At 37.7% G+C, this 142410-nt stretch overlaps 3 protein-coding genes across 7 annotated transcripts; all 3 read left to right on the top strand.

Moving 5' to 3' along the window:
• Positions 1 to 36964: 36964 nt before the first annotated feature.
• Positions 36965 to 93348, top strand: LOC127788996 (probable vacuolar amino acid transporter YPQ3). 5 transcript variants are annotated; one of them, XM_052317719.1, is made up of 15 exons: positions 36965 to 37124; positions 37589 to 37859; positions 40043 to 40085; positions 40753 to 40779; positions 40876 to 40965; positions 44211 to 44389; positions 67734 to 67902; positions 68009 to 68125; positions 69157 to 69276; positions 69610 to 69630; positions 69936 to 69994; positions 74171 to 74261; positions 74449 to 74561; positions 90897 to 90984; positions 92702 to 93348. In XM_052317719.1, the coding sequence occupies exons 2-13, from the start codon at positions 37630 to 37632 to the stop codon at positions 74509 to 74511; spliced, it is 1209 nt and encodes a 402-aa protein (XP_052173679.1). In that variant the 5' UTR covers positions 36965 to 37124; positions 37589 to 37629; the 3' UTR covers positions 74512 to 74561; positions 90897 to 90984; positions 92702 to 93348. The 5 variants fall into 5 exon arrangements, with proteins under 5 accessions (XP_052173679.1, XP_052173678.1, XP_052173677.1 ...); XM_052317718.1 differs by lacking the exon at positions 90897 to 90984 and having other exon boundaries at positions 92706 to 93344; XM_052317717.1 differs by lacking the exon at positions 90897 to 90984 and having other exon boundaries at positions 92702 to 93339.
• An 8176-nt stretch (positions 93349 to 101524) lies between these two features.
• Positions 101525 to 102682, top strand: LOC127788195 (mitogen-activated protein kinase kinase kinase 20-like). The gene has a single exon (XM_052316305.1). It carries the CDS (start codon positions 101525 to 101527, stop codon positions 102680 to 102682), a length of 1158 nt encoding a protein of 385 aa, XP_052172265.1.
• A 23103-nt stretch (positions 102683 to 125785) lies between these two features.
• Positions 125786 to 126952, top strand: LOC127788194 (mitogen-activated protein kinase kinase kinase 20-like). The gene has a single exon (XM_052316304.1). The coding sequence runs from the start codon at positions 125786 to 125788 to the stop codon at positions 126950 to 126952; it is 1167 nt and encodes a 388-aa protein (XP_052172264.1).
• The last annotated feature ends 15458 nt before the right edge of the window (positions 126953 to 142410 follow it).

Here is a 142410-nt window from a genome sequence, read left to right as displayed (position 1 = left end):
TCTAGGTAAACTAAAATCACACCAATTTTCCAGCCCTGAATTTGGAATTGCCGGTGTTCGATGAGACGAAGCCATGCTAGTGGATTCAGCGGTTTGAGAAATTGTTTGGTATACATCAGGTGGCCAAAGATTAGAAGGTCAATTTGGTAATGGCTTACCTAAATGACATGGGGGATGTGTGGTACCAAGAGTGGTCAAGGGTGAGAGACGAGTGTAATTGGGATGAGTTTGTGAAGCGACTATGTGAGAGGTTCAGGGAGAAGAGAGCCATGGATGTAGTAGAGGAGTTCAACAAAATGAAGTAGAGTCAATTGGTGCAAGAGTACTAACTCAAGTTCGAGGAGCTGAAGTTCCTTATGTTCAACAAAAATCCATACATGATCAAAGATTACTTCATGTCAAGTTTTATCAACGGCCTAAGTAAGGAACTTAAATCCGCAATGAAGATGACAAGGCCAAGGACAGTGCAAGAAGTGGTAGAGAGTGCTCTGCTCTAGGAGTTGAATATGGAAACCTTGATGAAGAAGTAGAGGAATCAAGGCAAGAGAAATAGTTTTGGCCTATCACCACCCATGGAGAAGATGCATGGAAGAAAGACGTACAAGGTCGGGGCAAGGTCAAAGCTATAGGCATTACCACCTCCTGCTAATATGGGGTAGAAAGAAAGAAGAGTGACAGAGTAGAGGAGGCCTGTTGGGCTGTGTTATAGGTGCAGGGATAAGTACTTCCCTAAACACTAATGCAAGAGGCAATTACTCCTTTTGGAAGTAGGAGAGATAGAGGATGATGTAAAAAATGAGAGGCCATGGTTGTGGGAGATGATTGGGAAGAAGAAGATAATGGCACTATATCTCTCCATGTCATAAAGGGAGTGGCCAATAACAAGATTATCAAGGTTAAAGAGAAGGTGCAAGAGGGTACCCTCATGGTGTTCATTGACAAGGGAACAACAAAAGTGGTGAATTGTGAGTTGTCTAGCACCTAACCCTTATCAATAACAGTGGCTAACATGAGCAAGGTATTGAGTAAATCAGCCTGCCTGGGATTTTGTTGGACAATGCAATGAGAAAAGTTTGAAGCAGACTTGAGGCTGTCGAAATTAAAGGGATGTCAGATAGTTTTGGGGGTTGATTAGATGAGAATAGTGAGCCCTATCAGATTTGACTTTAATAAAATGGAGGTTACGTTGGAGAAGGAAAGCAAGATGATCACTCTACAAAGGAATGTGGAAATAGAGGCTTGCAAGTTGATTAGGGGAAAGATGTTGATCAAGTGCAAGTTCTCTCAAGTGGCTCAATTATTCTCGATTTAGGCTAGTGAGGACACCAAGGAGTAAAAGGATTAGGATGAACAGTGCTCGATGGCCACCAGCCACCCAACCACACCCCCATGGCAGGTACATGAGTTGGCTTCCCTAGATACATTTCTTATTGAATTTAGGGACTTATTTGCAGAACCTAAGGACCAACCCCCTAAAAGGCTATTTGATCACTCTATTCCCTTACAACCCAATGTTGCACCAGTTAACATAAGATCATATAGGTACCCCTCCCCCCAAAGCTTAAAATTAAAATTGAGAAATTGGTAAAAGAAATGTTAAACAATTCTGTTATCTATCCCAACAGAAGCCCATTTGCCTCTCATATCCTTTTAGTTAAGAAAATGATGGAACCTGGCTTTTTTGTATTAACTATTGTCAGCTAAACCATATCACCATCAAGGATAAATTCCTTATTCCTATTATTGAATACCTATTAGATGAATTAAGCCATGCCTCTGTATTTTCTGAACTTGACCTAAGATTTGGTTATCACCAAATCCGGATGAACCCAACTGATATACCTAAAATCGCTTTCAAAACTCACCATGGGCATTATGAGTTTACAGTAATGCATTTTGGATTAACTAATACACCAGCCACCTTTCAGGCCCTAATGAACCACATCTTTAAGCCATACCTTTAAAAATTTGTGCTGGTGTTCTTTGATGATATATTGATCTACAGCCCTACCTTTTCTCAACACTTAGAGCACCTTAGAATTGGATTTCAAGTCCTTAGATTAAATCGGTTATGCATCGAAAAGTCCAAATGTGTTTTGCTCAAAAGCAAGTGGAATATTTAGGGCATGTGACTTATAGTGTTGGAGTTAGCATCGAACCTAAGAAAATTTCAGCTATGGTAGCTTGGACTAGACTAGGAAATGTCAAGTCTTTAAGGGGGTTTTTGGGGTTGGCGGGTTATTATAGGCATTTTGTAAAGAATTATGGAGTAATAAGCAAACCAAATTACTAAAGAAAGATAACTTCAGATGGAGTGAAGAGGTAGAGGTTGCATTTAGCCAACTAAAGCAGGCCATGTGTGAGGTACCCATGTTGGGGATCCTTGATTTTGGTAAGCCATTGACCTTAGAGACCAATTCTAGTGGAATGAGAGTGGGGTTTGTTTTATCACAAGATAGCCCGCCCTTGGCTTTCATGAGCCAGGCCTTAGCCCCAAGGCATCAAGGGCTTAACACATATGACAAGGAGTTTGGTTGTGCTTATAGCAGTACATAAGTGGAGAAACTATTTGGAGGGGGGACAATTCACAATGAAGATCAACCATGAGAGTCTCAAGTTCCTCTCACAGCAAAACTTACATACAAATTTGCAAATGAAGGGCATGGGTAAACTAATGGGTCTGAATTTTGTGATTCATTATAAATGGGGGAAAGAAAACGTGGCTGCAGAAGCTTTATGAAGATGCCATGAGGAGGGAGATTGTGCAGCTATCACAACACTGGTACTAGATTGGTACCAAGAAGTGGCAACAAGCTATGATAAGGGGATTTAGGCAAAGGAGCTGCTAAAACCCTTGTTAGTAATTTGACGAACGGGAAAAATTCGGGACGATAAAAGTACGAGTATTATCGACTTGATATATTTTAAATTCGGTCAAATATTCATCATACGAAAAATATTCAGGAGAGACTTAATTTGTGTTTAAAACGTTCCAATTAAATAAATTTGTTAATAAAAATTCGGTATATTATATATATATGTGCACATAAATATATTCTTGATAAACAAGCAAACAACTCATTAAACACAAAAATATAATTTATATTTTCACTAATATTATAAAATGAGAATTGTTAAAACGATTCATTCATATATACACACAAATATATTCTTACTCAACAAGCAAACAACTCATCAAACACAAAACATAACATTCAATCCATATATTCAATACATTTACAAGAGATTAAACCATGAGATAATACAACTACTTAAAAAGTCAAACCATAGATATTAATTCGCCCACGTTGATAGTTTTGGATGTCGCCAATGCTTAGTGCTGATGATGTTTTTCAAACACGACGGATCCAAGTTAATCAATATCACCTGGGAATGGCCACTGGCTACTGCTAGTTTCGGCTGGGTAATGTTGTAATGGCCCACTCCTGGATAATCCTGCTAGTATAGGATATCCGAGAGGAGGTCATTACAAGGATGATATAGAACAATAACATACAATACCACATTAATATCCTTAGATAAATTTAGCGTAAGCCAACATAAAGGTTTACAACATCTTGGCACTATGGCCTACACAAAAATGAAATACAAGAGCACTAACAAATTTTACAACATAAAATTTCCTCACACATACCCTCTTCACAAACATTAACACGGACCATTTAATCTGGGAGGTCTCTGTACACCTCTAACCCTGGGTTCTAGCTCCACTAGACTCGCCCTTAACAACAGCTTTACCTTTACCTGGAATGACCCGAGAGTAAAACAAGGTGAGCCACAAGACTTAGCAAGTATATATATATGAAGCATGGAGAGATAAAAATCAAAGGCATGGATAACCAAGATAGAGTAAATAAAGACTATGAAAATGTGTAATTAGGACGCAATTCACGAGTTTACCCATTCACACCCATTTCCATGCCGTGATCATTATACATACCATATATTCATTTCCATGCTCATGTACATGCATCAATAGTAAGGATTTTTTCACATAATTCCCAAGGCTCCCACGGCCAATATATCCATATATACATGAATATATATACATCATGAAAATACATCAACAAACTATAACAATTTGAGCCTCGCCTACTAGGTTGATGGCCACCTCACCCGCGTCAAACGCTTATAGGATACCTTTTCTCACCATGGACATAGCCCCCGCGCAAAATAATAGATACACAAAGATAATAATCATGCATCGCATATGCATATCCTAATTTCATATCAATCCTCAATGATTAAGAAAATCTCAAATCATGCTTATCATGTGTAAATTACATAAATTAAGGTGTGCACTATTTCATGATCACATGGTAAATTTCAATACATTTATGTACTCATACTTATAGAAATGCCCAACTAATATTTACGGTATATTTTTACCCTAACAACAACTCCAAGGAACCAAAATTTATACATGCAAGAAACACCAAATCTTGCAAAACTCTAGACCTTAATCAATAAATGTGTCATTCCTTAAGAAATATAGAGTGATACAAAATCGTATTGAGGATTTTGAATAAAATACTTCAAGTATTTAAGAAGAATGATCAAGGGTAAATATCACCTCCGTTATAGAAAGAATAGCCAACATAAAAGGATTTAATTAGGCAAAATTTTAGATTTTGAAGTCTAACTTCAAGGGCCTATTTCGAGCTCATATCTTAGTCAAATATCATGAATCATATATCAAATCGAAGCCTCAGATCTCTAGTTTCTTAAACAACAACTGGATCTAGAATTGGAAATAACCACAATGAGTTATTGCCCAACAACCAAAGCAAGGCAGATTATGTAGTATAGGAAATTTCTAGATTCAAGTAGATATTTCACAAGCACTTACAAGCCCAATACTTGGCCAAAAAATCCAAGTAATATATCAAAACGAAACACAAGAAGTCTAGTTTACATCACCATAAACAGATCTTGATTTGGATATAAACAAAGAAAGTTATAGGCCAAATACCAGAGCAATGACAGATTACACGAAAATAGAATTTCTAGATTCGAGTAAATATTTCACAAGGCACTTACAGGCTCAATACTTGGCCAAAAATTCCAAATAATATATCAAAATGAAGCTCAAGAAGTCTAGTTTATATCACAATAAACAAATCTTAATTTGGATGTAAATATAGAAAGTTATAGGTTAAAAATTAGAGTAATGATAGATTACACGAAAATAGAATTTCCAGATTTGAATAGATATTTCACAGGGCACTTACAGGCTCAATACTTGGCAACAAAATCCAAGTAATAAATAAAAATGAATCTCAAGAAGTCTAGTTTATAACGCAATAAACGAATCTCGATTTGGATATAAATACAAAAAGTTATAGTCTGAAATGTACAACATGTGCAAATTGGCCGAAAATTTAATAATTTCAAAATGAAGAACGTGGAAGGAATGGAACTTGCCTTGGATGGAGAAATTGAATTTAGAGAAGAAGAAGCATGCTAAATGCTGCAAAGCCACACCCCTTGAAGCTCCAAATCAGCAAAAGAAAATAAAAGAGAAGAAAATAAGAATTTGGAGGAGAAGAAGAAGAAGAAGAAATAATAACGGGAGAGAGAGAGAAGGAAACAAGAAAGCAAGGAGGAGAAAAGTAAGAAGGGAAATGAGGGAATGTCTGCCACCCCACACCCATTTATGCTTTCTCAATTTTGCCCCTCCCACTTGCACATACACACACACATATTTTCGTGCCCTTTTATGTCATTTGCCACTCATTTAATTTTCCTTTTAAATTTAAATTATCCTTTTATAAATGGGCTCAAGCCCAAACCCATTCATCTTTCACATATAATTTAAGACCAACTCATTTAATTAGACCCAATTTCTCATAAAGCCCAAAAGGCTTATTTTCAACTTGGCCCAACACTTAAGGCCCAAAAGTTCTATTTTTCACTTGGTCCAACCCACTTCATTTAAAACCAACTATGGACTCAATCTATACATAGTTAGGCCTAATCCATTAAAAATTGTTTCATTTAAATTCTAACTACCATTTGCCATGGGCTTTCTCACATTGGCCCAAATCTAAGTTTATTAAACCCTCAATCAATTTTATTTAATTTTAAAATAATGCTAATATATATATATATACAAAAAAAGAAATAAATATCAATAATGACATAGACCCAATAACGAGTCGTTACAAATGTTGCGAACTAACCTCTTGGAAATAAAAAAATGACACATTTTTTGCTGGGATGATTGTGTTTTCAAAATTTCAAATAGGGTATGGATCATCCATGAGTAAAGATCCATTGTCACAATATGGGTTTGAATTAGTTTCTGGGTGAAACCAATTTTGAACATTGAGAGAATTTGCATAAGAGTTTGTAAATAGTAATTCCTCAAATAAAGCTAGATGAAATTGCAGATCAATAACCTGCTATAAAGGGCAAAAATATAGGAGACACAACCGTAAATAGGATCTTAAAGTCTAACTAGAGCTTCATACATGAGTGAAATGATGACCCTATAGCGGTCATTTATCGAAAGCAGAGCCATGAGTTTGGAGGCATTACTAGCACCAAAAACCTTGTGGATGGCTTCAAAATGAGTAGGTCCTTCTTAATGGCAAAAGTAAGGGGCAAAGACACATGACTGGGTACAGTTTCTTCTCAATACTTTGCAGACACCGAATGGAGAACCGGGTCCTGATATGATTTTCTAGATCTGGGTACTGGGTAGATCTTAGCAGATATAACTGGATTTGGGTGGATCGGGCTGGACAAATAGATGGACAAACTTGGAGGCCGAATATGTATAGATATGGCTAAAGGTGACACAATGGAGAAGAGGGAGATGCTGGAGATTTGAGGGAGAGGATTTTGAAGTGAAGAATGAGACCGAGGCAAAGAAGGGACACCGTGGATCTGATGGAACGAAGAGGCGTTGAAAATACGGTGAACCACTTCCACGAACACGATAATACGACTTTGAAGCAATTATCACTTGAATTCTCTCAAACATGATAACACACCAAAATGAAACACACACTGAAACTAAATGAAAAAAAGTATATGTACCTGACCCTGAAAAGGGAGATTGAAGATGGAACAACACGGGAAAAATAGAGGTGATGACGGTGGTGGCAATCGACGAAGACAACGCATACAACGAGAGGGGGAACGGAAGAGTGAGAGAGACAGGGGTATTTGGGTGAGATGAGAGTAAGAGAACGATGGCGACAATCGGCGACGACAATCAACAGGCTGATACAAGAGAAAACAAAGAGGGTTTTGAAGGAGGGAGGTTGACATAGAAGATTTGATGGAACGGTAAATCACACCGTGGATCTAGGTCGGCCTTTTAATTTTTTTTTTTTTTAAGAATATAAACAAAATTTAGACAAGAGATTTTCCCATTTCAATATTCTAAGCTATCCAATATCACAAAATGAGAATTTTTATACAATCCAAAATCCAAATACTCAAGTTAGTTCCTTGATTGAATTAAAAAAAAATCATAATTAAATGATCGAGATATAGATGATCCAATGCCAAGTCTTCTATCAAGCCACGAAGTATCACCAGCATCAATATTATCTGTTGCATTCTCCTCAAGACCTTCATCTGCAACCTCCTTAAGTCTTTGATTAACATTTTCATCAAGCTCCACAAGATTTTCAAGATCAATTACTTTTCTATCATGCATCTCAAAATTAATAAAATTCTTTAACATTAATGAATTCACCCTTATATAGACAAGGTCTTCTAACATATTTGGTGATAATCTATTTTTTTTTCTTTTTTTATGCAGCATCAAATGCACTCCAATTACGTTCACATGCAAAAGCACTGCATGATTGGCTCAATATATGAATAGCAACCCTTTTTAGAATAAGAACTAAGCCTCCGTTTGTTTCCCACCACATTCCTACACATAATGATCAATGAGTTAGTTTTATGTAAGATAAATAACTTAATAAAAATAGATATTAAAATAAGTTAAACAAGAGTAACATTACTTACGAGGATGAGCAGATCTCATTTGTGCCATTGAAAGAAAATAAAACATATTTGGATGTCTCCTATCGTAAATCAATAATTGGTCAGCAAATTCATTTCTCTCGATAATGTCAACCAATTTTTCACCCAATAAACCATCTCTTACTTCAGTTTGGTCATACCTTATTTTCATGTCATACATTAAAGATGGGTTAAGGTAAACTGCAACTACATGTATCTCATGAAGTATATTCTCCTCTCGTCTTGTCTCAAATAAGTCTCGTATCTACATGTATTTGATAAGATTAGTTTCATATTGCTTCTTGATGGTAGTTCTTGCTCTCTCTATTGCATCATAAATGTAGCCAGCAGTTGATCCATCACCATCAACTAATCGCAATATTTTAACAAGAGACTCTAAGGTAGATATAACCTCTTTTCCTTCTTTCCAAAATTTAGTACCTTGAATTATGTCCTTCACATTTTGGGCCATTGCTCCTTTACAATATGAAAAGTTTCTCCGAGTAGCTGATACAATTAAGTTTCTTAAGCCATCTTCAGCTTCTAAAACAGATTGAAGCATTAGAAAATGAGAAGCAAACCTAGTTTTGGAATACCTTTTCAAATCCTTGTGTGTATGTTCTCTCATTAAAGTTAAGACAATGGTATGCCTGTACATATAATCCACAATCTCCTTTGCCTCATCAAATACCTTGCTTATCCATTGAACCTGATTATAAATATCTTTGAAAAGTAATTGAACTCCATGGGCTGCACACTTTGTTTTGTATATGTGAGGATAACTTCCCATTATCATATCACTAGTAAGTTCATAATTTGAAGCATTGTCAGTGATAATTTGAACTACATTCGCAGGTCTAATATCCTCAATGAGAGATACAAATGGATCTCTAAGAAAAGAACCACTCTTTCTATGACTCGACATTTCAAAAGACTTTAAAAAGATAAAGCATTTCGAAGAATAAACAACCACATTGATAAATGAGTGACCTTTCATGTTTGTCCAAATATCAGACATTAATGTGCATCCTGATAAACTCCACGATTCTTTCTCTTTAGCTACATAATCTCCAACCATTATTTTGTTATTTACCACTAATTTAGTTTTTAGAGTAGAATAACCTGGTAACGAATATCCAATACCAAAGTCAGAAACAGCCTTAATCATCTCAATAAAAGTAAGTGTTTGAATAACATTGAAATGAATATTATTAAAAAAAAATGCTGAGCTATTTCCATGTCCACCATATCCTTGTCCTTTTTGTTGTATATGGTAGGTATTGAAATTTGTTGTAAACTTGACAAAGTTTCTTAACTAGTTTTGACATTTTTAGTAGATAATTTTGCCTTTTTACTACCACCTCCAATAGCAATAATAGTTAGAGCTTGTACCTCATCTAGCACACTTGAACAAACCATAACATCACGCCCTGTTTGACCAAATAAATGCGATTTTACTCTTGATATATCACCAGAATACTCTTTTTAACAAAATTTACATTTGAATCGTCGGTTCAGATTATCAGCATACTCCCAAAATTTGTCTCTTTGTCTCATTTCCTACATATAGTTTAATTTTATTTACTAATATGCATAACAATTAATTAACAAAGATTAACATGTATAAGTAGAAACAAATTTATTAAAACTTATATAATTAAAAAAAAACAACAAATTCAACCAGCCTACATTAACGCAAGATAGCATGAAAAAATTCAAATGCCACAAACAAACAACATATTCAAGTTCCAAACCAAATTAATAAAGCTATGTTGAAGTTAACGAACAGAGTGCATGCATGGTGGCTGAGATCTTAATTTGGACAAATAATTGAAGTTAGTTGAGGCTATATTTGGAAATTGTGTGAAATGGAAAGTAAGGAAAGCAAAAATCATAGTGGTTTTTAGTTGCTATGAATCTTAAGTCATGTCTCATTCTTTGTCCTCTGTAGATCTCAATTTTAATTCTGAAATTGAACATGATAATAGAATTTTCTTTTTCTTTGTAATAGTTGTTACACTTCAAATTTTTTGAATACTTATCTTCTTTGTACATAGACATCAACTGAATCTTACCAGAACATAACAAACACCTCTGCACGGAAGAAACAGATACCTCTTTGCAAACAAAAATAAAAAATTAAAATAAAAACACGCAAAAAGCTGTATACATATACGTTCCTCGCAACACAAGGAGGCTTGTATACTAGGAATAGAAGAAGCACATAAAGTGAATAAAATATTGACCCAGAAAAGGAAAATAACTTGTATTCTCAAGTACCATGATAGAATGGTGAAGATTTGTCCACATATTCTAAATGGTGAAGATCTGTCCACATATTCTAAATGGTGAAGATTAGTTTTTCAAATCTATCAATCTTACATTGTTTGATTTTAAAATTGAAAATTAATTTAAAAAATGTAACAAAATATGCCCTAAATAATCTTCCATGCATATAAAAATGAAGATAAAGACAAAAAATCAGCACAAACAAATTACTTTAAGAAATGTTGAGAAGACCACAAAATAATAAATAAAACGAAGCAATCTACAGAGAGATAGAGATAAAGAGGAGTTGAAGTTATTGAACCTGACGAGAAGTTGAAGACCGAAGAACAAACACTCCAAAGAGAAATATGGTAAATGAATAGTTTATTAGATAGATGACAGAAAGAGGAGAGAGAGATATGTATGGGGATGAAATTGAAAAATAATATTTATTAATATTTAATAAAAACAAAAGGAGAGGTGGGTGAAAAGTGGGAAACCGATGGAATCTTGTTAGCAACAAAGCCATTAGCCATAGTAATAATGAGTCATCATGAACCATTAATGCCATTACAATAATTTAAAAACCTTTCTGATCAGACAAGGTCTTTTTGCTTTGCACATGGTCTTGTAGGAGCACGCAACAGATTTTTCAGCCGAATTATTGAAAAATTCAGCTAATACACGTTTTATACTTTTTAGATTTAAAATACATGAATTATTTCGAATATTTCAAAAATACATGAGTATAATACTTTTAATAAAAATATGAAATAATTCGCGTATAATACGCGAATAATTCGACGAATTGCTAACAAGGGTTAGAACAGCTCAACATTGATGGCAACAATAGTCAAGGTTACACCATATGCAATGGCTTGATGAGATACCGGGGATGACTGGTGATAAGGGATTTTGAGGCATTGAGGAAAAGAATTCTCCAAACCATGCATGATTCTTCCTTGGGGGGACACTCGGGTATTCGAAACACCTACCAAAAGATGAAGTTGGTGGTTTATTGGCTAGACCTAAAAAAGTCAATGATGGAGTTTGTATAGCAATGTGACACAGGCAAGAGGTGCAAGCATGAGTCAGTGGCAAGACTAGGCCTCCTTCAACATTTAGGGGTCCCAGATTAGGCTTGGGCTAACATAACTGTAACATCCCGAAATTTTGAAGACTATAATTCCGGTATTTGAGGTCCGTATTGAATATTTGAGGAATTAAGCTAACCAAATAATAGTAAAAATAATATCAATAATAATAATAAAAATCATAATAATGGTAAAAATAATGCTGATAAAAGAGATAATAATGATAATAATAATAATAATAATAATAATAATAATAATAATAATAACAATAATAGGGATAATACTAATAATAATAACAAATGTGTAAATTAAATTAACTTAACTTAAATTAATGAACTAATATATACATATATATATATATGTACGTAAGAAACTTAGTGGCCAAGTGTGTAACAGTGGCCAATTAATTTTAAAATTTGTTTCTTCAATTTGAAAGCTCGAGCAAAGTATAGGCGGGAGAATGAGAGCTTGCGAGAGAGCAGTGAGCCGAGAGATTGGGAGAGGGAGAGAATGAGGGAAATAATGAGAAGAAATAGGGGACGTGCAGCAGCTGGAAATAGGAGAAAAATGGGAAAATAAAGAGGAAAATTGGAAGATTTTGGGAATATCTTGTGATTAAATTAGCCAGGTAAGTGCGTAAAATTATTATAAATATTATACGTTTAAATTACAGATTTTATACGGTTAGATTTGATTAATATAGGCCGTAAACTTATTATTTTTTGTTAAACGTTTTACTTCGCAGCGGGAGTGCGAAAAGGTCAAGAATCAACTAAGTGAAGGCAAGTTCCTAACCCTCTCCTCGTGTTCTTTATTTCTCGTAAAAGTCTCTGTGGTTTTTCGTATTTTATTCCCTCCTTCACCGAGACTCGATTCCATGTATTAATAATAATAATCCATTTGGTAACCACCCTATGACTTATATTTTATTAATGAGTTTATTGTTAATGGAATGAGCTAAACAATGATATCTTAGTGTCTTTCATTTCGACCGTCACGGAGCTTCGTATCACTTCGCTTTCCTTGGGAATGATGCCGAACCCGTTGGGGCTAGGTTCTTAGAAAATGGATGTGGTCAAGATTATGGGGTTATGTTAATAATTTAATATAAATGTGGAGATAGTTTCTTGGGTATGATAAGAGATGAGAATGTGAATGACAAAATAGTGTCTATGTTGTCATGAATAAAGTGTGTGAAATGATAAGTATAAGGTATAAAAGTTTAGTGTTTCCAATATGGGTGTCTAAGGGTATGGGGTACAAAGTCACTGACTGTAGATCGTGGGTTGTGGCAGTTGATGGCTGGATGTATAGGCGCCAGTCATCGGTGGTTACGATAAGCGCTAGACGGGCCAAAAGAGCTGAAACTGTCAGATTTTCGCCTTGGCTTGCGCATATCATGATGTGTGTGCTACATAGCGCTTGGGTTGCATTCACTATTGGGACATGCTTTATGTGTGATGGGATGTGTCAGCAATTGCATGACCCGGTTGGTCCAAGAGCCGATTTGTGTTCTTTAAGTGAGCCGTTGCATTTAAAGCATATCGCACGTGTGAATTTCTATGTGGGTGTAGCATGGCCTAATACTTGGTTTATGGGGGCCTTGTCATCACATTTATATTGTAAAAGTCGTTGTATTTCCTAATTGTTACACTGCATGGTGAGAATGTGCGGTTTTAAGTAATGAGTATGGGTGGCGGCGTGGCCCACGGTAAGACCTTGAGAATGAGACCCATGGTAGCATGGCTCACGGTAAGAGCTTAGAAATTAGCTCGGGGGAAGCCCGAGGGAAGACAAAAAAAGCCAAATGTTGAATGTCAGGAAAAGCCAACCATGGTCAAGAAAAGGCGGGTCTTATTGAATGATGAAATGGTAGCCTATTTTAGGCTGCAACATGTTTATATACGGGATTTGGGTGCCAATGTGTGGCTTATATGGGCCTCTAGTTTCTTTATGTGCAGTTAACTTTATGTTATGCATTTAGAAGTAAGGCACGTATGGATCATGACATGGTATGATTGCGTTAGCATGAATTGCATGGGGTGTTATGAGAAGAGTTTTTTCTGTACCTTACAACCTTTCTTTCATGAGTTTGCTGAGTCTTGTGACTCACGTTTGCTTTCCATCATTCCAGGTAAGAGAGCCCTAAGTTTACAGGTACGCTTGACAAAGTCGGGTTCAGATTATCAAGTCATGATAGCATGTGCAGAGTCCTCCCGAGACTAGGTCCTAGGTGTCATTGTGCCTATGTTAAGGTTAATGTTTTATATTTTCTTGCGATGTATGTGTATTATGTAAGCCTAAGTGGGCTCACGGTGTAAACGCTTATGTAAAAATGACTATGAGATGCTATGAGATTTAAAAGATATGGTTTTAATAAGGGCGGTGTCTGAGTTTTTAGTTTGTGTTATTGTTCTATATCACTCAAATAATGACCCTCTCACGGATCCTCTATGCTAGCGGGGGCTCCGGGAGGCGAGCCGTTATAATAACTATGGATTTTATAAAGAGATTACCTCAGTCAAATGGGAAGAATTGTGTCCTAATAGTGGTGGATTGATTGACCAACTACATCCATTTCCTCAGTTTGTCCCACCCATTCACAGTATAAGAAGTGGCAAGGTTATTCTTAGACAATGTGGTGAAGTTACATGGGGTGCCCCAAACCATTATTTCAGATAAGGACAAAGTGTTCACTAGCCTGTTTTGGTAAGAACTACTAAAATCCCTAGGCTTTAAGCTCCACATGTCCATCGCCTATCACTTGGAGACAGATGGCCAATCGAAAAGGGTTAACCAGTGCCTTAAGATTTATTTGAGGTGTTTTTGTTTCATGTAGCCTAAGGGATGACACAAATGGTTGTCTTTGACATAATGGTTGTATAATTTCAGATGCCACTGATACATTGGAATAACACCATTTGAGGCTTTGTATGGATACCGACCTGGCCTACTACCATCCATTAGAGAACCAACCTCTATGGTAGTTGTGGATGCCTATCTGCAACATAGCTAAGACATTTTATAGACCTTGAAAACGGAATTGGCCAAGGCTCAAAACCGAATACAGCAGCTAGCCGATAGAAAGAGATGAGTGAAAAAGTACTTAAGGTAGGAGAAGAAGTATACCTTAAGTTCAGTTAGCCCCATCTAAGGTCCCTCTCGAAGCAACCTATCACTAAACTAAGGCCCAGGTCCTACGACCCTTATACTATCACTGCGAAGGTAAGACCGATAGCTTACAGATTGCAACTATCCGAGGGAACACAAATTCACCCCGTGTTCCTTCTTAGAAAGGTAATAGGGAACCAGGCAGTCAGTCAAGCTTTTCTATCTCCACTTAGAGAAGAAGAGCTAGAAGCCATGTTAGTAGCTGATGAAGGATTTTCGGAAGTGGTAGCCGCACGTTCCCTTCTTGCCTCTCTGAATTGATGAAGGATTTTCGGAAGTGGTAGCCGCACGTTCCCTTCTTGCCTCTCTGAATGTACCTGCAATGGAGACGGGGCTTGCTCCCCCGGTCGATCTCCGATGATTAAGTTAGTTCATAGGGTTTTTGAGGAGTATAATAACAGTAATGAAAGATAATAGAAGAGTCCCTTAGGAATCAGATCCCATACCTGTAGAGGTTGTCCTCTATTTATAGATGTCCGTTAGCCTTTCCCTTAGGAGATAAGATATATTTCAAAAAGAGATGTCGATCCCCTTTCCATGGGGAGAAAAGATAATCTTCCCTAATAGAGATAATTCTTGAGATATTTAAAGATATCATTGGTTGACTTAATCTTCCTCTTTATCTCTTTCCAGTTCAAAATCATAATAAAGATTATAAAGATAAGCGGAGCTCCTAAGTCTTGACACGTGGCGATTGCCCATTGGCCTTTACTAGCACACATGGCTCCAAGTTAATAGTAACCTCTAGGGGTAGCACAGTAAAATTGCCCCCCTATAAATATTCCCTCATCACTTGCCCCCCACTCCTTGAGTTGATCGAGCGAGGAGTTTGAGTAGCTGAAGGAGTAGTCATCATTGTTTTTCTGAGCCTCTGTAAAAAAATTCTGCTAAAAATTTGGGTTAGCAGTCTCAGATGCTGAATTCGCTTCTTAAGTCTCCCGGTGCCTTTTCAGTCTTCCCATGCAAAGGGTGATTAGGTCGCTCGAGGTGATAGTGACGTTCAAGAATTTTCCTGTAGTAGAAAAGGGGCCAGCTCTTAAATTAGCACATATATATTTTTATTGTTATTTTTGGCCTAGGACCGAGGCTATGCTAGTCGAGGCCGCATTCCTCATCTTCGGGGGCCGCTGGCTAAGGCTGTGGGGGCCGAGGCCGCTTGCCTTATCTTCGGGGCCGTTTGGCCGAAGCTGTGTTGTTCGAGGCTGCGTGCCTTGCCTTCGGGGCCATTGGCCGAAGCTGTGTTGGTCGAGGCCGCGTGCCTTGCCTTCGGGGCCATTGGCCGAGGCTATGGTCCCCTTTGGTCTTCGTTTGGCGGAGGTTCGTAGCCTCCGAACTGACGCCTTTTGGTCTTCATTTGGCGGAGGTTCGTAATCTTCGAACTGGTGCCTTAATTAGTAGGGGTGGTCCCCTTTGGTCTTCATTTAGCGGAGGTTCGTAGCCTCCGAACTGGTACCTTAATTAGTAGGGGTGGTCCTCTTTGGTCTTCATTTGGCGGAGGTTCGTAGCCTCCGAACTGGTATCTTAATTAGTAGGGGTGGTCCCCTTTGGTCTTCATTTGGCGGAGGTTCGTAGCCTCCGAACTGGTACCTTAATTAGTAGGGGTGGTCCCCTTTGGTCTTTATTTGGCGGAGGTTCGTAGCCTCCGAACTAATGCCTTTTGGTCTTCATTTGGCGGAGGTTCGTAGCCTCCGAACTGGTACCTTAATTAGTAGGGGTGGTCCCCTTTGGTCTTTATTTGGCGGAGGTTCGTAGCCTCCGAACTAATGCCTTTTGATCTTCATTTGGCGGAGGTTCGTAGCCTCCGAACTGGTGCCTTAATTAGTAGGGGTGGTCCCCTTTGGTCTTCGTTTGCACATGCTGGCTTGGATTTGTAGTTGATGACAAGATTTTAAAGAATATCCATATTTTATTTTCGCGGTTCGGCGAAATGCCTACGTCCGCAATTAGAAATAATGTTCATATTTTGTCTTCGCGGTTCGGTCTTGATGCCTACATCCGCAGTCAGAGATAATGTGTGTTCGGGGGTTCGGGGCCCTGCGAGGATCATATTTAATCCTTTCATCTTGAGTGTTTGGGGGTTCGAGGCCCCCCGAGGATCATATTTGATCCTTTATTTTTTAGTGTTCGGGGGTTCGGGGCCCCCCAAGGATCACATCTGATCCTTTGCTTTTGAGTGTTCGGGGGTTCGAGGCCCCCCGGGGATCATATCGGATCCTTTACTCTTACGTTGTCGAGGCCTTTCGGACCTTCGGTTTTCATGCGCACATAATGGCTTGGATTATAGTTGATGATGGGATTTCAAATAATATCCTTATTTTATTTTCGCGGTTCGGTGAAATGCCTACGTCCGCAATTAAAGAATAATAATATTTTGTCTTCGCGGTTCGGCGTAACGCCTACATCCGCAATTAAAGAATAACAAATATTTTGTTTTCGCGGTTCGGCGTAACGCCTACATCCGCAATTAAAGAATAACAAATATTTTGTTTTCGCGGTTCGGCGTAATGCCTACGTCCGCAATTAAATAGAGTATTTTATTTTTGCGGTTCGGCATAACGCCTACATCCGCAGGTGTTCGGGGCAAGCCTTTTGTCTGTTAACGTTATTAATCCCGAACATTTTAACAGAATCAATTAAAATTCAAGTCATTGGAGCATATATATCAAGCAATTCAAATTAAAAGCTTTTGCCTCTACCTATATAACTAGCAATTCTCCAATAGATAGTAGTTAAAACACTAGAATGATAAAATAAGAGAAATAAGTTTTAACCAAAGCAACATTAACGGAGCTTCCGTCGCCGCCATTATCGCTGCTTGCTGCGGCCATCTCCTGGCTCATCCATGGCGGCTTCTGGGTATATACCCTTTTTCCAGAAAGCCTTCCCCTTTAATATTATAATATAACACATCTTTTCTTACTTACTCTGCTAGGCTTCTATGAGGAGCTTTTCTCCAACATATATATATATAACATGAATGTAAATGTGTATCATGTATGTATGTGCGTGTGATCCACAATAATGGTAGAATTACGCTTCTTTTATGTGATTGAATATATATATCCATATATATATATGAATCTTTCGGCCTTCTCTTTCAATTATTTTTACATAAAACAATAATTGAAAAATAAAAATCGTAGGAGGCACAAAAAATATTAAAAGAGAAACAAGCGTACCCATGATGCAATCAGCAAATACGTGTAATTGAGTTGAATAGATTTCCTACGGCTTGAAATTGTACTTGGAAAACAGAAGGAAAAGACGAAGGCCCCACGGTGGTCGTCAATTGATGATGCGGAGCCGATCACCTTCTTCTGTCTCGGACCAAGTACCTGCAAAAAGGGTGGGGACTTGCTCCCCGTGATCCCTCCGACGCTTAAGTCAGTTCATAGGGTTTTTGAGGAGTATAATAACAGTAATGAAATATAATAGAAGAGTCCCTTAGGAATCAGATCCCATACCTGTAGAGGTTGTCCTCTATTTATAGATGTCCGTTAGCCTTTCCCTTAGGAGATAAGATATATTTCAAAAAGAGATGTCGATCCCCTTTCCATGGGGAGAAAAGATAATCTTCCCTAATAGAGATAATTCTTGAGATATTTAAAGATATCATTGGTTGACTTAATCTTCCTCTTTATCTCTTTCCAGTTCAAAATCATAATAAAGATTATAAAGATAAGCGGAGCTCCTAAGTCTTGACACGTGGCGATTGCCCATTGGCCTTTACTAGCACACATGGCTCCAAGTTAATAGTAACCTCTAGGGGTAGCACAGTAAAATTGCCCCCCTATAAATATTCCCTCATCAGTAGCCATCATAGATAAGAGGGTGATCTTCCAACAAGGAGCCCCACTCACCCAAGTGTTAGTGCAGTGGTTCTCACTGTACTCTTACAACAATACTTGGGAGTATCTATCGAAGCTTCTCCAACAGTTTCCTCGCACGACCAGCTTACTTAGCATTCTTGAGGACAAGAATTAGCTTAAGAGGGAAGGGAGTTGTCATGTACCTATGTGTGGAATTGATGTTTTGCATTTGATATGATTTTGATGATGAAAAACAATTATATTTTGATGATGAAATTATTTTGTTAATGGTTATTAACTTGGTGCTCCAAATTACTTTTATAAGTTTTATTAAGCACCAAAATGAAAATCAATTTCGTCATGTAATCTAATATAAAAAATCTTATAATAATTTTTTTTATGACATTTGGAATATTATGTTTTATTTGGTTAACATGTGTAAAAATTTATTTAAACAATTTTTTTACCGTTTGATATAGTGAACAATAATCAGATGGTTGTAAATAGTGATCCAACCATTGTAAACAATAATCCGATCGTTGTGAATAGTACGACTATAAAAACGACTAGTTTCTTTTGAAGTTTTTAAGATGCCTATAAATACCATTCAAGAATATTCTTAAGACAACCAAGAAACAAGAATAAATTCATTTGAGTTAACATTTATATTTTTACTTCTCCATTATACTTGTGTTTTCATTTTTCTCTCAAAAGGCTTTGATTATCATTTGTATTATTTTGTTCAAACTTTGTGTTTATTATTGAGAGATCTTGTTATTAAGAAATTCATCTATTAGACTCTATTTTCTATACATTTCTTGTATTTCCTACTTTGTTAGCTAGAGGGTCTACTGGATGTTGGTAAGAGGTTGTGATTCCTAACGATTTAAGCTAGAGGGCTTACTTGTGTATAAGTAGGAGGTTTGTATTTCCTAGTGATTTATGCTAGAGAGTCTACTGGGTTTGGTAGGAGATTTAGTGGGTTGATTTGAAAATCCTTAGTAAGGAGTTAAGGTAGTAGATTAAGTTTGGTTTAGCTGAACCACTATATATTGCTTGTGCCTCTCTTGAATTTTATTTTGGTTGTGCCTCATTATTTTCCTGTTTAGTTTTCAAGACCTCCCAAAAAGTTTTAAATTTGTCAATCAACCAATTCACCCTCTTCTTGGTGTGTGGTGGCATTGCTATACAATTATAAGAGGAACTACTGTAATAAATATAATTGTTGGTAGTATAAGTGTAATGGATGAAAGTATAGATTTGAATGCGGGAAGTGGTACTTGTTATCGATGCCAACTTCCCACCAGGACCTAGTATATCTCAAATTCATTGTGAAGCATTGAATATAATTTGAATTACTTCTTATTCAATTTCCTTATCTGATTCTTTCTCCCTCTCATTTCATTCTTAATTCTTCTTCCTCAATTCTCTAATTTCCCCTTTCCCTCCATCTCAATTCCTGTCTAATTCTCTCTACAAAGAAGAGAGAACTCTGTCGGATCTAGAGGATTCTGCAAACCTTAACTCTTTTACAAATCGAATTTCAAAATTAGGCTCAAGCTCGACTTGTTTACCTTAACGAACGAACTTGAGTGAGCTTTTATCGAGTTGAGTTCCAACGGCTTGGCTCATTTGCAACCCTTGTACTTACTATATTTATAACAAATCTCAGCAATGTCCATTGCTAAGTATAATTTAAATTCTACCCTAGTAAAAATGTGATCTAACCTTAAAAAGTAAAAAAAAAAAAAAAAATGTTAGTTCCAATGATGACAAATATATCCCAAGAGAAGGGGTGAATTGAGATATATATAAATTTTCTTCTTTTAAAAACACTAATTAATGAAAGAACACTATGTTTCGAAATGTAGGATGTATGTTTTAAAATAAACCTTTATGTTTTGAAAGTTTCAAAATATATGATATATGTTTTGAAATATGTCGTTCTGTTTCAAAATCTTTTAGCTTGTATTTCGAAATAACAATTTTGACAAAGGTAGTTTCCTTGAGAAAGAGTATACTAAAGGATATTTGAGATCAATGCTTGATATCAATGGTATGTGTATAAACACTTATGCTTAAAAGGATATTTGTTTTAATCTTTGAATGCGATTCCTTTTTAAAAGTTTGAGCAATGAGTGATAAGTAAAACAATAAATCAAGTGTACCCAAAATTTATAGTGATTCGACACATAACCTAGTCCACTACCTTCAAGTCTCCCACTTGAAGGATTTTCAATCCCAACTCTACCAATCAAGATAAACAAGGGTTTTACCAAGGTTCACCCTAAAACCTTTACATACAATGAGTTTTTAAGGCTAAACTCAAACCTCTCAACAAATGACAAAAATAATGGATTTAATTTTACAATCCAAACAATTTGTAACAATAACTCTTTACCAATGGTTGTGCCAACCTCTTATCAAACCTTTAGATAAGGAAAGCCTAGGACTAAATACACCACGTGAATTCACTTGCTCTTCATTTTCACATTCAATGCACAAGATTGATTTGAGAAAAGATAGCTTGATGCTTCAATAATTGTTTTTGTTCTTCTCTGTATGTTCTTTATCTTCAAACACATGCTATTTATATCAAGACATAAAATTTTGACCGTTTCTAACCGTTAGAGACAAGTTTTCATGAAGATTGAGGACATGTTTCGAAACACAACATATGAGGTTTTGAAACATCCCAATTTGCACTAAGGCTTAGAAACATATACACCATGTTTCAAAATCTCTAACCTTATAGCTGGTCTTGCAGACTGAATAGCATTTAATGCAAAGCAAAAACTCTTACCTCCCAAGATTTGCAAAGATTTCATTTTTAAATTTAAAAAAACTTTCACAAAAATGGTTCTAACAGCTTGAAAAGCTTTTGGATACAAAAAGAAAAGTTTTCATAAACATTTATTTCAAATTTTCTTTAATATGTTGTTAGAAATGACAGAAATTTCGAAACATGAGATTCAAGTTTTGAAACATGAATACTTAGACAAAATCATTTGAACCAAAAGCTTATTTAAGAAAAACATATGCATTATAAGACATTTCAAAACATAGCATAAAACATGTTTTACAGAGGTTTCGAAACATACTTATCAAGTTTTGAAACATTATTAACATAAACATATATTTTGAAATATGTGCAATAATGTTTTGAAACATTATGCACAAACTATAGAATTTTCAACCTTTTGAATATTCGAGCCAAAACCATACATGCATGTTTCAAAATCAACCAAGCTTATTTCGAAATATGAGATTATCATAATTGATTTTTCATTATAAGATTGATTTTTCATCAAACATATTTTCTCATTAATCAAAAAATATGATACAACAAAAAGATTATGGTAAATTACTGAGACTAATAATGAGATTTGGGAAGGTATAAATGAAATATTATATATATATATATATTTCAAAACAAGCTTGGTCAAGACCCATTAACAACTAGATCAGATCTGAGAAGACTACTTGTGGAAATTATAAAGAATAATCTCATGAGAAAAAAAAAAGAAGAAGAAAATATCATAGAAAGGAATAGCATAGTAGAATTAGATTACAAATAAAAAGGAAAAACGTTTTGAGAGTTACCAGGCTGAAAAGATTGGAGCAAGCATCGTAACACCGCTTATGGGAAACGAGCGTCGAGAGGCTTGAGAGAGAGCTTTCAAGCTTTTGCCGAGAAAATGGAGGGTTTAAGAGATTAATTATTTAAGGGTGAGCATTCGGTTGATTCGGTTGATTTTCAGCCCATTCTATTTAAAAAAAATTATAAAATAATCAATATTCAACTCTAAACCTAGAATTGAAGCTGAGTTTGTTTGAACACAGCAATAAACCTCTAAAGAAACTATAATCGACAAAAACAAATCATAAGTTCACCCAACATATCAAGGGAAGAATGAAATGGAAGGAAATGATAGAAAAATCAAATGGCTTAACTTGAAAAAGTTAGTGCAATATTCCATGGATTGAGAGGAGTGAGAGAGAGTAAAAAGGCATTTGGAACCCTAGAGATATACATCAACAAATAAACTTGTGAGAACATCGATTTATTATCGTATTTATAGTAGAGGGGTGAGACTTAAAAAAATAAAAAAATTAATTAAAATTTATTAGGTTACATTTAATTTTAATTTTTTAAGTAAAATTTTAAATAAAATGAGTTTGATAAAATTATTTTAAAATTTAGTCATCATTTAAAAGTTATAAGTTTAAACTTTATTAACATAGTTCATTTTTGTTTCTTAAAAAAGATACATAAAGAATATTTTAAAAAAATACTTTTATTAATATAAATAAATAGATAGGAATGTAGATATAGATGTATAGGCTCTATGTAAATTAAGTGAGGTTTGATAGTTGTAATTAATTTTTTAACTTTTTAAGTAAATTTTTATAATAAAATATATTTTAGTGTAATAGTAAATTTTGAAAAATTAACCTAGTTGATAAAATGGCCCGAACCCATTATCATGCCTAGTTGGGATGAGATCAAAAGCTATTTGACCAATATCCGGTTGCGTTTAGAAAATCCTCTATTATTTTTCAATCAAAGATTAAGGCGAAAATGGTATTTATCATCGTTGCTCATACTCCACCCTTAGCTCCACCCTCAATTAGGTCAACCCCAATACTCTACATATATTATAAATGAGGCATGTGATATTCACGTATGAATAAAATAAATATTTTAATAAAAAAATTATTAAGTAACAATTGATTGTTGCAATTTAGTTTGTATAATTTAAGACAAAGTTTAGACTAAGTTAAAGTTTACAAAATGATAAAATTAAATACTTTATACTTACAGCATTATGATATTAAACCTTATTGATTATTTTTATTTTTTAAAACAAAAAATATAAAAGACATTTTGGAATTCTCTTTATTGAGAACATAATTTCATCACACTAAATGACTTATTTACTTATATAATAGTGTTTGTGTGTGTGTATATATATATATATTATATTCATCAATTAAATAAATGAGTCATTTTGAGATTATGAAACATTGCCATCAAGGTGAATTCCAAAATATACTTTTCTATTTTACTTAAAAATTAAAAACTTATGAATATATGATATAAAATGTATTTTTCTATTTACATATGTATGGTACAAGATATATCATTTTCTATTTACGCATTGGATGAAACTAAAATTTAATGTGTAGTCAGAATCGATCTTGGGTTTTCTAAGGCCTAGGGCAAATTTTCTCAAGTGTGCCTCTTTATACAAATTAAAGTTTGTTTTTATTCCCCATATACAAATTTTCTCAAGTGACTAATAAGAAAGTCTATTTTGATTCCCCATATTTTGTTTATTTATTTTATATCAAATTATATAATTAATAATTAATAAGATACTTTTTTTCTTCGTTACGTTTTTTCTTGAGATTGAGAATTGATTGATTAGCTTCCCTTTTCATTGACAGGGTACAGGCAACAATTTCTTTTGTTAATTTTTTAATTTTTTATACACATATATACATAAGCTTTAAAAAAAAATTTGGGCCCCTTCAGTTGTGAGCCCTGGATTATAGCCTTGGCCTAAGGTCGACCCTGTGTGTAGTTAAACTTTGGATAAATGAATTAAACTATTTGATAGTTTTAAAACTTTGCACATATATTGGATATGTAACCATGCTATGTAGTACTTTGTGTTTAATTCGATAATGATATTTAAAATTTTTAATAATAGAGATTAAGTTCAAGGCACCTTGACTTTGTCTTGTTAGGGCAGGATACCAGGGTTTAGGTCAATGATACAGTAAGTAGCATGCACCCCATTGCTAACATTGATGGTAGTATTTTTTTGAGATATTGGGTTTTAGGCTTAGGATGGGGTAGGCTTATAAATGGGGTTAATTATACCAATAATCACTCAACATTACGTTTTGTTACTGTTTGGTCACTAAACTTTGAAATGTTACGTGTTAGTCACTAATATTTCAAAACTATTACTACTTATTCACTGAATTTTAAAATATTACCTGCTTGTCATTAATATTTTAAAATCGTTTCTCACCCATCACTAATTAATCACTGAACTTTATAAGTTTACGAATGACGGATGAGAAACAGTTTTGAAATATTAGTAACTAATAAGTAATATTTTAAAATTCAGTGACTAAATAGTAACAAATTTGAAATATCAGTGACTAATAGATAACATTTTAAAGTTCAGGGACTAAATAGTAACATAATGTAAAGTTGATCGAGTGATTATTGGTGTAATTAACCAATTATAAATGTAAAGGATATTTTTATAAAACTAACAATAAATGAACACAATTTGATTAATTCGATTATTAAATAATTTAAAATCCAATATCCAAACACGAAAAATTTATAATTCAAATCTAATTATTTTAGTAGAAAAATAAAAAATGAAAAACGTAGGTTGCGTTCTCTTTACTGTTTTCAAGTCATTTTTAGTTTTCAGTTTTCTAAAATAATGAAAACGCGTTCTCTTTACTGTTTTTAAAAATGCATTTTTGAAAACAAAAAAAAAATTGTAAAGAAAACTCAAAACAACAAAAAGTTATTTTGAGTGTTTTCATCCAAAATAAACTCTAAACTCAAAACACATTTATTTATTCATATTTTATTATTGTAATAGAAAAAATATTATAAAATTCATTAACCTTAAAATATATATATTTAATAATATATTAACATTAAATATTTATAATTTACTTAATAATCAAATTTATTGAATAAAATATCATTAAAAAAATATTTTCAAAATTTCAAAGAGAACGCGTTTTCTAATTTTCTATTTTGAAAAATAGTTTTTCAAAATGATAAAGAGAATGCGTTTTCAATTTTCTAAAAATAGACTACCAAAACAAAAAATTGAAAATGAATTCAAAACTCAAAACTGAAAATTGAAAAATAAAGAGAACGCAGCCGTAAATTCTCATGTTCATCCATTAACAAAAGAACATAAATTAGGGAAAGATGATCCACAGATAGACCTCAATTCAGTGTTTCCTTCTTAATTTCAACTCTCCTTAAATATTACATTGTGCTCGTGAACCAAATGAGTTGATCACCATCAAAAAAATATATATAGCTCACTTAATAATGGGTCAGTTTGATTCCTAATGTATTTAACTCATTTTGAATTAAATGTAATATATATGCAATACAAAATATATATTATATAATACAAAACATATGTGATAAAATATATAAATAAAATATAGATTATACATTAAAATATGTTTAATACTACTATTATATTATATCTTAATAGAAAATTACTATAAATTAAGATTTTTCAAGCTTAAAATTTTAGGTATCCTAAAATACTTTATTTGTGCTTAGAAATTTAATTTTTTAATGAATATCCCATAGAAAATTTAATTTACACATAATATATAATTGATTGCGATAAACTTATTAATTCAAAATTATTGCATATTTAATTCATGCATTTTTTTCTCCAAGTGATTAACTTGTGGTGTGTTGAAGTAAGATTTATTATTATTTTTTCTTTGTATTTAAGATGAATTGAGATGGGCAAGTCAAGCTAATGAATCAAGCTGTATTACCTTGAAAGTTCAGAGAAGAGTAGTATATATTAAGGATAAGTAAGGAAGGAAATAACACCAGTTGGATACATTTTGGACTGAATGTAAGCAAGGAATTTCGGGGTTAAGCGTGCTTGAGTTAGGGAAACTCAAGGATGGGTGACCCCCGGGAAGTTCGCTTAGGCTCATCATGATAAGTTGTTCCAGTCATTCATATCGCTCGATGCGGGATGTTACATGTGATATCAGAGCCGACCCCCGAGTTTTTGAACGCGATGGTAGGGTAAAACTCAACGAGGACGCTGAGTCCCTAAGGGGGTGCATGTAGGCACCTTAGGTGAATCCTACATCGGCTATGCAAATGGGGGCGATCTGGGACCAGTTATAAGGTCGCATAACAAGAATGTCATATGCTCAAGGGGGGGGAGAATGTGATATCCCGAGAGCCCAGAGAAGAGTAATATATATTGAGGATAAGTAAGGAATGAAACAATACCAGCTGAATACCTTTTAGGCTGAATGTAGGTAAGGGACTCTGGGGTTACGCGTGCTTGAGCTGGGGAAGCTTAAGGATGGGTGACCCCTGAAAAATTCGCGTAGACTCATCAGGATAAGTTGTTCTGATCCTTCCTATTGTTCGTTGCGAAATGTTACACAAGCTCACAAGTTACTTGGCTTTTGTTGGTTGATATTGGCTTAATTGGATGTTATTTGAGCTCAATGAATCAAGACGAGTAGTGTTTGAATCGAGCTCGAGTCAAAAAATTTGATAAAAAGTTCTATTAAAACATAACATTTCTTTATATATATGGTAATAACATTTTAATGGAGATTATAATTAACCAAATATTATAGAGATTGCCAAAATCAATTTAATAGGCCAAAAAGGGATTTTATTCAAACGTAACATTTATTTATATGGTACAAGCATTTCAATGGAGATTATAATTTAACCAAATATTATAATGATTGCCAAATTTTGAGAGGCCAAAAAAGGGTTCTATTCAAATGTAACATCTTTATAGATATAAAAGTAGGATAGTTTGTAAAAGAATTTTTCCTCCCAAAACTTGTATTAATTACTAAAAGTAGCAGTAATTAAATACTTGTGTTTTTCAATAAATTAAAGATAATAATTAAATTAAAAAATTAAGCATGGGTTTCGAATACTATTTATAATATTTATTTATAACTTAATTTTAAACTCAATTAATCTTCTCATCAATTAATTCCTCAATTAATTAAAAATAAGTACTATTTTTTATCAGTATTATTAATTAAAAATATTTATAATATTATTTTTGATTAATTCCTCAATTAATCCCTCAATCAATCAATCAAAAATAAATATTATTTCTAAAAATATGAATAGACAACTTAAACTATTAATTAAGTCATAGAAAATTGTTCATTTGTATAAAATAAAAATAATTTACATTTAATACTTATTATTCCAAAGCAATTGAAAATCTCTTATAAAGTATATTGAAACTTTTCATTATCAATTAAATAAATATTATTAATAAGAAATTTGAATAGACAATTTAAATTATTAATTAAGTCATGTATAGATATATAATTTCTCAATGAATAAAAAATAAATGTTTTTTTATAAATAATATTAATAAAAATATTTATAATATTATTTTTGATTAATTTCTCAATTATTAAAAAATAAATATTAATATATGAATTTTCAATGTTAATTAAGATTTAACATATCACATTTGCAAGACTATTCAAGAAAATTAATACATAGTGGAAGAAAAATAAGATCAAAATTCATATTTTCAAAGTTTTGTTATCATTGCAAAAATTAAATTTCAAGATCATAAATTAAAATTTTCAAATGAATTTTTAATTAGCATTGAAAAATTCATGTTTCCTCACATTTAGAAGTTTTAATTTATATTTATATTTATAATTTATAAATAAATCTATAATATAATAAATAATTTTATTTTAATAATTACTCAATCACTACCTTTAATTGTTTATAAGACCAATGCATTAGTTTTTCAATACTAATTAAGATTTAAGATATTGCATTTTTAAGACTAATATATAAATTTTTAAATATTAATTAAAATTTAATTTTTAAATTTATTGTGATTACATCTCCCATGTATCGCACGCACAGGTGAACATTAGTTTCTTTTTATGGTAATAACGTTTTAGTGACAATTATATAATTTAATTAAATATTACAAAGATTACCAAAATCTAGCTAGAGGCTAACAAGGGTTTCACTTCAAAGGTTTCTTCTTATAAATGCCACTATGGGCTTGTTCTTTTTCTACACACGAAACTCATCCATGTTTACCTAGAAAATGAAGTGGCGAGAAATAAAGTAGAGCTTGCATGAATAGCTAGCGATTGACTCTTCGAGAAGGTTTTCCTAAAATGTCATTTCCGAAGGCCCTTCCTAAGAAAGTAAAGCTTACACATATAGCGAATGAACTTTTGTTTTGTTTTGGGAAGGCTCTTTTCAAAGAGTCATTCACTATCCATGCAAGCTCTATCTTCTTTCTCACCATTTCTTTTTCTAGGTAAAAAGGGATGAGTTTAACTTATTCAGAAATGCCCAAGAGTTTTTCGCTTTGTGCAATGCAAAACAGGCTTTGTTTTGTACGTCCCCATCAGATCATGCCAATGGTAAAGACGGTTGGGCATTTATGTTCAAGAGGTTTCTAACAAAATCCTAGCAACCTAAGAAAGCTACCTCTCAAAAGAACAAATTGGAGCAAGTAGGGGCATAAGGCAACTTAGGAACCACCCTAACAGGGTCCAAGTCGTCTCTTCCAAAATCCAAGCAGCAAATTTTGATGGACAACCAATTGTTCATGGAGACATTTGATATTGTTTGTCCAAGTGGTAGAAATAACGAGGTTCTATCATCGCTATTGTCGAAAATAAGGAAGATGATGAACAATTAAGTGGTAGGAATAACAAGATTCTATCAAATTGAATTGAACCGAAAGACCCAATTAGTCCAAGATTAAATAGGTTTCGATCTAGACGTTAAAAAGATTCAATCTTTGATCTAGTTTGATCCCAATTTTAGACCAAAGATTAAATAAATTACTAAAATAGTTAAATTATTTACTATTAATCTATTTATGTACTCTTCTTTTTACCATTTTACAAGTCTAATCTATATTTTACTAAAATGTGTTTGGATAGATTGAAGAAATAAGTTTTAGTTATACTTAAAACCTTTTCATTCATTTTTCTATAACTAGTTTATTACTTATTAGTTCATACCATTACTTGATTGTCGTGTAATTTTCCTTTCCTTCAAATGCTAAAAATAAAAAGGCCCAATAGCGAGCCCCAACGCCACACGCATCGAGCAAGGTGTGTGCCAGGCACAACATGCAACACTAGCAAGGCTAAAAAATTTATCGATCCATGGGTGCCCAAGCTCGAGCATGTTGAGTCATAAAAGCCCAAACCAACGAAACCAACTTGTAGAAGACCAATATGGCCAAACTGAGCTTGGAGTAGACCAATCCAATGAAAACCCAACAACGAGATAAAAAGAGTCACAATATTGAGTGACAAGCTTAGTAAAAATCTTTACTATCCCCCAATTGAAAGAATAGCTCAGCTCGAGGAGTAAGGGGGTAGGTGATGTGAGAATATTTAAAAGGTAAAAATTACCAAATTAGTTCTGAAGAACATTGTTAGGGCCTGCTCCTGGATTACTTGCTAACATAGGAAATCCGAGGGAAGCTCCATTCAAGATGGATACAGATACAAACATCACTTATCATTTGCCAAAGATTCTTTTCATTTCCATATTTGCTCACTATCAATAGGAGCCAAAATAAACATTATACATCATTCTTTATATCATAAACTCAGGTTTACAACCCATACATTTTAAAAATTAAAGGGTATCAAATCTTTAAATACAAAATGAAACCCTCTAATCATGCCCTTGAACTATACCCATGGATCTTCGAGATTGGGACATCTCTGTACACATCTATCCAAGACTTGCCCCAAATAAAAATCTTCCACTTACCTGGAATGACAAAGAAACAAAGGTGAGCCACAAGGCTCAACAAGCATATAGCAAAAGGGAGACATCAATAGGATAATATATGAAGGCATGAACCATTCAGAGCCAAGAAAAATCACAATCCCGACAACTAAACCTCATTTGAATCCATGCCTTCTATACTTGACAACCTCATCTCCCAAGAAAACACTTTTTTACTTTCTATCGAAATACATTTTTGAATTGAGCCATGAGGCCGGGCAAGTGTCTATAAACAATGAAAACTGGATATGACCAGACTTTTCCTGAATATCATGCATATCACGCCACATTTGGACACTTGCCAATCATAAAATCATAGAGGACACAAATCCATGCCTTCTTCATTAATCATGATTAAATTAATATATATATATATATAGGTCGTGCTTTCTTTTCTTACAACAATTCACACACTTTACCATGGAAGATAACATTCACCCACTTAGACCATAGCATAACGCCCTTTTATTAACATAATTTATGGTACAGAAATGGGTAATACACATATAAAACAATCACGTGGACACACCGCTTTTTGCAGATACATCGCCTTTTGCAGACGCGCCGCCCTTTTTTTAATATGGCACGTAATGTTATGCATCACAATTGTAAAACGCAATTACAACGAGTAACATTCACACACTTGATGCCATAGTGCAACGCACTTTATGAACATAACTTATAGCATAAGAAAATACATGATGCACACACAAAAACAAATGTGGACGAGCCGTCTTAGTAGGATATCCCCATTTCTTCTTTCTTGCGGACGAGCCGCCTCTCTTTTCACATTTCTCCCTTTATGGACGAACTGTCTTTCTTGCCATGGCATGCCTTGGGGATATCCACTTACTTTCTTCCACGTAAAATAATAAGTGCGCAAAGACAATATATATACATACATATGCATACACATTCCATCATCTTTACAACTTCACAACAACATGTCTAAAATCACTCACTAGGATTCTAGGCGCCACATCACATCATGATCATGCATATGACTTTATTCACATCTATTTATGGCAACCACATCAATTAAGGGCAATTATTCATATAGTGATAGAAATGCATCACCCATAAAACTACATGGGCATATCAACCAAAAACATCTCATAACAACATCATAATGATTATTTTTATACTTCCTCATGCGAGCCAATTATATTTTTATCTCATGAATCCCATGTATTTACATACATATATCTTCAAACACATCTTATCATTTTGGAGGATTGGGGGTATCAAAGGAAGCATTTAAAAATAATTTACTTTGACAATCTTACTTAATTTGATTTAAGAAAGGCCTTAACCAATTCAAATCATAACCAAAATATATGATATAATATATCAAATCGAATCCCTCAAAATCTAGTTTATGACACTTCAAACGAATTGCAAATCTGAGTTCTACATAAAAAATTATGGCCAAAACAGCGACACATGCGTAGAGTAGTCAAGTTGCGGCCAAGTCGACTCGACAATCGAGTCGACTTGGGCTGAGTCAACTTGGCCGAGAATGAAGAAAAATGGCCAAAAACCCACCGAAAACCCACAAAAAGGCCACCAAACACTTCAAAACTTCCATTCTAGCTTCCTAACCCATCAAAGTCATTCCTTAAAGGAAGAATGGGGTGAACAAACTCCAATGAAACCATCAACAAGACCCAATAAAGGCTTGGCATGACATACGGATCAAAGGAAAAAATGACAAAGATATACAACCGATACTGACATACTTTTTAAAAATCGAGGAAGAGAAACCATAAAACATTTCTTTACTACAACGAAAAAGAAAGCTTGCACAACCATTAAAAAAAATGAGTGCAAGAGAACTTGTCTTAAAAGAAAACCAAAGAAGCTCGCCCGGATGCCAAACAATCCATTATCTTGAAGCTTCAAATATAGTAAAAAAATGGAAGAAGAAGTAGAAGAAGAAGAAGAAGAAAGAGAAGGCACACGGGAGAGAGGAAAAGTGGGGAGAATGAGAGAAAGAGAGAAGACAAATGGGATGTGGTCTTCCAACTACCACCCCCACAAATGACCATTATGCCCTTCACATTACACACAATATAAAATATCCCATGCCCATTTTAGACTTTTGCCATTTTCTATTTTTCTTTCCAATTTTCTTTATTCAACCCCATTATGAAATTCCCTAATTGTCCTCACCTTTTTTAATAAAGCAAGGACCATTTGTTCACTTTGCATTGTACATTTTCTTTCTTCTTTTCTTTTAATCCACATAATACACAAAAAATATATATAATTCCATTTATTTAAAAACAAACATTATGCACATGGGCCCAAGCCCAACACATTCTTAGGCCCAATGGGCACTCTTTCAACTTGGGACACAACCCATTCCATTTCAATTAAACATATCACAACACACATGGGCTTAGGCTCAATTAAATAAAATGACCTACTTCTATTTTAGGCCCAAATAAAATAACACACAAACATATTTAATTCATTTTAAGCCCAATGGCCTCAACCCAATTCATTTCCAAATCTTTCTTCATTCTCTTGCTCCATCACATAATAATAATAATACACAAAAATATTAATCCACTTATATTATAATACCACAAAAATATTATTTCCTTTAATTCACTTCATTACCAACACATACAATATTTTCACAAATTAATAACTTAGTAAAGGCAAAATTCTAATGCCCGAAATAAAATATCAATAATGCTTAGACCCAACAACGAGTCGTTACAAACATCGAGTCACAACTAGCCACATGTCCTTATTGTCAAATAATAGGAAAGTAACACATGTCTCTTATATATCCAGCCCAAATCCTGATCTAAAGGATTAACCTGAATCTAACCTCCAAATCTCAATCCAAGCGAACTTGAGTTAGATATGATAAATCTATTTAGGTTTAAATTCAAATAAGAGATTTCATTATCTAATAATAATTAAATTCAGAAATCTTGAAGAAATCTCGAGAATAACTCCAAATATCTAATAATAGTCAAATTTTGAAATCTTGAGAAAAATCTTAAGAATCCTAATAAATCTCAAAAATAACTCCAAATATCTCGTCTCTTTCAGTCTATATAAAGGGATCTCTGTAGGTAAAATCTTTTGACTACGAGATTCAATATTTATATACATTCATTGATCATTTATTATACAAACTTAAGCCTACAAGGTTATAGTGGGAGAATCAACCCTGCCTTTTCTTATAAGTGCTCGAATTGAAACAAAACTATAGCGATCAGTCTATTTATTCCATCATCACTTTCTTTTTTCCTATATATAATTAATTAATTGCTCTAATATTGGTTGACATGCATATTAATTTGTTCTACATATTAATCAAGGAAGTGAAAATGATTTTGAACATTGTCGTTGATAACTGATAATTCTTATATTCTTGATTTTTTGATGATATCTAATATAAATAAAGAATTTTAACTAAAGAACCAAAAAAATTATATGATGGAACAAAAACATTAAAGAACAAACTGATTCAAATTAAATGTGAAATTACAATGAATTGATAATTTTAAAGAACCTTATTTGTTGATGGAACAAAGAATTAATTCAAAATGTCAAATATGTGGTTGACTATGAGCAATACATAGGGATGGCAATGGAGAAGGTGTAGACCCAAAGAAAATATTGATGTTTTATCTAAGTGCTTCTAGTCTGCACAAGATTTCCTTTTTCGATTTGGTAATGGTAGATTGACACTCAATTTTGATATTTATAATGACATTAATTTGATATTAATTATTGATTTATTATCAATTTTTTGTTGTTCCTAATTTGTAGTATCATGCTATTTAATAAAAATTTAAGTCAAGTTGAGTCAGTCAACTTGTTAGTGGAATGAGCCAAACTTAGACTCAACTCATTAACCAAACCAAGGGTCAGGCTAGGTCGACTCATCAAGCTCCCAAGTTAAAGTTAAACAAAGTGGAAACTTGCAAAATTTAATGGGTTAAGCCCAAGATAAGTCTACCATTAGATTGACCTATTTTTTAAAATAATTTTAAAAAATATATATTTATTTAATTAATGCAAAGATATGCAAATTTTTTAAGAATGCAAATTCTACTTATAGAACAAAAATTTAGACTATAGAAGTTAAAAGTCTAAAAATTAAAACTTTAAGAGTTTCTAATTCCACCTTTAAAAGTAGTATTAGATTTTATAAATATTTAAAAGTTATAAAAATTATTTCATATTTTAAATTTTATATTTGTTTATATATTCAAAATTTTAAAAATAATTATGACTTTATATATATATATGAGATATAAATATTCTTGTAAAAACGTGTCAAATTGTGTATGAGATATAAATTATTTGGGATTCATTAATTGTCATTATGAATTTGTACCATTATCTATATAATTTTTAAAGTATCGGGTTTATGATTTATAATTTTATTTTTATAGAAAATCAAAATTCAATGAGGGAGCTAAGTCCCTTGATCCGTTTGACATCTCTAGTTTCTTATATATGTATTTATTTAATTAATAAAAAGTAAATAATTATAATTCAACATTGATCCTATCATTGACCCTTGATTTGTTTTCATTTCTAGTTCCAAGCTTTCGGCTCAAACTGTCAAACCCTCCTTATAAGCTACGATTCACCCACTTAGGCTAATGGGTTAGACATGTAAGTCTAGGTCAAAACTCAAGCCTTGGCCTCTTGTTGCATGGATCTAGATTTGAACACGTAATCTTGTGGCATCCAATTTCTCGAACGTATGCGGAGAATCATTTGTGCTATCTTAAAGGTTGCAAAAACTTAAGATAGCTATTATGAGAAAGGATGTTATTAGTCGAAAAACTTAAAATATAGGCACTACCCTATATAAAGCGTGGAGAGGTGATATGATATCTCAAATATATTTTAGTACAATTTGTTTAGATATTTTGAATAACTAATGTCTTAACTCTATCATATTAGAATTATTTTTCATGTTGGCAAATTAAACTATGGATGTTTTTTGGTAGATGGGCTAACATGTACATCTTACCTCTCTAGGTTTATAAATTAAAGTTCACATTGATAACTTGTGGACGATAAGTTGCTCTGTTAATTTTTAATTCGATAATATTATAAAAATATTATAATATTAGAAATTCAAGTATATAATTAATAAAAAGTTAAAAGTTTGTTATATAATTGATACATAGTCAAAGTTTAGAATTCTTTTTGTAATTTACCCAAAAAGGTTGGATCAATGCTTTCTTTTCTTTTTTTTTTGGATACACAAAAGGTGATTTATTTATTTATTGTTGAATAAAAGAAGAAGTTGGGTGAGCAACATAACAACTCTTTTTAGATGTGATCATGGGAGCCCTTTCGATTTAGTCATAACTATTTGTCGTGAAGACAGACTCCAACCCCGACTATCATTACAATGTAATAGGGTCAGACTTTACATCTATCACTTGTATTTTGATCCCCAACTCAGACTAGACTGCCACTAAAAGTGTGACAAAAGGTACTTTATAATTTCAATTGCAAAGGCATGTTTGATTACTAGGCCTATCAATTCTGCTTTTATTGAGGGACTTGTGGGATTTTCCAATTTGGCAATAAAACCATGTGCTTGTAAGATACCGAAATTTGAGAAGAAAATGGCTTAATTCAAGGGATCAAATGCAGAGCGGACAGAAGAGGGCTGGCAGTGTGGAGACACCACCACAGAAGCAGGCATGTCAGTGGGTGCACGTGGGATATGATCTTAAGCTGCATCAAACTTGTTCAGGATGGACCTAAAGGACTATCATTTATCAAAGTATCAATTGAGACATGATTTCATCACTTTTTTGTATTTTTTTTTAATAAATCTGTATTCATTTCATATTGTAAACTTGCTGATTGAAATAATGATTCATAGAAATTGAATAAGCTATTCTCATTTACCTCTATATATCTACATATTAAAATGGAAATTTTTTCATTTTTTTGTAATATATATATATATATTTCCATCTATCTTTAATTTACTACTTCTTCAAAATTTAATAAAAAGACATTTTAGGTGTTCATTTCAATTTTGTATGGGCAAACGTGCAGATACACTTGCCTTTTCAAGAAAGTCAATTCATTTAAGTTCTCCGATAATTAACATATGTCGGTATTAGAATGAAAACTTAAATTCAAATCTTGAAATATTTATGTCAAATTGGGAGGATTTGATCTCACATCCTCATCATCAAGTCTGGACAATCATTTCGAAATTGGTGGTATATAAGTCTGGAGATCTCAAAACTCACTTTGAGTACCCCATCTCCATTTTTCCTATCAAAGACAAGAACTCATTTTAGAGTAAAGTATTTGATCTGAATTTCATGTCACCTCTTGTCTTTACAAAGTCATATTCATTTTTTCCTTTACTAACTTGAACATTGAAAGCTAAATTAGGGACCCTACCCAATCCCATCTCCTCAAAACGAGAATACGTGTTTCTTTTGTAAGTATAATTTTTGAGGTGTCGACCACAAGATATGAATTTTCATGTTAAGATCCTAAGGCAAGGTGGAGTGATTGTCCTCCAAAAACATCATCGGTATCGTATAAACCTTTGTGGCAATAATCAACGAATTTTGTTGAATTTTCATATCCTAGAGTTTTCCCTTTTAAAAAAGCACACCAAATCAAATCAAAGAACATATATATTTTAGGTCCCATTCAATTTGAGAAATCATTTTTTAAATTTACAAATCTTATGTTGGACTAGCCAAGTATCAAGTATTAATAAGAAGAATCAAATATTATATATACCTATATATATATTGAATTTTTAAAATCATTTATTTAGCATTAGAATGTAATTTTTATTAAATTAGTATCGAATACTATCTGAACCTAAGTTAAATAAGACTCGTTAATTATCGAGTCTTTAATAAAAATTTATATATTTTGGGGTACATTTCTCTATTATATTCTTTAATAAAAAAATTATATATATATATATATATAAATTTGTATATGGTGGGGCTCAATCAGTAGTCGAAGTGGCAAGCAGTGGCTTACAGGGCTTACATGTGCCCCGTTGCCGTTGCGGCAGTCTAGAAACAACCTTCGCCACCTCTCTCTCTCTCAACGAACGCGCGCATGAAACAGTGACCTCCGCCGCTCTGCCCCGATCCAATCAAGGATCAACCGGCACCGTTGCCAACCGAGGTAAGAAAATGTGAAAGGAATGAAACGTAATTGGGAGTCTCTCTTTCTGTTTCCTTCCGTTTTTCTCTCTCGTTTCACATGTTCTTCGTTAAATCCCTGTTTCTTTGTTTATATATGTCTTCTTCAGTTTGTCTGTTGTTTAGGTTATCTTTTGTTGTGGGGTAGGTGTGACACTAGCTTTGCTTTAGTGCCCATTACGGATAATCAATGATAGCTCTGCTTTGCATGGTATGTCTTTCTAGAACTTATGAAAGCAGACAAGTGTTGCAGAAAAGGCAAAGAGAGGACCATACTTGAGTTTTATTTTCTCTTGTATTTCAGGAAAACTATTTGAATTACCCAGTTGATTGGCTTTTCTTGGAGGCAGTCAATATTCAAACTGATTTTGCGTTTTGCCTTTAAATCTCATTTCTTTTTGCCATTTGATATATCTTCTTATCGGTCTCTTTCTCCCATGTATGTAGAATAAAGGGGCTTTGATTGTTAGCTTTTTGAATCGGATGCAATGGGAATCGTGAGAAGTAGTGATTCTGGTTATTCGCGTTGGGAATGGTCGAGGCAGTACATGAACAGCAGCCACAGGATTGGCAATTTGAAAGAAATGGTAAGCCTCGCATTGGGGTTAGTGAGCGTCATTAGTTGGGCTGTAGCTGAGATTCCTCAAATCATCACCAACTACAAGCAAAAGTCTGCTGAAGGCATCTCCCTCGCCTTCCTCCTCACTTGGATTATCGGGTAATTTTAATTATGTCATCGCCGATTATTTTCGGCCCTCTGTATACCACCTTTCAACTATTGCGCCTTATTTTACATTTATTATTACCTTTTCTTCCCCTGAAAATTTAAGTGTGCTTGTTCTTCTTTGTTGGTTTTCATTTTTGTTTTTTTGCCTTTCATCTTTTTAGCTCTAGTTGTTGTGGGATTAAGGCTGCTGATACTTGTTTGGTCTAAATGATATGATTTTTTTTTTTTTTTTACCTTCCAAGGATAGATAAGGGCCTCAAAATTATTATTATTTTTTTCCAATTTTGTGTTTTCTCTCCTTCCTCAAAAGTACAAGGTTCTAGTAGATTCTAATGGTACTTGTACAAGGTCATAGTATGGTTTTAGCATACTATGGGAGTAAGCTCGGGAAGCTCCACATGGCATGACATACCACGAGCATCCAGGGACAGTGAAAGATCTCCTATTATTTAGCTAAGTTTCATGAGCTGAGTCTTATGAGGTGATTCACAGCACCCTCTTTTTCTCCCTCTCTAGTCTATCCTCAACATTGACTGTTTCTTAGGACTAACACACGTAGTGCCTTGATATAACTTATAGCCTCTCTCTTTTAACTCCCCAAAACAAACCTCTTTGGCACACTCTCTCGGTGTACCTCCTTGGCATATAATCAATAAATCGGCATAGTGTGGACCTCATAAAAAATTCTTCTCAAACAGCACTTCCAGAGAATTTCTCTGATCAATTCCCTTGAGTACACAGCCTTAGTGAACTACTTGGCTACGGTGCCTTGAGCAACTTCAATCTAAGGTAGAGTTTAGAGGTCATCGCCCCTCCGTTGAGACTTGAGATTCTTGATGACTTGTGGATTGGAAGTTAGAACCAAGGTTTTTGTCAGGGTGCCCTCGCCCTTCTTGGTTTAGCACTGGGATGGAATCCATCCTTGGCTGGGCCTGGGCATCCAGACAGAAAGACTAAAAAGACAAAATATGTTTTTCCCGTACAAAGTTGCTGTCCCTGGAGGTGACACATCTGCCACTCAATGACAGTTACAACTCCACAAGTATTAGGGCTACCAAAAGTTTTATCAGTTTAAGAAGGTATTGCACCACGTTCCTGTTTGTCTTATCTGACAGCCAAGAAAATGGTGCCACTTGTTCATATCAGGACCTCTTATCTCAAACTAGAGTATTAGGTAAATCTTCTTGAGCCTTAGAAAGGGCCTTACGCTTTTGGTACAGGATGCTGATTGTGATCATATTTTAGGCTTTCACTTTGATTCCAATTCTTGGTGTTTTATCTGATTTAGCATCCTTGTTATCGACTTCAGCATCCTTGTTATCGACTTCACCATTGGAAATTCATTCCCTTACTGTCACCTCAAACCTCAAACCTCTAAATCTGTCTCTGTGGCTGTCTTGTTTCTTGTTCTTCATCTCTCGGGGGGTTTTTGGGCACACCAATGGCTATCATAGTTTCCTTGATTTGCTCAACTTAATATAAGCATCTTTTCAACACTCCACTACATTCTTTTCATGCCTCTTTTGTTTCTCCTTGCGAGATGTGATTCTAAATCGCCATGCTGTATTAAGCAGGTTAATTGCGTTATTTCTCTACTTTTTTTTTTTAATAATTCTGTTAACATTTTTCTATTAATTTTAATCAACTTGTTTAATTTGTGGATATTGAACTAAAGTTAAAAGGTGTTTCTTAGTTAACCTAATACATTGCATGACATTTATTATTTATGACCAAAGATAATATTTTTACTGTAAAAAAAGTGATTTTGATTTTTGGACACCCTTTAATTGTTTAACTATGCAGTAAGGATCTTGGCTTGAGGGTATATATGTGTATGAATTTTCATGATAATGGGAGATTGCTAAAAGATAAGTTCTAAATATTAGAATAGAGATGACCACTTGAGATATTAGCATCCAATTCATGCAATAGTAGGGGATATAATGGGGGATTTTGAAATGTGAAGACATAGAAGATTAGATAAGCTATTCTATGTTTAATTCTCATTTTGATTATATCCTTAGGTCTTGTCTGGAGTATATCTGCCAAACAATTCTGTGTGACTCAGAAAATTTTTGGCGTTTCACTTCATAGTTTTATTGAATTAATTTTCATTTTTTACTTTTATCCCTTCTGTTTTCTTGAGTTGTGATTGTTGTTTATATCTTCTGCAGAGATCTTTTCAACTTTTTTGGCTGCATGCTGGAACCAGCTACTGTGAGTGGTTATTATATCTCTCAATTACTATTGAAGTTTTTCTTTTTCACAATGCTTTGTGTTTAGTATAGGATCTAAAAAAAATTATCATTCTTTATGATGCTATATTATGGTTATGTTTCAATGTTAAAGGGGTTTTGGTTTGGTATGTAAAAATTTTGGAAATTAAGACCAAAGGTTCTGGAAGGCTGTTTCAGGAATGGAGTAAGAAGCTTTGATAGAAAAAGTTTAATGAATATGAAATTTGTGTGCCTTAGGTTGCTATGATTGAACATTTGAAGAAAGATTGAGCCATCAAATTAAAATTTCTGAGCTGGAAAAAGTGGTCTTAATTGTCCAGGAGTGACAGAAAAATCTAGAGGTTACAACTAGGACCATTTATGCACTAGTGATAGTTGTACTGCAGTCCCAAAAGGACTTCAGAACATATTCTCTGAATGATCTCTATTGAAATTGGAAAGTACATAGGCAATATAGGCTGATTGGAATATGCTACTCCAACTAGACTTGTTTGAAACCTTGACATCTTTAAAATTCATTTAACCAACATAAAGCTCAAATAAGATTGCATGATTCTACACAATGGCATCTGTAATGTAGGTGTTGCTTCTGCCTGATGGCATACAGTACAGTTTATTAATTGAATCCTTTATTCTTGCTTTTGCAGCTTCCAACACAATTCTACATGGCATTGGTAAATCTTGCTTTTTTAGCTAATATATAAATTTTCTAGTTCCATTTTTAAAATATTTGTCCCTTGTAACTACTTGACTACCATGATGGTTCACAGTTATTCACAATTACTTCCCTGGTTCTTGCTGGTCAAGCTATATACTATGGTCACATCTATCATCGCCTAAAGTTCAGACAAAGCTGCAAGGTTGGGATTGGAAATCTCTTTATGTATCTGGAAACTTTTTTTTTCATTAATATATTGGTTGATTTTCTTTGGATTGGGAGATCTTAGAAATCGAACCTAATCAGAAATAATCATTTAATGTGGAATAATGGCAGAAAATTTCATCCTCAATGAGCTCCCCTAGGGTTTCAAATGGATTGAGCCTGGGGACTATTAACTTTTGAATTGGAATTAGGAATTCGAACGGGTTCAACCTGAGTTGTAACAATATCAATTGGAAGTAGAACCATGTATATGCTGTAACTTTTACTGGAGAACAGAATGGAGAAATAAACCTGGCAGCTGCCATGGGAAGATTTTTTATATAGAATGGAGGGAAAAAAGAGCACTGGGGGGGATAATGTTTCAATGAAATGTGTTACTATTTCATCTGAAGGGTCACATCCAAATTTATGGAAGACCATTTACTCACATAGACTGAGAAAAAACTACAATTCACAAGAAGTCATACAGCATCTAGCACCAGTCTTGTTGGTTAGCCAAAAATTTTATTGTAAAATTCTTTTGCGAAATACCATCGCAATCTATAAAACCCAGTAAATCTTATTAGACAGCCAAAAAGCATTGAGACTGACATGGGACACTACAATGGCATGGTAATTCTCAAAAACACTAAGACACAACACTGCAGGGCCTTACCAAATAATGAACTATATACACTATGCCTGTATATAAATAACTCACTTTTTGTGTTAGTAGGCAATAAGTATTTTTATTAAAATGTTTTAATATATTTAGAAATTCTGTTCATAAATATGGCAAAAGTTTTGGAATCCAAAATTCTTGAAATTGAAACATATAAAGGAAGTGGGACTATTAAATGTAAATTCACATTATATCTATTTTATAATTGACTTTCAACTTAACATTTTGAACTTATAATGTGGTTTTAGTTTGTTTAATCATTGGACATGGAGGATCTTATGATGGACATAGGTGTTACATAGTGCCTGGCTGTAAAAGGAATTACAAAATAATAAGTCTTTGGATAGACAAGCATTTGGAATGTCCACCGAGTGATGGTCTCTGACACAAGGCACCTTCATAGAAGCATCTATGATTCTTAGCTAGATAAGGGCTATTTCTCCTAGGGTGATTTAATGCATCGTTTAACTCAACCTTAAGTTTTCTACCTTCTTCATCACAAAAATAGGCAGAGAAAGTTGACCTTGTTGACATCCCATTGTGGGACTTCATTGAAGAATCACCTTCTCGCCAATAGGGACATTATGGGAGGTCCAGACTTTGTTGAGAATGATTAACTGCTTGATCATAGAAATTGTTAACCACGTGAGACAAAATTGACATGAAAGTGACAGAGCTACCAATATGGGATGCCATGACTCTGTTTTCAGTCAAATGAGTGGGCTAGAGTGAAAAAGTTGGAGGGAATGAGTTGTAGGCCACAGTTAAGGAAATTGGTAGAGTGAAGCATTAGAATTTGGCATTAGTAGGAAAATCATCATCTCCATGCATCTGCTTCCTCTGTTATGAAACACATTATCAGTGGCTAAGATCCTCTTCCAGACTTAGGATATTAACCAGATGATTTGTTGTGATTGTGTCTTTTAAGAAATGAAAGGTTGCGCTGGGGCTGGATGGCTGTGATCATGAAATAAGCAGGTCTCTTTAAGCTGCCCAATCTTGCAAGCCAACTTCAACTGTGTAGTATCTTGAATCTTGTTTTATAGCAGGATCAATTCAGAAGATCATCTGTTACAGAAAGCACTGCACTTTGGTCTCCACAGGAATTTGGATAGGAATAAATGTGAATATTAATGACACTAGATTAATGAGGAAGGATGGTTAGTTGTATTGACCTATGCATCTCAGCATAGTAGAAATTCAAGACTCATAGGTATGGCAATAATTCTGACAGCTTGAGGGGTACCATTTGCTAACCTTGGCTCCTCTCATCAATGGAAGGGAGAGGAAAAACCAAGTTCATTTGAGCAAATTCATGCTCCTTACTTTGTCTCAACTAGCACTCCTTTGGAATCACCCTGCTACCACTAGACCAACTTGCTTTGCTTCTATATAAAATTATATGTTCATTTCAGACCGTCTTATCTAAAATAAATTCATACTTCGGTAACAGTTCTCTCTCTTTCTTGATTAGGATAAAGCTTAAGAGTATATTTGCTGGAGGAAATTTAAGGAACTTCTTAGGTCTTACTTTGGAGGCACGTAAGAAAGTCAATTTCCATTTCATTGTAAATAGAAATTTGCTTAAAGTGGATGTGATGTGGACTCCAATACCTTTGTTGGCTGCAGCCAAGACCTTTAAACAACAACAACAACAATCACAAACCTTAATCCCACTTAGGTGTGTACATAAATTCTAGTTCTCCTACCATCTTTATCTATGGCCATATCCTCGGTATGGCCATTATACTACATCATGTTCAAGGGTTTCCCACCAAGTGCGTCTATCGGTTTTCTTCTCACATGTCTAAGCTATCTTAATCTTGACTCCCACATCTTGTCTTCAATAGACGCCATCGCAACCTTATTATGTATGATTTCGTTTTTCATTTTGTCTTTTCTTGTAGAGTCTCACATCCATCGTAACATATAGAAAATCTCAACTATATTCATATTTTGCACATTTTCTTAACTTCCCACAGCCCACCTCTAAACACATTTAGAAAATCTGGGAAGCTGTTGTTTCAGATTCATCAACCTGTATTTGTTCTTCATCTACAAATCCTACACCCTTTCATCTATTCTCCAAAATACAGATTCCTGCATGCCATTTGAAATGTTTTTCCACCATAAAACATTTCATGTAACTGAAATATTTTGACTTCCAAGTATTCAAAGGTGTCCTACATCAACAAATTCCTTGTCTGCTGGAAAACCTTTCCCCACAATTGCTTTTCTCAGGATATGTTTTGATATTATTGCATAAAAGGCTAGAGCATCTCTGTTGATAGTTTCTTTTAATCTATGAGGTTGTGAATGTTGTGGTCTTCTAGTAGAGAGAGCCTTAGGCTAGACTGTAATTTAAACTCATTCAGCTTTAGTGCTTTAGATATAGGACAAATCAGCACTATATGAACCTCTGACATAACTGTTGCATTCACTCATTCTGCTATTTGTACTTTGTGCAGCTCAAGTTTCTCATATTTTACTCTTATATACATGTAATATATGTCTGTATTTTGACTGCATTTAATTTCCATTCTCAATTTGAATCCATCCAGACTGAGGCAGAACAAAAGAAAAGACCATGCAGCAGTGCTGTTTCCCAGAAACAAAACGACGATGGAGAAGGATGGGGAAATGCCACCAATGCCCTTGAGTCAAGAGTTGCTATGAGTTCACCTATTCCTCTTCCAACTCATTCTTCTACTAGTTCCCCTGAAAGAGAGCTATACTACACGTATTCATTCATGCCCTTGAAGTTATTTACTTATTTGTTATTTTACTCACTGTTCACGATTTAACTGACGGATTTTTCTAGATTTGTACTTCTTTGTTAGAAACTGCAACCCTTAATACAGAAAAAGCTATGGAACATTTTGAATGTTTATCATGACATTTTTTGTTTGGTCTGACAAATAAGAATTTGGTATATGTGTTTAGAATGGCCCTTAATTTAACAATTTCTTGTGTTCTTGAGAAGTGAGGTCCTACGGCCACTAACAAGGAAGCCTGATGAGACATTGACACATTTGATGGTGATTTTCAAAAATTGTATGCATCCAACTTATTGGTATAGGTTTGTGACAAGTTCAAGACACCTTCCAGTGGTGTTCATGCTTGGATTATGCCATTTTAGTTGCCTAGAATACAAAATCATTTTTTATGTTCTGTGACTCAGTTGAGGGACAGTTGAAACTTAATTGAGCCTTCAGACTGACTCCTTGTCTTAAATGAGAACATTGATTAGTATAGAGCTAGAGTTTTAGCAATATATTCAGACTATGCATTTTCCTAGCCTCCCAGGGGTGCAGATGGGTTGGTTTGGTTATATGCTTAATCTAGAACTAACCTGATATTGATCAGTTCTCACAATTGAAAACTAGAATCAAACTGTAGGCTCTCCTAAACCTGTCAAAAAAATGAAGATTGGTTCCAAACCATGGTTTAATGATTTGTTCATATCACTATTATTATAATAGCCCATAATGATTTCTTCCCCCCCCCCTCCCTTCTCTCTTCTTAGAGAGAGGGGATTAAAAGGATCAATGTCCTGGCCCATACAAGTAGAAGGCTTGTGGCTTGAGGGCTGATTGGTGTTGCCTCCTTTTATAAAGACACATAAGCATGAGAAATTTCTTTTTGCTATATTGGACAGACATTACTTGTTGTATGATCTTTTATTTCAACACTGTGATCTCTCTCTCTCTCTCTCTCCATGTGTATATACGTTCTTATATAAATATGAACTGTTTTCAGCCACTAGACACTTCGCCACACAAAGCAAGTTAAGGCATAAGAACCATAAGAGATCTTGCCGTTCATTTTGTACTAGTCTTTAATGTGGCTGAAGCATGGTTTCCAAGGCATAGAAACAGATCAGCACAGGAAACAGGATAACATTTGAGTACATGCATGCTACCTTTTTGCCAAATAGCTTTTTGCAGATCTTACAATGACATCATGGATCATATCAGGAAGCCAGTTTGTGTATTACCTTTGTTTCAGGCATTAGGAGTTCAGTTCATTGCACTTGATCCTGTTGCAGGGTTCATGCCAGCAGGAGGTGCCAATATTACTTTTAGTTTAGAATTTGGTTTATTATTGAACCCAAACTTTATCATGCTTCTGGCTAACCACACTTTATGATGCTGCATAGTCTAACCAGCACCACTTCTGGAAATGAAGGCTGTTGCAATCTAAAAAAAGGTTATACAGGCACCCCAAGAATATGTTATCTCTTCTCTGTGGGAGAGACAAAAGAACTTGAACTGAACAATCACTCAGATCACTCAGATATGAACAAGAAAATCAGATCTGACTCTGGTAACCCCAGATCTATATATATATGCCAGCCTTGCTTCTTGTCATACTCATCCCGCATTGGCAGTAGGGCTTTGTGAGAAGAGAGAATTGGCTAAATGCCTGGGAGCAAGAGTCTCAGTTTAATCTATAATTGTAGTAATATGGAACATATTTACAGCAGAAAAAATTAGGCTTGAAATGCAGCCTATACATCAACCTGTAAATTAGTTTATCAAATCAGCTATACATCAGCCTATAAATCTGTCTATCAAATCAGCCTATAAGTCAACTAAAATCGGCTAGGTCAACTATACGATAATTATAATATTTAACTTGCTCTCTCAAGCTGGATCATACATGTCATATGCACCCAACTTGTTACATATGTAAGTTATCCTCGGTCCATGGAGGGATATAGTGAAGATATCAGCTAGTTGGTCATTGGAGTTCACAAATAGAGTAGCAATAAAGAACCTTTTCTCTAACGAAGTGATAGTCTATTTCTATGTGCTTGGTCCTTTCATGAAAAACTGGATTAGAAGTGATCTAAAGAGTTTCCTGATTATCACATATCAACTTCATTTGCCTGATGTCTCCAAATTTTAGTTCTCGGAGTTATTGCTTCAACCATATAAGTTTACAGGTTGCTACAACCAAAGATCAATATTTAGCCTCTGCACTAGACCTGACAACCATATTTTGTTTTTTACTTTTCTATGATATTAAGTTGCCTCCATCAAGGACACAATACCCCTAAGTGGAGCGTTTATTCAATGGTGATCCTGCCTAATCAACACTTGAGTAACCAACAAATTGAGTGTGCCCTTTATCTTCATACAATAGGCCCTTACTCAGTGCACTTTTGTTGTATCTCAAGATGTGATTCACAACATTCCAATGACTATCAAAAGGGAAGTCTAGATATTGATTAACAACACTCGCAAAGGAAATGTCAGGTTAGGTTATTGTGAGATAATTCAATTTCCCAACAAGTTTGCGATACCTACCAGGGTCTTGTAATGACTCCCCTTGTATTGGTAGGAGTTTGAGGTTTGGATCCATCGGAGTATCAATAGGCTTAGTGTCCATCATGCCTTATCTCTTTCTCTTCCAGTATGTCTAAGGCGTACTTTCTTTGTGAAATGGCAATACTAGCTCTCGGTTAGGCCACCTCAATACCCAAAAATACTTCAGTTTACAAGTAATTGGTTTGAAAGTGATGAACAAAGTGTTGTTTTAGCTTTTGGATGCCTTCTTAGTCACTATAAGTAACAATGATATCATCTACATAAATCACTAGATAAATGGAAAGGTTGGGCAAAGAGTGGTGATAAAATATTGAGTGATTAGCTTCACTGTGAGTCATGCCAAGCTGTTGTACAACATAGTTGAATTGTCCAAACCAAGGCAATGTAGATTGTTTTAGGCCATAGAGAGATCTGAATAGTCGACATACCAATCCAGACTCCCTTGAGCAACAAAACCTAGAGGTTACTCTATATAAACCTCTTCCTATAAGTCACTACAAAGGAAGGCATTTTTAACATCCAACTAATGGAGAGGCTAGTAGCGAATGGTAGCTACGATGAGAAAGAACAAAAGCAATCTTGGCCACTAGTGAGAAAGTATCTTCATAATCAAGGCCAAAGATTTTGGTATACCCCTTAGCAACCATGTGAGCTTTGAGGTTGTGAGAGTGATTGGGAGAGAAAACTTTAGAAATTAGCCTCTCAATTCTATTATTTATAGGATAATTACAATCAATGATGGAGCTAATCATGGAGATAATTATAGATATGGGGATAATTACAACCTAACTAATCATCCTAATTATCATCTAATCATCAGTTGACTATATACACATTCTACACATGGAAGAGAATAAATCTCACACTCCCCCTTAAGCTGGAGCATATATATCATATGCGTCAAGTTTGTTGCAAATGTAGTTTATCCAAGGATCCTTGAGTGAATTTGTGAAGGCATTTGCTAGTTGATCATTGGAGCTGATAAACTCAATGACAATAACACTTTTAGCTAGTTTTTCTTTGATAAAGTGACAGTTAATCTCAATATGCTTGGTCCTTTCATAAAATACTGGATTTGAGGCGATAGGGAGTGCAGCCTGATTGTCACACACAAGTTTCATGAGAGATGCTCCACACAACTTTAGTTCTTGAAGAAGTTGCCTGGGACATATAAGTTCACATGTTGCATTAGACATGGCTTGGTACTTTGCTTCGACACTCGACCTTGCTACCACATTTTGATTTTTGCTTTTCCAAGAAATCAAATTACCTCTAATTAGAACGCAGTACCCTGAAGTAGATCTCCAATTAGAGGGAGATCTTACCCAATCAACATCTTAATAGCACCAAATCTTTGAATATCCCCTATCCTCGTAGAGCAATCCTTTCCCTGGTGCACTCTTGATATACTTCAGAATACAAAGAATAACATCCCAGTGAGAGTCGCATGGGGAGTTGAGAAATTAACTAACCACACTCATAGTGAAAGAGATTTCTGGTCTTGTTACTATGAGATAATTTAGCTTTCCCACTAGTCTCTAATATCTCCCAGGGTTTAACAATGGCTCCCCCTGTCCGGGTAGGAGTTTAATATTAGGATCCATTGGAGTGTCGACTGGTTTGGAATCTAATAGACCAGTTTCTTCCAGGATATGCAATGTGTACTTTCTCTGTGATATAGAAATAGCATCTCTCAACTGAGCCACCTTAATACCCAAGAAGTATCTAAGTTGCCCCATATCTTTTATCTAAAAATGTTTGAACAGGTGTTCCTTTAGCTACTATATGCCTACCTGAACACTCCCAGTGATGATAATGTCATTTTCATAAACCACGAGGTAGATACATTATTGCGATGGACGAGGTAGATACATTATTGCGATGGTGAGTGTCGTTAGAACACAGAATGATCGGCTTCACTTCGGGTCATTCCAAAGGCTTGAACCACAATACTAAACCGGCTAAACCATGCTCGCAGAGATTGTTTCAATCCATAACCCATAAGTCTTAAGATTGGAACCTAGCTCTGATACCATGTGAGAGTGATTGAGAGAGAAAACTTAAGAGATTAGCCTCTCAATTTTATTATTTATAGGATAATTACAATCAATGATGGAGCTAATCATGGAGATAATTACATATATGGGGATAATTACAACCCAACTAATTACCCTAATTATCATCTAATCATCAATTGACTATATACTCATTCTATACATGGAAGAGAATAAATCACATAAATCTCACAAAAGTTAACAATTTGACTAGTAGGGCCTACCTTCACGGTAGAGATCTAGTGACAATCAATGCAGATTTCCTAGGTGGTAGCAGAACTAGTTCCCAAGTACTACTAGAGTGTAAAACAACCATTTCATATAGCATTGTCTGATGCCACCTAGGATGGGAAAGAGCTTCACTTGTAGTTTAAGGAATGGAAAAGAACACAAGGACAATACAAATTGCATAATAGGGTGAAGATAAACGATGATCGCTAGGAAAATTATAGATGGGATGAGGATTATGTGTGGAACGAGTACCTTTTCAAATGGAAAGGGGAGGGCTTGCATCATGAACTGTGGCAGGGGAAACCATTGGATATGGTGTGAGTCATCAAGAACAGGTGAAGGGTTGTTATTTGGTTTAGGTATAAATAGAGGTCAGCGATGAAATGTGGGGAGTGGAGGAGGTGAAGTAAGGGAAGAAGTGGCTTTAGATGGGTAGACAAGGATATTGCTAATATATGAGACTGGAAGGACTTCAAAGATATTGTGGTGCGTAGTAGAGGTATCGGAGAAGGTGGAGTTGATCTTAAAGAAGGTGACATCAATAGAAATAAAAAACGGTCGAGATTTGGAGAATAACACCGGTGTGAAAACTGGAAGAATTTCTCTTATATATTGCTTTGTACAAATGGGGTAAATATATACAAGAAGAAGAATTTAATCAAATCCTTACCAGATTGGACTCCTAAGAATCATCAATCAATCTCCTAAGATTAATCGATTAGCAAATAAGAAAACTAATTAAAATCAAATAACTAAAAAATCTTCCTAGTTGTACATATTGTAAAGAATTAAATGCTGAGAAGTAATAGATGTCCACATTCCCCGTTAAGCTGGGGCAAAGATATTATGCATCCCAAGCTTGGAACTTAGATCTTCGAAGCATTTTCGTGGAAATGCTTTCATTAGGATATTTGCAACTTGAGAACTCATTGGTGTGTAAACTGGCTTGATAACATTTCCTTCGATTTTCTCTTTAATGAAGTGATGATCAATTTTCACATGTTTAGTCCTGTTATGATGAACTGGGTTCTTGGCAATACTTATGGCATATTGATTGTCACATAAGATTTTCATAGGTCCTTCGATTCTTACTCCCAAGTTCTTCAATTAACCTTTTTATCCACATTCCTTCACAAATCCCATGAGCCATGGCACGGAATTCTGCTTCAGCACTACTTCTAGAGACTACCGATTGTTTCTTGCTTCTCCAAGTATCAAGGTTTCCCCATACATAGGTACAACATCCAGATATAGACCTTCGATCTATTGACTGAACTGGCCCAAACTACGTCACTATAGATTTCCACCTCTCGGTTGGAACCTTTCCTGAAGAAGAGACCTTTTCTGGGAGTTAGCTTCAAGTATCTTAAGATTCTGAAAACTACCTCCATGTGAGTTTCCCTTGGATCACTCATGAATTGTCTAAGAACACTGACTAAGAAACTGATATCAGGTCTAGTATGGGAAAGGTATATAAGTTTGCCTACTAGTCTTTGGTATCGACCCTTATCAACTGGAGCACTCTTCTCTTCCCTTCTGAGTTTGGTGGTGTCTTCCTTTGGAGTGTCAGCAGGTTTACACCCTAGCATCCCGCATTCCTTTAGTAGACCCAAAACATACTTTCTCTAAGATACAGTGATTCTACAGCTAGATCTAGCCATCTCCATTCCTAGGAAATATCGAAGATTTCCTAAGTCTATGATCTCAAACTCTTTAACATGAATTTTCTTTAGACCACTCATTTCTTCTGTGAAGTCCCCCATGACAATAATATCATCAACATATACAATCATGATTGACAATGTGGTGACTTCTCAAGTTTGATTCTTTTCTAATGCCGGTATTTCATCCAATACTGTAGCTTTCCATAAGGGATCAGTGAGAGCTTCTTGAATATTAGTAGGAATTTGAATTGTATCCAAACTAGTAACAAATGCTTGAAACTTTGGTGAGAGACCCTTGCAAGACATGTAATTGCAAATAGGATGTTTCATGCATGATCTTACCTCCTTCCTTAGAGCAATTGGCCGATCCAGATTGTTCTTAGGTGTCTCACTAACAACATTTTCAGAATTAGTGTTACCTTCATTCATTGAATCCGGATTGGATTGGTGGTCAAGTTCAGTTTGTGATTGGTGTACTCCTTGATCTTGAGCAGTTCCTCTCCTGGACTAGACATGAAACTCTGTAGTTGTTGGTAAGCTAACATCGATGGGATTAGATGAGTCAATGGGATTAGGAGAAAAGTGAGACTCAAATTGGGTGTTGAGTAATTGGATTGGAGATGACAGTGACACTGGAATTAGGAGATGACAATGATGATGGATTGTTAGACGGAATTAGAGGATCTTAAGCTAAAGAGACCCCAAAACTAAGGAGTGTAGAAGATGCAGATAAAAGAAGAGATAACTCACGGTTGAAGATTAAATCAGTTGGATAATCCTAGAGTTTTCTTGTTGTAAATCTTGTTGTAAAGTTTAAATTTATTTCCTAAGTTTTATGAGATAGTTTATTCTATTTTCTGGGAGATAGATATCCTAAATCTTCTCCTACTTTATAGGAGAAAAAGTAGGACACAACCTGTATATATTTTTCATGTGTGTTTTATGGAATTCATTCAAGCCTCCAATTATTTTTTAGGCTTGTTTCATGGTATTAGAGCAAGGTTCTAATTACTCATAGCATTGGAATCAAGGCTGTGCACGAGAATATGGCCGAAGCTCACCAAAACCCTACCCTAACCGAAGCATTAGCCACAAGCTCTCCAAACATTCTTAGTCCTCCATTTGCTACAACAAATCTTTCCACCAATCCAATTGATCACCATCCTCTGCAAATTACTCACCACAAATTGAATGGGAGTAATTTCAGAGAATGGTTTCAATCCGTGATGTTGGTAATCAAAGGAAAGGGCAAATCCGGATATCTAACTGGTTCTATTCCTCCTCCACCAAGCACAACAGCCACTTATGGTGTTTGGAAGGCAGAAAACTCCACTATAATGGCTTAGCTGATAAATTTGATGGAGCCTAAAATATAGGACTTACCTATTCTACAAGACTACAAAGGAAATATGGGATTCAGTCCAAGAGATGTACTCCGACTTGGAAAATTGATCCCAATGCTTTGAGATTAGGTCGGGCATCAGAACAACCAGACAAGGTACTCTAAATGTCACTGATTACTTTAATCTTTTGGTCAAACTATGGCTTGAAATGGATTTATTCTACATTGTTGATTGGGAATGCAAAGAAGACAATGCTAAATACAGCAAGATGATTGAAAAAGATTGTGTTTAACTTTTTACATGGACTTAACCCTGATTTGGATGAAGTTAGAAGAAGGATCTTGGGTACAAAGCCTCTACCATCACTCAAGGAAGTTTTTTCAGAAGTAAGGAGGGAAGGAAGCCGACGTAAGGTTATGCTCAATTAGCAAAGTGAGCCTTCCTTAACTCATCAGAATTCGGCTCTTACTATTTTTAAACAAGGAGAGAACCTACCAAAGAGCCTAGGAAGGGATAAACAGTGGTGTGACCACTGCAAAAGACCTTACCACACCAAGGAGACATGCTGGAAGATCCATGGCAAACTAGCTAATTGAAAGCCACGGAACAAGAGGGAGATTACACGATCTACTTACATAGCAAACAACAACAACATATCCAGCTTTTATCCCACTATGTGGGGTCGGCTACATGAATTCTAGACTTCCATGTATTTCTGTCTTTTGTCATATCTTCATTTAGATCCATACACTTCATATCAAACTTTAATGTCTCTCCCAAAGTCTTACTTACATAGCAAACGTACCAACAAAAACCAGGAAGAACACCAATCTCAACTTGACAGAGGACTAGATTCAAGCCTTATATAGGCTGCTTAATCAAGGTACAACTTCCCCAAGTCTTCCTATGGCATCTGTTGCCGTGCAAGGTAATTCTCCCTACTCTCTAATTTCAAAAAGGTTTCCTAAGAATGTTTGGATAGCGGACACTGGCGCATCAGATCATATGGCTTGTTCAGTCTCCTCAATGACTGAATATACTCCTTGTAGCGCTTCTATTGATATTTCTATGGCCGATGGCACAACCTCACCCACCCTAGGACTTAGAACAGTGTGTATTTCTAAATTGAAGTTAAAATCAGTCCTACATGTACTAGGGTTACAATGCAATCTATTATCAATCAATAAGATCACTCAAGATATGAATTGCTGCATCATTTTCTTTCCATCCTATTTCTTATTTTAGGACCAAGCATTGGGGAGGATGATTGGTAGTGCTAAGGCAAGGGATGGCCTATACTACTTGACAGAGGATGCTTTAGCCTCTTCCACAAATAAGGCTGGTTTAATAGTCAAAATGGATGCCAAAGTTCTATTGTGGCATAAACGATTAGGACACCCTAGTTTTCCATATTTAAAATTCTTATATCCTCAAATTTTCATCAATAAAGATCAAATTTTCTCATTTGAGCAGTGTACTCTTGCAAAACACTCTCGATCTCCCCATCCCATTAAATCTTATAAACCATCTACACCTTTCCATTTGATCCACAGCAATATTTGGGGACCATCTAAACACCCAAATATTTCTGGTTCTAGATGGTTTATAACATTTGTCGATGATCATTATAGGGCTTGTTAGGTGTACCTTATAAAGGAAAAATCCGAAGCAAGCAACATCTTCAAGAAATTTCACAAATTTATCTTGAACATGTTCCAAACTTCAATTCACATCCTTCGCACTGATAATGGTCGAGAAGATTTCTCTCATGACCTTACCAACTACCTATCTGAACATGGTATTTACCATCAAAGCTCATGCCCATACATACCACAAAAAAATGGTGTGGTTGAAAGAAAAAATAGACATTTTGTAGAAGTGGCTCGAGCTATGATGTTTACTACCAATGTTCCTTATTCCTATTGGAGAGAGGTTGTTCTCACAGCTGCATATTTTATTAATCGCCTTCTCGCTAAAACCTTAAGTTTCAGAACCTCTCTTGATGTCCTTTGTGACCTCTACCCAAATACTATTTTCCTAAATTTTCTTGTTCCTAAGATATTTGGTTGTGTTGTGTATGTACACAATAACAATATCTCTCGAACCAAACTAGATCCCAAGGCCATCAAATGTACCTTTATCGGGTACTCTCCCTCCCAAAAGGGATATAAGTGTTATTGTCCTAACACTAGAAAAATCATTGTGTCCACTGATGTCACTTTTATGAAGACCTATCTTTTTACCAGCCTCCAATCCTCTTTCCTGAGGCTCAAAGGTCATCTGGAACTCCTATTCCCTAATTTCCTCCCTTTGATCCTAATCTGCTAGTATGCTCTCAAGGGGGGGCATCAATTCCTGACAGCATAGTGGCAAATGCTATTCCTTCTAATCCCTCTAATCTTGGTTATTCATCTCCCTCTAAGCTAGAAACTATAGCCCCTTCTCCCGGTCCTATTGTTTCCTCTCCTGATCCTAGTCCTTGTTCAGCTAACAACCCTCTGTTTGTGTACTCAAGACAACCTAAAGGCCATTCTTAGTCTCAACATGGTTAGCCATCACTTCCAAAGGCCGGTCCACCAGAGGACAACACTGGAGAGTAAAGCACAGAAGTTCACAACATTGACAGTGGTGTTGCAAGCAAGGATGACCTAGATTGGGCTATGCCTATTGTTCTACGGAAAAGGGGTAAGATCATATGTCAAGTATCCTATGTCTAATCACATGATTTATGCTAAATTACTCCCTCAATTTAAAGGGTTTGTTGCAAAAATTGACAGCATTAGAATTCCAAAAAATGTCCAAGAAGCTATAAATGACCCTAAGTGGAAGGCTGCAGTTATGGAAGAGATAAATGCCTTGGTTAAAAACAATACTTGGGAATTGGGATATTGTAAAAGTACCTTCAAACAAAATGGTAGTAGGATTTAGATGGGTTTTTTCTGTGAAGCATAATGCAGATGGAAGTATTGAAAGATACAAGGCTAGATTGGTGGCCTAAGGGTTTACACAAACCTATGAGATTGACTATGAGGAGACTTTTGCTCCTGTGGCCAAACTTAATTCCATCCGGGTGTTACTCTCCCTTGTTGTTAATTTAGATTAGCCATTGTTTCAATTAGTTATAAAAAATGCATTTCTAAATGGTGAGTTGGATAAAGAGATATACATGAAGATGCCTCCAGGTTTTGAACAAGGAGTTGGTTGTGGCAATGTGTTCAAGCTCAAGAGGTCCCTATACGGATTAAAGTAGTCCCCAACCATACCTTGTTTATAAAACACACGGCAAGAGGAAAGAAAGTTATACTAATTGTTTATGTTGATGACATTATTGTGACAGGGGATGATTTACAGGGAATTGAAAGCTTGAAACAACAATTGAGGGCATAATTTGAAGTAAAAGACCTAGGAATTATGAGGTACTTCATAGGAATGGAGGTAGCTAGGAGTAAGGAAGGCTTATTCATTTCACAGAGGAAATATACCCTGGATCTACTAAAAGATACAGGAATGCTGGCATGCAGGCTTGCTGAGACTCCCTTAGAAAAGGGTTGGAAAATTAACGAGGAAGGGGATGATACCCCCATAGATAAGGAGAGGTACTAGAGATTGGTCGAAAGACTAATATATTTGTTGCTTAGTAGGCCGCACATAGCCTATGCAGTAAGTCAATATATGGATTCTCCTACTCAAAGACACTTGAAAGTTGTGTTTCATGTCTTAAGATATCTCAAAGGAACACCTGAGAAAGGCTTACTGTTCAAGAAGACTGAGGAAAAAGGAATTGAAGGCTTTGTGGATGCAGATTGGGCAGGGTCTTGTGAGGACAATAGATCAACCTCGAGATATTACACTAAGTTATGGGGAAATGCGGTTACATGGAGAAGCAAGAAGCAATTGGTGGTGGTCCACAGCAATGCTGAAGCTGAATTCCGAGCCATAGCTCAAGGAATTTGTGAGGTAATCTGGTTAGAAAGGCTAATGGAAGACTTGGGGATACCCTTAACTCTACCAACAAGGGTTTATAGTGATAGCAAATCAGGTATCAGCATTGTGAAAAATCTGATTCAGCATGACCGGATGAAACATGTGAGGATAGACTGAAGTTTTATAAAAAGGGAGATCGAAGAAGGTGGGATCAGTTTGTCTTATATTCCTACCACTGATCAAATAGCTGATGTATTCACAAAAGTAGCTACAAGATGGGTCTGAATCATTAATTAGCAAGCTGGGAATAACTTGCATCTATTCTCCAGCTTGAGGGGGAGTATTGGACGGAATTAGAGGATCTTAAGCTAAAGAGACTTCAAAGCTAAGAAGGAGTGTAGAAGATGCAGATAAAGGAAGAGATAAGTCACGGCTGAAGATTAAATTAGTTGGATAATCCTAGAGTTTTCTTGTTGTAAAGTTTAAATTTATTTCCTAAGTTTTAGGAGATAGTTTATCCTATTTTCTAGGAGATATATATCCTAAATCTTATCCTACTTTATAGGAGAAAAAGTAGGACACAACCTATATATATTTTTCATGTGTGTTTTATGGAATTCATTTAAGCCTCCGATTATTTTTTAGGCTTGTTTCATGGACAGTTCTTAACATCTCAAGATTAACATTCTATTGTAAATTCATTCTCCCCCTAAATGGTAGGATTGGGATAAAAGGGCTAAGATTCAAAGAAAGTAACATCCATAGAATGATAGTACTTTCTTGTGGAAGGAGAAAAACACTTATACCCTTTTTTACGAGGAGAGTATCCTAGAAAAATACATTTGAGGGCTCGAGAATCAAATTCTCCACGAGTAGAGGAATGAATATGAACACAAGGAATTTTCCACGAGTAGTGGACACTATAACCAAGCAAAACAATAAGGAATATAATGATATCTTCACACACATCATCTAATCTACATACAACATCTTATATACACACTAACCCATACTCCTATCATCAAACTAAAAGATAGAAAAGTAAAACCCATAAATCATGGATACATGTTTCCTCAATTTGTGGGATCCCATAAAGTATGGATCCATTGTCCCTATTTCCTACACTCCCCCTCAAGTTTGAGAAAAGATGTTAGTCATTCCCAGCTTGCTAATACAGATATCAAAACTTGATTTTTGAAGAACTTTGGTTAGAACATCGGCTTCTTGAGACTTGGTAGGAATGTAGGACAAGGCAATAGTCTCATTCTTAATCTCAGTCTTGATGAAGTTTCTGTCAATCCTCACATGTTTCATCCGATCATGTTGAATTGGATTATGGACAACACTGATAGTTGATTTGCTGGCACTAAACAACTTCATAGGCCCTGTTATTGGCATGTTTAAATCTGCCATCAATCTATGTATCCAAATGAGTTCTCATGTTCCCTGAGCTATGGCTCTATACTCTGCTTCTGTACTGCTTCGTGAAACCACATACTGTTTTTTGCTTCTCCATGTCACTAGATTACCCCACACTTTTGTGCAATACCCAGTTGTTGACTTGCTATCATCAACAACTCATGCTCAGTCCACATTTGAAAAACCAACAATGTCCCTGACTCCAGTCTTTTTAAACAATAACCCTTTGCTAGGACTTCCATTTGAATACCTCAGAATTTGGTTTGCTACTTCCATGTGCCTTTTTGTGAGAGCATGCATGAACTGGTTTACCACGCTCACACTAAAGTCAATATCTGGTCTTGTGAGTGAAAGGTAGATGAATTTTCCTACCAAATGATGATAGGTTTCTTTATTCACTGGAGGATCACTATTTGAAACCTTGTGTTTCCAATTACGTTCCAATGGCGTACTAGAAGGTTTACACCCAAGTTTTCCTGTCTCCTTAAGTAAGTCACCGGTGAGAAAAACCTTAGCCGTCGCTGTGTATCTTTTTCCAGTGACCTTCAAACCTTAACCATTATCATCATTACCCATGCCAGAACACCACTGTTCGGCCACCACTTGCTAACATTGCCACCACCCTAGGGTTCGACGCCATTAGATCGGTCGATCGTCGAAGACTTGCCGCCAACGAACCACATATCCGTTGCCGCCACGCGTTGCGTCCGCCTCCACTTGCCGGCGCATGATAGCTTGTTCGCTGGTCATTTCTCTTCGGCTTTTCCAGATCTGATCTCCGACGACCCCTTAAGCTATTTCCGATGTCAAAGTCCTCGCCATGTCTAATCTCAATGACGTGGTTTTTGCCGATGTTACTCTCGCTCTGGCATTTGTTGCCCCTGTTACCTCTCAATCCTTTACTGTCTCCAATCTTGGGACAATCAATATTACCACTATCAAGTTGATAGGGTCTGCCAATTGTCTCTCATGGGCAGCCTTTGTCAAAATGTGGTTCAAAGGGCAAGGCTAAGCGGATCATCTTACCACAAAGGCTGAAAGTGTGCCAGAAGCTAATCGGGTTAGATGGGAGCAAGGTGATGCCCGGTTATGTAGCCTCCTATGCCAATCTATTGATCCGTCCATCATGTAGCTCTTTCGCCCCTTTGAAACTTGTGTTGATGTGTGAAAGGAAGCTAAAGAGTGTTATACAAACGACATCCAATGTTTGTACATTGTGGTCTCTAATATTAAAGAATCTCAAGAAGGAGTCGTCCATGGAATCTTATCAGGGGCAGGTTTGGGCTCTCATGCAAGAATTTGATGCTCTTCTTTCTCTTACTACGACCCGCACCAAACAAATTGCTCAACGAGAAGTTTTTTATGGTTAAATGTTCTCTCTGGCCTGAAATCATGACACCATCAGGCGTCAAATCTTGACCAGCTCCACTAGTCCTATCATGAAGGATTATTTTAAAAGGTTATTCAATATGACAGGTGCGCATCGTATGTCCTCTTCGTCTCATGTTGTTCCTCTAGCCGAATCTTCAGCTCTTGTGTCTCAGGCTTCCACCTTAGGAGGAAATAGAGGACGCAATAATAGTCGCCCACGTCCATAGTGTACCTTTTTGTAAGAAACTAGGTCATATTGAGGACAAATGTTAGAAGAAACATGGTCGGCCAGCTGCTCCACCTGCATCATCTACCAGTGCAACTCATGTATTTCAGAGTGATCTCCACTAGGTTCTCAATTGGTACCTATGTCTGTAGTTGAGTATGATGCCTTCCTAAAGTTTTAGACCACCCAGCAGTCTCATCATGGTAATCTTGTTGCTTGTGTTGCTTAAGGCTCATCTGTATGTCCTTGGATTATAGATTTTGGCGTCACCGACCATATGTGTGGCAATCAACTTCTTTTCTCCTCACTTACCTATTCTGATACCTTGCCTACTATTACCCTAGCTGATGGTACCAAAACTGCAGTTAAAGGAATCGGCCAACACCCAGCTCGTCTTTCTCATTAAATTATGTTTTATATGTTCCTGATAGTGCTTTTAATTTGATTTCAGTTAGCTAACTCACCAAAACCCTTAATTGTTTTGTTATCTTTACTCTTACCTCTGTTTGTGTTTAGGACCAAGGTACGGGGCAGATGATTGGTATTGGGCGTGAGTCACAGGGTCATTATCATCTTGCTGTGCCTAGTTCGCCAATAGCTTACACTAGTGCCACTTCCCCAGATCTTCTCCACTATCGTCTCAATCATCCCAACCTCTCCAAATTGAAGAAATTAGTTCCTAGTTTGTCATCATTATCCATGTTTAATTGTGAGTCGTGTCAGTGTGGTAAGCATGCTCGTAATTCTTTTTCTCGTTAGATCAATAATGGGGCTGAGGCTCCATTTCCCTTGTGCACTCTGATGTATGGGGGCCCAGTTGCATTAATTCTACTATTGGTTTTTCCTATTTCATTACTTTCATTGATGACTTTTCTCATTGCACCTGGTTGTTTCTTATGAAGAGTCGGCCCGAGTTGTGTTGTTTTCTATCTTTCAGACATTTACTGCTAAAATAAAAACATAATTTGGAGTTTCTATACGTGCCTTACGTAGTGATAATGCCCTCGAGTATTTTTCTTCTCAATTTACTACCTTTATGACTGCTAATGGCATCCTGCATCAATCCTCTTGTCCTTACACACCTCAACAAAATGCTATTACTAAGCGTAAAAATCGCCATCTTATTAAGACTGCATGGACACTCCTTTTACATGCCAATCTTCCCACCAAATTTTGGGGAGATGCTATTCTAACTACATGTTATCTAATAAATCGCATGCCATCTTCAACCTTACAGGACCAAATTCCTCATTCCCTTTTGTTCCCTACACAGCTGCTTTATTTTGTTCCTCTTCGTGTTTTTGGATGTATCTGTTTTGTGCATTGTTTTTCACCTGGACAAGATAAGCTTGCTGCAAAATATCTCAAGTGTATCCTCCTCGGCTATTCCCGGTTGTAGAAAGGCTATAAGTATTTCTCTCCTGAGTTGAACTTGTGAGAATCCCACATCGCCTCAGCAAGGGAGACTTGGACTATATATAAGGAGGAGGATCCCTCCACCTGTTAAGCTGGCTTTTCAGGTTATAGTTCTATCTCTGACTTCTCACATGGTATCAGAGCCACTGGTGAGAAAAAAACCCTAGTTGTCGCTGTGTATTTTTTTCCAGCGACCAAAACCCTAGCCGTTAAACCCTAACCATCACTGCCCAATACCAGAACCCCGATGTCCGGACACCATTGGATAACACCACCACCACCATCGGATTCGTCGCCACTACATCGACCGACTGCCGAAGACTCGCTGCCGCCGGACCACCCATGCACCCCCGCTGCTTGCTGCCTTCGTCTCCACGCGCTAGCGTGTGATAGCCCGTCCGCCGGCCAATCTTTTTCGGCTACTCCAGATCTAATCGCCGATGACCCCTCAAGCCACTTCCGGTGTCGAAACCCTCGCCATGTCTGATTTTAGTGATGCCGTTTCTGCCGGTACTATTCTCGCTTCGACACTTGTTGCCCCTGCTGCCTCTCAATCCTTTATTGTCTCTAATCTTGAGACAATCAATATTACCACTTTTAAGTTGATAGGGTCGGCCAATTATCTCTCATGAGCAGCCTCTGTCAAAATGTGGTTCAAAGGGTAAGGCCAAGCGGATCATCTTACCACAAAGGCTGAAAGTGTGCCAGAAGCGAAGTTGATGCCCAGTTATGTAGCCTCCTATGCCAGTTTATTGATCCGTCCATCATGCAACTCTTTCGCCCCATTGAAACTTGTGTTGATGTGAGGAAGGAAGTTGAAGAGTGTTATACAAACGACATCCAACGTTTGTACACCGTGGTTTCTAATATCAAGAATCTCAAGTAGGAGTCGTCCATGGAATCTTATCTAGGGCAAGTTCGGGCTCTCATGCAAGAATTTGATGCTTTTCTTCCTCTCACTACGACCCGCATCGAACAAATTGCTCAACGAGAGAAGTTTTTTATGGTTATTGCTCTCTCCGGTTTGAAACTAGAGTTTGATGCCATCAGACATCAAATCTTGACCAGCTCCGCTAGCCCTACCATGAAGGACTCTTTCAAAAGGTTGTTGAATATGACAGGTGCACATGGTATGTCCTCTTCTTCTCATGTTGTTCCTCCAACCGAATCTTCAGCTCTTGTGTCTCAGGTTTCCACCGTAGGAGGAAATAGAGCACGCAATAATAATCGTTCACGTCCACAATGTACCTTTTGCAAGAAACTGGGTCATCTTGAGGACAAATGCTAGAAGAAACATGGTCGGCTAGTTGCTCCACCTATATCATCTACCAGTGCAGCTCATGTATTTCAGAGCGATCCTAGTCCTACTCAATCTCCACCAGGTTTGCAATTGGTACCTATGTCTACAGCTGAGTATAATGCCTTCTTGAAGTTCCAGGCCACCCAACAGTCTCATCCTGGTAATCCCGTTGCTTGTGTTGCTCAAGGCTCATCTGTTAGTCCTTGGATTATAGATTCTGGCGCCATTGACCATATGTGTGGTAATGAACTTCTTTTCTCCTCACTTACCTATTTTGATACCTCACCTACTGTTGTTACCCTGGCTGATAGCACCAAAACTGCAGTTAAAGGAATCGGCCAACACCCAGCTCGTCTTTCTCATTAAATTTTGTTTTATATGTTCTTGATGGTCCTTTTAATTTGATTTCAGTTAGCCAACTTACTAAAACTCTTAATTGTTCTGTTATCTTTACTCCTACCTTTGTTTATGTTCAAGACCAGGGTACGGGGCAGATGATTGGCGTCGGGCGTAAGTTACAGGGTCACTATCATCTTACTGTGCCTAGTTCGCCGGTAGCTTGCACCAGTGCCGCTTCCCCAGATCTTCTCCATTATCGTCTCAGTCATCCCAGCCTCTCAAAACTGAAGAAATTAGTTCCTAGTTTGTGGTCATAGTCCATGTTTAATTGTGAGTCGTGTCGGCGTGGTAAACACGCTCGTCATTCTTTTTCTCGTCGGGTTAATAATATGGTTGAGGCTCCATTTTCTCTTGTGCATTCTATGTATGGGGGCCCAATCACGTCAATTCTACTCTTGGTTTTTCATATTTCGTTACTTTCATTGATGACTTTTCTCGTTGCACTTGGTTGTTTCTTATGAAGAGTCAGTCCGAGTTGTTTTCTATTTTTCAGACATTTACTGCTAAAATAAAAACACAATTTGGAGTTTCTATACGTGCCTTACGTAGTGATAATGCCCTTGAGTATTTTTCTTCTCCATTTACTACCTTTATGACTGTTAATGGCATCCTGCATCAATCCTCTTGTCCTTACACACCTCAATAAAACGATGTTGCTGAGCGTAAGAATCACCATCTTATTGAGACTTCAAGGACACTCCTGCATGTTATCTAATCAATCGCATGCCATTTTTAGCGTTACAGGAGCAAATTCCTCATTCCCTTTTGTTCCCTACATAACCACCTTATTCTGTTCCTCTTCGTGTTTTTTGATGTATCTGTTTTGTACATTCTTTTTCACATGGACAGGTAAGCTTGCTGCAAAATTTCTCAAGTGTATTTTCCTCGGCTATTCTCGGTTGCAAAAAGGCTATAAGTGTTACTCTTTTGAGTTGCATCGCTATTTTTTGTCTGCTGATGTCACATTCTTTGAACATTAGTATTTTTTTTTCGATTGCTTAGCCTGATTCACAAAGTCTTCACTAGGTTTTGCCTGTTCCTTTTTCTTTTCTTCCGCTGTCCTCCTCGGGTCCGTCTGTCTCCTTTGTGGCGCCTATCCTACCGTTTTCCAGTTCACCTACCACGACTCCTCCACTTCTTACATATCACCGTCATCCTCATCCCGCTACCGGTGCCATCATTCCTTTAGCCCAGGACTCTCCTGACTCACTCTCTTTGTCTATGGTCCCTCCTGGCCCAGATCTTGAGCCCGACAATCTCCCTGTTGCCCTTTGCAAAGGTACACAGTCTACTCGTAATCCCCATCCTATTTATAACTTTTTATGCTATGACTGTTTGTCTCCTTCTTATAGTGCCTTTGTTTCGAGTCTTTCCTTTGTTTCTATTCCTAAAACCACAAGTGAAGCTCTGTCCCATCCTGGTTGGCGTCAGGCTATGTTAGATGAGATTAACGCTTTACATTCAAATGGTACTTGGGATTTGGTGTCTTTACCACCAAGAAAGATTTCCGTTGGTTGCCGTTGGGTACTCACTCCCAAAGTGGGTCCTAATGGCCAAGTGGAACATCTTAAGGCCCGCTTGGTTGCCAAAGGCTTTACACAGATCTATGGGCTGCATTACAACGATACTTTCTCTCCTGTTGCGAAAATGGCCTTTGTTCACCTCTTTCTCTCTCTGGCTGCTGCGCGTCATTGGCCACTCTATCAGTTTGATATTAAAAATGCCTTTCTTCATGGTGATTTGCAAGAAGAGGTATATATGGAGCAACCACTTGGTTTTGTTGCTCAGGGGGAGTCCAATGTAGTCTGCAAACTTAAGAAGTCTCTCTATAGTCTAAAACAATCTCCATAGGTGTGGTTTGACAGGTTCAACATTGTGGTTCAAGCCTTTGGCCTCACTCGAAGTGAGGCTGATCATTCGGTTTTCTATCGCCATTCTTCTTCCTTATGTATCTACCTTGTTGTTTATGTAGATGACATTGTTATCATAAGGAGTGATCAGGTTGGAATACAGAAGCTGAAGGAACATCTACATCAAGACTTTCAGACCAAAGACCTAGGCCGACTTCGGTATTTCTTGGGTATTGAAGTTGCTTAATCAAGAGATAGTATCAGAGCCAACCCTTGGCTGGGGGACTAGCCTCGGTCGTGGTTATGGACCAGTATCCTGCTGATCACCTGAGCATGTATCAGTTACTGGAGAAGATTCGGCATGGGGGGGGAGTGTGAGAATCCCACATCGCCTTAGCAAGGGAGACTTGAGCTATATATAAGGAGGAGGATCCCTCCACCTGTTAAGCTGGCTTTTCATGTTGGAGTTCTACCTTCAACTTCTCACAGAACCGCTATCTTATGTCTACTGATGTCACATTCTTTGAACAACAGTCTTTTTTTTTTTTTCCCGTTGCTCAGCCTGATTCACAGACTCTTCACCAGGTTTTACCTGTTCCTTTTCTTTTCTTCCATTGTTCTCATCAGGTACGTCTGTCTTTTCCTCTGTGGCACCTACCCTACCATTTTCCAGTCCACCTTCCATGGATCATCCACTTCTTACATATCACCGTTGTCCTCATCCCACTACCGGCCTAGCATTCCTCCAACCCAAGACTCTCCTAACTCGCTCTCTCCGTCTGTGGTCCCTCTTGCTTTAGATCTTGAGCCCGTCAATATCTCTGTTGCTTTTCGCAAAGGTACACATTCTACTCGTAATCCCCATCCTATTTATAACTTTTTGTGCTATGACCGTTTGTCTCCTTATAGTGCCTTTGTTTTGAGTCTTTCCTCTGTTTCTATTCCTAAAATTACAGGTGAAACTCTGTCCCATCCTGGTTGGCTCCAGGTTATATTAGATGAGATTAATGCCTTACATTCTAATGGTACTTGGGATTTGGTGCCTTTACCACCAGGAAAGACTCCCGTTGGTTGCCGGTGGGTATTCGCTCCCAAAGTGGGTCCTAATGGAATGTCTTAAGGCCCGCTTGGTTGCCAGAGGCTTTACACAGATCTATGGGCTAGATTACAGTGATACCTTTTCTCCTATTGCGAAAATGGCCTCTATCCGCCTCTTTCTCTCTTTGGCTGCCACGTGTCATTGGCCACTCCATCAGCTCGATATTAAAAGTGCCTTTCTTCATGGTGATTTGCAGGAAGAGGTATATATGGAGCAACCACCTGGTTTTGTTGCTCAGGGGGAGTCCAATGTAGTCTGCAAACTCAAGAAGTCTCTCTATGGTCTGAAACAATCTCCACAAGCGTGGTTTGACAGGTTTAGCACTGTGGTTCAAGCCTTTGGTCTCACTCGAAGTGAAGCTAATCATTCGATTTTCTATCGCCATTCTTCTTCCTTATGTATCTATCTTCTTATTTATGTAGATGACATTGTTATCACAAGGAGTGATTGGGTTGGAATACAGAAGCTAAAGGAACATCTACATCAGCACTTTCAGACCAAAGACCTAGGCCGACTTTGGTATTTCTTGGGTATTGAAATTGCTCAATCAGGAGATGGTATCTCAATTTCTCAGAGGAAGTATGCTCTTGACATCTTAAAAGAAATCAGTATAGTGAACTGCAAACCAATTGACACCCTAATGGATCCGAATGTCTGACTCTTGCCGGCATAGGGGGAGCTTTATTCAGATCCTGGAAGGTATTGGAGACTGGTAGGGAAGTTTAACTATCTCATAGTCTCGTCCCGATATTGCTTTTGCGGTGAGTGTAGTTAGTTAGTTCCTCAGTTCTCTATGTGATTCTCACTGGGATGTTGTTATCTGGATTTTAAGATATATCAAAAGAGCACTAGGTAAAGGGCTACTCTATGAGAATAAGGGACACATGGATATTTGTTGTTATGCAAATGCAGATTGGGCAAGATCTCCTTCTGATCGTCGGTCAACCTCTGGATATTGTGTTCTTGTGGGAGGAAATCTATTTTCTTGGAAAAGTAAGAAATAAAATGTAATAGCTAGATCTAGTGTAGAGGCAGAGTATCGGGCTATGGCTAATGCAACTTGTGAGCTCATCTGACTTAAACAATTCCTGTAGGAACTCAAGTTTTGTGAAGTGTCCCCCATGAAGCTTGTTTGTGATAATCAGGTTACCTTACATATTGCTTCCAATCCAATGTTCCATGAGCGGACTAAGCATATTGAAATCTACTGTCACTTTATTAGAAAAAAGCTGGTTGAAGTTATTATTGTTATAGAGTTTGTTAACTCCAATAATCAACTTGCAAATGTCTTCACCAAGTCTCTAAATTGTCCTCGAGTGGAATATATTTGTAGCAAACTTGGTGCATATGATATCTATGCTCCAGCTTGAGGGGTAGTGTTAGAATTATTAGTATAATTGTATATATTGTAATTATTGTATGTGTGTGTTTTATTTGTAATTAGATTAAGCCCGTAGGTGTTTAAGGCCCATTATGCCTATTAGAAATAACAAACTAAGAGAGGCTAATCTCTTAGGTTTTTCTCTCATAATTATTTTCTCATAAAAATAATAATATAAAAGATAAAATTAACCCTCAATCTATTATCTAACAACTTAAAATTTTAGAAGAGACGGTAGTTAGTTATTCAACATGCTATCAAAGTAGGCAAAGGTCATGGGTTCAATCCTCACTGCCAACTCAATATTTAAATTGTTGCACATTGTTGGACCAGTTGCACAGTGAAGTTTGGCCACACGTGAGAGAGTGTGTTGAGAGTTAAACAATAATATAAAAGATAAAGTTAACCCTTTATCTAACAGCTTAAGTTTTTAGATGAGATGGTGGTTAGCTATTCACCACTTGAATGTTTCATGTGTCACGTTGATATTTTACATCAAAAGTTACTATGACAACTATAACCATTTTATATAATTGTAATCCAACAAAATCTCTTTCTTCTGTATCTTTTTAGAATTCCTTTATGAAGTCCATGGATGAAATCTGCAGAAGCATTTGTGTTATTACAATTCTTTAACTTTGTTTGTTATCATTATTTAACACTTCTTTTTTGCTTTGAGCTGGCTTCTTTTTGAGTTGTTGTATATGTGCATTTTTCAACATGTTTTTCATTATAGATTCTTGTTCTTATTCATTCATTTTTCCCCATTTCTTTAGTAAAATTTCTGGCAGATGGGATAAAAGTGTGAAGGACTCAAATTCAGTTGAGGGTTACATGCATCAACATTTTGTTTGAACATTGTAATTAGATGAATGTCTATTCGATTATGCTCAATTTAATCAATTGGCATAGTCTATTAGAGAATTTAACATAATTTTAGCTGGCGGCAAGAATTTTGATAATGTTCTTTGAGAATGTTAGATGATATTTAGAATAAATATGTTCACAGGATATTTGTCTTGGAGATGTAAACTAGCACGTCAAGTGAAAGTATTTTGTTTTTGAATCTAATAGGTCAGCCAGATCTCTTTCAAGGAGTCATACTCCTACAGTTGGATCATTTTTGGCACAGCGAAGAACTCCAACAGCATTTGATCTTCGGAATTCTCTAGAAGAGCCCTTGCTTGGTGGAAATACATCTACCCAGTCTACACCTCCAATTGCCAAAAACATGCTGTGTGTGGTGAGTTGCATGCAACTATTTCTGAGGATGTTCATCTCTCAAAACATAATTCTTTTTAGTATTACTGTTGTCGTGGAAATTAATCTTTTGACTGTTTTGTGTAAAGTTCTCTGCTGCCATGTTTGTTATTGGCACTTTGAATGTGCACCTCAAAGAAAGCAATGGGCTTAAGATGGCCTTTGAAAAGCCCATTGTAATACGAGTGGGAAGAAAGCTTTTGCAGGTAAACATTGCAAGTTTGATTTTCTTGGTAATTGTAAATACGTAAAATGTCAGTCTGAAAGCAACATGGTCTATTCTGTTCAAAAATGTTTCTGGTTTATTATCTGAAAGATGAGGAGATTATTAAGGATGTTATACATGTAATTAAGACAAGATGGTGAAAATGGAGAGGGTTTCTGGATTGTTATGCCATTGTAAAATCCCTTTGAATCTAAAAGTTTTGTTATAGGACCAATTCTATTGTATGGGACAAAATGTTGGGTAAAAGCATCAATATATCATCTTATCCTCAAAAAAAAAAAAAAAAAAAAAAAGAGTCTATATGTTCAAAATATGAGCTAACTGAAATGAGGATGTCATGGTAAATATGTGGCTATACTAGAAAAGATAGACTTAGAAATTAGGTTATCCGTAATGTGGTTAGCGTGGCTCCTATTAAGGATAAGATGAGTGAAAGACAGCTAGGATAGTTTGAGCGTGGCAGAAGAAGACTAATAAATGGTAGGGAAGAAGTTGGTAGGGAAAGAGGTAGAGGAAAACCAAGAAAAACTTGGTGGAAAACTCTTAGCCATGACTTGAGCTATGAGCCTTCAGAAGATGTGGTTATAAATAGAAATGATTAGTGAGGTAGAGCCATGTTGTCAACCCCACCAAGTAGAAATAAGGTTCTGTTGTGTTGTTGTGTTACCCTTATTATTTGTTTGAGACAGTGACTCTTGATAATGCTGTATGGAGAAAGATCCTTTAGTTTGGCTTTGATTACAGTTAGTTGAGTATCTCAGTATTTATTTGGCTTTGATTACAGTTGAGTTGCAATTGACCTATTAGTTTCACTACCTGGATGCATGGGGGAAAATTTATTGTTCCTAGGATAAACTGCTGTCTTGAACCATTGCTGGTTAGCTCAACCTCAATTTCCCCTCTCATCTTGCCTTCCCTGCTAAATTGTACTCAAAAGCGCACAGAAAATTATAAGATCAATACATTGGGAAGCCAATAGTCCTTTGCTGGGTTTGATCACTGGAATTACAGGTAAGCAGTGATTTAATGCAAGACACGGCAGATGCAGGGAGTAGTGCTATAGGGACATATCTCGGTTGGGGAATGGCAGCCATTTACATGGGTGGAAGACTTCCGCAAATTTGCCTAAATGTGAGGATTTCCTTGTCAAATTGATTTTTATTTAGATACTCCAGCTTGAAGTTCTTATTGTTTCCAACAATGACACTGGATATATCTGTACTGGGATTTTTTGTGCTTAATTTTGAGAAAAGAAATTGCTCATTTGTCAATTATGTTTTGGAAAGGAGGACAGGCATATCAGATATAATTTGCCTACTTTTTTATGCTTTTTAATTGCTTGTATTGTTTCTCAAACCTTTAATTGTTGATGATTTATTTCAAACTGAACTATTTATTCTTATATTTAATAGATCAAATCTGTAAACAACTGATGCTAACTTGTGATTGATTCTTGATATGCAGATTAGAAGGGGGAAAGTTGAGGTAAGCATTTCTTCTTTGATGTTGAGTCCCGAAATATATAAGTAAAAAATTAGGAGTTGACAGACAGGTCCATTGCTTTATGGATATAATTCCAGAGCTTAAACCTGTATTTCATTCTGCCCTTCATTATGGGGACTACATCATCCTCTCCTAGTAAAGTCTGAGGGAAAAGGTTTTTGGTCATATAACGGCTCTATTTTGGGAGTATTCTTTTGTGCGTGGATGCATTTTCAGCATGTATCTATCCACTTAAATCAGTTGCACTTTGTCTTTATTATTTATATAAATTTTCTCTTCATATGCAGGGGCTTAATCCATTAATGTTTGTGTTTGCTCTGGTTGGGAATACAACTTATGTAGCAAGGTGAAATGAATGACAGCTGCATTTCTTTAAAAGTTTCTACTTATATTGCTAATTTAGTTCACCTTTCCTTTCATTGTGCCTCTTATTTATGTATTTACTTTATTATATACTGTTATGGGTAAAATGTGGGTTGGCGTTTCATGGTCTAGTGGTAGGCAGCCCATGTAGATTGAAGTCACCTCTTATCAATACAAATGGGTTACTATTCCAAAAGAATACAAATCCGAGGTGTTAAATTTGGCAAAGGCAAGATTTGATCCCATGCTATTGGTATGATTATCCAGAGAGTTTTTCATTTGTGTCATTGGAACCTTTCATATTTTATTTTGGGTCGAATAGACTAATATATTATGAATTTAGGGTCAATTTTTAATTTTATCCAGTTTTGACCTTTGATTCAATTTGGCCATCGAACTTTCACTTTTGTTTCAATTTTATCCTTGATCCAGCAAGCGTGTGTCCTACCTTACGTGGTTGCTAATGTGTCCAATAATGGACAAGTCAGCAAAACGATGCCATCTAACCAGCCATGGCCAAAGCTGTTGCCAGCTGCCACGTATGTTGCCGCCATTCGTGTCACGGGCGAGCGTGGGTCGGCGTTGTCAACTAAGGCTTGAAATCAGCTATGCCCATGGGCTTTGTTGTCTTCTCCATCGTGGGTCACTATCATGGTTTTCGTGACTGACTAGCGATGGGACTCGCACACTGTAAATGAGGTCGCCTTCTCCTCGTGGGTTCGCCATGGAGATGATGAAGACTGAAGGAAATTGATGGAGATGGTGTTACTAGCAAACACGGGGCGACGTGAAAGTTACGGATCCGGCCATGGCAGTGGGCGACATTCTAGTGATTGTGGCCATTGCGTCATCATGATCGTGGCCGTTGCGTTGTTGGCCATAGCATTGTCCTCTCAATTGGTTGAATCGTTCAACCTCTGGTCTTCTCCCCTCCTTCTTCTTGTTCAGATCGGCAGCCTCTGTGGCCGCCATTAATGGGAGCAAGCCGGTGACTCTAGCTGTCGACAATGATATTGGTGAGGAAGATGGAGTGGCCAACAACGATTAGATGAAAAGAGAGGTAGAAGGAGGCAACCGATGGCGATGAAGGAGGAAAATAGTGGTGGCGACGCAGGGATGAAGCAAACCCTAGCTGATTTTGGGGAAGAAGGCGGGTCAACCCATTAAGTTGTTGGGTTGACCTAATGGGTCAGATCTGGACTGATTTGACCCAATCCATTTTTAGATCCATGAGCGGATTTGGCTTAGCAAATCCATGATATGACCCAAAAACGGTGTCGTTTTGTTGACGTGTCCATTATTGGACACGTCAACACACCACATTAGCCGCCACGTAAGGTAGGACACACGCTTGCTGGATCAAGGATAAAATTGAAACAAAAGTGAAAGTTCGATGACAAAATTGAAGCAAAGATCAAAACTAGATAAAATTGAAAATTGACCCTAAGTTCAGGATATATTAGTCTATTCGGCCTTTTATTTTGCTATAGAATAATAAATCTTGATGGCACAAATGGCAAGGTTCTACTGGTACATGAAATGTTTGTGTTGAGAGTAAAAAATAATAATTTAAAATATAAAGTTAATCCACTATTTACCAACTTAAGCTTTTAGGCTATCTCCAACAAGCTTTCCTATCCCAATCCCTATTATATTATAAACAATTCATTCCCTATTCTAATTTTGTCTCAAAAATTGTGTCTGCTCCAACAACACTCCCTATTCTTTTCTCTATTTAACTCCCTATTTCATTTATTTATTAATAAACTTCAATTTTATTTATTTTACCTTACATATAATTTTCACCACATATTATTAATAATCAAATACACAAAATAATCAGATACACACATATACATAATCAATAATCAGATACACATATTCAAAAAATAATAAATAAAAAATTCACAAAATTATCAAAAAAAATTAATAAATCAAATACACACACACAAAATAATAAATAAAAAATTCAGGAAAAAATCACAACCCACTTGTTCTTGTTGTACCCGATCATGGAGTCGTCGTAGCCATTATGCAAGCCGCCAGTCATTCATGGAGTCGCCGCAGTTGGTTATTCCACTGGTTGCAGCTGTCGGTTGTTCCGCTAGTCGTCGCAACCTCTGTTGGTTGCTACAACCGCCGGATCTAGCAGTCAATTTGTCTTCCACTGCCCTTGCACCTTTCTTCTCCAACCGATCCTTCTCTTCTCTGGCCAATGTCGTCCTTTTTCGGCATTGATGGCCGTTGTTAGGGGGGGCGAGGGGGAAGAAATGGCGATGTTGAACTTGAAGATTTCGATTGCCACAGTTAGAGACCCATTTTAGCTTCGCCAGAAATTTAGCGAATCAATTTGGCGATGGCAAGGGCTGTTGGAGCATGATTTTGGGGTTGGTTCCCTAAATTTTGGCGATGGCGATCGGTTTAGGGAGTTGTTGGAGATAACCTTAGATAAGATGGTGGTTAACAATTTAGCATGGTATTAGAGCAAGTGAAGGTCTTGATTTTAAACCTCACCACCAACTCGATATTTAAGTAGCTCCCTTTCTTTGGACCAATTATGCAACAAAGTCTGGCCACACGTGACAGGGCACGTTGAGACTAAAAATAATAGTGTAAAATATAAGTTAACCCTCTATCTACTAATTTAAACTTTTAGCTGAGATAATGATTAATAATTCAACAATTTGAAACTTCAACCCCCATAAAGATAAGTAGTGACGTGGCCATAGACATGCTTGGATAATATACCTGCATATTTATGTAGTTTAGTCCCTTCTTACAATTTTGCATATCAAGCGTAGGAATTTGGAAAACTTGAAGGAATATTGTAATGATTATGTAAATATGAGTAGAGACTGAGTTATTTAGCTTTTGAAAATGAAAAAAAGATGTATTTTAGTAATGCCCATGGATACCTGACATTATTACTAAACACACCCACCTTTCTCCCTAGAGAAACAAAGTAAAAAAAAAAAATGTTCAAGGCACAGAGATGAATCTCTTCTATTATTTCCTAAAGTTTCCACTCATTGTTCTTGAGAAGGACAAAGTGCTAGTAATTCCTCTTCTCATGTGTTCTTCCCTTTCCTCCTTTTTGTCTCTTTCTTTCAACCCGATGTTGTAGGGATAAACAACAATAGCACAACAAACCTTTATCCCATTATGTGGGGTTGGATACATGAGTTCTAGATTTCCATTCACTTATATCCATTGCAATATCTTCTGTAAGGCCCATAGATTTGGTATCAAATCTATCTGTCTCCCACTAAGTTTTTTTGGTCTTCCTCTACCAACTTAAGGAGATTGTGTTAGGTAGCCAACAACTGGTGTAAAACTTGTCAAATCAAATAAAACAAACATGATTCTAGACAAATGAAAAGCCGATATTGCAGCGATAGTGATGAGAAATTAGGATTATTAAATTTTAATGTTTGATATTAGGGTTTAGGTTTTATTTGGATTTTATTTAAATTTTAGATTTTATCTATTATTTATTTTGTTGTCATAATTATAACTATGGTACTTATCTTTTAGTTGGGATTTCAGCCCATGAATAGGCTTACAACGTAACCAAAGATTAAGCTTTTGGTTGACATTGAATACAAATTAATGATTTCCCCTCTCAGAAATTTCTCAGGTCTTCTTGTATACCTAAACGTCTTCTTCTCCTCTTTTATTCCAAAATTCTTATTGTCTTCTTCTATCTCTTATGTTCCACATGTGATAGCCTTCAAACAATGTTTTTTAGGATGATTGCCTTCTCTTATTCCATTTTTTCTCTAGTGAAGACTACAAAGACATTGTTACCCATCATAAATCTTCTAGACCTTTTATTCTTTGTTCTCTGCTCCTTGTTAGTGCAAACTTATACCATTTTGATCTGGGGAGGCTGATATGGTAGCCCATCTATGGTTAATGCTGCTATGTTGCCAGATCATGTAGTCTAACAACACAGTTAAATTCATGACATTTAAACCACGTGGGATTATTGTAATGTCAATTGTTTATATTTAAAAAAAATTATTTCATAAGAAGATAGTTTGTAGTATCTCAATTCAGTTTTTTTTTTTTTTTCAAGTTATACATTTCTAGTTTTCCTGGTTATCATATGTTTCTCTTATTCAGGTTCTTATGATAACCATGTGTTTTATATCTGCAGCATACTTGTGAGCAGCTTGGATTGGGCAAAAATTAGGGCAAATCTACCATGGCTTGTAGATGCTGGAGGATGTGTGATTCTTGATACTTTTGTATCCTTCTACAAGTATAATTATGCAACAGTGATTTTCTAATCATGTTAGGATGTTAAGCAAAAGGCTCTAGGTTTTGTGCTAGTGTTCAAATGAGTCTACCTTATGCATAATTTACAGGAATATCTCATGATGCCAAGGGAAATTTACATCTCTCATTTTCTGCAGAACCTTAATTTCTGTCTAGATACTAATTCAGTTCATCTATTTCCGGTATCGAACACATCAAGATGCCATGGTTAAGCTATAAAACTCAGGCTATTCCTGAATACTGTGATGATGAAGCAGATTGCTTCAAAGGTCTCTCTCTCTCTCTCTCCCCCCTCCCTCCCTCCCACAATCCAACTCCCCCCCCCCCCCCCCCCCTCCCTGACCCCAGGGTGTGTTTTGACATTTTTATCTCTTGAGATGGTTTGGTTTTTGCTAGTGCGATATGTTGTCTACATCTCTGTATGCATCTTTGAGCAAGGCTCTTGGAATCTTTCTTGACTTCTTCTGGTGCTTCCTGATTTTAATCACTTGAAATCACATTTCCAACTCTTGTCATAATTATCACATGCAGTCTCTGAGAAATCACGTGAAGAATAGTTGAAAAGTATTGTTCACCTTGATGTTAGTACAAGTTCATAAATTAACAAAATAACCTACTAATGATGCGAACAGTTAAGTTTCCACTGCAATATGGGGGCCTGATACACAAATAACTTGAATGGTTTCTTATCACCCTCTGTTGTCTCTTTTCTTTATGTGTGTCTATTAGTCTTCTTTTTATACACATACTCGTTCAGCATGGTCATCAGATCTAGTTCTCTAAAATTCTAGCCACCAAGCGTAGTATTTTTATTTCAATTCCATTATCAAATTCATTTGGGATATGCAACTAATCATGGACTATACCTTCCAATGTAGCTATGTATTCCAAGTGCCACTACTGCCTCCTATGTGAATTGTCATAAATAAAAATGGGTATGTGGGCAGCAATCCAACAGAATAAGGCTATTCTGGGGTTTTCTCTCAATTCTCCCAACCACCTTCTAAGAATGGACCAACATAGAAGGGTAGGTCTCCAAGACTTATCTGAAAAAAGCCTTTGCAAAATCCACAATTACCCTAAATGCCTAATCTTCTTAGAATTCTCTTCTCTATCAAGCTACAACTTTTGTCCTTCTAGGACATCTGATAAAATTGAAACTATATCAAGGAACAACTTACTGATATGGTTAATTATTCTAGTGGCATTAACTGACCTGAAAAATTCGGTACATACCACCCTCACTATCCTTAACATAGAGCAGTTTGGATTTTGATTCCACAAAGCTTCCTTTGAAGCCAGAAGCATAGAACCCTCTCTTCTTATCCATGCTAACAAACCTGTTGGCATTGTAGAGAGGTGATGGAGGACCTAAGACTAGGAATTTGGGATTTTTAGTAAAGTTTACTCTTAACATTTTAGGAAAATCTAAACAAGGCATAAATTAGGAAATTAGAACGTTGGTAATTTAATTGTATTTTCTAATTAGCCTTTCATTTCCTTAATTTTAATTATTTCCTTTTACTAAATGGAATTTAAATAAACATTTTCTTAATGTATTCTCAAAGGCAGTCTTGGATTGATTATTGATTTTTTTTTTTTTTGCTAGGGATTAATTTTTGAATTTATAAGCAAAATTGGGACTAGTTCTTAGTGTTTAGGCTTGAGATTGGTTCCCATTGTCCTTGTGAGTTTTTGTCTGATCATGTTCTACATCAATTGGTACCAAAACAACCTTAAATCCTTGCCTGAGCCCAAGTTATAGCCTAAACTTTCTTCTTTACTTTCTTACCGGGATATTTAACTAAACTAGATTTGGACAGTCATCATTGCCATTCAACCTTAATCCCCTTTATGTTCATTGCCAACTCATAATAGCAACCCAAATGGGTCGGCTGGCCCAACATGGTGTCATTTTTTATTACAAAATAAAAAATAAAGAATAAAAATTGCAAACTTAAAATCTTAAATGTACAAAATTTAAAATAATACCTTGCTGTAAGAATGAACGAAAACCTTGTAGAATTTCATTAACATACAACCCTAGTTATAGGGTTTAGTATTTACAACTTGGGGAGGTTTACAACCACACACATTAGGAAAGTATCCTAAATTGGAATTAGGAAAGGAAACTATCCAAAATAGAATTTAAAAACTTCTAAAAAAACTCAACATTCTAGAACTAGTCATGCTTTCTCTTGAATTTCACACAGGAATCAACACTCTCTGTCAAGCTGGTGAATGAATATCAATCATTCCCAGCTTGCATGTTAGGCCTTCAAATCTTCTAATAGCCAACCCTTTTGTTAGAAGATCAACCACTTATTTCTCAGATGGAACATGGGGTATTTGAATCATACATTTCTCAAGCTTCTCCTTTATAAAATGATAGTCAATCTCAATGTGCTTAGTCCTATCATGCTGCACAGGATTATGAGCAATGCTTATGGCTGATTGGTTATCACAAAATAACCTAATTGGCCCACTAATAGAAAATTCTAAATCTTCTAGAATAATTCTTAACCATAGCAATTCACATAGACCGAGTGCCATAGCCATGAATTTAGCTTCAGCACTTGACCTTGCCACTATACCTTGCTTCTTACTTTGCCAAGAGACCAAGTTTCCACCTAAAAACACACAATATCCAGTAGTAGACCTTTTATCAATTAAAGATCCAGCATAATCTGCATTTGTATAGCCTTGTATGTCCAAAGTACCATCTGATTTGAACAAAATTTCTTTGCTTGGGGTTTTTTTTTAAATAGCACATTATTGTTAAAAATTGTCAAGATCAATGAAAGCAGTGCACTTGAGGGCCAATGAAGAATTAAATAGGAGTTTATATCTCAATCTATAATTAGTGATAGTTTTTTTGGGGAGGGGGGGGGGGGGGGGAGGGGTTAAACTATAAATATGTTTATGTCTTCATTGGGATATTTGCCTACTCTATAAATAGAGGGCATGGGGTGTGTGTGCGACATAATTCATTCTCATTCTCTATGTTCAAAGTGCAGTGTGTGAGAGGAAAGACTTGTGTCCAAGAAAGTTCTTTGTAATCTCCAAGAAGATTGTACTCTAGTGGGATAGAGAGGAAAGAGAGTGATCAATCATCTTCTTATTTCTATTGTTATTGAGAGCAATTTCATTATGAGAGAAAGGCCATAAAGGTAGCTTTGTAATCTTCTGGAATAAGGGATTGTTGTACTTGGGTATAGAAAGAGAAGGGTTGTCATTGTACTGATTAGTTTAATCAATAAAGAAAGATTGCTCTATGGGGATTTTGGACGTTGGATGGCGGGTTGCAACTGGTGCAATCCAAACTAGGATAGATCGCTTGTTTCTTCTTATGGTTTGATTGTTTCATTTCTGTTTTCATTCCTTTAAATTATGTTCTTGTTTTTCAGTTTATTATTTCTATTGTTTGGTTTTGATTTCGGGTTGAAGAGTGGCTGAATTCTTGTCTAATAAAACTGATCCAGTGACCCTAGGATTAACAAATATCCTTCTTACAGCATGCATATGATCCTCAGTAGGATTATGCATAAATTGGCTTACTAAGCTCATTGCATAGGCAATATCTGGCCTGGTGTGTGACAAGTAAATTAACCAACCTACCAACCTTTGATACCTCCCTTTGTCCACAAGTTGACTGCTGGCATCTCCTCCCAATTTAGTATTAGGTTCCACTGGAGTGCAAACTCCTTTTTGTTAGAGTTATGCCCCATAAGCCAATTATATTTTTATGTAATTGATCATACTTTACATTGGGATTCTTTATCTTCAATTGTTATTGCAAGGCATTATGTTTTATTTGTCATTGATGGTTGTCATCATTATTTATTGCGATCCATACTTGACAAAGTCCATAGATCAAATAGGCTCATGGAATATGGTCGTGCATAGAGATTACGATCATGAAACATGTTCCTTATAAGCCTTGATCTTAAATGTTCCCAATCATAGAGTTATTAGGAATGGACACTAATAACTCGGATAGATTAGCACATATGATGCATGCTCAATCAGGAGAATATCTTGTTTCATGGACATTGGTGTGAGGACACTAGTGCGTATATGTGGGTGCTTATTATAAGAATAAGTACATTGAACTGACCCACTATAGAAATTCCTAATGGTTATTGCTTAATGTCGAATTGGAATTCTTGTGTTGTAATTGTGCAGATTGGTCCTTAGACTTGAGACATCATGGTAGTCTTATATTTGACTGGTTACGCTTTGGTGCTTTTTGGATTCTAATGGAGTTATTGACAAACTATCATTGGGCATGGCCTTATTACATATGAAGGCTTGTGAATGTCGAAATAGGATTCATCACTTATCGTCAAGATGAGAGGATGTCCTATGTATTCCGATGATTTCATAACTAAGGAAATCCTTGGCCAAGGTGAGGTGGAAATCAAAGGTGTTTTGATTTTACCGATCAAATCATAAATCTAGAATGGATACATAGTTATTGAATGATTAGGGTTTCGTCATAAAACCATACCCTAAATTCAATCGGGACATAGATCGATGAAAGGATTTTACTGCACGGTAATTGCAATTGAAAAGGTCCGCATTTTTTCATCATTGGCTAGGTATTCATGGCATGTTGCTAGATGTTAACCATGATATGTAGGGTTTTAGAATCAATTTGATTAATTCTAAAATTATTAATTAAAGAGTTTAATTAAGAAGCCCATGAGATGTGTTAATTAAGAAGCCAATGAGTTTAATTAATCTAATAAGTTGGGCCTTCATATAGCCCAATAGAATTGGCCCTACATCTAGTCTAATGGTGGACCCAAGGGGTCACACACTTAGATCGAACCCATTCCACAATTAAAAAGAGAGTCGGTCCAATGTGATTAAGGGCTGGACCTAAAGTGTTTAGGGTTTTTCCATGGCGTGATTAGGGTTCTTGAACTCTATTTATATGCCACTTAAGAAGTTGGAAATTAAGAAGAAAAATTTCGTATCTCTCAAAAGGCGTCTAGGGTTGCTAGCACGACCAAGGCATTTGTGGAAGGATCAATCGTGTGGACTTACTTGGAGGAGATCGCACTTGCGTCTCTACGGATCGAAATCAAGCTGAATCAAAGCTCTACACAGTTGTGGGTTTCCTAACACTTTTCCTCCTAGCAAACTTGTTTCTTTTAGAAGATCTAGTATATACTTGCATTGGGATAGGAAAAATACTTTCTTTGGACTAGGCCACTTCTATTCCCAAGAAGTATTTAAGTGATCCTAGGTCTTTAATTTCAAAATTCTGAGCTAGTTTGTTCCTTAGAACCTTCTGTTCTTCCATGTCATCCCCTGTAACAATAATGTCATCCACATAGACTAGTAATGCAGTCACCTTTCCCTCTAATGAGTGCTTGAAAAAGAGAGTATGCCCCCCCTGCTTTGATGGTATCCCATGTGCTTCATGGCTTTGGAGAACCTATCAAACTAGGCTCTCGGTGACTACTTGAGGCCATAGAAAGCCTTTTTCAGCTTGCACACTTCATCTGATTTTCCTTTCTTGAAACTTGGTGGTAGTTCCATGAACATCTCCTCTTCTAAATCACCATGAAGAAATGCATTCTTCACATCTAGTTGTTATAGTTGCCATCCATAATAGGTTGCTCAGAATAAGAGGATCCTCACAATGGTTATCTTGGCTACTGGAGTAAAAGTCTCCAAGTAATCAATCCCATACGTTTGGGTGTAGCTCTCAGCTACTAATCGGGCCTTGTACCTTTCCAAAGACCCATTTGCATTATACTTTAACTTAAAAATCCATCTACAACCCACTGGAACCACCCCCTTTGATCTAGGCACCAGAGCCCATGTGTTATTCTTCTCTAATGCTCTCATCTCCTCCAACACGGCTTGCTTCCATTTTTGATCCTTTAAAGCCTCATCCACCGATTTAGGGATGACAATGGTGTCTAGGGAAGTCAGAAAGATTTTATGCCTTTGGGACAGTCTGTGATAGGAGATATAGTTGGCTAGAGGATGCTGAGTGCAACTTCTAACCCCTTTTCTTATGGCAATAGGAATATCCAAATCATTAGGGTTAGAATTAAAAGGGTTTGAGGGATGAATCATTTTAGTACTTGGTTGGGAATCAAATGTTGATCCTTGCTGAGGTTGTAGAATAGGTTGTTGTCTTCTATGGTACACAAAATGAGGGCCTTTGAACCTTATCGAGGATGAAACCTCAGGTTTACCTTTGTTTAGGAATGTGTTTCTCATTGGAAAAAGGTGAGTGATGATCGAAATGATTAGAGATAGGTTCTGATCCAATAAGTTCTGATGTCTCGGGAGGGGAGGGGGGGAACTAAGTTCAAACTAGGAAGGGAACTCCCTTGGTCACCCATCTGCTGATTCTCCTCCTAGGGACTGAGGTGAGAAGAGCCAAAAAATGGTTGAGATTCAACAAATGTCACATACTTAGAAACAAAGAATTTGCTAGTAGAAGGATGATAGCATTTTTAACCTTTTTGGGTAGGTGAATAGCCAAGGAAGGTACATCTAAGAGCCCTAGGATCCAGCTTGTCTCGATTTTGCTTAGGAATGTGAACAAAGGCTACACAACGAAAGACTTTAAGGGGAAGATAATTATGTAGACTAATGTCAGGAAAATGGGATGAAAAACATTGGAAAGGACTTTGATGACTGAGGAGTTTAAAAGGCATTCTATTGATTAGGTAGGTTGTTGTGAGGACTGCCTCTCCCTAGAAATTCTTAGGGACGTGATGATGGTGGAGGAGAGTTCTAATGACATTTAGGAGGTGTCTCATGTTCCTCTCAGCCACTCCATTTTGTTGCGGAATGTTAATGCAGGGAGACTCATGGATAACCCCTTTTTGCTGAAAAAATTGATTCAAGTATTGGTTAAAATAATCCCTTACATTATTAGTCCTAAATTTTTGAATAGGAGAACCAAATTGAGTCAAGATCATTTTATAAAAGTGAGACGAAATTGCACTAATAGCAGCCTTGTCCTTTAGAAAAAACACCCAAGTCATTCTAGTGCAATCATTTATAAAATAGATGAACCATCTAGCCCCAGAAAAATTAGGAATCCTAGATGGCTCCCAAACATTAGAATGAATTAATGCAAAAGAATGAGAAGACATTTTATTGCTAATAGGATAGGAGACTCGATGATGCTTTGAAATTTCACATACATCACAATGCGAAGTCCTAGGACCTAAATGTTTGAACAAATCAATAAACATAGTTTTCAGTAATGGAAAAAAAGGGTGTCCCTGCCAATAGTGGTGAAGCCAGATGTGTGTAAAGGTTGTAGGAGACTAAGATGTGCATGCTAGCTTAGGTTGAGTCCCTTTAGGTAGCAAATTCTTCTTTTTAAAAACATACAACTCATTGCACTCCTCAATAGCACCAATCATCCTCCCCGTGTCCATTTCTTGAAATTCACAAGTATGAGGGGAAAAAATAATATGACAATTGAGAACCTTAGTAAGTTGATGGACTGAAATCAAGTTGGTTGACAGGTTAGGAACATGTAAAACTTGTTTAATAGGAAGAGTAGGGTTAAAAGTGACCATGCCCTAACCCTTTATAGGAATAGATGTCCCATTGGCAATGGTGATCTGTTTAGGAGTTTCAAGTGGCATATAGGTGTAAAAAACAGTGGGATTATGGGACATGTGGTCTGTAGCCCCTAAGTCTAGAATCCATATGTCATCCTTGGTGGTTTTTGAGGCAATAAGAGAATTAGAATGAAAATTGTTACCTTGATGGTTACCTTGTTGGGCAAGGGAGCATGACCCATCTTGGATGGTTTTTAGGAACACCTTAAGTTTGTTGATTTCATCAGCATTTAGTTGGTTGAGCTCAGACAAATTTTGCCTTCTCCATAACCTCTTCTTGTTTGTTGGAAAGGTAGGCTTGATTCCTAGAGGGTAAGTTTTTGAAACCCCCTAATTTTTGCAGCACAACCTCCTTTCCATGCAACTTGAAGCAAGTCTCCCAAGTATGTTTAAGTTTTTTTACAGTAGGAACACCACAAACCTTCTTTCCCTTGTGACTTGGATGACCTTCCCTTGTGACTTGGATGACCCATCAGACTTCCCATGTTGAGGTTTGAACTTTGCTCCTTCTCCCTTATTAGTTAGCATGGTTGACCCTTCAGAACTGGTCTCACCCAGCATGGCTATTCTCCTATTCTCCTCGCTTCAAACAACAAAAAAGACTTCATTGAGAGATGGAAGCTTTTCTCTTCCAAGGACTTGAACCTTAACGTGGTCATACTCGGCATTGAGTCTTGCTAAGAACTCCACAATTCTCTCTCTTTCAAGTATAGAATTAAGGGTGGTTGCATCTTCACCACATACCATTTTAATGTCTTGGTAGTGGTCAAGTTCCAGCCAATACCCATTCATCTTATTGTAATATTTAGTGACTATTAAGGCCCCTTGCTTAGTGCTACTCAATTTCATCTTAATCTCAAAAATTACTGAAGCATCCTGGACTTTAGAGTAAGTATGCCTAACCGTCTCCCAACTGTCTTTAGTAGTGGACAAAAACATACAATTTTTACTAACCTTAGACTGCATAGCATTCCACAGTCATGACATGATCATAGAATATTCTATATCCCAAGCTGGGAATCCAGAATTTGATGCAGTGGGCCCTAGAGCCGTTAAGTGGCTTAGCTTTCCTCTTCTTTTTAGGAAGGTCTTCACCAACTGAGCCCACTGTAGGTAATTTCGTCCATCCAAACAGTAAGATTGGTGCATCCCAGGTAGATCGCCAGTAGGTAGACCTCCCGCTGAATAATCAAATGAATTCGTCTCTCATGAGGTCATAGATAGAGTAATCTCGGAGATTTTAGACATTTTTGGTGAGGTAGATGGAGTAGGATAGTGCAATGAAGGCAGAATAACAAGGAGTTAAGGGCACTAACAGCTGAAGGATGGCAATTGTTGAGTTGTATATTGTTGTGTGTATATTTCTCCTAGGGTTAGCCTTATGCTTTTGTTATGGCTTATGTCATGACCCATGTATTTGTATATATATATAGGTGTAGAACCTATTAGTTAGTAAGGAAAAATACAGAATATATTTTTCTCTCTCTAGTTTCACATGGTATCAGAGCTGCCATTCAAATCCAAACCCTAGATCTATCAACCTCCGGTGACATCTCCTAAAGCACCATTTGTTTCACTAGCCGCACCATCTCCTGCTTCAGTGCCACATCAACACCTAGATCCGGTTGCCACTGCAACCATCTCATTCACCCAAATCTGGTTGCATCCACTTAACTATAAGGTCGTCTCCAATTGCCATCGCCTAGATCCAACCACTGCTGCCGCCGCTGCCGTCGTTGTTACTGCCTGCCCTCGTCGTTGCTTAGTCTCCTTATCGTTGCGCCGCAGTCGCTATCGCCATCTTGCCAGATCTACCTCTTCGTCTCCTTGTCTCACTATATCTGCTTCTTCGTCGCTCAGATCCTGCCACTCTTGTCCAGATCTGATTGTTCCCATTTAGATCAGGTCGCCACTTGCCCAAATTTGATCGTTGCCGCTGCTGTTGCCCAGATCTACCATCGCCTCCAGATCTGGTCGTCAGTCTTTAAATCTGGCCTCTACCATTCAGATCCGGCCTAGCTTTGCTCAGATCCGGCCGCCACCAACCAGATCTGGCCATCAGTCTCCAGATCCGATCGTTAGTCTTCAAATCCGACCTCCACCATTCTGATCCGGCTGTGCTTTGCTTAGATCAGGTAGCATCCGACCAGATCTGGCCGTCAATCTTCAGATCCTGCCATCAGTCTTCAGATTTAGCCATCTTCTTCCTGGTCGACCCCAAATTTCGCTTTTGTTTTCCTTCCAGCACAGCTCTCAAATATCGTGGCCTCTTCTCCAGATCTTGTGCATCACATAGATCTCATGTCGCCGCTACATCGTTGTCTATTGCCGTCACCATCAACCTTCACATTTGACTTAATATGGCAAGTACCAGTAAATCTGCCTCCTTCTCCGGTATCCTGTCTCTCTCTCTAGCCATCGCTACTAAGAAGTTAATGGGTAGTTCCAATTATCTCTCTTGGTCTAAGGCCGTTGAATTGCAGTGTATGGGTCAAGGTTTAAATGATCATCTGACTACTAAGGCTGAGGATGTGCAGACAAAACTGAGTGGAAGAAAGTTGGTGCTCTGTTGTGCAATCTCCTATGGCAATCGATTGATCCCTCTCTTCACCCAATCTATACCAACTATTCCACCTGTTGTGAGTTGTGGAGTCAGGCGAAGACTCTCTATACAAATGACATCCAACGCCTGTATTCGGTAGTGTCTAATCTAATTAATTTAAGACAACAGGGTTTGACTCTTCTCAATTTCCTTGGTTGTATGGCTTATTACAGCTGAATATAACTCCCTTTTACTTGCTAATAAGACTGCTGCAAAGGATCTTGCTTAGAGAGATAAGTTCTTCATGGTCTGTACCCCTACTTCTATTGGTCCTGAGTTTGCTCCTGTTCGTGACTAGATCCTTGTCAGTCCTAACGTCCCTATGATGGATGAAGTATATTCTTGTCTTCTTCGAGTTTCCCCTATTCTTACTGTGATTGCCTCTTCCATAGGTGATAATTCAGTCATGGCTTTGCAAATTCAGAGTCATGGAGCACTAGGAAAAGATCGTGGTGGTAATCGGGGCAAACGCCCCAAGTGTAACTACTGTTAAAAGTGGGGGCATACTAAGGAACAATGTTATAAGCTGCATGGTCTCCTCATGCTAATGTTGCTTTTGTTGATGGATCTCGGTCTGAATCTTCTCATGGACATCCATTAAACTCTTTTACTTCTCACTAGGGCTAACTATGATGAGTATCTAAGGTATAAGACATCCTAGCAATCCTCAGCTACCTCTATCGCCCACTTCGGTGACTCCACTACCTATCTCGCTCGATCATCCTCTTTAGAACCATGGGTCCTAGACTCAAATGCTTCTAACCATATATCTAGTAATCCCTATCTTTTCTCTCATTTTACTAGTTTTGTTTCTTTACCTTCTGTAACTTTGGCCAATGGTTCCAAAGCAGTTGCTGAAGCTATTGACAATACCAAACCCTTACCTTCTCTACCTTTAGATTCTGTCTTTTATCTTCCTCATTGTCCTTTTAATCTTGTATTTGTCAGTAAACTTACGCATGCCTTAAATTGTTCTATCACCTTCGATGACAATTCTGTTACTATCTAGGATTGCGATACGGCATAGATGCTTGGCGTCAGATGTTAGCTGCAAGGTCTCTATCACCTCAACCTTCCTAAATCTCCTGTTACTTGCTTAGTGAGTGAGTCTCCTGCTCATCTCCATAGCCGTTTGGGGCATCCTAGTTTGGCTAAATTTCAGAAGATGGTTCCTAGTCTGTCTACGTTGTTGTCTTTCCATTGTGAGTCTTGTCAGCTTGGGAAATAGTCTAGAACTTCTTTTCCAAAGCGTGTCACTAATCGAGTTATGTCCCCATTTGCTTTAGTTCATACTGATGTCTGGGGTCCTAGTCGTGTCGTGTCTGTTTTAGGTTTTCAATATTTTGTCACGTTCATCGACAATTATTCTTGATACATGTGGTTATATTTAATGAAAAATCGTTCTAAGTTAATTTTAATTTTTAAGTCTTTTTGTGCTGAAGTCAAAACGCAATTTCATACATCTATTCAAGTATTGCGCAGTGACAATGCCCTTGAATATTTTTTTGCCCCCTTTACTACATTTATGTCATCTCAACGGATCTTACATTAGTCATCTTATGCCTATACACCACAACAGAATGAGGTTGCTGAACGTAAAAATAAACATTTGATTGAAACTGCTCGAACCCTTCTTTTACACCATCATGTTCCCCTTCGTTTTTGGGCTAATGCTGTCCTCACTACTTGTTATCTCATTAACAGGATGCCTTCCTCTATTCTTTAGCAAAAAATTCCTCACTCTTTCTTGTTTCCTAATCAACCATTATATGTTCTTCCTCCCCGTGTCTTCGGTTGTACGTGCTTTGTCGGTAACATGTCTCCTTGTTGGGATAAATTGTCTGCTCGATCCGTCAAATGCATTTTTCTTGGTTACTCTTGACTTCAAAAGGATTATAACTGTTACTCTCCTAACACTCGACGCTATTTTCTTTCTGTTGATGTTATATTTTTTGAATCATCCCCTTTCTACCCCTTCTGAGTGTCATCCCATATCCGAGGCCCTCCCTATTCCATCTAGTCCTCATGTTCCTGTTATCCCTGTTCCTTCTTCTACCCCATTACAGGTTTATCATTGGACTTCTCCAACTCAGTCTCATGATGGTCTTAATGATGTTATTGCGCATACTCCAACTTCTCCTGTTACCCCAGTGACTCCTACTGCCTCACATCCTACTCCAGCATCTCCACTTGTTGCGGTCCTACCTCTTGATGATCAATTTCCCATTTCCATTCGGAAAGGTACCCGTCCTACTCGCAATCCTCATCCCATTTATAATTTTTTTAGTTATCACTATCTGTCTTCCCCTTTCAGTGCTTTTCTTTCTTCCCTATCCTCTATTTCTGTTCCCAAGACTGTTAACGAGGCACTTTCTGATCCGGGGTGGCGACAAGCAATGGTAGAAGAGACGACTGCTTTGCATTCCAATGGTACTTGGGATTTGGTTCCCTTACCCCCCAAGGAAATCTCTTGTTGGATGTTGGCGGATCTATACTGTCAAGGTTAGTCCTGAAGGGCAGATTGATCGGCTTAAGGCCCGTTTGGTCACCAAGGGGTACACCCAGATTTATGGTTGACTATGGTGAAACCTTTTCCCCTGTGGCTAAAATGTCTTCTATGCGTTTGTTTCTCTCTATTGCCACTATGCTTCACTGGTCATTGTATCAGTTGGACATTAAAAATGCATTCTAACATAGTGAGATTCAGGAAGAAATTTATATGGAGCAACCTCCTGGGTTTGTTTCTGAGGGGGAGTCTGGTTTGGTTTGTAAACTCCGTTACTCACTATATGGTTTAAAATAGTCTCCGTGAGCCTGGTTTGGTCGCTTCAGTGCTATTATTCAAGAAGTGGGTATGACTCGTAGTGAGACTGGTCATTCGGTTTTCTACACACACACATCACAGGGGAGGTGTATATACTTGGTCGTCTATGTGGATGATATTGTCATTACAGGTGATGGTATTGCTCAGCTGAAGAAACATCTTTTCCATCATTTTCAAACTAAAGACTTGGGGTTACTTAAGTACTTTCCTTGCATCGAAGTTGCTCAATCTAGTTCTGGTATAGTTGTCCTCAACGAAAGTATGTGGTAGACATTATGGAAGAAACTGAGATGCTTGATTTTAAACCTATAGATTCTCCTATGGATCCTAATATAAAGCTTTTACCAGGCGGGGGGAACCTCTTACAAATCTTGGGAGATATCGTAGGTTGGTTGGAAAACTTAATTATCTCACTATCACTCGACTTGACATTTCTTTCTCAGTCAGTGTTTTCAGTCAGTTTTTACAATTTCCTTGTGATAGCCACTGAGATGCAGTTGTCCGGATTCTCAAGTGTATTGAAGAAGCTCTAAGCAAAGGACTATTATATAAGGATAGGAGTCATACTCAGGTAGTTGGATATTTTAACATTGATTGGGCATGTTCTCCATCTAATAGACGATCTACTTCGGGATACTGTGTTTTGGTTGGAGGGAACCTGGTATCTTAGAAAAGTAAAAAGCAAGATGTTGTTGCAAGGTCGAGTGGAGAAGCAGCATATCGTGCTATAGCCTTGGCAACATGTGAATTTATCTGATTAAAACAATTGCTTCAGGAGCTCAAGTTTGGAGAGATATCACATATGAGGTTAATTTGCGATAATCAAGTTGGGTTACATGTTGCCTCCAATCCAGTCTTTCATGAGAGAACCAAACATATCGAGATAGATTGTCACTTCATTCGAGAGAATATTTTATTTGGTTGTATTACCACAGATTTTGTCAATTCAAATGACCAGTTAGCAAATGTCTTTACTAAATCCCTCAGGGATCCTCGAATTAGGTATATTTGTAACAAGTTTGGTGCATATGATATATATGCTCCAGCTTGAGGGGGAGTGTTGAGTTGTATATTGTTGTGCGTGTATATTTCTCCTAGGGTTTTCCTTATGCTTATGTCATGGCTTATGTCATAACCCACGTATTTGTATATAGATAGGTGTAGAACCTATTAGTTAGTAAGAAAAAATACAGAATATATTTTTCTCTCTCTAGTTTCACAGCAATGAAGGCCAGAAAGGAACACAGTGCTGGAATGCAATGAAGGCTGGAACAAATTTAGAAGCAAGGCTCTGATACCATGTAAGAATGAACGGAAACCTTGTAGAATTTCATTAACATACAACCCTAGTTATAGGGTTGAGTATTTTCAACTTAGGGAAGTTTACAACAACACACATTAGGAAAGTATCCTAAACTAGAATTAGGAAACTATCCAAAACAGAATTTAGAAACTTCTAAAAAACTTAACATTCTAGAAGTAGTTGTGGACGGCTGCTTTCTTTTCCTCTTTCTCTTGAATTTCACACGGGAATCAACACTTGTGATGATATTATGTACTAAATAATGCCCCAAATTACTTTTATTGTCTCAAAATGTTGGCAAATGCAGAGTTACAAAGCACATACAAACTTGGAATTTACAAATTATAATATATAAAATTTCAAATAATACAGTGAGGGAATGCTTATAATTAATACTACTTCAATATATTTTTATTATCTCAAAATTTTGACAAATGAAGATTTACAAATCATAACTGTAAATTTTGACTACTTATATTTTCTTATTGCCCAGGCCTGCAAGCCATGCCGTGCAGGGCTGTGAGCCTCATGGAGGTGGCCTGTCACACCTCATACTATTCACCATGGCCCGTGGGCAGCTAAGCCTGCTTGACACCTCTGATATTTATAATTCAACTAGCTAAACTTGTGTTCTTTTCAGCCGTGGGTGAATGATGGAGGACCTAAGTCTAGGAATTTGGAATTTTCAGGAAAGTCTAACCTTGATTTTAGGAAAATATAATCAAGGCATATATTAGGAACTTAGAAAATTGGTAATTTCATTGTATTTCCCAATTAGTCTTTCTTCTCCTTAGTTTTAATTATTTTCTTTTTGTAAATAGGGTTTGTTGACACCCTATGTAACATCATCTCTTAATAAATTTTGAAAGGCAGTCTTGGATTGATTAGTGAATTGATAAATTGAATTGTGATTTGTTCTGACTGTTCAAGATTTGAGATTCTTTCTTGTTGTTCTTGTGAGTTTTTTGTGCTAGCATTGTTCTACATCAAGATAGAATCCCTCACATTGAACACCTTAATCTCCTCCAATTGCCTATCAATTTTGACCCTTCAATTACCTTGCCTCATACAACCTCTCTTCTTATCAATGTTATCCAACCTGTTGGCTTTGTAGAGAGGCTCACAAGAATCTGTCACATCAAACACCTTAATCTTTTCCAACGGTCTATCAATTTTTACCCTAGCCACGTTGCCTTTTCACTTGTAAGTTCCTCCTCCAAGAGTTTTAAGTTTCTGGATAAGCAAACTAGCTAAACCTCTAACCATGTAGCCATCTTCCCAAAAATTCATGAAGCCTTCATCCATGAGTCAAACATTGTCGAAGAGGAAAGGCAAAGAGCCTGACCTCATTTCACCACAATAGACTCAAAACAGGAATCTGGTCAGAGATTGCCTTCAGTAAATGGTCTTCCCAATCCTCCCTGCCAAAAAGGAGATCTTTTAACATGGGTCATGGAAAGTAACCTAGCCCCCTTTGACCAGAAGATCGATCAGCTCATCATCAATGAAATTGGTGAAAATTCTTTTTTCCCCGAATCAATGTCTATACATTCTAGCTTCTCAGAGAAAAATCTAGTTACATTGAAACCGCTTGAAGGTGCCAAGAGCAACCTGACTTGCTCTTAACACCAAAGGCCGGTCCCATGATGGTCTTCTATCAGTGCAACAAACCTGCCATCCACATTCTTGGAGTGGGAAGGGATAGAAAAAGAACCAGAGCACAGATTGAACCTTCGAGAGCACCCTTGTATCTTGAAGGACCCAACACCAGCAAACTCCACCAACCTGTGACCCCAGACAAACTCTGTCAATGGAGATGACCTCAGTCCTAATCTCCTCTAAAACAAACCAGATAAATATTCCACTTTGGCCGCAATAGTTTTAACATTTATGCTCTCATTTTGGGGTAACTAGTACCCCTCATGTTCTAGAAAACAATGCGGAGCTTTCCAAGTTCATTTTTATGTATTGGTGCCCATTTGTCTCTCATATGCTTCCCAGTGCAGTGGAAAGCTGTAGTGCCATAGTGGAATGCGGTTTAGCATTTTAGGATGCTTATTTAAACTGAGAACCAGGTAATCATAAAAACAACAATTAAGTTTAGACCCCAGAATATTTCACGTATGTACAGTTCGTGTGAGTTACTTTGTGGGCGCTTACATCTTTTTAGATGCGTTTTACAAAATTTAGTTTCAACTTATAAGACAATGATTCTTGATAGAAAATTTATACTCACTGCAAGTGTAAATTGGTTTTATTCTGCAGTTCTGCTTTGGATTCATGACACTGGGGAAATTATTTTCTCCCTTTCTCCCTTGAACCCACTTGGTAATATATCCCAAGATAAAACCTGGTATATTGCCGTCCCTGCATGCTGTACCACAATTATTATGCACTACTGATAAAATGTCTGCTATAGTAATATTGAGTTTCCCGAGTGGGGGGAGAAGGATTTAGGACAAATTGCAACTATTCAAGCATAGCCTCTGCACATGAAAAAGATATGCTGTGAAATCCTGATGAGGAATAATTCCAATTTGACAAGCCTGGCTAAAAATGGTATCAGAATAACTTAGTATTGTGTGGTGGTTGTCAAGGCAAACTGACTCTGGATTTTTCAGAATGAGTGCATTTTCTGTAAGCAACAGCTGCTGCATAAAGTAGCCATTTAAGGAGCTTTTGTGTCACTTCTTAGAACTGTCTGTCAATGGTGTTCATACATAGCAATTATGAGGAATTAATTGAGAACCTGTGCTTGCAGATATTATATACTAGACTGAAAATGTTCCATGCTAAGAAAATCAGTATAGTGTTGAATGCACCTCAGAATGTGCTACTTTTGCACACAAAGGCCACTACCAAATACCACATATATATTGACAGAACAAGAACTAAACTATCACTCACGATTTCCCCTTAGCCCCGTCCATGGAACCTAGAAATATTTGAAAATTGCTGATGACTGATGAGGCTGCAAAATTATAGTATACTTGTATCTTATCCTTTGGTAAACCCAGAATACGTTTTCCATAAAACGATAGTTTTATTAACAAGACATGTAGAACAAATCTAGTAACCAGTTTCTCTGCTTTGGCATGGGCCTAAGCATTCAAACCGTTTTCTATTGATGTATGAGGTCTCAAGTTGAGACTAGAAGAAATCTAGTTTAATGTTGAAATGTGAGGATTCCAAAACTGACTTTCATCACTGGTGGCATTAATGGTTTGAGTGATTCAAACCGGGTCAGCTTTTAAGTGATAAGGCCAATACAGAGTTGAATATTTGTTAAATTTTGTACTGTACTTGTTATGCAAATGAAAATAATGAAAATCATCTAAGTATTATGAAATAAGATATATAATAATATTCTCAAACAATGTCATACTGATAGTGGTACTATTTGGAATCCATGTAGGGAGGGTCAGCTACCTTGTTGCATTTAAATGGGATAATGGAAACAAATTTCTCAAATGAAAATAATATGAAGCATTAGCCTACCTGATGCAAAACACAAATCAAAAGAAACAAAAGTAATCCCAATTACTCGAAACTAGTAGCAATATTCAATATTATTCACCAAAGTTTGTACTTTAACTTCAATACTTCACTAAAAGATTATTTATAGACAATTAATAAATAGAAATCTATTCTAATAAAGATTCCTTTCTAATTAGGATTCCTTAGTAATTAAGCTAATAACGATAATCCTAATTAGAAATATTAATTTCTACTTTTACTCTCAAAATATTGTTTTCCGAAATATTTATCTCTATGATCTTCATATTAAGATTTGTGATTGTTGTTGTTGAAAAGAATATAACGCATAAATATGAAGACATGTAACACACCAATAGAAAGAGATTTTTGAAATAGCTTCTCAGCGAGACTGCTCATTAACTGTTATGGGTGTTAGGGGCTAAATTGCAGTTTAATTTGTGGAAGAATCAAGTCAAACATCAATTGATTTTCATTGCGCAGGAGACTTGATTTACTGTCGCTATATGTTGGTATTTGATTCTGTGGCTCTGATTTATTTTTCATACATTCTTTTCCCCATCTATTGTTTGTAGGCAGTTCTTTGGAGCATCGGTACCTCAATAATCCATCTGTAGACCTGATGCGAATGCCTCGATAGGCCTTCCTTCCTACAAGGTAGACCTGACCAAACCATGGTAATCTGGACAAGAAAGTTTCGTTGGCTTTAATTCCTTGGATGGAAACAACCTCATAGTTTTGTGCTGTTTAAGATGCTTTATAGGATGCAGCTGCTTGGCATCTTTTTTTCTGATGTAAAGAGCAGAACTCCCCATTTCCTCTCTTCTCAATTTCCTTTCTTAGCGGGTTTTGCTTTGCCTAACAAGTTAAAAAGTGCAGCTATGTCGTTGATGCCATCTCTTTGGTGCTCTAATATCAAGTAACGTAGCTAATGGATTAAAGCTTGATATGTTGTTGTTTTATGTGGTGGATAAATTCATGAAGCAAAGAAAACAAGGAGACAAAACTGAGCTGCCAAAGTATGCTTACTAAACTAAGCCTTGCCATCTACTATGGCTAACTCTCTGGATGTATGATCTAAACTGATTCTAGCAAAAGGCATTGGAGTGGAGAGTGCTCTTGATCCTGTTGGCATAACTCTTCTAGTAGTCGAGAAAGGCTGGATTGTCTGAAATTGTATATTTTGTCCAATCCAATGGACATCCCACAAATCCGGTCCTTTTAAAAAGAAATGAAATTGAAATTTTATCTAATGAAGTACTTATGAACTAAGGAATATTTCAAAAAAAAAAAGAAAAGAAAAGAAAAGATGGTACGGTTTAGATATAGGGGAGTATATTCAACTTGTATATATTATTAATAAATAATTATTTTTATTTTATTATATACTTTTTTAACTTATTAGGGTAAATTTATTTGCAAGTAATGATTTTTTGTCAATTAGTAGTAACATTAAAATGTTTCTATATCTTTTTTAAAAAAAATAAAATAGTTATATAATATTAAAAGACTGTCGTTAATAGATTGAGTTTTGTTTTTAACTGTTCCTTTCTATTCATGAGGCTAGGTCTTGTGGAATAATTTGATACCTTATAACTCACGTTGTATGGAAAGTTTGTTCGAATTAATATAAATATCTTATATTAAATTATTAATGAAAATATATTAGTCCATTTATCTTAAACTTTTTAAACATGACAAGTGACCTCTTCTACAATAGAATTCAAAACTTAATTTCTATTTAAAATTGACTCTTAGTATATGGCTAAAATAGTTGGGATGAAATTTCTTATATAAGGGTTTTAGATAAATTGTTAAATGTAAAATGATTTAGAAGGATTGCCCCTTACCTGAGCCATCTTTTTTAAACGCTTGAAGATTCTCTTCTTCTGCCAATGTGGGACTACTTGTGCTTCATTGCTTGCTCCTTTTCTATTTATGTTTATCCTACAAAATACTAGTTTTATGTAAAATTTTTGTACAAACCATGAAAGCCAATCCAATATTTCTTTCAAACCAATCCAATTTGGTTCAAATTTTTGAAAAATTCTCTAATTTTTCTACCAAATTTGACGTTCTTTCCTCACACGCAGGGTTGGCTTGAGGCATAGGCCAGTGAGGCCTATGCCTAGGGCCCCCTAAAAAGGGGGCTTAATAAATTTTTTTTGTCAAGTTTAATAGTAAAAATATTTAAATATTTTAATATTAAAAATAATTTTTATCCAAAAGGACTCTAATAAATTTTTAATGATAAATATTTTAGTATTCAAAAGGGGATCTAATAAAATTTTCATATTTTTTATTATTTTTTAAAAGGATTCCAAATTTTAAATGGCCTAGGCCCCTAACTCTCATGGGTCGACCTGTTCACACTCTAGCGATTGTTAATTCAAACTGAAATTGTCAATGTGTTATCTCTGTTCTGTCTATAAGACCAACTAATCAGTTTGATCTGATTCAAAATCAATCAAATTAAGATCGAGTTAGAAGTGTACAATCCAAACTACTATTACATTTGCAAAGAAATTTTTTCATCAAATTTCGAATCTGATTCCTTGCAATCTGTAGGCCACCAATGCAAACTGGAATAACTGTCTTTATTTCTTTTTATTTTTAAGTGAGTTCGTTTCAATTTTGAGTTTTATTTTTTTAATTTGTTTAATGATTTTCAATGAAATCAAGATCGATGGATTTAGGGTTTAAAGTTTTGGGGGATAGTTCTAGACAAGTTAATTCAATTGGAAAGGATTTTAGGCTCAAAGTTGGCTACTGAAGCTGCCAAAATTGTCCGGCATGTCAATTTTATGAAAATTATACTTATTTTAGAAATTCTCAATTATATCGTCAATTAAATTCTAAATAAATTGATAATTATGGTTTACCTCTAAAATTTTGAATAATCAACCCATTTCTGGAATTTTTATTTGTAATTAAATTTCTCATATATAAACTAATTTAAAATTTTCAAAATTCTTTAAGAATTTTATAAAAATTCAGGGTATTGTATCCAATTTCATTGAAAGAATTCTATTATATCTAGTAACATTAAATGTAACCCTTAAGACACTTGGAAAGTGTAAATTTATTGAAATATTGATTGGACCCATTAGACGCAATATTACGTGATTTTACATATTAGAAGGTAATTCAGTTTAGTAGGGAGGAAATGATCTAAATTTATTAAAATATTATTATTATTTTAGTAAACTAATTAAAACAACATAAACAAATTATTTGTGAAACTAGAATTAATTTGGTCACATAAAAAGCCACACAAGTGGGGTTGCTTATTTTAATTAAGAAGAGTGCTTCTTTGCTAGGGTATCAAAAAGATCAAAATACTTTTGCTCAAATTGTAAATTTGCTACTGTCTTCCTCGTTGCTCTCTTCTCTTTCCATGGTCGCCGATGCAACCATTGACCGTCACTGCCTTTGCCTTGTCGCTGTCACTGCCTCGCTTTAGCGTGTAGCGACAATCTAGAGGCGACAAGACGATAGCAGTGAGGCAATAGAGCAAAGGCAATGACGGTCGGTGGTTATATTGACAACTATAGAGAGATAAGAGAACAGACAAGACAATGATATATCTTGTAAATTTGTAGTTTGGGTAAGGACATTTTAGTCTTTTTGACACCCTTTGATAAGCTCCTCAATAATTGTATCGGACAAAATAAATTAATTCTTTAATTAAAATTATCAGAAATAGTCAATTGAGCACATATTATTATTAGAGAATGCATATATAAAAGATAGAAAAAGAGAACAATTTGTTATTAATTTTGAAAAAGGAACCGACCAATTCTAATCCCCATCCAAATCACAATCCCAATACACACACACAAGGGGCGAATTTAGAGGGGGAGGCACGGGCTGCACCCCCCCCACCCCCCCCGGCGGGGATTTTGCCCTCTCCCAAATCTGTAAGGCAACAGATCTGGTCCGGAGAAAGAAAGGATGAAATACTTATGGATCTGGACTAGCCCTTCCCAGATTTACTCCTAGACCCGGCCCGTATACATACATATATATTATCAACCATAGAAAAGAAGCCTATAAAAGCATATCCTTTAATGAACATCTTCGTTTGTTAATTTGATAACTGTGAAGAGGAGAGAAAGAGAGAAGAACGCAGCGAAGCGATCCAATTCCAATTCCAAGATATGGTCTTTTGGGTAAAGAAGCAAGTTCTTGGGCAGGGCACGTACGGGACGGTGAGCTTGGCCGTTATTCCCTTTCCCCACCTCCACCGCCCTGAAATCGCCGTCAAGACTGCAAGACGCGCCAGCTACATCTCATCCCTTCACAAGGAAGGAAGCCCAGATACTAGAAGCCCTGCGCTTTTGCCCTGGGATTGTCCGCTGTTTCGACGGAGACCTCGGCGTTGAGGAGCAAGACGGCAAGAAGAAGATTACTTACCACCTGTTGTTGGAGTTTGCTCCCGGAGGTTCCCTCAAGGATCTCATCGCCAAGAATGGCGGAACCTTGCCGGAGTCTGATGTCATGAGATACACGCATATGATTCTTGAAGCTCTGAGGTACGTGCACGGAGAGGGCTACGTCCACTGCGATATTAAACCCTCCAACATTCTTGTCTTTCCCTCCCGGGAGATGGAGACGGAGACCAACGGTAGTCCTCAAGACTACTACCTCAAGATAGCGGATTTTGGATCGGCAAAGCGAAGAGACAGCTTGCTGAGCAGAGGATGCCGAGGAACCCTTCTCTACTCATCGCCAGAATCGGTTTTGTGTGGTTTACACGAATCGCCTGCGGATATCTGGTCACTGGGTTGCACCATGATTGAGATGATTACGGGAAAGCCCCCATGGTCGACGACCATCAAGGACGTCCGGCAGCTGCAACGTGAGATTGGAACGGGAAAACAGTTGCCTGCACAGATCCCCCAGAATCTGTCTGAACATGGAAAGGATTTCTTGAGAATGTGTCTGATTCGGGATCCATGTTCCAGATGGACGGCTGACATGCTCTTGGAGCATCCCTTTCTAGCGGAAGGTCCTCCGTCTGCAGCAGTTGCGTACTATCCCAGCGACGAAGACAATCGATGGAATTCTGTGCAGTCCATGTTTGAGAGATATCATTCTACTGTCAAGTTGGGTATGATGAAATTAAAATCAGAAGCGCCATCGCCATGCGTTGGCTTGGAGGGCTGAACCAAACCATGTGATGTAACCCAATTAGTCTCTATATATGTTCGTTCATTCATTGCTCCTAGCTAGTATATATTATTTGGATTTGCATGTAACAGAAGAAATACGTCCGGCTTTTGATCCCCAATTTGGGGTTCGTAGGGCAGCCTTACATATGATTAGAATTAAGTTCCAGCTGTTTAGGGTTTAGGGGTTTAATTACTAACAATTTTGGGTTATGTTATTGTAAATTGTAGGATCCAAAATTCTGTTAAAGAATTGGCATGTATGTATATATATTAAACCCAATAATGGTTGTGGGCTGTTGTAGTTTTCAGTATTTCAAAACACTAAATTGTACTCCTCATAGATTTACTCACTGAGAAGAGCAAGTGACTGCATTCCTGACTACATTAGATTATTCTTTTAATTTAATTAGTAGTGTCTGAGTTTTGAAGTTTGATTGAGAAAACTGATGACTTTTAGTGTCTTGAAATTTTAAGAGAACATTTATTTTCTCTTTCTCTTGGTTACATATAATTGAGAGCTCAAGTTTTTGTTCCTTTTATATATACTTCAGTGGAGTGGAGCTAGGTGGTGGGCTGAGGTCTACTTGTGTCTGATGAGTTTGTTCAATTCTAGCTAGTGTTGGTGATGGTAATTCATCTCCACCTTGGTTTGGTTTTCCTGTGGTTTCTTGAAAGGGGAAAAATGAATGTAAAAGTTGGGTATAATATAATTTTAAGTTTGTATATGCCTTAAACGAATCGAATTTATAAATACCGATTAAAATAAATAAAAATTTTCATGGCTACTTTATGAATCATAAAATTTTGTGTAAAATATTTTGTTTGTACATTTTTACTGTAAAATACAATTAGGATTTTATTCAAAAATTCCTTCAAAATTAGAGGACTCATTTACAAAAAATAAATAAATTAAATTAAATTAATTTTCACTTTCTTAATTCGAAAGACTTTTTGAAACAAGAAATCATATTTGATTCTGAGAAAGAAATCCAATTCAACTCCGAATAAAGATAATTCAACCTTTAATGAAGAAAGAGAATAGAAGAGAAGATAAAGAAGGTTGGGTATTTGAGTATTTTGATAACATTAATTATTTGTAAAAGAAATTTTAGAAATTAAGAATCCCTTTTAACTTAATTAATTTGCCAAGTTATATAAGTTGAGAGAAAGGGAACCAAAGTGATTAATTTTGAAAAAAAGATCCAACCCCAATTCAAGTAGGTTATATATATATATTTATATATTATCATTTATAATTGTTAGTTTGAATCGAAATCTTTGATGTGCCCATATTTGTTTTGTCGGGTTCTTCTACAGTGATAGAGAGGCTTATAGAATAAGGTTAAAAAGATCAAAATATTCTCGCTAACAAATACAAATTTGCAGGGGATGCCCTCACCTAACCTTTGCCTTTCTCATTTTTCCCTTCTTTCATGGCTGCACGCTGTTGCCTAGCCTTGTCAACAGTCAAATGATGCAGCGACGGTCGGTGAGGCAATGATGCAATGGCAGCGAGGCGACAGTGTCGACGGTCGTGCAGCCATGGAAAAAGGGAGAAATGAGAGAGGTGAAGGTTGGGTGAGGGCATTAGGGTCTTTTTGACCCCATTCAGTAAGCCCAATTGTAAGCTCGTCGGACAAAGTAGAATAATCCTTGTTTTACCTATGATATCTATTGATTGATTTGATCTGATTTGAAGCTAATTGAATTGAGATTGAGTTGAGAGTGGCCAACCCAAATTGCTATTGCATTTGCTATTGAAGACCAAGTGATTGCATTTCTAACTAAATTAGATTATTCTTTTAATTTAGTAGCCTGAATTTTGAAGCTTGATTGAAATCGGAGTCGTCGAAGTCCTCACCTCTGTTTCTCTTATAATACATGTCATCGGTTTAGTCTTATTCGAATCGAAACCAATCGAATTGAGATCGAGTTCAAATCGGCAAACCCAAACTGCTATTGCATATTTGCCAGGCAATTTTTTCTATAATTTCAGAATCTATTTTTTTAACAATCCGTTAGCCGCCAATACGAACTGGAATAAGTGTAATTTTCTTTAACAATTCTACTTTGACCTTTCCTTTTCTATTAGACTTCAAGCAAATCCAATAAAATTTCATTGAGTTTAAGGTTGGTTTTTTAGTTTGTTTGATATGATCAGTTGGTTCCAACTTAAATTCCATTTTCTTTCATACCCATATGTTTATTCTAGTTTCATTTACAAAGACCCATAATGGTTAGGACAATTTAATCTGATTTGACGAAATTTTGAGCCCAAAGTTGGTCATTGAAGTTGCCTACGCTATGGCATGACAATTTTATGGAAAAAACACTATAAAAACACTATTTTGGATTGATATCAAACATTTGGGATGATCGTCTTTATGCGAATTCTAGTATTCGTGCCCTCGATTACGCTAGGAAAAGTAAATTACAAGTTGAGATTTTAACCTTTGCATAGAGCAAAAATCGAACTTGCAACCCATTAGATTGATATCAATATATTGTTCATCCGATAACTCGACTTATACTCCGGGGCAAATTAGATCTAACACTTTGTTGCTTGCATTAGTTAAAGTTAATAAAAACAACCAATTGAAAAATAACCATCGTGTTTCTTTAACTCTACTTCAACATTTCCTCTTTTCCATTAGAATCCAATTGTCAAGGTTGGGTGTTTGGTGTAGAGTTGGAAAATAGGCGGGCTAGCCCGCCTCTCACTTGGCCCACATGTTTCGTAAATCGAGCTAAATTTGACTTGCAAGGAAGGCGGACCGGACAATGAAAAATGGGGGCCTGACACGGCCTTATAACCCTTAATAAACAGGCCAAGGCGAGTCAGGCCTAGTCGTGAACTACCCCATTTTAGTTTTTTCGATTTGAACCTCAAAAGTATGTGAACCACCCCCGTTTTGGTGGGTCGATTGTGGGACACAAAACATTGCCCTCACACAGCCCTGCATTCTTGGGGTTGAGTCGGGCCAACCCGTTTGCTATAATATCGAGCCAAGGTGGGCTAGGCTAGACTGAGTTGGGAGGTGTGTCGGCTAGGCAGCTCATGGGTCGTTTCGCCCATTTGCTAACTCTAGTTTGGCGTGCCCGATATGAGTTTGTTCCAATTTTAAGTTTGATTTTTTTTTAATTTGTTTAACGATTTCTAATGAAACTAAGATTTATGATTTTATTTCAGTCTTATTTACAAAAACAAAAATTGGATCTGGCCAATTTAATCTGAATTGATGGAATTTTGAACCTAAAGCTGGTTACTAAAAGTTGCCACACCTGTTTGTCGTGTCAATTTTATAAAAATTACATTTTGATCCAAAATTTTGGAAATTTTCAATTACGCCATTTATTAAATCCCAAATAGTTGATAATTACACTTTTTCCCAAAAAGTAAAAAATTGTAAATTGCACTCATTTTTTCAATTTTTTTGGGAATTAAATTTCTCAAAAATTATTTTAAATTTTTAAAATTTTTCTAAGAATATTATAAAAATCTAGACTATTACATGGAACCCCAAAATTATACACCAAAAGTATTAAAAAAATTTGATATTAAAATTTCTAAAACTTATAAGTATTACTCAAAATTAGTAGAAATATCTTATTCATTTGATTTTTACAATATATAATGTGATAATATTATATATATATATATATATTACATAAGTTAGAATACTAAATTAAAAATAATTTGTGTAATATTAAAAAAATAAATATATATTACTAATATAAGTGAGTTACGTATGGGTTAAAAGTATCATCATACGGTTACCTTATAAACACCTATATAGGTATTTTTTTCTTTTGCTAATATCTATTATATTGAATAAAATTTTAAATTTGTATATATGTTAAAGGAATTCAAGTTATAAATGTCGATCAATTAACAAATAAAAATTTTCATGACTACTTTATATATGAATCATAAAATTTTATGCAAAATATTTTGTTTATATATTCTCACCGTAACATATAATTAGGATTTTATTCAAAAAATCCTAACATGAAAGACTTGCAAGAGAAGGAACCCAATCCGATTCTGAAAAGGAAATCTAATTCAACTGAGAGAAGGATACTTCACAATAAAAATACTTCAACCTTTCTGATGATCTGTTAGTGTAGAAGAGAAGACCTTTCTGATCTGTTAGTGAAGAAGAGAAGAGAAGAGAAGAGAAGAGAAGAGGATTCTGTTGAAGAATGAATATCAATCAATCAACGATGAGTTCTTGGGTGAAGAAGAAAGTTCTGGGGAAGGGCACGTTCGGGACAGTGAGCTACTCGGTTCCTCGCTTTCCCAGAGACCCACTGAACGTTCCCGCCATTGCTGTCAAGTCCGCCGATTACAACAAGTCTTCGTCGCTTCAGAAGGAGGCCCAGATTCTTCACAAGCTGCGTCATTGCCCCGGAATTCTTCGTTGTTTCGGGGAAGACGTCAGCTTTGAGGATGGCATAAAGATTTACAACATGTTACTGGAGTTTGCTCCCGGCGGCTCCCTCAAGCATCTGATCCGAAAAAGTGGAGGAGCCTTGCCGGAACGTGACGTCCGGGAATACACTCGCATGATTCTCGAAGCTCTAAGCTACGTGCATGGACGAGGGTACGTGCATTGCGATATTAAGCCAGGCAATATTCTCGTCTTCCCCTCCCCAGACGGTGGAAACATCTTAAAGATAGCAGATTTTGGAGCCGCGAAGAAAAGATTCAGCAAGCTGAAGAAAGGATGCCCCGGAACACTTATTTACAGGCCGTCGGAATCAGTTTCGTATAATTTAAACGAAGCACCGATGGATATCTGGGCTCTGGGATGCACGGTGATTGAGATGATTACGGGGAAGCAAGCATGGGCGGGGAAGAAATTCAAGGACGTGCATGAGCTGCGACGGGAGATTGCGCTCGGGGAAGGACTGCCGGGAATTCCCCAGAATTTGTCTGATGAAGGAAAGGATTTCTTGGGAAGGTGTTTGGTTCGGGACTGGAGGTTCAGGTGGACGGCCGAGATGCTTTTGCACCATCCTTTTGTTGCGCAAGAGCATGCACGGTTCCATAGTATCACAGCCAGCAGAGCAGTGGGTTTTGCAAGCAATAAATGTAGTTCCAGCTATGATAAGTGGATTTCTGAGGAGCCTGCGGTTAAAGAAGACTATAAATTAGCTACTAATTACGTATCATCACAAGCCAAAGCGCCTGATCAGCCTGCTGCAATTGAAGAGTACTCTCCATTAGTATATGATAATCAATCGGGTTGTCCATGCTATAAATGCACTAATTATGTATTATTAGAACTCAAAGCGTATGATCAGTCTGCTGCGGTTGAAGAATACCATCCATTAGCATATGATAATCAGTTGGGTTGTCCATGCTATAAATGCAAATAATTCATCTATTAGCTTTTAAACTACTCAATGTATTTTGTTCATGAGACACTAATGATATAATTTTTGTGTATGATTTTCCTTTGCGCGCGTGTGTCTATTTAGCCTAAACAATAATCAAAAACTTCAACGAACTAGTCTTCTCTCTACAAGAGACACAGAACATTTGATCTAAATAGAACAAGGGTACAAATGATTGAGAGGCTAAAAAATGCTGTTGGAGAAACATCAGCAAAGCCGCCGCGATTAATGAGGTAATTAAGCACAGCTTGGTTTGGTTTCCTAGAGGTTTTTTGAAAGGGGAAAAATGAATGCAAAAGGAGAAACAAAAAATTCAAGCTTGTATGTGTTCCGCACTGGTAGAACCCTACTTGTCCTCTCTAGCCCTTAACAAAAATTTGTGGATTTTGTTGTGTCTATTCACCATTCCTAAATCTAAGGTGAAAAACTAATAAGCCTTTGTGAAGGACTTGATGTTATGTTGTAGCAAGATAATTATGACATTGCGTGATGCTTACTATATATGCAGTCCAATTGAAAGTAAGCAATTTGAAAAACAGGGCTGGGACAGATATATAGAGAGGAATTCTCTAGGAGTCTAGCTAGGCCACCTGCCCAGGCTTTTCCAACCCAGTTTCAAATTTTTGCCGGCATGCACACAAACACTTAGTTGAGTGCCCTAACTATTTTCCCCTTTTTTTCTGCTGTGTACACAAGTCAGGTATGGCAGGTAGGTGCTCTTGGAATTTTCTTTGATTTTTCTAGCCAGGCTGAGTTCAGGATTTCAGTACAGCAAACCTCCCAACTGCCAATACTCACCAAGTTGTCTTGCTATTACAATTATGTGCATTGGCCCCATCCTGGCCTCCTCAGGTCTCAAAATAGGTTCCTTCACATAACGATTATGTCCTGTTCAGCTCTAGTTCTCATATTACCCCAACCATAAATTGTACTTCTCCTAGATCTGGTCACTTGGAATAACAAGTGATTGCAGTTCTAAGTGAATTAGGTTATTCTTTATGTTGGAAGCTTGACTAAGGAGAGTTGTAACTTAATTTCTGAAGTTGGAGAGTAACTATTTTTTGCAATTTTATGCGTTCATCTCTACATGAACTCACACAAAGCTGTGAAAGTGAAGCTGGTACAAAGAAAGAATGCTAAAAAAATACTCTGTTGAGCCTATGTTGCCCGCAAATGTGTTACTTTCTTGGTTGCATATGACTTCACTGAGGATTGAAACTATGTTATGAAGCTGGGTGGAGGACAAGCCTTAATCCCACTAGGTGGAGGTTGGACAAGTCTTTAGTAGAATCTTCTTTTTCCTCACGAAGGTGACCTTAGAGGACTATATGGTATACAGTTGGATGATAAAAGTCTCAATTCATCATTCTCTATTTCTCCATTTGGAAAACTCTTCCTGCCAACTTGGTTGGTTTAACAATGGAACAACATTCTAGCTATAAGTAGCGACTGGCATGCTCAAATCCAAGCAATCTCATCATAGTAGCTCAGTCAAGGCAATAAGGTATTACTGCAAGCATTTTATCAATATTTCTTTTCCTTGGTCATATATTTGGAGACAAAAATAAGTCTCCCATATACTAGTACTAGGCTGTGCAGGCAAAATCACTACAAGCCAGAAAGACCCATGGCTTTTAGACATTATGAGCACACTCCTTATATGGAATAAAGTAGGTTGAGACCTAACAAGGCCTGGGATAGGAGAGTGCACCAGCTTACAGAAAAGCAGCTTGGTGAGTTTAGGAAGTAGGGATACTGGAGGTATGGGGGCAGTGAAATCCCAAAACTGAGCCAAAAATATCCAATACAATTCCCAAAAAGCCTACTCATGAAATCAAACGGTTTGTGTTGATGATGAGAAAACTTTCAAAACTGGGTAGCTTATAAAAAAGGCTGGTCAGTCGGCCTAGCTAGAGTCCTAGAAGAATTCCTAGGTGAGTCCCCACAAGTCTAAAATGACCTAAAAGAGAGATCTGGAAGCTTTGGTTCCAATCCAGGTGCAGTTGAAGAATTGAGTAGTTGAAACCTAAGGTTTTGGGTTAAAGCTGATAAAAGTGACCAAATGGGCACATAGAGCAAGCCTGGCCATGCACACACAAATGAGCCACAATAATCCAAGAATTATGCCACGTTGATGCTGGGTTCAGAAAAACACGGGAAACAGAGTGCCTTGGGCTGGCCATTGCCCTACCTTTGCTCCTAACAGGGGAACTGAATGATTGTATATTTTAGTGTACTGATAACTATACTGCCATGGGCTATTTAAACACGAGGTTCTATACAATCAAGGACAAGTTGTTTCATGGACCAAGTTGGTGTTTAGATTCTTTGTTCATTTCCTTTGACATTAGGATCCTTAGGAATTCTCATCTTTCAAAATTGCGGGTCTCCTAATTTCAAAACAAACACATCATTTTTGCCTCAAGCATGTTTAGAATTTCCTATAATTGGCTTATACACTGAACGGGCCATCAGAATATTGTACAGTATTTTCCATTATTTTTATCGATCCTCTGAAATGACCAAAATGCCCGTTGTTTCTTTGTCATATCAGCATAGGTCATCCTGTGGCAGAACCTGGCTAGCAATAGCGCAGTCCCTTTGCAATTGTCGGTTCATCAAATGATTTTTAGAATTTCTTAGATTTTTCACACTTGCAACACAAGATTTCAGGGACCAAATTTTTTGCCCCTGCATGGCGGCTGTTGTTACAGCCTTTCCAGCTGTACCCAGTGCATTATTCTAGCCACAGTTTTAATTTTTTTCGTTCACATTTGGTAAAAGCTTATCTCACACACTTAAATACTTACTCAAAGTTTCCAGAATTTTTCGAGGCTTATAGAATGACCAAACTACTCCTGAAGTGCATGATGGAATGCAGCCAAGGTTTTCTGGTTTCTTGCAATCTTTTTGGGCCTGATTAGTGCCCAAAAGATTTTTACAAACTTTGAAATTTTGCAGTAATTAACCTGATATATGCTTATTCTCCTTATAGATATGGTCTTTGAGAATGGCAAGTGATTGCATTCCTAACTAAATTAGATTATTCTTTTACTTTAGAAGTAGTCTTAAGTTTGGAACTTTGATTGAGGAAAGTGGTAACTCAGCTTCTGAAAATGGCAAGTAATGTAGCCAGTTTTTGAAATTTTAAGCTTTAAGTCTCCAAATGAATCTGACACGGAGCTGTCAAGATGAATCTGGTACGAAGGAAGAGTGCAAAAAGATATTCTCTGTTTGAATGGCTCTCCCACCAAACTGTTGATCATTTAAATCAATTCAAGTTGAGTGTGAGGAAACTCTACGGGTAATTGAAAACTAGTGCAAACTCAGTAATCTTCTTTATATATAGATGTTATTGGAAAGTTTAATTGGACAGCTTAATTTGAAAGACTTCTGTTCAGCGCTGTACGAGTTGCAAAACAATATAAAAGATGAATATATAGGAGAGTTAGGTTGCAAAGATGAATGAATACACTCATACCATTCCTTTCAATACAAAAGATGTTACTTTTATACGATGTAAATGTGGTTGTCATAAAAAACAAACCTAACCAACCGCTCTCCAATATCACAACTAATGCAACTTCCATATACAAGAAGTATAATCTCAGTCATACATTGCTCTACAGTTTCAGCCACAACATTCCAGTGGCCTTCAACCTTACTGAATTCTTGTTCTCATCCTGCTTTATGTTACTTCCAGAGCTAGAACTTGTGTTCTTTTGCTGCTGATATGGCCAATGGCCAATGTGATGGCTCATAATCTTGTGTCAGTCGCAGAGAGGCTACTCCAGCATGTCAATGGATCACAGCCAAGCATTCTGATACAAATACCATATCCAAAGTTATACTGATATTTTACTTAAAAAGATGCCAGAGTTATACTTGATTTCTCTGATGATATTACTCGGGCCAGGAAGAAAAAGGGAGACAATAAGGATAGAGATGTTTGGTATTTGCAACTAGAGATACCATTTGCAACTAGAGATACCACCACTTAAGCAGAATTTAAAATGCTTGAAGGCATTCAGTGTTTTCCGGCTTAAACCTGAGATGGATAGGGAACTTTGTGCACTGAGATGCCCTTTTAATATATTTTTTAGTTTATTTACTTATGGGAACTAAAAAAAAAAATAGTCTATTTACTTATGTGCATATGATTGGATCTTGCAGGCTTCCTGTGCTCTGATTCCATTCTGGATCACTCACTTAGACTCTTCTGCCCAATGCTTAATTGTGTTCAAGCTTACTAGTGACAAACAACTTTAATCCAAATTGCTTAAGTGTTAAACACATTAATCTAAGCACTGTTCTATTTGAAATCATTATATTTATTACAATTATTAAAACAGTTGAATTATAAATGTAAGGATTTATTTGATAGCTGAATTTCAAATGATCTCTCTAATAGCAAGTTTTGTAATCTTCTTCCCGATTGAGTGTTATGTCTCTCTTGTATTGAGAAGACTAGTTTGTTGCACTTGAGTTTTTTCGGGTAATTTATACAAAATTTCAACACAACTGATAGCAACCACATCCTAATAATTAATATCAAGGAATTAAAAAAGCATACACAAATGGCCAGCCCAAGGCACTCTGTTTCCTGTGTCTTCCTGAATGGAGCATCAATGTGGCATGATTCTTGGATTATTGTGACTCATTTGTGTGTGCATGGCCAGGCTTGCTCTATGTGCCCATTTGGTCACTTTTATCAGCTTTAACCCAAAACCTTATGTTTCAACTACCCAAATTCTCCAACTGCCCCTGGATTGGAACCAAAACTTCTAGATCTCACTTTTAAGTCATTTTTGACTTGTGGGGACTCACCTAGGAATTCTTATAGGACTCTAGCTAGGCCAACTGACCAGCCATTTTTATGAACTACCCAGTTTTGAAAGTTTTTTCATCATGAACACAAACTGTTCAAGTTCAGTCCTTAACCATTTTCCCTTAGAATCACATGTGGTGAGTAGGCTTTTTGGGAATTTTATTAGATATTTTTGGCTCTGTTTTGGGATTTCACTGCCCCATACCTCCAGTATCCCTTCTTCCTACTCACCAAGCTGCTTTTCTGTAAGCTGGTGCAATTTCCTATCCCAGGCCTCCTTTGGTCTCAACCTAGGTTATTCCAAATAAGGAATGTGCTCATAATGTCTAAAAGCCACGTGACCTTCTGGCTTGTAGTGATTTTGCCTGCAAGGCCTAGTATTAGTAGATGGGAAACATATTTTCGTCTCCAAAGATCTGACCAACGAAAAGCAAGAAACATTCAAAAAATGCTTGCAGTAATACCTTATTGCCTTGATTGAGCTACTCTGATGAGATTTCTTGGACTTGAGCATGCCAGTCGCTACTCAAAGCTAGAATGTTGTTCCACTGTTAAACCATCCAAGTTGTCAGGAAGAGTTTTCTAAATGGAGAAATAGAGAATGATGAATTGAGACTTTTATCATCCAACTATATACCATATAGTCGTCTAATGTCACCTTCGTGAAGAAAAAGAAGATTCCAGTAAAGACTTGTCCGACCTCCACCTAGTGGGATTAAGGCTTGTCCAACCTCCACACAGCTTCATAACATAATTTCAATCCTCAGTGAAGTCATATGCAACCAAGAAAGTAACACATTTTCCGGCAACATAGGCTCAACAGAGTATGTTTTTGGCATCCTTTCTTTCTACCGGCTTCACTTTCACAGCTTTGTGTGAGTTCATCAAGAGATGAAGGCATAAAATTTCAAAAAATAGTTACTCTTCAACTTCAGAAATCAAGTTACACTCAATCAAACTTCCTACATAAAAGAATAACCTAATTCACTTAGAACTGCAATCACTTCTTATTCCAAGTGACCAGATCTAGGAGAAGTACAGTTTATTGTTTGGGTAATATGAGAACTAGAGCAGAACAGGACATAACCATTATGCGAAGGAACCTATTTTGAGACCTAAGGAGGCTAGGATGGGTTCAATGCACATAATTGTAATTTGTAACAGCAAGACAACTTGGTGAGTATAGGCCGTTGGGAGGTTTTCTGTACTGAAATCCTAAACTCAGCCTAGCAAGAAAAATCCAAGAAAATTCCCAGAGCACCTACCTGCTATACCTGACTTGTGTACAAAGCAGAAAAAAAAAAGGGGGGAAAATAGTTAGGGCACTCAACTAAGGGTTTGTGTGCATGCCGGCAAAAAATTGAAACTGGGTAATTTTGGAAATGCCTGGGCAGGTGGCCTAGTTAGACTCCTAGAGAATTCCTTTCTATATATCTGTCACTGCACTATTTTCCAAATTGTTTACTTTCAATTGGACTGCATATATAGTAAGCATCACGCAATGTCATAAGTATCTTGCCACAACATAATATCAAATCCTTCACAAAGGCTCTTATTAGTTTTTCACCTTAGATTCAGGAATGGTGAATAGACACACAACAAAATCCACAAATTTTTGTTAAGGGCAAGAGAGGAAAAGTAGGGTTCTACGAGTGTGGAACTCAGACAAGCTTGATTTTTTTGTTTCTCCTTTTGCACTCATTTTTCCCCTTTCAAGAAACCACAAGGAAACCAAACCAAGGTCGAGATGAATTAGCATCACCAACACTAGATTTGGACAAACTCATCACGAACACTGGAAAATTGGAACTTATGTTAAAAAAAAAAAAAAGAAGAAGAAGAAGAAGAAGAGAGATGCTTTAATTTCTTTTGTGTAAATTTTTGGAAAATTGCATTTTCCGAATCTCCAAACCAATAAGAACACTTAGAAACCTCATTTAGGAGTTTTCCAAGTTAAGTTCAATTGTGGAAAACTGAGTTTTCCAAATCTACATTTTTTATTTGGAATATTTTGTCTTTGAACAAGTTTTCTAGATTTCCGTTTTCTGAAAATTACTCCACAGAAAATTTCCTGAGGTTAGGGGCTGTTTTCCATAACTAAACAGCCCCTAACCACTTCTGAACTCTTTGTTCATAGCAATAATTAAATATAAAAGTAGCAGCAGGAATCTTTACACATGCTTGAGGACCTTGAGGCCCTAGAATTTGCAGCTGCTAGGATTTTATCCTGGTACTAATTTGGTATAACAATATACTCACCTATAAAGATGCGGAGGATGGGAATAAGATGGTTAGGACATGTGAAAAGATTATTTAATAAATGCACGTTGGAGGAGGGAGAGCAAAAATTAAGCAGAGGAAAACAAAAATGAAAAAAGAAAAAAGATCTTAGTGAAAAGCTCTTTGGGGATGACATGTGAGATGATGGCCTAAATCGTCCTCAATGGAGGTGATTGGGTGAATTAGAATCCTTGTAGCTAGCCCCCAGCTAGCTAGCTGGATTGAGGCTTGGTAGTGTTGTCTATCTATATATGATTCTTGGAGGTTCCCTATTAGATTTCGCGACTGCCTCTTTTCCTTGGATCCTCTGCTTTTTTCCATCATTGAGTTCTAGAATCACCATTCTTTGCTCCAAGTTGTACTGATGAAATGCCTTCACTATCGAATCCTCTAATTTCCTCTTGCATGGATCCAAAGGAGTAGAAAGGAGGGAGGAAGGCTTATCTCCGAGCCTCGTTGTTTGATCTCGAATTCTTCTTGTTCTTTGACTAACCTATTTCTGATTCTGAGATAGCCTGAGAAGGTTCTTTATCAGCTTCTTTCAGGTCCATAATAAGGAGCCCTGTGATACTCCATTACCACACAGTCCCTCTCCCATTTCTGTGTTGAGTTTTTACGAAGGTGGCTGTAAACACCCGGAAATTAACAAGTTTAGTGATTTGATTTTCCTATGAGAAGTAGAGCAAGCATTGATGAGATGAAATTGTTCTTAAGCTGAAAGGGTTTAGATGAAAATATGATTTTTGGTCATTGTAAGCTCCCTTTACCTTCATCTCAATGTTGCCTTATGAAAGAGTAGAGCTAATAATTATTTTTCACCCCCTAAATGAAGAGAGTATTTCATGTGTTGTATTGTGTGATTATGTTGGAGATGTAATTATTGGTATCGATCTCTTTAAACAAAATTCACAAATTTATTGTTTTGCATTACCATTAACCATTAGCGTCCACAAGGAACAGAGAAACAAAAAAAAAAAGTAACAAGCGCCTTTGGAATAAGAGTTAAGTCCCTAATGCCATAGAACCAAAGGCAAGGCATAAGGCACTTTGTTTTCTGTCTTTTTTGAACTGAGCATCACTGTAGCATGAATTTGCATTATTAGTTATGGCTCATTTAGCTGTGAATTTCATGTAAATTTACTTAGCTTCATGGGTTATCCATTCCTGTGTGTTTTAGTGCCACACAGATTGATGGACTTTTTTTGCTATGATTGGGGCGAAAAGAAACTCTGGTTATAGTTTTTTTCGTTCTTGCACAAATCAAAAGACATGCTTGTAATGCCTCGGCATCATGGTTTTTGTCACTTGATGACACGTTTTTGAAGTTTTTCACCTGAGCATTTTCTGTTTTATTGGAATTTGCTGGTGTTAGTCTTAAAGCAAGATTCAACTACTAAAGAAATGGACTGAAAGAGTTGGCATTTGAGCCATTGATGCATGAGATCAGGTTACAAATAACTGATGCCTTGACTACATTTGTGATGATGTGGTGGCCGATCACCTTCTTCTACCTTGGACTAGGTACCTGAAAAGAGATGAAGTCGGGGACTTTTTCCCCCATAATCACTCTGACGATCAAGTTAGTTCACCAATTTATCTCCAGTTTTCAGTATACAGTCAAGAACTTAGGAAAAAAAGAGTCTAATCCCTTACCCATCCCTATTGCCTTCTTTTTTATCCTCTTGCCAAGATAAGGATGCCATTTTCGAATCGTCGGGATCCCCATCCCGTCCCTTGTCGAACCATGATCTTAACAATATGGATATGGTAATCGTTTCCTAGGGGTTCGGGATAGTCCCTATCTCCGTGATCCTCGAAGTGATGATTGATGTCGAGGAATCCGGAGAATCTTCGTTGGGTATTAGGTTAGTCGGTGTGTTGAGACGTATCTGCCACGTGTCCTTTCTGGGCTTAAGAAGGATGGCGTCAGTGGAGTGGCTCCCCAGCGAGCACATGTCACTGCTACTATTGGCTGTGTTCCCAGGGTATTGGAGTAATTTTGAGCCCGAGGATATTTTTCCTTATCATTTGCCCCCCCACTCCTCGAACCCTTTAACTTGAATGGCTCAAGGAGTGTCGAAGTCTTCGAAGGTTTCAAGCATCTGGTGTCTACTATCTTCGAGGGTTTGACCTCTCTTTTGCTCCGAAGGTTGAGATCCATCGGGTTCGAGGAGCTAAGGAGCTTTTTTTTCTTGTAGGTGTATACATGGTGTGGTCACCAATATTTTCCAATGTCGACATCCGTTACCCTGACGCTATCCAAACCTTTCATTTCTCGAGCCACGCAATTTCTGGGTAATTAATGCTCATTACTTGCCTCTTTGTCCTCCACCTTCAAGGCTTTAAAAGGCGACTCACGCCCTTCTGTTAACTTATTCTTTCGATTATTTTTCTGCCTAGCCTGCTGCCATGTTAGTGTGCATTCCCTTCTCTTCCTTCGTCTTCTTTGCTCTCTCTCTTAACTTTCTTTCATGGTGATTACTGGATTTGGAAGGCTTAACTTAGTCGGCGCGGAGCTTGTTAAGTGGGAAAATCACCCTGCTTCTTCCATTCCCTGCCAATGGATAAGCGAGTCGAAGTGTCAGTAGTTCAGGGAAAAATATAAGCTTCTCGAAGAATGGGAGGTCGAGTTCAACACCTATTTGCGGGCATGTCACTTTGTCGTCGACCGTCTCTGCATCTACAAGCGTGCCTTTGATAGGGGCTTTTGCCTGCCTCTTTGAGGGAGGGTCATGCCCCTTCTTCAACATCTCACCATCGTTCCAGCCCAACTATCTCCTTTTGGATAGAGGTACTTGATGGGTTTCATCGTTATCTTCCATTTTGGCTGAGTAAAGCCTACGGGGGAGCACTTTGATTATTTCTTTACTTCCGATCGCGATCCGGGGGGTGGATTTCTATTTCGCCAAGGGTCGTGAAGGAAGGCTGCCTTCTCGCATCCAAGAAAGGTCCCCATCTTGAGGTCACAGCCACATCGCTCATTTTTTTGGGGGATTCAAAGATTCAGATGACTGGAAGGAGCGCTTCGTCTTCATCCACCCTAAAATGTCCAATTTGCACAAGAGATATGGTCCGTGTGCAATGGGCAGACCTTGGATACCAAATGTAAGCGCCCAAGCGTCAAGGCCATAAAAGAGTCGGCCAGTAGGATCATGGCCCCCAACCGGGACTGGAAAGAGGAATGGCTTTCCAATCCGACGCTTAGCAAAGTGGGCCTAGATGGTGAAACTTGTAAGTGTTAGCCTTTATCTTTCTTCCGTACTTCCTCCTTCCTTTTATCTTTATCGGACATTGATTTCATTGATTTTCCTCATTTTTCTTGCACAGTTGAAAATCTCTGGGAGTTAATCTACTCCCCCATCAGCGAAGGGATGATCCTAGATTTTCTCAAGAGTAAAGGACCTTCTGCCCTGACCAAGCCGAAGAAGACAGCTGAGAAAACCCCCAGGACCTCCTAGAGTAAAGGACCGTTCGTAGCTCCCAGGTCGAAGAAAATGGCTGTGGAAGACCCTAGGACTTTCCAGGAGGCCCCAATGGGCCGTGTCGAAGCTCGCCCAAAGAGTCCTTCCTCCAAGTCCCAGATTTCGAAGAATAAGAAGGACTCCCAACCTACTCAGCAATCGACCGCAACACCTACCTCATCTCAAGATCTGTCCGAAAGTGATAATGAAACCATCACCCAAGTGCTTAAAGTAACTAGGGCGAAGGCTCCGAGGAGTCAGCCTTCTATAGGTATGGGGCCAACCTTAGTACACCGCGTCGTTCCAATTCCCTCTATCTTTAGGCGCATACTAACGTCCATATCACTAGAGGACCACCCAGAATTAACAGGGAGAGCTTCACTAGAGGAGACCTTGGTGCTATCTCCCAAGGAAATTCTAGCTCTGAAAGCGAAGCGTCGAAGAGTTGAAAGTGCCTCCACCCCCTCTCCAGCTGATATAAGTAAAAACCCCAAGGTGACCGAAGCTTCCCCTAACATTTTGGCGACTTCAACTATCTCTCTGCCTCCTGCTACCGAGCTTGGCGCAGACCTTTCTCACCTAGCTATCTCCAACCTTCCGTCCGCCCCCAGCAACATGGACTACTATGTCGAGGCCTTGAAGGTAATATTAATCGTTTGATTTTCTCTTCGGGCTTTGATTTTCTTTTCCTGGCAATGCCTCTCGACCTTTAGGAATTTCGTAACCCAACGAGAGTCTAACCATCTAGCTCACATTACGGTTTTGGATTCTGAACTCCGAAGGCTTCGGGAGTCCGAAACCTTATCTTCCAAGGTAGCAGACCTCGAGCATCATGTGCACGTTCTCGATAAATCCATTGAGTTAGCTCGAGAAGAGGCTAAGCTTGCCAACGAGGTCAAGGCCCAGGCTCACCAGGAGCTGGAGCTGGCGTAGAATGAGATATTAGAAGCTCATCAAGCCAACTCCAAGCTCGGGGAAGAGCTGGATGTCGTGAAGGCCGCTAATGAGAAACTCAGGGAGAATGCAAAGAAGCTATCCACGGAGCTGAAGGAGAGCAAAAAGAGCCAAGCTGAAACCATGGAGTCCTATGCCCAGTGTAAGGAAGCTTTCTAAGTAGCTAATGCAAAGCTCCGATCTGCCCTTGAAGATACCCGCGTGGCCTTTCAAAATGGTCGCGAGGAAATTTGAAATTCTGAGACTTATGCTATGGAGCTAGAAGGGGTCATTTGGGGTGGATTCAAGTACATGAAGAAACTCACGAATGAGCGCTTTCCGAACCTGGACGTGGACTCCATTATTTTTGATGTTTCAGCTGCCTTGTCTTCTTTAGAATAGGTGCTTTTGTATTTGAAAACACAATATCTTAATGAAATTCAACGCAGACATTTTCTTCTTTCTGTGCTTGTTTGTTTTTTCAAACTTACAAAATTTTCACATTTCTTTGTAAAGATCCAGCGCTAAATAACCATTATTCGGGGGAAGCTAAGTGTCCCCCCCTTTTTTGGCCGCGCTTAAATGTTGGACTTTGACTCTAAGGAGGGGGCCCCCGAGGATCAAATTTGGTCCTCTCTCTTTTCTTTTATTGGGGTTTGAGGCCCTCGAGGATCACATTTGATCCTTTGTCTTTTTATCGGGGTTCGAGGCCTGCGAGGATCACATCTAATCGTTCATCTTTTTATCGAGGTTCGAGATCCCCGAGGATCACATCTGATCCTTCATCTTTTTATTGGGGTTCTAAGCCCCTGAGGATCACATCTAATCCTTCGTCTTTTTATCGGGGTTTGAGGTCCCAAAGGATCACATCTGATCCTTCGTCTTTACTCGGGGTTTTAATACTCCGAGGTTAACCTCATTTTTTGGTCAAGGGTGGTCCCCTAGGATTTATTTGCTGTGAGGAACTGAATTGTTGGGAGAAAAATATAAATTTATTTCAAGAGTCATAATAATAAGAAACATTACTGATAAAATTTTCTTGAATTTTGCACATGCCAAGTATTCTTGAAGGGTGTGCCTTCCGCAGTTTCGAGTTTATAAGCACCCGGACTGAGGGCTTCCGTTATTCTGTATGGGCCCTCCCAGTTAGGTGTCAACTTGTTCACCTCCCGAGTGCTTCGAATGTCTGCTTGCCGCATCACCCAATCTCCGGGCAAAAAACTCCTTGCCTTAACCCTTCGGTTGTAGTACCTCTCAATACATCGATTGTAAGCTGCCTGTCGAACCTTCACTTGGTCACGGAGTTCATCCAAGAGATCCAAGTTGTGTCTTAGATTCTGCTCGTTCGACTTTGAATCGAAAAGCTCCACTCTGAGTGTAACACCCCACTCTCCCAGGGCGTTAGGTAACGTAAGATTTCGAGGATATAAATTTTTTTCCAAATAAAAACCCATCACAAAAACCATTCCCTAAAGATCCCGTTACACCTTCTCAATATATCAACTATGAACCATCAATAAACTAAGACAGGTACATCATCTCAAATGCGGAAGCTAGATCGAAACCTCAATAGACACAATCGAAACCACTTTATTCATAATATAAGTTGAACTAACGTTTACATGACGTCATCAAAATTAACAACATAATTAAAAATGACATAAAATAAACTATCCACTAATCGCCGTCACTCATCGGCCATCCCTTTTCCCTTTGCACCACTGCCTTCACCTAGAACGTTTGAATATTCCAGAGACAAAGTCCATATTAGATGATGAATCATCTAAGTGAGAGTTCAAAAACATATTTTCATGAATGAATGCAAGACATGAAATAAATTAATACACCCGATAAGCCCTAACCCAAGAGAATCCCTAGCGCTTAACCCTACCACGGGAAAAGAGTAATCTCTCTTAAAAGCTATGCCACCATACTGACTCGATGACACGACGCGATTCTAGCTTAAAAAGGGCAAGCCAACGCATCTCTCCAACATCTCAGGAACAATCATTACCAACTCCCGGCCCAAGAGGGTCACATCAATGTAGGAACCCGGCTCACCACATTTACGACGGAGATTATGTTCCCACTCTAAGCATCCAGGAACCACCACATAATCCCAACTCCAAAATTTCACATGGACCACCTAGTCATCCTAGTGCAATTTCCCTAACCAAACGGCCTGGCACAAAAACCAAGGCGGCTATCCTGGCATACTCACCAGCACAAGATACCCCTATTATTCCGTCATGCCCTTGGAGAATTACAGCTACACTATCCAGATAACATCTTAGGCTGACATCCCACATGAACAACACAATATGGACCACCTAGTCATCCTAGTGCAACTTCCCTGACCAAACGGCCCAGCATGGAAACCAAGGCGGCTATCCCGACATGCACACTAGCACCAGATACCCCTATTATTCCGTCACGCCCTTGGAGAATTATGGCTACACTATCCAGACAATATTTTAGGCTGACATTCCATACGAACACACAAAACGCAAGACCATGCCACATGTCATAATTCAAAGCATCATATAGACAACATTTTATAAAATGCAATGCAAAAGTTTAAAACGTTTAGGGACGAACCTCCCTCATAAAACCAACCGTCACAAGTTAAACCGTTTGCATGCATAAAACCATTTTGCATGAAATCTCCATATGTTCAGGTAGAACAAGCACAATAAATCAAGTTTTGAGGGCAAACACTCACAATAAGTCAAGTTTTGGGGGTGAAAACTCACAGTAAACAAGTTTGGGGGAGAACCACTCACCTTGAATGAAACTTAGAACATCTCAAATCTTGTGCTCAACCTCGACTTTTGTGCAACTCCTCAAGTATTTTGACCCAACCATCTCCTTACGCGCGCTGCCCAAGTGCTCTGCTCGTGTGATGCCTCACGTATGCTTTAAAAGCCCTCTATCCACTAAACCCGAAGCACTCTCATCTAGCACGAAATTTATCACAACTTTGAATGAGAGAATCCTTAGCCATGAACTCCCTATTTTTAGGTTTTGGAAACTTAGCCACCAAGAAATACATATTTTGCAATCATTTCAAATCTTCCAAAATCTTTTCCAATCATTCCAAATCTTCTAAGATCTTCTGCAATCATTGTAAATCTTCTAAGATATTTTTCAATCATTCTAAATCTTCTAAGATTTTATATAATCATTCCTAAATTTTCTAAGATTTTCTGCAATCATTCTAAATCTTCTAAGATTTTCTGTAATCATTCCAAATCTTCTAAGATTTTATGCAATCATTATTATCCGAATCAAATTTTATTCAAATCAAATCTTTATTCAAATCAAATCATATCCAACAAAATCTTATCCAATCAAATCTTATCCAAATCTTATCTTATCTAATCAAATCTTATCCTTAAAGTCATCATGAGCCTTCATCTTATCTCTAACGTCATCATGAGGTTTCATCTTATCTCTAATGTTATCATGAGACTTTATCCTTATCTCTAAAGTCATTTATGAGACTTTTCCTGAATTTCTCAAATGTCCCTAGTAAAAAGGTTTCAAGAATTACACTTCAGCTCAAACTTTTGGGTAATTGTACTTAGACCCTTTTCACATGGTCCTTGAGCTAATTTTTAATTGCATTTTAGTCCTTGAAGAATTGATTAATTACGCTAATATCCCTGATTTTTAAGTAAATTACACTTTTACCCGAACCTCAAAAATTACTATTTTGCCCCTGGCTCAAAAATTGAACTTTTGTCTCAAAACATCCACAATCCCTTAAAATATCATATTTTCTCAAGTATTTGAATCTAAAAATGTCGAGTATTACATCCCTTACGATCATTCGATTTTCCAAACTAAAATTAGTCGTACTGAGAAATTATCTCTATTCCGATTTCTTTAAGTGTCATAAATCATGTCTTAAGACACTTGTCAATGACATATTTTTTTCCTTAGATATTTACGTTCTAGGATACTCCCTTCCTTCGATTCGGTAATTAGTTAACTAAATTCTCAAATTGATTTTCAGTTCCTTGAACTTACTTGACACTTTGCAATATGGGGTATTACACTGAGGGTTGGTATCCCTATTTCCACAGGGATCAAAGCTTCCGAACTGTAACATAAATTGAATGCAGTCTCGCCCGTAGATACCTTCGCCGTGATTCGGTAAGACCATAAGATACTTGGTAATTCATCCACCTACCTTCCATCTACTTTATCCACACGAGCTTTTAAGCCATGCAATAAGGTTCGATTAGTGAGCTTGATCTGGCAATTAGCTTGCGAATAAGCCATTGAAGTGAAATGCTGCCTTATCCCCAACTCCTGGCACCACTCCTGCACCGATCGGTCAGTGAACTAAGTGCTGTTGTCTGAGATTAAGACTCGAGGGATTCCAAATCGGCAGACCACATTCTTTCACAAAAATTGCTTTACACGCCAAGTAGTAATGGAGGCCATTGGTTCCGCTTCAACCCACTTCATGAAATAATCTATAGTGGCTATAAAATATTTAACTTGGCCAGCTACTGGAGGAAGAAGACCCAAGATGTCGATGCCCCATTGAGCGAAAGGGCAAGGTATGGCCAGATGAGTTAATGTGACAGCTGGTACATGAATCAGGTTGGAGGTTCGCTAGCATTTATCGCAGGCTCTGACTGACTACTCTGAATCCTTCACCATTGTTGGCTAATAATACCCTTGCCGAAGAGCCTTCTGGCTAAAAGTTCAGGCCCCAACATGACTTCCGCATATCCTTTCGTGGATTTCCCTTAGAATGTAGTCTGCTTCTCGGGGCCGGATACATTTGAGTAGGGGCTGCGAAAATGACCTCTTATAAAGCTTTCCGTCAACTACCACAAAACTTCAGGCCTTCCTCTTGATCTCCCGAGCTTTTAAATCGCCTTTAGGAATCTTTTCGTCCTTCAAGTATAATAGCACAGGATCCAACCAACTAGGTTAGGTATCAACACACATTTGTTCAACTAACTCCTCGATGCTCTTTTGCGGAAGAAACTCAATTCGGATTTCTCGAGAGCTCGTAGGGAAAAAGGATGAAGCGATTCGAGACAAAAGATCTGCCTCCATATTCATGGCTCGAGGAACATATTCCATCTTCACTAATTGGAAGCACGCCAACAACTCTTTGACCATAGCCAGATATTTTGCCATGTGACCTTCCCGAGCTTCATATTCCCCATTCACTTGTTGTACCACCAAATTGGAGTCTGAACTCACCTCGATTCGTTGTGTTCCCAACTGCTCAGCCAATCTTAATCCTGCTAGTAGGGCCTCATATTCAATTTCATTATTAGATGCTCGGAACTCAAAGTGCAAGGCATATGTCCAAGTTTGTTCGTCAGGGTTTCTGATCATCAGCCCTACTCTGCCGCCGCCCGAGGTCGAACTTCCATCCACGGCCAACATCCATGGCCTTTGATCCTGTTCCACAACCTTCTGAAATCCAACCCCTTCGACGATAAAATCTACCAAGGCTTAGTCCTTGATAGTCGGTCGAGGCCTATACTCAATATCAAAAGCCGTGAGCTCCATCGCCCATTTCAACATTCTTCCTGAGAGCTCCGATTTACTAAGTACCTGCCTCAAAGGTTGGTTAGTGAGGACGATTATAGTATGAGCTTAAAAGTAAGGTTGAAGTTTCCTCATCGAGATTATCAAGGCAAAGGCTAACTTTTCCATGGGAGAATACCGAATTTCGGCTTTTGTCAACCGCTTACTGGCATAATAAACAGGAATCTGCCTTTTGTCTTCTTCTCGAACTAGCACCGAACTTACGGCCTCTTTGGCCACTGCCAAATAAAGATACAACGGTTCCTCTTGCTGAGGCTTGGTGAGAACTAGAGGTGAAGTTAGATGTTCATTCAGTTTGTTGAAAGCTTCTTGACATTCATCGTCCCAGACAAAATTCTTCACCTTCGACAAGGCTTTATAGAAAGGAAGACCCTTCTCTACTAACCGAGAGAGGAATCTCCCTAAAGCTGTCATTCTTCTTGTTAGGCTCTATACTTCCTTAATGTTCCTCGGAGCCAGTATGTCTAAAATAGCCTTAACCTTCGCTGGGTTCACCTCAATCTCTCAATGATGGACTATATAACCCAGGAACTTTCCTGCAGAAACTCCAAAAGCACATTTGACAGGATTAAGTTTTACGTGAAACTTACGAAGAGTTTGGAAACATTCTTCCAAATCTATAGGATGATGCTTGGCAACGAGGCTTTTCACCAACATGTCATTTACATAAGCCTCCATGTTTCGGACCAACTGATGTTGAAAGAGCTTATTCATTAGACGCTGGTAGGTGGCCCCGGCATTTTTCAGCCTGAACAGTATTACTGTGTAAGAGTAGGTTGCTTTTTTAGTGATGAACGCCATCTTTTCCTGATCTTTGGGGTGTAGCAAAATCTGGTGGTATCCCTGAAAGGCATTCAGAAAACTCATCAATAAACAGCTAGCCATCCCATCAATCAAGGCATTTATCCGAGGAAGGGGGTAGCTATCCTTCGGGCAAGCCTTGTTAAGATTAGTGAAGTCGATGCAAAGCCTCTACTCGCCCTCTCTTTTGGGCACCAACACCATATTTGCTAACCAATTAGGATAATCTATCTCCCAAATGTATTGCGCCTCCAATAGCTTCTCCACCTCTGCCTTAATCACTATAGCTCTTTCTGGGGCAAAACTTTGCTTCTTCTATTTGATTAGTCAGAAATCTGGACGTATCCCTAACCTGTGCGTCATGACCTTCGAATCGACCCCCGGCATGTCTTGGGCTATCCATGCGAAGACATCTGCGTACTGTCAAATGAGGGATAAAATTTGACCCCTCAAGGGGTCTTTCAGCTTAGCACTTATCTTTACATAATGATCAGGGTGATCTTTCCTCAAAGGTACCTCATCGAGCTTGTCCACGGGCTCTGCCATCTTCGGATCCTCGACCCATCAAATAAGAAACTAATAGTTGGCTGGGGTCCCCCCGCTCTTTCTCCTTCCAAATCCTTCCCATGACCAGAAGTTTTCCCTTGTAGTGGATTCTCCTTCATCTTCCCTCGCGGGGTCTCCGCACCTCTTACCACGCCAATGGATGCCATGTAACATTCTCGGGCCAAACACAGATCCCCTCGCACTTCTCCTACCCCATTAGCCATAGGGAACTTTACCATCATGTGATACATGCTAGGAATAGCCTGAAGAGCGTTGAGGCTCGACCTTCCTAGAATCATGTTATAAGTTGCAGACAGGTCTGTCATCAAAATATCTAACTTGACCCGAGAGGTTCGGGAACCCTTTCCCAAGATCAACGGAAGCTGAATGACTCCATCCGAATACACTGCTTCCCCATCAAATCCGACCAAGGGGACATGTTCCGGTCTCAAGTACTTTGTTTGGTATCCTATGCCCAAGAAAGCTTTCCTGTATAAGATCTCTGAAGAACTACCCACATCTATTAGGATACACCAAAGCTCCCACTTTTTGAGCTTGGCTGTTATTACCAATGGATCGTTCCGGTTCGGATACCCCGGGAGGTCGTTGTCCGAAAAGGAGATCGTCTCCCCTCTCTTTGACCTCTTCACCCTCGTGGTCCGGCTCGCTCTTAAATCTTCCTCACCCTTTGCTCCTGGGAGTTCTCCTGCTTGCGATGGTCTCTCCCTCTGGGTTGAATTCCGAACGAGATCTTGTTCTTCAACTCAGTCCCTCCTGGGGGGAGGACTCCGCAAACACCGCTCCCTCCCCTTTTGGGAGTTTGCTTCCCTGGCAACAAAACTCCTAAAGAAACCTCGATTAATGAGCTCTTGAATCTCTTTTTTTAACTAGTGGCATTCCTCCGTATTGTGGCTGTGATCTCGATGGAAGCGACAATACTTATTCCAGTTCCTCTTATTAGATGGTGCCCTTATTGGTAGAGGCTTTTTCAAATAGTCATTGCCTTCAATAGTAGCGAGGACCTTCGTTCTTAGAGCATTCAAGGGGGTAAAATTGCTCGATTCCCACCGAGGATAGTGCTTCTCCTTCAAGTTATCATCAATTCCTAAATAATACTGAAATATTTTGAACCCTATATAATAATTACACCATCATTACCAAGCATATAGTCTATTTCGATGTCATCTTTCACTATGCCCATCCACTGAAATTGATTTCTAATGACGTGATCTTGGAGAAAAAGATTTTCTTAAGGTTCTTCATTATCTTCTTGTAATATATATGGGTTTTCCTTTTTGCTATAGCAATAATGGAAGTTCTCATAAGTCTATCTATAAATAAGCAAATGACTAAAATAAAATATTCTAATCTTTAGTGTTGGTCTCTTAAGAATTTTCTTAACTTGATCTACTTCCAAAATTATTTTTTCTAACATTATTAGGTTGTTTATGATCTTTTGGAACCTATCATTCATTTAACTAATGTTTTTATTTTGGAGTAATTTAAACTTCTCATATTGGGACATTAGTAAATTAATCTTAGTGTATTTCACTTGGTCTATTCCTTCATAGATTATTTTTAATTTTCTTCATATTTCATGTGATGTAGAACAAGCAGAAAGTTTCTCAAATTCACAATGAGGGATTGAACAAAATGTTATGTACCTAGCTTTATGATCCATTTGATGTTTTCTAATATCTTGTTCAGTCCATTTTTCTTCTATGTTTGAAGACATGGTAAAACCATCTCTAATAATTTTTGATAAATAATAATCTATTGAAAATAAATATGACTCCATCCTCATCTTCCAATAGGAAAAATTTGTGTCATTAAAGAACGGTAGTCTAGAGGGTGAGAGTCATTCGGTTATAGCTTGGTTGGTGAATGAGACCATCTAGATCTCTTCTAAGTTAAAGTATAAACTAAGGGTTTAATTATTTTATAAGTCTGTTTTGATACTAATTATTGGTCCCTTAAGGTATGGTCACTCAAGAGGGGGGCGAATTAAGTGTTTAAAATTTTTTCTCCCTGTTAATAAATATTATTGATTAGTTATTTTCTTTAAGAATATTTAAATTATTTTCTTTTAATTAAATTCTTATTATTTAATTTTAAACAAATTAAGATTTTATAACTATATATATGTGAGTTTGATATTAATAAATTATAAGCCACAAGATATAATAAGAATAAATAAATGAGGTACAAAATAATTTATAGTGGTTCGATGTTTCCACACACATCTACTCCACTCTCCTAAGATCTCAACCACCCTTGGGGCTCACTAAGATTTCCACACTAACTCACATTAGAATCTAGATACCCTCCTGTATTACAATAGGTTATAGGAAAACCACCAACACCAAGGTTTTCTCCATAACTTACCTTGAAAATTAGATTCACATTGATTTTAATGGTTCTAGGAAACCTATACAATTCACAATGATAATTTAATTGTTACAGATAATTTGTCTACACTTAGACACAAATAAGAAATTAAGAACAAATTATACAAGGTAATAATTTTTAAATAAATAAATAATTTTGTAATCTCAAATTGAATGGAGAAGATCGGATTCGGTTTTGCGATTTCTTTTTCTCCTTTTACCTTGTGGCTCTTTGGTGGATGTGCAATGAATTTTTGAGAGTCTTGAAATGTTTGAAAATTAGCTTGAGAGCTTTTGAGTGTTTAGGATGTGCAATATGGGCAATGGATCATCTCCAAAATAAATTTGGAACTATTTATAAGCATTTTGAAAAATACTGTAGCGGCACTATAGCAAATGTCAAATTTATTGTAGCAACGGTCAAGTTCACTGTAACAACGGTAATGTGCACTGTAACAACGGTAATGTGTATAGCATGTGACTTCTTATCTAATATTTTTCAATTATGTTTATCTTTTCTCCTATTTAGATAAACATATCTTAAAACTTATAAATAAGAAAAAAATGATACATATATCCTCTAGTACATTCCAAAAAAAACTAACAAACAATTTGATAAAAATCTTAAAATGCTTTTCAGTCTTATCTTGATTATTTTATATTTTGATTTAAAAAATATTCCAACATTATTATTTTAATATAATTTTATTTTACTTATTTTAATAAACACTATATTACCAAAATAAAAAAAAATCATTTATGAAACTAAATTGAAACAAACACTTCACTAGGGGTTGCTTGCATTAGTTAAAAATAAATTAAAACAACCAATTGGACACACAAAGCAAACTTAGGAAAGATTTTTGAAAAATTAATCCATGAAAATTCTCACAAGTCCAAAGTGATATCAAAGGAAAGGCTGTAAAGGGTGAAACCTGATTCCACTGGGAGCAAGAATCCTATATTTATGTTTATATATAAATAAGCAAAAGGATATACATATATTATCAATAGAAAATATAAAAGATTTGGTTTTTTTGGGTATAATATAATTTTGATAACATTAATCTTTTGTATGAGGAGTCGCTCTACGGGGCTCGACGGGCCTACCGAGCGACTCATAGAAGGGGGCAAAAAAGACGATTTTGCCCCGCCCACTTTGCAAATTTGCAAAGCGGGCCACTGTCTCCCCTGCCATGGTTGCTATCTCGCTGTTGTCGCCTTTCTGTCATGGTCGCCCTCGTCAACAATCGATGCAACAACTGTAGGCGAGGGCGAGGCGGCGGTCATGGTAGGGGAGACGCACCAGAGCAGGGGAAAATCTATGGGAGGATGAGGGAGAAAGCAAGGCGTGGGGGCAAAATTGACTTTTTACCCCATTTCGGTAAATCCATCACTAAGCCCGTCGGGCTTTCTAGCATTTTCTTTGTATAAGATATTCTAGAAATTAAGAATGTATTTTCTATTTATTTAACTTGATTAATTTGAAAAGTTGTATATGTTAAAAGAGAAAGAGAATTAAAGTTATTAATTTTGAAAAAGAGACCCAACCCTTACCCCAATTTAAGTAGAATATATATATTATCACTTGTAATTCGAATCAGAATCGTTAATGTGCCTACATCTGTTTCACTTATAATACTCATTGATGGATCTGATTAGGTTCGAAGATAATTGAATTGACATTGCACTTAGAACGAGTAATCTAAACTATTATTGCATTTGCACTTAAGACCTATAATTTTATTTCAATCTTATCCTACAAAGACGAAAATTGGGTTCGGGCAATATAATCTGGTTTGATGGAATTTTGAACCTAAAGCTGATTACTGAAAGTTGCCAAAATTGTCTAGCGTGTCAATTTTATAAAAATTACTTTTTGACCAAAAATTTTGGAAATTCTCAATTGCACCCTCTATTAAATCCCAAATAGTTTATAATTATACTTTTGCCCCAAAAGTAAAAAATTTGTAAATTGGACTCATTTTTTTTCAATTTTTTCGGAATTAAATTTTTCAAAAATTATTTTAAAATTTTCATTTTTTTAAAAAATATTATTAAAATTTAGACTATTACATCGAACCCCAAAATCCTAACATGAAAGACTTGCAAGAGAAGGAACCCAATCCGATTCTGAAAAGGAAATCTAATTCAACTGAGAGAAGGATACTTCACAATAAAAATACTTCAACCTTTCTGATGATCTGTTAGTGAAGAAGATAAGAGAAGAGGATTCTGTTGAGGAATGAATATCAATCAATCAACGATGGGTTCTTGGGTGAAGAAGAAAGTTCTGGGGAAGGGCACGTTCGGGACGGTGAGCTACTCGGTTCCTCGCTATCCCAGAGACCCACTGAACGTTCCCGCCGTTGCCGTCAAGTCCGCCGATTACAAGAAGTCGTCGTCGCTTCAGAAGGAGGCCCACATTCTTCACAAGCTGCGTCATTGCCCCGGAATTCTTCGTTGTTTCGGGGAAGACGTCAGCTTTGAGGATGGCATAAAGATTTACAACATGTTACTAGAGTTTGCTTCCGGCGGCTCCCTCAAGCATCTGATCCGAAAACATGGAGGAGCCTTGCCGGAACGTGACGTCCGGGAATACACTCGCATGATTCTCGAAGCTCTAAGCTACGTGCATGGAAGAGGGTACGTGCATTGCGATATTAAGCCAGGCAATATTCTTGTCTTCCCCTCCCCAGACGGTGGAAACAACTTAAAGATAGCAGATTTTGGAGCCGCGAAGAAAAGATTCAGCAAGCTGAAGAAAGGATGCCCCGTAACACTTAGTTACAGGCCGCCGGAATCAGTTTCGTATAATTTAAACGAAGCACCGATGGATATCTGGTCTCTGGGATGCACGGTGATTGAGATGATTACGGGGAAGCAAGCATGGGCGGGGAAGAAATTCAAGGACGTGCATGAGCTGCGACGCGAGATTGCGCTCGGGGAAGGACTGCCGGGAATTCCCCAGAATTTGTCTGATGAAGGAAAGGATTTCTTGGGAAGGTGTTTGGTTCGGGACTGGAGGTTCAGGTGGACGGCCGAGATGCTTTTGCACCATCCTTTTGTTGCGCAAGAGCATGCACGGTTCCATAGTATCACAGCCAGCAGAGCAGTGGGTTTTGCAAGCAATAAATGTAGTTCCAGCTATGATAAGTGGATTTCTGAGGAGCCTGCGGTTAAAGAAGACTATAAATTAGCTACTAATTGCGTATCATCACAAGCCAAAGCGCCTGATCAGCCTGCTGCAATTGAAGAGTACTATCCATTAGCATATGATAATCAATCGGATTGTCCTTGCTATAAATGCACTAATTACGTATTATCAGAACCCAAAGCGTCTGATCAGTCTGCTGCAGTTGAAGGGTACCATCCATTAGCATATGATAATCGGTTGGGTTGTCCATGCTATAAATGCAAATTCATCTATTAGCTTTTAGTACTACTCAATGTATTTTGTTCATGAGACATTAATGATACCAACTTTGTGTATGCTTTTCCTTCGCACGAGCGTGTCTATTTAGCCTAAACAATAATCAAAAAGTTCAACGAACTAGTCTTCTCTCTACAAGAGACAGAACATTCGATCTAAATAGAACAAGGGTACAAATGATTGTGAGGCTAAAAAATGCTGTTGGAGAAACATCAGCAAAGTTGCTGCGATCAATGAGGTAATTAAGCACAGCTTGGTTTGGTTTCCTAGTTGTTTTTTGAAAGGGGAAAAATGAATGCAAAAGGAGAAACAAAAAATTCAAGCTTGTATGTGTTCCGCACTGGTAGAACCCTACTTTTTCTCCCTAGCCCTTAACAAAAATTTGTGGATTTTGTTGTGTGTCTATTCACCATTCCTAAATCTAAGGTGAAAAACTAATAAGTCTTTGTGAAGGACTTGATGTTATGTTGTGGAAAGATAATTATGACATTGCGTGATGCTTACTATATATGCAGTCCAATTGAAATTAATTAATTTGAAAAATAGGGTTGGGACAGATATATAGAGAGGAATTCTCTAGGAGTCTAGCAAGGCCACCTGCCCAGGCTTTTCCAAAACTACCCAGTTTAAAATTTTTACCGGCATGCACACAAACACTTAGTTGAGTGCCCTAACTATTTTCCCCTTTTTTTCTACTGTGTACACAAGTCAGGTATGGCAAGTAGGTGCTCTGGGAATTTTCTTGGATTTTTCTAGCCAGGCTGAGTTTAGGATTTCAGTACAGCAAATCTCCCAACTGCCTATACTCACCAAGTTGTCTTGCTATTACAATTATGTGCATTGGTCCCATCCTGGCCTCCTTAGGTCTCAAAATAGGTTCCTTCACATAACGATTATGTCACGTTCTGCTCTAGTTCTCGTATTACCCAGATCATAAATTGTACTTCTCCTAGATCTGGTCACTTGAAATAACAAGTGATTGCAGTTCTAAGTGAATTAGGTTATTCTTTATGTTGGAAGCTTGACTGAGGAGAGTTGTAACTTAATTTCTGAAGTTGGAGAGTAACTATTTTTTGAAATTTTATGCGTTCATCTCTACATGAACTCAGGCAAAGCTGTGAAAGTGAAGCTGGTACAAAGAAAGAATGCTAAAAAAATACTCCGTTGAGCCTATGTTGCCTGCAAATGTATTACTTTCTTGGTTGCATATGACTTCACTGAGGATTGAAACTATGTTATGAAGCTGTGTGGAGGTTGGACAAGCCTTAATCCCACTAGGTGGAGGTTGGACAAGTCTTTAGTAGAATCTTCTTTTTCCTCACGAAGGTGACCTTAGAGGACTATATGGTATACAGTTTGATGATAAAAGTCTCAATTCATCATTCTCTATTTCTCCGTTAGGAAAACTCTTCCTGCCAACTTGGTTGGTTTAACAATGGAACAACATTCTAGCTATAAGTAGCGACTGGCATGCTCAAATCCAAGCAATCTCATCAGAGTAGCTCAGTCAAGGCAATAAGGTATTACTGCAAGCATTTTATCAATATTTCTTTGCCTTGGTCATATCTTTGGAGACAAAAATAAGTCTCCCATATACTAGTACTAGGCTGTGCAGGCAAAATCACTACAAGCCAGAAAGACCCATGGCTTTTAGACATTATGAGCACACTCCTTATATGGAATAAAGTAGGTTGAGACCTAACGAGGCCTGGGATAGGAGAGTGCACCAGCTTACATAAAAGCAGCTTGGTGAGTTTAGGAAGTAGGGATACTGGAGGTATGGGGGCAGTGAAATCCCAAAACTGAGCCAAAAATATCCATTACAATTCCCGAAAAGCCTACTCATGAAATCAAACGGTTTGTGTTGATGATGAGAAAACTTTCAAAACTGGGTAGCTTATAAAAAAGGCTGGTCAGTCGGCCTAGCTAGAGTCCTATAAAAATTCCTAGGTGAGTCCCCACGAGTCTAAAATGACCTAAAAGTGAGATCTGGAAGTTTTGGTTCAAATCCAGGTGCAGTTGAAGAATTGGGTAGTTGAAACCTAAGGTTTTGGGTTAAAGCTGATAAAAGTGACCAAATGGGGACATAGAGCAAGCCTGGCCATGCACACATAAATGAGTCACAATAATCCAAGAATTATGCCACGTTGATGCTCGGTTCAGAAAGACAGGGAAACAGAGTGCCTTGGGCTGGCCATTGCCCTACCTTTGCTCCTAACAGGGGAACTGAATGATTGTATATTTCAGTGTACTGATAACTATCCTGCCATGGGCTATTTAAACACGAGGTTCTATACAATCAAGAACAAGTTGTTTCATGGACCAAGTTGGTGTTTAGGTTCTTGTTCATTTCCTTTGACATTAGGATCCGTAGGAATTCTCATCTTTCAAAATTGCGGGTCTCCTAATTTCAAAACAAACACATCATTTTGCCTCAAGCATGTTTAGAATTTCCTATAATTGGGTTATACACTGAACAGGCCATCAGAATATTGTACAGTATTTTCCATTATTTTTATCGAACCTGGGAAATGACCAAAACGCCCGTTGTTTCTTTGTCATATCAGCATAGGTCATCCTGTGGCAGAACCTGGCTAGCAGTAGCAGTCCCTTTGCAATTGTTGGTTCATCAAATGATTTTTAGAATTTCTTAGATTTTTCACACTTGCAACACAAGATTTCAGGGACCAAATTTTTTGCCCCTGCATGGCGGCTGTTGTTACAGCCTTTCCAGCTGTACCCAGTGCATTATTCTAGCCACAGTTTTAATTTTTTTCGTTCACATTTGGTAAAAGCTTATCTCACACACTTAAATACTTAAAGTTTCCAGAATTTTTCGAGGCTTATAGAATGACCAAACTACTCCTGAAGTGCCTGATGGCATGCAGCCAAGGTTTCTGGTTTCTTGCAATCTTTTTGGGCCTGATTAGTGCCCAAAAGATTTTTACAAACTTTGAAATTTTGCAGGAATTAACCTGATATATGCTTATTCTCCTTATAGATATGGTCTTTGAGAATGGCAAGTGATTGCATTCCTAACTAAATTAGATTATTCTTTTACTTTAGAAGTAGTCTTAAGTTTGGAACTTTGATTGAGGAAAGTGGTAACTCAGTTTCTGAAAATGGCAAGTAATGTAGCCAGTTTTTGAAATTTTAAGCTTTAAGTCTCCAAATGAATCTGACACGGAGCTGTCAAGATGAATCTGGTACGAAGGAAGAGTGCAAAAAGATATTCTCTGTTTGAATGGCTCTCCCACCAAACTGTTAATCATTTAAATCAATTCAAGTTGAGTGTGAGGCAACTCTACCGGTAATTGAAAACTAGTGCAAACTCAGCAATCTTCTTTATATATAGATGTTATTGGAAAGTTTAATTGGACAGCTTAATTTGAAAGACTTCTGTTCAGCGCTGTACGAGTTGCAAAACAATATAAAAGATGAATATATAGGAGAGTTAGGTTGCAAAGATGAATGAATACACTCATACCATTCCTTTCAATACAAAAGATGTTACTTTTATACGATGTAAATGTGGCTGTCATAAAAAACAAACCTAACCAACCGCTCTCCAATATCACAACTAATGCAACTTCCATATACAAGAAGTATAATCTCAGTCATACATTGCTCTACAGTTTCAGCCACAACATTCCAGTGGCCTTCAACCTTACTGAATTCTTGTTCTCATCCTGATTTATGTTACTTCCAGAGCTAGAACTTGTGTTCTTTTGCTGCTGATATGGCCAATGGCCAATGTGATGGCTCATAATCTTGTATCAGTCGCAGAGAGGCTACTCCATCATGTCAATGGATCACAGCCAAGCATTCTGATACAAATACCATATCCAAAGTTATACTGATATTTTACTTAAAAAGATGCCAGAGTTATACTTGATTTCTCTGATGATATGACTCGGGCTAGGAAGAAAAAGGGAGACAATAAGGATAGAGGTGTTTGGTATTTGCAACTAGAGTACCACCACTTAAGCAGAATTTAAAATGCTTTAAGGCATTCAGTGTTTTCCGGCTTAAACCTGAGATGGATAGGGAACTTTGTGCACTGAGATGCCCTTTTAATATATTTTTTAGTTTATTTACTTATGGGAACTAAAAACAAAAAAATAGTCTATGTACTTATGTGCATATGATTGGATCTTGCAGGCTTCCTGGGCACTGATTCCATTCTGGATCACTCACTTAGACTCTTCTGCCCAATGCTTAATTGTGTTCAAGCTTACTAGTGCCAAACAACTTTAATCCAAATTGCTTAAGTGTTAAACACATTAATCTAAACACTGTTCTATTTGAAATCATTATATTTATTACAATTATTAAAAGAATTGAATTATAAATGTAAGGATTTATTTGATAGCTGAATTTCAAATGATCTCTCCAATAGCAAGTTTTGTAATCTTCTTCCCGGTTGATTGAGTGTTATGTCTCTCTTGTACTGAGAAGACTAGTTTGTTGCACTTGAGTTTTTTCGGGTAATTTATACAAAATTTCAACACAACTGATAGCAACCACATCCTAATAATTAATATCAAGGAATTAAAAAAGCATACACAAAATGGTAGGGCAATGGCCAGCCCAAGGCACTCTGTTTCCTGTGTCTTCCTGAATGGAGCATCAATGTGGCATGATTCTTGGATTATTGTGACTCATTTGTGTGTGCATGGCCAGGCTTGCTCTATGTGCCCATTTGGCCACTTTTATCAGCTTTAACCCAAAAACTTATGTTTCAACTACCCAAATTCTCCAACTGCCCCTGCATCGGAACCAAAACTTCCAGATCTCACTTTTAAGTCATTTTTTGACTTGTGGGGACTCACCTAGAAATTCTTATAGGACTCTAGCTAGGCCAACTGACCAGCCATTTTTATGAACTACCCAGTTTTGAAAGTTTTGTCATCATGAACACAAACTGTTCAAGTTCAGTCCTTAACCATTTTCCCTTAGAATCACATGTGGTGAGAAGGCTTTTTGGAAATTTTATTAGATATTTTTGGCTCAGTTTTGGGATTTTACTGCCCCATACCTCCAGTATCCCTTCTTCCTACTCACCAAGCTGCTTTTCTGTAAGCTGGTGCAATTTCCTATCCCAGGCCTCCTTTGGTCTCAACCTAGGTTATTCCAAATAAGGAATGTGCTCATAATGTCTAAAAGCCACGTGACCTTCTGGCTGGTAGTGATTTTTCCTGCAAGGCCTAGTATTAGTAGATGGGAAACATATTTTGGTCTCTAAAGATCTGACCAACGAAAAGCAAGAAACATTCAAAAAATGCTTGCAGTAATACCTTATTGCCTTGATTGAGCTACTCTGATGAGATTGCTTGGACTTGAGCATGCTAGTCGCTACTCAAAGCTAGAATGTTGTTCCACTGTTAAACCATCCAGGTTGTCGGGAAGAGTTTTCTAAATGGAGAAATAGAGAATGATGAATTGAGACTTTTATCATCCAACTATATATCATATAGTCGTCTAATGTCACCTTCGTGAAGAAAAAGAAGATTCCAGTAAAGACTTGTCCGACCTCCACCTAGTGGGATTAAGGCTTGTCCAACCTCCACACAGCTTCATAACATAATTTCAATCCTCAGTGAAGTCATATGCAACCAAGAAAGTAACACATTTTCCGGCAACATAGGCTCAACAGAGTATTTTTTTGGCATCCTTTCTTTCTACCGGCTTCACTTTCACAGCTTTGTGTGAGTTCATCAAGAGATGAAGGCATAAAATTTCAAAAAATAGTTACTCTTCAACTTCAGAAATCAAGTTACACTCAATCAAACTTTCAACATAAAAGAATAACCTAATTCACTTAGAACTGCACTCACTTCTTATTCCAAGTGATCAGATCTAGGAGAAGTACAGTTTATTGTTTGGGTAATATGAGAACTAGAGCAGAACAGGACATAACCATTATGCGAAGGAACCTATTTTGAGACCTAAGGAGGCCAGGATGGGTTCAATGCACATAATTGTAATTTGTAACAGCAAGACAACTTGGTGAGTATAGGCAGTTGGGAGGTTTTCTGTATTGAAATCCTAAACTCAGCCTAGCCAGAAAAATCCAAGAAAATTCCCAGAGCACCTACCTGCTATACCTGACTTGTGTACAAAGCAGAAAAAAAAGGGGAAAATAGTTAGGGCACTCAACTAAGGGTTTGTGTGCATGCCGGAAAAAATTTGAAACTGGGTAATTTTGGAAAAGCCTGGGCAGGTGGCCTAGTTAGACTTCTAGAGAATTCCTTTCTATATATCTGTCACTGCATTATTTTCCAAATTGTTTACTTTCAATTGGACTGCATATATAGTAAGCATCACGCAATGTCATAAGTATCCTGCCACAACATAACATCAAATCCTTCACAAAGGCTCTTATTAGTTTTTCACCTTAGATTTAGGAATGGTGAATAGACACACAACAAAATCCATAAATTTTTGTTAAGGGCTAGAGAGGAAAAGTAGGGTTCTACGAGTGTGGAACTCAGACAAGCTTGATTTTTTTGTTTCTCCTTTTGCATTCATTTTTCCCCTTTCAAGAAACCACAAGGAAACCAAACCAAGGTGGAGATGAATTAGCATCACCAACACTAGATTTGGACAAACTCATCACAAACATTGGTGTTGTTGCCAAAATACAACAATTAAAATTTTGTGATGTGGGGTCCACTCGAGCTCGGTGTCGGGTGAAGTTAGGTTGCCGTAAGAGATGTTGCTTCAAGGGAGGTTGCCGTTAGGATGCTCGCCGCAAGGATTTGCCGCTAGTTCTCGCCACTAGCTTTCGCCACAAGCTTCGCCACAAGGTCTTGCCACTATCTTTGCCACAAGGTCTTGCCGCTAGCTTTACCGCTAGCTTTGCCACTAGGTCTTGCCGCTAGCTTCGCCACAAGCTTTGCCGCAAGCTTCGCCGCTAGCTTCGCCACAAGCCTTGCCGCTAGCTTCGCCACGAGCTTTGCCACAAGCTTCGCCGCTAGGTCTTGCCACTAGCTTTGCCACAAGGTTCGCCACAAGGCTTCGCCGCTAGCTTCGCCATGAGCTTTGCCGCAAGCTTCGCCGCTAGCTTCGCCATGAGCTTTGCCGCTAGCTTCGCCGCTAGCTTTGCCACAAGCTTCGCCGCTAGCTTCGCCGCAAGCTTCGCCGCTAGCTTTGCTGCAAGCTTCGCCGCTAGCTTCGCCGCAAGCTTCGCCGCTAGCTTCGCCACAAGCTTCGCCGCTAGCTTCGCCACAAGCTTTACCACAAGCTTCGCCGCTAGGTTCGCCACAAGGATTCGGCCCTGTTAATGCTGAGAAAATAGGTTAGAAAGCTTGCGGGAATCTTCCCCGCGAAGGCCCTCCGATGCCAAAGTCAGTCCCGAATCCCGATGAATATTCACGAAAAAATAGTCAAAGTATATTCAAAGTGATAAGATTTACCGAAGTTGGAGGTCCCCATTAATGTCCTGTAGCTAGGTATTTATAGGGCACGGATCTCAAGGGTGTCTGGAGCCGACACGTGGCGATTACTAAATGGGTTGGATTTAACAGAAAATAGGGGGGTTATTATTACGAAGCTGCCGTGAGGCAACTGGGCCTCGCGGCAAGGGCTGCCGCGAGGCAACTTGTGCCTTGCAGCAAATGTTGCCGCGAGGCAGCTCGCGGCTGCATGCCGCGAGCCTCCTTCTCGCGGCTAGCAGCCGCGAGGCTGCTTTTCGCGGGCCACACGGCCGCGAGCCTCGAGGCTAGCAGCCTCTAGGCTGTGCCTCGCGGCATGGTGCCGCGAGGTGGGCCCTTGTGGCCAGCTCGCGGCTATCTTGCCGCAAGCTTTTGCTGGTGGGGCTGGCCCTTGCGGCCAGCCTTCATCTTTTTTTATTTATTATTATTTTTTTTTCTCAATTTCGATGGCACAACAATTGCCCCCTACTCTTTTGTTTTGTCTTTAGACAAAATTAAAGAGTAAAATATTTAGCCAAGGAGTCGAGTCTAGCACCTTGACTCAATTAAGTGTTTCAGAATGCCCAAAAAGATCTTACCTCGATCAAGGGTTGAAGTACCAAATTATTTCTAGGCAATCATACCCCTGGTAGATAGACTTCACTATGGAATTCTAGTCGGGTGTCCGAGCTTGACGAGAGGTCTAGGCGTCGGATCAGCTAAGGAGTCGGGTCTAGCTCGGGAGCATAGCACCGGACTCAGTCAATGGATCCCGACGAGCCCACGGGCACAGTCTCTGGAGCATCCGATGATACCATGATGGGTCATAACGCTCTGGCTATTGTGCTCTCCATGTCCGTCTTTCATGGTTAGCCTATTTCAGGGAATCCGGGTTTGGCCAGTTGTTCGGCACGAGATTCCGCCAGACATCCAAGTTTGCCGGGAGACCTAGGCACCAGATCTACCAAGGAGTTAGATCTAGCCAAAAAGGCATAGCACCTAACTCAAGCGAGAGATCTGGGTGAGTCTACGAGCATAGGCATTGGATGTTCTGGTGATCCCGAGCCAACTCGTGGTCATAGGCACCAGATTCCACCTGGGTGGCTCAACCCTGATAAGCGGGGTCATGACAGAGTTGTCACAGGTTTGTTGTCTTTTCATGCCTTCCTTGGGCTAGTCTACCTCAGGGGATCTGGGTTTGGCCAGTGGCCAGGCGCAGGATTCCTCCCAGGTATCCGAGTTTGCTGGGAGACCTAGGCGCCAGATCAACCAAGAAGTCGGGTCTAGCTAAAAAGGCATAGCACCGAACTCAAACGAGGGATCCGAGTGAGTCTGCGGGCATAGGCATCGGATCCTTTAGTGATCTCGGGCCAGCTCGTGGTCATCGGCACCAGATTGCCACTAAGCGACTTGACCTTCGGGAGCGGTCTTATGCTGGAACTATCAGGTGATCACTTCACTTCTTTTTCGCCTTCCTAGGGCCAATCTACCTCAGGGAATCTGGGTTTGGCCAGTGGTCTAGCACGAGATTCCTACCAGACATCCGAGTTTGCCGGGAGACCTAGGCGCCAGATCAACCAAGGAGTCGGGTCTAGCCAAAAAGGCATAGCACTGAACTCAAACGAGAGATCCGGGTGAGTCTGCGGGCATAGGCGTCGGATGTTCTGGTAATCCCGAGCCATCCTGTGGTCATCGGCACCAGATTGCAGCTAGGCGACTTGACCTATTGGAAGCGAGCTGTGCTTGGGCCGCTATACCTGCAAGACACATACAAATAATCTGGGCTCCTGTAGATTTTACGTGGTTCGGCTTATAGTTTTGCCTACTCCACGGGAATACATGGGATATATTCTTTTATTTATCGGGGGATGTCATTACAATGGAAAATTCAAAGATAATTCCGGCCTCTAACCGGGTCGAGGAACGCTTCTGATGATAGGCTTGACTCTATGTCTCGTGCTTCGTCCTTTCCCCTGGGGCTAAAGCTGGGAAGTACCTCTCGAGGTGCACGGTGTTTCGAGCTTTTCTTATCGCCTTGCTCTGTGGTGTCGGTAGTGTGTACCTGTTGGTGTCTACCATCTTCTGGATTTCGTAAGGTCCTTCGCACTTCGGGTTGGGTTTCCCTTCCTCTTCTATTACCTTCCCCTGCGTCCAAAATTTCTATTTGGGTCACAAATTGTTCTGCTCGGTCGAACAACTCAGTCACTGAATTTGGCTCGGAGAAGGCTAAGGATCTTCTAAGTGAGGCGTAGGTAGTTCCATTTAGCAGGGTTGACACTGCCAATCCGATTGGGAGATCCCTTACTTCCTGTGTTGCAACTCTAAACTGCTCTATGTATTGCTTTAGGGATTCGTCCGACTTCTACTGTAAACTCATTAGATATATTGCACTCTTCTTCTTTGGAAGATAGACAGAGAATGCATCTAGAAATTCTTTCTTCAACTGTTCGAATGATCGTATATGTCCTGCCGGTAATTCAGTGAACCACTGCTGAGCTTGTCCTGCCAGGAAGAGTGGGAAAGCCCTGCACCTAGTGACCTCATTCCATCCATGTAACACGGCCACTGCGACAAAATGTTGTAAGTGTTTTTCGGGGTCCTCCCTTCCTGAGTATACCGAGAGTTGTGGTAGTTCAAACCCTGGTTGCACCGGTCGCCTTTGGAGTTCCTCAGATAGAGGGAACCCTTTCGAGGGAGTTACTTTTGGTATCATCATTACCTGTTTCTGTTCTAGCACCTCTTCTATGAGGTGTTTAATATCGGACACGCTAAGTGTTTCTTGCTTCTTTTTATTTTGGCAAATAGATGGGTCTTGGGGCACTCCCGAGTAGGTGTTTTCTGCTGTCTCTCTATACTTGGGAGCTTTTCTCACCCTCCTGCAATTTTTCCTTCTCGAGTTCGTTACTTCCGAAACTTTACTATTCAACCCTGGAGTTCTGATTCTTGTCCCCTGCCGAGGGGTTCTTGAAGGGTTGTCCTGGAATCTCCGATGTTCTACCCTTGTATTGATTTGTCCCATGCGGGGAATATGAATGTCCGGCCCTAGTTCACGTAACAAAGCAGTGACCTCCTGTAGTCTTCTCATATTCTCCTCATTGTTCACCCTGAGCTCATTATTCTGCTGCTTCAGCTCCTTAAAGTTCTTCCGCAATAGTTCATAATCTGAGAGTAAGACTGTGGGTGGAGCTATTCTTGAAGTTCCCACGAGGTTTCTATTTGGAATTGAAGACTGTTCAAATGAGTGTTGTTCCTGGTTAGCGGGCGCTGTATGTGGGACTTGTTCCCCTCGCCCTGTCGCGTATCCGTCTATGTGTGCTTCTTCTTGCTCCAAACGCTCCATGCCCCCCAGTCCGGCGGTATGGTTGCATTCGAGCACAGGAAAATTCCTGGAATGCACTTCATTGTTAGGGTGATCTACTGAAAATTCTGGTACTGTAGAGTTTGCCTGGTGGGAGCTTTTCGTGGCTCCCGTCCTGGTATGAGCGCTCCTTCGGGTGGGGTCAGGCGGGCTCGTCCAACTGGCTGATCTTGTCCCTCTCGACATTTTGTGCTGAAATTGGCTATTTGTTGCATTTTCCACAGACGGCGCCAAATTGTTGTTGCCAAAATATAACAATTAAAATTTTGTGATGTGGGGTCCACTTGAGCTCGGTGTCGGGTGAAGTTAGGTTGCCGTAAGAGATGTTGCTTCAAGGGAGGTTGCCGTTAGGATGCTCGCCGCAAGGATTTGCCGCTAGTTCTCGCCACTAGCTTTCGCCACAAGCTTCGCCACGAGCTTTGCCACAAGCTTCGCCACAAGGTCTTGCCACTATCTTTGCCACAAGGTCTTGCCGCTAGCTTTGCCACTAGCTTCGCCACAAGGTCTTACCACTAGCTTTGCCACAAGGTCTTGCCACTAGCTTTGCCACTAGCTTCGCCGCTAGCTTCGCCACAAGCTTTGCCGCAAGCTTCGCCGCTAGCTACGCCACAAGCTTTACCGCTAGCTTTGCCACAAGCTTCGCCGCTAGCTTCGCCACAAGGCTTCGCCGCTAGCTTCGCCGCTAGCTTCGCCACAAGTTTTGCCACGAGCTTTGCTACAAGCTTCGCCGCTAGCTTCGCCACAAGTTTTTCCACGAGCTTTGCCACAAGCTTCGCCGCTAGGTTCGCCACAAGGATTCGGCCCTGTTAATGCTGAGAAAATAGGTTAGAAGGCTCGCGGGAATCTTCCCCCCGAAGGCCCTCCGATGCCAAAGTCAGTCCCGAATCCTGATGAATATTTACGAAAAAATAGTCAAAGTATATTCAAAGTGATAAGATTTACCGAAGTTGGAGGTCCCCATTAATGTCCTGTAGCTAGGTATTTATAGGGCACGGATCTCAAGGGTGTCTGGAGCCGACACGTGGCGATTACTAAATGGGTTGGATTTAACAGAAAATAGGGGGGTTATTATTACGAAGTTGCCGTGAGGCAGCTGGGCCTGCGGCAAGGGCTGCTGCGAGGTAACTTGTGCCTTGCGACAAATGTTACCGCGAGGCAACTGTGCCTCGCGGCAGAGTGTCGCGAGGCAGCTCGCGGCTGCACACCGCGAGCCTCCTTCTCGCGGCTAGCAGCCGCGAGGCTGCTTTTCGCTGGCCACACGGCCGCGAGCCTCGAGGCTAGCAGCCGCTAGGCTGTGCCTCGCGGCATGGTGCCGCGAGGTGGGCCCTTGTGGCCAGCTCGCGGCTATCTTGCCGTGAGCTTTTGCTGGTGGGGCTGGCCCTTGCGGCCAGCCTTCATTTTTTTTTATTTATTATTTTTATTTTATTTTATTTTTTTTCTCAATTTCGATGGCACAACAATTGGAAAATTGGAACTTATGTTAAAAAAAACAACAAAAAAAAAAGAAGAGAGATGCTTTAATTTCTTTTGTGTAAATTTTTGGAAAATTGCATTTTCCAAATCTCCAAACCAATAAGAACACTTAGAAACCTCATTTAGGAGTTTTCCAAGTTAAGTTCAATTGTGGAAATCTGAGTTTTCCAAATCTGCATTTTTTATTTGGAATATTTTGTCTTTGAACGAGTTTTCTAGATTTCCGTTTTCTGAAAATTACTCCACAGAAAATTTCCTGAGGTTAGGGGCTGTTTTCCATAACTAAACAGCCCCTAGCCACTTCTGAACTCTTTGTTCATAGCAATAATTAAATATAAAAGTAGCGGCAGGAATCTTTAAACATGCTTGAGGACCTTGAGGCCCTAGAAATTGTAGCTGCTAGGATTTTATCCTGGTACTAATTTGGTATAACAATATACTCACCTATAAAGATGCGGAGGATGGGAATAAGATGGTTAGGACATGTGAAAAGATTATTTAATAAATGCATGTAGGAGGAGGGAGAGCAAAAATAAGCAGAGGAAAACAAAAAAGAAAAAAGATCTTAGTGAAAAGCTCTTTAGGGATGACATGTGAGATGATGGCCTAAATGGTCCTCAATGGAGGTGATTGGTGAATTAGAATCCTTGTAGCTAGTCCCCAGCTAGCTAGCTGGATTGAGGCTTGGTAGTGTTGTCTATCTATATATGAGGCTTGGAGGTTCCCTATTAGATTTTGCGACTGCCCCTTTTCCTTGGATCCTCTGCTTTTTTCCATCATTGAGTTCTAGAATCACCATTCTTTGCTCCAAGTTGTACTGATGAAATGCCTTCACTATCAAATCATCTAATTTACTCTTGCATGGCTCCAAAGGAGTGGAAAGGAGGGAGGGAGGCTTATCTCCGAGCCTCGTTGTTTGATCTCGAATTCTTCTTGTTCTTTGACTAACCTATTTCTGATTCTGAGATAGCCTGAGAAGGTTCTTTATCAGCTTCTTTCAGGTCCATAATAAGGAGCCCTGTGATACTCCATTACCACACAGTCTCTCTCCCATTTCTGCGTTGAGTTTTTACAAAGGAGGCTGTAAACACCCGGAAATTAACAAGTTTAGTGATTTGATTTTCGTATGAGAAGTAGAGCAAGCATTGATGAGATGAAGTTGTTCTTAAGCTGAAAGGGTTTAGATGAAAATATGATTTTGGGTCATTGTAAGCTCCCACTACCTTCATCTCAATGTTGCCTTACGAAAGAGTAGAGCTAATAATTATTTTTCACCCCCTAAATGAAGAGAGTATTTCATGTGTTGTATTGTGTGATTATGTTGGAGATGTAATTATTGGTATCGATCTCTTTAAACAAAATTCACAAATTTATTGTTTTGAATTACCATTAACCATGAGCGTCCACAAGGAACAGAGAAAAAAAAAAAAGAAGTAACAAGCGCCTTTGGAATAAGAGTTAAGTCCCTAATGCCATAGAACCAAAGGCAAGGCATAAGGCACTTTGTTTTCTGTCGTTTTGAACTGTGCATCACTGTAGCATGAATTTGCATTATTAGTTATGGTTCATTTAGCTGTGAATTTCATGTAAATTTACTTAGCTTCATGGGTTATCCATTCCTGTGTGTTTTAGTGCCACACAGTTTGAGGGACTTTTTTGGCTATGATTGGGGCGAAAAGAAACTCTGGTTATAGGTTTCTGGTTTTTAGGGATTTCATTCTTGCACAAGTCAAAAGACATGCTTGTAATGCCTCGGCACCATAGTTTTTGTCACTTGATGACACGTTTTTGAAGTTTTTCACCTGAGCATTTTCTGTTTTATTGGAATTTGCTGCTGTTAGTCTTAAAGCAAGATTCAACTACTAAAGAAATGGACTGAAAGATTTGGCCTTTGAGCCATTGATGCATGAGATCAGGTTACAAATAACTCATGCCTTGACTACATTTGTCTGATAACTCATATGCTAGGATTTTGTGAGTTTCAAGACATTCTAGCCAAAGGTGCATAGATGAAGTATTCGAAGCGGTCAACCCATTCTTGGTTCAAGTCTGTTTTTGTTGTTAGACTTCATCGATGCCAACCCTTAACTATAGTCCAAAGATGATGTCTTTGGATGAGTGCTTAAGTCAGACGGTTACTTCATGCATGTCAATGGATGTACACAAATTTACGCAAAAAAATTTATGTAGTAATATGTCAACTAGAAATTCTACTATAAAAATTCTGTATAATTCGAATTTTAAACAAAATTCTATGTAATATTTAGAGAACATCAAAGGGAGTTATCATCAAATCATGTACCTTGACCCTAGAGAGAATAGCCAAAGAACATCAAAGGGAGTTGTCATCTTTGGGCACTTCATCCAGGCATTACTGGCGGAGTCAAATTACGAGTGCCCCAGTTCTATCTTGGCACCAAAGAAGAATGGATCAAGTGTGATATCACCCTCTCTGTCCTCCTTCAAGCTATCATCAATTCCTGTTAGGGATACAGAAAGTATAGATGCGTACGTAATACAAAAATAACTTGCTTGATACAAGAAAGTAGTTCTAACCGGCTACGGTACAAGAAACATATACTATATACTTGACCACTATTATAACAGTTGATATTCACGGTAACAAGAGCTTATAATTAAATGAACAACAACAGAGGTTACCAGACTAAAACAGCAAATCAGAGAAGATGGTTGAACAGCACCGCTCCCAGCTGGAACGACAAGGAATTAGGAACAAACTTCTGGATCGTGGAAGAGGCAGGAACAGAAGTAGGTCGAGTCGCGCTTTGCGCTGTCCTGAAGACAGTTAGCGCCCTGCACCGGCGGCAAGTAGACTACGGCGACTGTCTCAGCAGGATGAAACGACCTCTCCGGTGAACGGCAGCCACGAACAACCGGAGCTAGCAGAACTCAAGACGGGCTCACTCTTAGTGATGAAAAACTTGAGAATATCAAACTCTTCCAAAGCTCAAAGAAAAGAACTCGATATGAGAGATAAAACTTGAGAAGAGATAACAATGTGAGAGCTTGTGAAGAATGGAAAACTTCACACCAATATATATAGGCACCCACCAAACTTGGAGACCAAGCCAATCAAGAAGTGCTTGGAGACCAAGTATTTCTAGAAGAACTTGGGGGCCAAGTTGTTCTAGAACATCTTGGGGACCAAGCAAGAAATAAAAATAAAATTAAAAATAAAACCACACACACAC

Source organism: Diospyros lotus, chromosome 13, assembly GCF_014633365.1.
Source record: "Diospyros lotus cultivar Yz01 chromosome 13, ASM1463336v1, whole genome shotgun sequence".
NCBI lineage: Eukaryota > Viridiplantae > Streptophyta > Magnoliopsida > Ericales > Ebenaceae > Diospyros > Diospyros lotus.
The sequence above is the reverse complement of the archived record's forward strand: the minus strand, read 5'-3'. Positions and strand labels throughout refer to the sequence as shown.

What these genes read in the sequence shown, in the direction of transcription:
- LOC127788996 (XM_052317719.1), top strand. Translation starts at nt 37,630, where the DNA reads ATGGGAATCGTGAGAAGTAGTGATTCTGGTTATTCGCGTTGGGAATGG. An exon ending in TTCCGCAAATTTGCCTAAAT is followed by an intron (nt 69,277 to 69,609) that starts GTGAGGATTTCC and finishes CTTGATATGCAG; the next exon opens with ATTAGAAGGGGGAAAGTTGA. An exon ending in TTAGAAGGGGGAAAGTTGAG is followed by an intron (nt 69,631 to 69,935) that starts GTAAGCATTTCT and finishes CTTCATATGCAG; the next exon opens with GGGCTTAATCCATTAATGTT.
- LOC127788195 (XM_052316305.1), top strand. Translation starts at nt 101,525, where the DNA reads ATGAGTTCTTGGGTGAAGAAGAAAGTTCTGGGGAAGGGCACGTTCGGG.
- LOC127788194 (XM_052316304.1), top strand. Translation starts at nt 125,786, where the DNA reads ATGGGTTCTTGGGTGAAGAAGAAAGTTCTGGGGAAGGGCACGTTCGGG.